This window comes from Polypterus senegalus, chromosome 4 (assembly GCF_016835505.1).
Source record: "Polypterus senegalus isolate Bchr_013 chromosome 4, ASM1683550v1, whole genome shotgun sequence".
Lineage (NCBI taxonomy): Eukaryota > Metazoa > Chordata > Cladistia > Polypteriformes > Polypteridae > Polypterus > Polypterus senegalus.
In genome coordinates, this window is record NC_053157.1 from 206,391,669 (window position 1) to 206,513,564 (window position 121,896).

Below are 121,896 nucleotides of genomic sequence, written 5' to 3' on the forward strand. Positions count from 1 at the left end.
TGTCTCATAGGTCTTAGACCCTGCTTTGGTTTATGTGTTAGTGATTGCATGTTCCCTCCATATTCTCTCTATCTGCTACAGGAACTTTGGCTTTTTGCAACAGTCAATAGCAATTGGAAGTTAGTCTGACATCAATTTCAAATTTAAGCTGTTAGATTCAAAAGGACAAGTTAGGGTCTGTGAGATAGGAATTATTCAAAATTCACAAAAATGTGAGACAGAAAACAGGAAAACATGGAGGGATTTTCACAGAAGAAAAGGCTAGGACCTGGAATGAGCCAGAAGAGAGTAAAAGGAGGAGGAAAGTATGTGTGGAAGAAATGATCGTCACCCCCTGGGTGACCTAAAACCTCCAAGAGAAAACAGGCAGGAGGAAGTTTAAATCATAACCATTTATTCTATTACCGGACACTGTAACTAGACACACACAGCATTCTGTAACAAGATGCACACCTTTTCTGCTAGATGAGGTCTTTTTTATACACAAGTAAAAGGTACAGAATTAGACTACATCATACAAAGTTTCTTATCATCATTGGCTGCTTCCAGTTGCTAGCCGGACACAGGGCAAAATGAACCGTACTGAATTATAAGTAAACACGGTCAGCAAAAACACGTAGATCATTAATGTCAAGCGACGCATGTTTGCTTTGCCATTTTCAGCTCCTTTCTTTATTAGCACGGAAGCTGAAGGCAGATGCCTTCCTCATACAGCAAATAAACAGATAGTTTCCTGCTGACAGCCCAATGTAGTCCGCTTGCATCCCGTCTCAGCTTGCCTAAGTTATCTGAAAATGCTGTTACATTATATAGTGAACTTTGCTAAATGCGCTTAATTACTTTAAGATATAAAATCCAGTCCTCACAACTATTAATTAATTTGTCTTGTTATGATATTTTTTACCAATTATGTAATCCATGAGGGGGCAAAAATCCACACCACAAATGATACTTAAATTATTAAAGTTAAATATAGAAAAAAACCTAAGCCAAAATGTGAAATTTCAGAAAAATAAAAAATATAAGATCCAAAAGAAATAAAAAATTTAAATATAAAAATGATTTAGATGAAAGAAGTAAAGTAACAAATAGCAAGAATTTCATGAGAATACAAGGATTATTAATTCAAATTAAACTAAGACAGAATCCATAAATCCAAAATTCAACAACCAATTGCAAAAGCCAATAATTCATTGAACACCAAAACTCCAAAAAATAAAAAGATATCCAAAGTTTAAGCAAAAGGAAGAAGAAGAAGAAAATGACCCCTAGGTAAGGTGCTCCTTGGGTGCTACTAGCGGAGTTTAAGCACCAATAAAGAAATTTGGAGTTTTGACCACACCGCATCAAACCCAGTGAAATAATGAACTATGTAATGAACAAAATGCAGAGAAGAAAAAGTAACTTAACATCAAAAACCAAAGGAAAATAGTAAACAATAAAGTGAAAATTAACTAAAATAAACATAAAACATGACTACTACAATAAAAATAGGAAAATAAATTCAAAGAACTCAATCCTTAAAGGTCTTAAGGAATAACAGGAAAAGAATCTCTCAATGAAAACTTTGGAAAAGCAGCCATTCATAAACATTAGAACAATTTTCCTAGGAAACATCCTATTCAGCCCTTCCTATTCAGCTCGATTATCCAAAGTAACCTCAGAGTGAGAACTGAAGGTCCCTAAAGTCCTTCTTTCTACCATAGTACTTTGTGAGAAGAAAAACCTTCTAACAATTTTTCACCTATATCTCCATGTTCTTGATGCAGAGTTTATTTTAAAGTAATAATAATTCCTTTCAGAATTTAAAGCAATTTAATCAAAACACCTCTAAATCTCCATACGCTTAAGCTGAAAAGGTTCATCTCCTTTGATCTCTCCTCCATAAACTATGAAATATAACCTACCTTCTTAGTAGCTTTCTTAAATGCTTCTGTATGCTGCCTTGATGTAGATAGTTAGATGTCCACTACTACTCATATGTCCTTCTAATAAAAGGCACTTTCAAATTTGAGAACTTCCATTGTGTGTTCAAAATTAAGTACTTCCTGTCTCTAGTTCATTACGTTCACATACATTATTAAATCTTATTGCCAAAGATCTGTGCAAGTCTGTATGCTGTCCAAGTCCCTCTGTAACAATTTAGTTGATTCCACATTACCTACCCTCCTACTTAGTTTGGTATCTAACTTAACCAACTGTTGTTTAGTGTGCAACTGACAAAATAAAAAATGAAATAAAATTTGATTGTTAATTACATTAACGTTTCCCAACCTGTGGGAAATGTCAGCATTGCAGGTGGACCATGGTAGACCCAAGATAAAACCAGGCCCCAACATCAAATTGCTCTGGCAATTGCACTCGATTCATAGCAGCCCAGTCAAAAACCCCACCCACCAGTCTAATGGTTGCAATTGATTTACAGAGGCAATATCACAGACGGACAGATCCTAGAAGACCTCCCCAAAAAATGTGCTGACAATCGTGCTCGAATCGCAAAGGAGGAAAAAGCTCTGATGATCGAGTGAGACTTTGGTGATCGTACATAGTCTCATATTCCGCATTTGATGCTCTTACTTGATTCACTGATGGAAATCATCCTACTACCCCTGCTCAGATGAGGAAAATCCCCATGGGTCACGAAACACTGTCAAGTAAAAAAGTTAGGTGTGACAACACAAAGCTAGGAAACACTACATTACATATTTCTCATTTAAAATTGTCTGAAAAGTACCCAAGGTACAATTCACCAGGGAGCGATGTCATCATCGCTAGGTCACATGATAAATCACTTAAACCATTTTGCACAAGAATATGTATATAGCTCTCCGATAGCCTTGGTTTTTTAATAACTTCTTATGCCTTAACAAATCTGGAGTAATATCAGATGGGTTAAAAGTATGGTTTGCAATGTCCTGAACTACAGAACTCGACTTTTTTTGAAGATTCATAACCCACCTTTTATAACTCAGTGAGAAAGCAATTTTCTATATTATCTCTAAATGGAAAAAAAAACAAATTCTCTTTGCAAGTACCTGTTTGGATTTTTTTCAGAACTTCGTAGCAACTCCTTAATGTATTTGTACAGTAAACATGCCAGGCTGTGCTCTGTCTTGTTATTTTACTTTACTGCTTTATGTCTTACAAAGATCCTCTGCAGTCGTACAGCCATTTTGCTCAGGTGAGGGTCAAGTGCTGAGTTTCATGGCTTGTTTTTGAAAATACTGTTGTACAGGCAGTCCCCGGGTTACGTACAAGATAGGGACTGTAGGTTTGTACTTAAGTTGAATTTGTATGCATGTCAGAACAGGTACATTATTTTAATAAATGCTATTGTTGACTAACTGTAACCAAGTGGTCTGCCAATGAATGATGGAGTTTCACCTCTCTCTGACCTTTTATTATTTCTACTTTATTTTCCATGGTGATGGTTTTTGTCTTCTTTACCGTATCACCAGCACTTGCATCAGATTTGCGTTTCAGAGATATTTTTTAAGGGTGAAGACAAAAGGTTAAGATGAGCTCTTCTGTACAGCACTGTACACGCTATCACAGCAGGAAGGCACCCGTCATCAACACGTCTGATGTACTGACAAGAGACAACTACCTGCTATGTGCGTAACAGTACAAGCAGGCTTGCTATTGAGAATGAATGGAAGTAGCAAGTGGCGGTTCATCACCAGTCCACTACACAGTCACCTCCACTACAATATGCTGCCACCGAGAACAAACATGGTGCGGCCAAAGGCGTTTAGTGAATTGCCCACCATCGCCTCCATTTAACAGGCAGCCACCCGATGCACACTATAATGCTACTCCTTGCCACCCCGTTCACCTTCAATGGCCTCCGTTCAGCCACAACCGGGTCACCACTTGCAGCGTTACCAGCCGCCCACCGAAAACGTTTGGAGGGAGCCGTGTGTAGTTGGCGGGCAGTGAAACGCCCCCCACCACTCCATCTAGCCTGCGTCCAGTCAGGAGCTGTAGCTGTGGGGGCATAGTGGGTGGACAGCGAACCGCCCCATTAAGCTTCCATCTTGCACATGAGCGATAGCTGTGGCCCTGGTGACTATGGACCACAGGTCACTGCTCGCTTGCCGCCAGGACACTACTACACTGCACAAGCAGCGAAATCACACCCTCCAGCCGCTACTTGCAGCATCCTCCAGCCAAAGATGACGGAGCAGCAGTTAATGAGGCGCATGCGTCACAGCTGTGGCCTCGTTCGAAGTCGTAGGTCGGATGTCCGTAACCTGGGGACTACCTGTACTTGCCATGTTATTGTCATTTATTATTTTCAGTGGTGTTCTGTTATGTCTTTTTTCCAGATAAAAGGATTAAAAAGTAAGGGAAAAAAAAAGAAATGGAGTAAGACAAAAATTGGTGCAAGACAGAATAGAAGCCCAAACCTCAAGAGGAACAATTAGGACTGCATGGGCCTCGGGTTATCCCAATTAAATTAGAAATTGTAAGAGGACTAGATGGGGGTGAATTGTGAAACATGACAGGACCTTTCCTTTAAAACACAGTTTCAAGGCACAGAGGGCATTAGGCTCAAAAACAGTGGGGTACTCTTAAAAAAACAAAGTATTTTTCCAAACACAGGAATCATCTTAAGCCACTCTTATATAATTATTTATAAGTTATAGTTATAATTCTAGTTTCAAGTCATTTTATCCTTCCACAATCTTACTGAAGGCACGAAACCAAAGAGGTAATGCAGTTGAATTCAAATACTGCCTTACATGCTTAAACCTGCTTAAACCAGTTCAGAGTCTTAAACCTGCTTAATCTGGTTCATAGTTGGGGTTAGGGGTAGCACTAGGCACACAGCTCTTGACAGGGAACCAGTCTGTCACTGAATTTGACAAAAATGAGTGACTTAAAGTGCTGAGATAAAGGATTGTAAGTTTAGCCTGAGAAGCTGTTCACATTCTGTGATAATATTGTACCTCTTCTAACACATTCTCTCTTTAAAATCTGCTCGACTCACCCTAACTTCAACTTAGCAGCTACCCCCATCTCGTGGTTATGAGGCCATATCTGCTACAAATCACCCAGTGGCCATACCTGAGCCCGTGGACTCTGTGACCTTTAGGGGGCATAGCATAACCCCCAATCACAGGCACAGCTAGGGCAGAGATAGTCCCGGGTTTAAATAGCTATCTTTATGGAACACAGTACCTTTTTACAATCACAATCCTATTCTTTTCCTCTCCTTTCCTTTCCTTTCCTTCTTTTTCTCCTTCTTTCCCTCCCAGGCAAGTGTTGTCCTTCTCCTCTCCCAACTCCATTTCACCAGGGCGATGTGGAGAGCTAATTTTTAAACCCAGAGCCATTCTCTCCAGGAGAAACCACCCTGGGATATTTCCCAACAGGTCCCCCAGCAGCACCCACTGAACCCAACAGGGCAGCCAAATGGAACCACAATTTCAGTGTTGCCTTTGCCTCACCAAAAGAGATGCTGCTACTCAATGTACTGGGGGACGACCCAAGCATGGGAAGCATTCTGTCACTGACCCTCATTTTTCTTGGTCTACTGACTGGGAAAGTGACTATTAAAAGTCCTGGTTGGGATGCTTTTCCATTCAGGTTGTCCCTCCACTATGCTTGCCTCCTTGTCAGGTGAAGGATTTCCCTCCATCACTGCTATGATGCCAGTCCAAGTGTACCACCAGCCGTAGTGCCCCTCCATGCTTCTCTTTTATACTGGTAAAGGAACAGTGTCTGTTACAGCTGGGATGCCTGCCCATCCATGACATCTCACAAGTCCTAATCCTTTTGCAAAACAGAACATCGTCGTCTTAGTGTGTTGTAGTAAAGCAAAGGTTACAGCACTGTAGTCACTGCCTTTGCCCTTGCTGTAGCCATTTGTGTTTGTTGCATTAATTTCAATTTACTATTAACCCCTTGTAGATGATTATTGCAAAATCACTTCAAACCGCTTCTGGCCTGAATGCAGCTGAGGTGGTATGTGTATCCCGCCAATGCCAGTCGATGCGTATTCGATACATACCAAGGATCATATTGGAAGCACTGGTCACATTACAACTCTAGATGAGAGCAGACCATTTAGCCCAACAAAGCTCGTAGTAGATGGCCACACCATCTAGCAGCCGTTGTGGAAACTAAATCTGCCTGATGGAAGCGAAGTGTTGCCGTGGCCATGCAAATGGAGTTTGCCTACTAATTTCGAGAAATTGTCCAAATTTGAGGTAAGTTGTGGTAAGATTAAAATACGTACCAGCTTATTGTTTGCTTGTGTGCTATATTCAAATTACCAATCTCCCCTTAATTTCAACAGAGTGTAATTGCAGACCGCAGTACCTATGAGGTTAATCTTGTAATGCCCCAACATCACGAAACGCCCTCAATGTCAGTCACGTAACACCCATCACATTAGACTATGATTAGTATTAGGGCCCCGTTACACTATGGCTAAGATTTGGGTCGTAGGAGGGTTATCTCAGTCAAAGGGCATATTGTGACTGATGTTGAGGTAATTACCTGATCTATGTCATAGGTATTGCAAGCTGCAGTTAGACCCTTCTCCTTAATTTAGCATCTGCTTGATGGCAAAAACACAAATAATTTCCTTTTTTATATATTTGTAAATAAATTTAGGCAACAAGGGGTTAAATATCCAAAACATGTCCTCTTCTGAACTTATGTAGATTCACCCAGCAGTCACATATTCTTACAAATCACAGACATGACAGTTGAAGCTGAGCAGTGTCGGCTGACTGAGAAATAGCAGAGCCTTGTTTTAAAACTGCTTTAAAACTGTTTTTATTTGATTTACATACTACTTTTTAATTTATATTCATTGTTGTATTATTTTATTGTATTAACTATGTACGAGGTGTGGCAGAAAAGTAACAAGACTGATTTTTTATTTACCAAAGTTTTTATTTTTTTCAAACATCAATGTTATCCCCTTCAAAGTAGTTCCCTTGGGCAGCTACACACCGATGGAGACGTTGTTCCCACTGTTGGTAGCAGCACTGTAAGTCTTCAACCGGTATGGTCTTCAGCATGTCCGTTACACTCTTTTGGATGTTTTCTAAAGTCCCGAAATGACGTCCTTTGAGGACACGGACTGTGGTCAGGTGAAGAAGGGGGCTGGGGAACCACAGGAATGCCTTTTGAGGTCAAAAATTCTGTTATGGAGAGGGCAGTTTTTCGGCACCATTTTGGAACAGACCTTTCGCATGTGCAAATGTTCAGTCAAAATTTGATGAACGGTAAATCTGTTCAAATTTAATTGTTCACTCAACATTCTTAATGTTAAACGACGGTCTGATCTCACAAGAGTGTTCACACGTTCGATGTTTTCATTGGTTTTCGAAGTTGAAGTCCTCCCTGAACGGTGTTCATCTTCAATGTGTTTCTGCCTTCCAAAAATGATTTGTGCCAGCGAAAAACTTGAGCTCGGGATAAAGAATGTTCCCCATAGGCCTGTTTTAACTTTTCAAACGTCACACTTGCTGTTTAATGGCACAATGTTGCTCCAAATTCCGCTGTTCCATTTTGTGTGACGCACAACCAAAAACACAACTTCGCTAATAGCAGTCACAAAAATCACGTAGTTAACGGAAGGAGTTGAAACTGGCACTGAGCTATGGGAGGGTACTGATACACGTGCTCTATCAAGGACAACAGCGCAGCGTTGCCAGATCGCTTGCAGTGTTGCCAGTCTCATTACTTTTCTGCCACACCTCGTATATTAGATTATTATATAATCAAGGTTATCATTAAAAGAAGTAGTAGTGTTAATGAGAAAAGTTTCCAAATGAAGCATTCCAGATAGTAATGCATGGAGAAGTTCTTAATAAAGGTTTCCCAGTGAGGTGGAACATGAAAGCTTGAGTAGCTGAGCTGAAGATAAGGAGGACATGAACAAAGGTTTCCCAGCAGCACAAATTGAAGCACCTGACCACTTAAATGTGGGTAAGTGGAACAGACATATATGTTATTTCATTATCTGACAACAGTATCTATGACAGTAAACATCACAGATGCCTATCTGCCTGCCTGCCTGCCTGCCTGCCTGCCTGTCTGCCTGGTGTGATGTCTGTTTCTGGCTGGAGCTCTCAAATAAGCAGTTGATCGGTGAGCTGATGCCCCCTGCTGGTCTCACTCAGGAAATTTGTTATAGCCGACTTAAAGCTCATCATATAGCTGCAATAGGGCACATCTTATAAGTGCACTGTCTTCAAGTAATAACTGTGAAAGATTATTTGTGCAAAGTTAAATGTAATCCAGCGTGTTAACTAATGCATTTGCATCTGATGAATTTAATTAATGGCACAATTTTATTACATCATATTTAAAAACATATCAACCGATTGATGGATTGCTTTTCATTATGGCATGCAATTTCCATGTCAGTTTAAAATGTAAAACAACAGCATAATGCATTTTAATTCATGTTTATAGGTCATGTGTCATAACTAAAAGCAAAGTAAATGTAGTGCATTGCGCTTAGCGGCTCCTCCGAGTGTATTGTATTTTAATTCAAGACCATACGTTAACCATGCCACGACTGAATCAAATGACCAATCAGCATCAAGAGATGGGGCACAGGGCATCGATATCTGGGGTAAGAGGCGTTCCAGTCACAAGTGTTTTCACCTACTGATGAAGATGGAGAACGGAGAGTTGATAAGGATTTGCCGTATCAAGGAACAGGAGGAAGCTGGTGATGTAAATAGCCATCATTTGGTTGACATGTCTTAAATTATGACACACTAAAATTGTGCCAAACTTTAAATGCATTATATGCATGTGTATTGTATTGAAATGTAGTTAACACCATGGATTACATTTAATTTTGGCTTGAATAATCTTCCATCAACCCACATAATTCAAATTAGAGTCATGGCTGGCTGGATCCTACCTTGGCATCACTGGGCACAATGCTCTGCACCCACATAGGTGTCAATTAGGAATCACCAGTTAGCTTAACCTGCCTGTCTTTGGGTATGAAAAGCACACACAGGCACAGGGAGAACATAAAGAGAAAATGACCAGGCACTCGATTCCAACACAAGACCCTCCCTAGATCTGTGAGGTGGCTGCAGAGTCCACTGCACTACCGACATTTGGAAATGAATGAGCTTACTGTAAGTTGTTTAATTTGAAATGAATGAATATTGAAAGGGGCAGCAACAGCTTATGGTGCTGGGGACAAAAGAACTGCAAGTGAGAAAAATAATGCTATCATTTGTGTTTTTGAGATAAATCATTGTACATCAGGTGAATTAAAGACGAGTGTTATTTATGGCTATCAATCAGTAGTGAATGTAACCATGAGAAAAAATCATGAATAATCACAGGGCACAAGAACTAACATTAAGAACTAACCTAATGCCATCTCAGTGGAAAGCAAGATCAGTTTACCCCTTGACAGAAAACTGTATATGCTTCTCCTTGGTGTCTTGTATGTGCAACATGGAAATCCGTTCAAACAGATCCGCTGTGGCGTCTGACAAACTAGTGCTTGAAGACTGGACTCATGCAACCTAGTTCACCAACAATTTTCTTTCTAACGTAAAAATACAAACTCTACCTGGTATTTCCCGAAACCCAAAATAATGCCAAGGCATGGCGTTTCAAACCAATTAGACAAACATATTTCTCTGGAGCAAATACAAGGTAGGGGTGATCAGAAGAAGAAAAATAAATCAAAACCTGCTCTCTCACACAGAGACTTCCCACACCTATTTGACGGTGCCCTTGTGACAAGTAAGAGATTTAAAAACTGCCAGGAAGAAAACAATCATTAGGATCAAATTAGCCACAGAATTCCAGTCTGAAGTGTCATCATCACACACACTTTTCCTTTTGCGGCTTTTGTTGTATTAACAATACAGTCATGCACAGACCGTGTCTAAAAGCCCCATTTATTGGTTACGCTAATCAACGTTCCTATTCACACTCGGTCAATGCTTTCATTTATTCTTGATGGGAAATCTAAGAGCCAGTGGAAATAAAGCTTCTCATATAAGAGACCGGTTAGAACTGACTAGTGCAAGTAATAAGATTAAAAGGAAATACGCGAGGAGAAGCAGCCTCCTGAAATTACTTTTGGCTTTCTGTTTAAATTGAGATCAAATCTGACATCAAATGGCTTGTTGGCACCAATGCCAGTCCGAGGAGTAGCACCAGTGGAGGGAAAAAAAGTAATCTGAATACCTTTGTAATGATGTCTGTGTCTCTTCTGAATGGTACAGAGAATATAATTTCTGAATTGGACAGCAAACTGACAAAGTGGTTGGCAAAGCCTTGGTTCAAATCCAGAGCCAAATTTTCTTGTATCATTTCTCTCCATTAATGTGATTTTTTTCCACATATTACTCTGATTTTAGATCTTTCTTCACGTAATCTTTAATAATAATAATTATATATATTTATATAGTGCTTTTCCATACAATCAACAGTAGATGTTGAGATGGCAGCCATTCTAGCATCACTATGCACGTCACATTTTAAGTATCAGATGGTGAAGGGGTGAGAGTGGGAGTTAGACAGTTAGAGACTTGAGATGATTAGATGGCCAGAATGGACGACATTATGGTATGCAATAAAGCCAGGACATTTGGAAACACCCTACTCTTTTCATGCCCAGAGAGTGAGGACTTTGGTATTGCCGTATATACTCGCGAATAAGTCGGGACTTGGTTTCACTGTATAATTTCCGGTATTTTATAATGTCAGTCGTGTAAGTCGAATGCAGAAAACTAATGTTATTGGTCCAAGAGATTATGATATGCTAACGCAGACCTAACAGAGTAGCCACGGAGCACACTGCCATTTTTTCTACAGTACGTGGGTGCGGCAATGCGCTGTATCAGCACGTGCGCCAAACCTCTCTCTCTATTGTGCCTATGTGACCACACAGTAATACCTGAATTATTCCAAAGCAAAGTTTGCACTGTTTTGTGTATCTCACACCCTCATACACCTTTATCGTAAGAGCATCCCTTATCTACGATGGACCGTTCAATCAGAAGAGAATATGAAGCTCGTTTTAAATTAAACTTTGCTGAAGTTGCGAAAGAAATTGGTAACTGCACTGCTGCAACAAAATTTGATGTGTCTGAGAAACTGAAAGAGAGATTTAAGGAAGCAAGAAGATGCAAGAAGTAAAACAAAAATGTAAATGTCGCTTTTTTGAACGGGTGTATAAGTCAGGGTCTGATTTTATGATTTCAGGTTTCAAGACCCAACTTATATGTGAGTATATACAGTACATCTAATTTGAAGGATGACACCAATTTGTACACCACAGTGTCCCTGTCACTGCACTGGGGTATTGGAATCCATAAACAGACCACAGTGTAGCGCCCTCTGCTGGCCTCACCAACACTTCTTCCAGAAACAACCCAAGCTCTCCTGGCTGGTCTATCATCCAAGTTCTGGCCAAGTCCAAACATGCGTAGCTTTAGGTAAACTGCCTATTCTGAAGTCCAGGTGACTTTTTACTTTAGGAACAATTGGTGTAAAACGTGCTCTAAACCAGTGGTCTCAAACTCCGGTCCTGGAGGGCCACAGTGGCTGCAGTTTTTCATTACCTTCCATTGAGTTATTCTTAAATTACCTGCTCTTAAAAACTCAGACTCCTTAATTCAGGCATGTCAAACTCACTACCATTGGTGAGCCGCTTCGACTGCTATACGTGCGTCAGTGGGCCGCACTGTAACAAATAACTAAAATAAAAAAATTATACTATTATACAAAGTTACTGTAGCTTTCTTTCCGATACTGAAAACTTTAAAAAATGTAACACAATGTTTAAAGTTTAAAGAGAAGCAATTTATTTCCATACAATCTCTGTACAAGTGTGTACAATTAGAGTCTTGGCCTCTTAGCTAGGTGCTTATATAGGAGTCTTACAGTCTGAGATCTATTTCTTTTGTCCCGCCACTTGGCATCTCTTGTTAGTAACCAGTTCGTCAATATCAGGCTTGAAATCTTGTGCAGCGGCAACTTTTATGAGGGATGAAAGATGCTCAACAGTAAGTCTTGAGTGATGTGGGGTTTTGGTAGCTTTCATTAATGAAAACAATTGCTCACAAAGGTAAGTGCTTCCAAACATAGACAGTACTCTCGATGCCAACTTACGGATCTGCACATACAAGGGTGGCAGGTAAGCATACAAGCCTGGCACACCAACTTTGTTGTACTTTGCCTTCAGAACAGAATCTGACTGCAGTTCAATCAGTTCTATTGAATTCCATTGATATTCTCAGGCGCATTCTCAATGTTGTAAGATTATGGTGACGTAAACAGCGCAAAGTCCTGTTCGTGTGAACTGAAATCACAAAAACGCTTACTAAGTTTACTTCAAAGTTTATATTGTAAAATAAGCCGATATGCAAAAAGCCCCCTGACCTACACTAATTTTACAAACTCAAAATCACAAAAATTTGTTAATAAACAACTCACCAACTTCTCGCATCCACTTCAGATCTTCAGTTGTAGTCTGCACTAACTGTTTGTTACAATACTAGCACAAAATTACATAAAACTAGAGCAAAAAAACGGGAAAATATGTGAGCTATTACTACTCGTGATGGTCAGTTCTACCCAGTGGCCAGTCTCAACAACCCAGCCAGTAGTGTAGCCTGCCAGGCTGCTGCAGCCTAGCACTTCAGTTGCAACGTCATGGCTCATTAACTTTGGTCAAGGTGTGTAGGGGTCAGTGTCATGCCTAGGGTATCAAGGAGCTGACGCCGCAGCTGCTACTATACTAGCAGATGACGTTTCTGGTACCTTAATGCCATGGAAAAACAATAAGTAACGCCGAAGATGCAGAATGATTCAATCACAAACGATGGTAATCATTTTGTACAAGTTTAGTGCTAACTACGGTCTGTCATGTGGGCCACACAGATTTCTGTTGTGGGCCACATGTAGCCCGCAAGGCTGCGAATTTGACATGCCTGCCTTAATTGTTTCTTTTTCCTTAATTAGCTGCCAAACAATATTGAGATACAAAACCAGATACAAAACATTAGCAGCAAACTGTGTCCATCATGCAATATCTGAAAATCAAAGAAAGATGAAGATCTCAGGAATGCTGATCTGCTCAGGTCCCCAAACCTTTTAATGCTGCTCTTAGAAAAGAGAAAATCAACAATTTCAGAAATGTCTGCTATTGCACAATGGGACCAGCAACAAGCCATGGAATTAAAGAACAGGTTTAATTAACAACAATGATCAGCACCTAATTAAACATCTGCTTAGAGTGAAATTGGTTGAAATTGGAGGTCCAGACTTATTTGGTCTTTTGTAGGCTCGCTTACTTTCTCAATTCATTTCTGTTTTGGTTCCGTTTAAGGAAAAAGATGAAGAAATTCAGGGAAACAAATCTTAAAAAACAAGTCAAGCTAATTAACCTGCAGTCACTGTGGCCTTCCAGGACTGGAGATTGAAAATTCTGCTCTAACCTCTAATTAGAAAGAAACACTTTAGTTTTCTCTTTAGACATCATCTTTCTTCAATATGTCCATTCCTGAACTCTCCACGGTAAAGATCAACGTATGAAACTGCACACAAATGATCAAGCTGGTCTGGGCTCACTCATCTGGTAGTTGCTCACTAGCCTTCAGTTTAGAATTTTGTCCGTGTTTCCTCTCATGGGATGGTGTTAAGGCTCTGCTCAGCACTTGCCTTGGGATTTACAATGCAAAATGTTCTGATGTCCGCTGTTTCTAGAGATATTTTGGGATGGAGTGGGGAATGTTGAGATTTTGTTGGCCTTTTTTTTCATTAACTTTAAAACTGTTGATTTCCATGTTTAATATCTTGGTTTGTGTATCCAGCAGGGGGCACTAGCTCCCCTGTTGGAATGAGTTCTTTTTTAATTGCGGCATATTACATAACCCAAAACTATATAGTGTGAACGCTGGCCCGGACACACACAGGCGGACAACATATTTTCACCCACACACCGTTTATTTATAATATATACAATGTTCTGTGCACTCACGAACCCCAGTGCCTTCAGCACCGATTCCCCCAAGTCCAGGCCACACAGTCCTGTGTCTCTTTTCTCCTGGCCGCCTCCAGTCCTTCCTCAAGCTCCGTCCTTCTGCCTCCCGACTTCCACCCCTGACTGGAGGGAGGCGGCCCCTTTTATGGGGAGCCGGATGGGCTCCAGCTGCTTCCCGGCACTTAACGGTGGCCACACCCTGTGTGGCGGAAGTGCCGCTGCGCACCGGAAGCCGTCCGTGTCTCCCGGTCGTCTTCCCCCCGGCACTTCCTGGTGTGGCGGAAGTGCCGGGCTCCCGGGACAATTAGGCACTGGGGCGCCGCCTGGCGGTGGCCACGGGTCCCTACAGGGCTGGGCTTCAAAGCCCCCTACCCGAGGCCCCCTGCATAACCAGGATGGACGCCCCCACTCGGTCTGGAGGAGGCACACGCCCTCCTCTGGTCCTCTAAGGAGTCCCGGCAGGGCTCCAGCCCGGGCCGAGGACCACACGGGATAAACCGGCATCGGGGCGCCGCCTGGCGGTGACCACGGGCCCCTACAGGGTAGGGCTGCCATGCCCTCGACCCGTGGCTCCCAACAGAACCAGGACGGACGCCCCCTCACGGTCTGGAGGAGGCACAAGCCCTCCTCACGTCCTCCTGGGCGACAATAGATATAATATTAAAAGGCGATACCCCTCCCTTAGTGATACGATGGTAAGAAATCACATAGGAGAAATAACTTAGCTTTCTTTAATGGCAGTTTACGCAGCATAACAGATAAAGGAAGCCATGACAAGAACCAAGTTTGGGAGTGGGGGCCCGATGTGTAGAGTCTGCCATTTTTGTCGCTGCATTGGAAGGATTTTCTGGATCGGATGACATTATCTCCCATCCGTCTGTCGGCTTCAACGGTGTGCCAGGCAATGTTCCAAGGCTTTATACCCTTTCTTCATGTGCAGGCCCCCAGTTAGGAGAATAATACAATTCCAAACAAGGCAAAGAGGATACAAATTTCATTCTGACTCTAAAAGATGAAAAATTGTGCATGTTTCCCTGCTGTCTTTAGCTATCTTGTATAGAACCCCTGCAGATTTTATTTTTTCTCCAGCCGTCTGGAGTTTTTTTTTTGTTTTTTCTGTCCTCTATGGAATCGGACCTCACTTTTATTCTATGATAATAAGTGTTGTCTTATTTTATTTCTTACTTTGTCTTTTTTCTCTTTCTTCATCATGTAAAGCACTTTGAGCTACATTATTTGTATGAAAACGTGCTATATAAATAAATGTTGTTGTTGTTGTCTTATGCTTTGCCTAGCAGTCCTAAATGATGAGCCCCTGTGCTAAATCTGTGTCCACTGTGCATGTGAGTAGAAAGAAAAGTAGATTTATAAAATATTTTTGTACAGAGGACAGTGACATATTAAACTTACATTACAGTTTGTTATCCTTAACAAAGATTTGATTACACAAAAAAGAACAAATCCCAGCCTACTGACTGTTTTTGTAAAGCGTGCAAGTTCTCATCCTGCCACATGCAAAAGTTCGCTGATGACACTGCTATCGTGGGCTGCATCAGGAGTGGGCAGGAAGAAGAGTATAGGAACCTAATCAAGGACTTTGTTAAATGGTGCGACTCAAACCACTTACACCTGAACACCAGTAAAACCAAGGAGCTGGTGGTGGATTTTAGGAGGACCAGGCCCCTCGTGGACCCTGTGATCATCAGAGGTGACTGTGTGCAGTGGGTACAGACCTATAAATACTTGGGAGTGCAGCTGGATGATAAATTGGACTGGACTGCCAATACTGATGCTCTGTGCAAGAGAGGACAGAGCCGAGTATGCTTCCTTAGAAGGCTGGCGTCCTTCAACATCTGAAATAAGATGCTGCAGATGTTCTATCAGACATTTGTGGCAAGTGCCCTCTTCTACGCAGTGGTGTGCTTGGGAGGCAGCATAAAGAAGAGGGACACCTCACGCCTGGACAAACTGGTGAGGAAGACAGGCTCTATTGTAGGCACGGAGCTGGACAGTTTGACATCCGTGGCAGAGCGACGGACGCTGAGCAGGCTCCTGTCAATCATGGAGAATCCATTGCATCCACTGAACAGTATCATCTCCAGACAGAGGAGCAGCTTCAGTGACAGACTGCTATCACTGTCCTGCTCCACTGACAGACTGAGGAGATTGTTCCTCCCCCATGCTATGCGACTCTTCAATTCCACCTGGGGGAATAAACATTATACAAAGTTATTATCTGTTATACCTGCGTTTTTATCACACTTTAATATTGTTTTGTATCAGTATGCTGCTGCTGGAGTATGTGAATTTCCCCTTGGGATTAATAAAGTATCTATCTATCTATCTATCTATCTATCTATCTATCTATCTATCTATCTATCTATCTATCTATCTATCTATCATTTCTGTGTGGGTTTTCTTTCCATAAAGCAGGTTAAATTTCTTCAGCTCTCTCAGCTTACCCAGTATGAGTGCACACTATGAAGGGCTTTTCCTTTGTCTGGATTTCTTTATGACTTGCACTTGTGCCACCAGAATAAGCTACAGCCCCAATTAACACTAAATTGGATTAAGTGGGTTTGCTAATGAATAGATGGATAATGCCAACTGTAACCTGCTCAATGATACAGATGATTACATGCCAAACCTTTGTGAATCTCTGGGTCATTCAGTTAATCTTGGCACCTTGCTATCCCTCTCCAGTCTCCCAAGCCTCCATTAAAAATTTTCAAGAAAGGAGGTGAGAAGAGAATGGACTTTTAACAATTGTGTAGTGTGTTGTTTTACATTTCATATTTTACATTTTACATGTAAAAGTTGGGCATATATCACTGTAGTGATAAAGAAAGCATTAGAGAAAACTTAAAAGTAGTAGTTTTTGCTGTCTCTCTTCTGCTGACCACAGAACGAGTGAAGACCAGCAAAAAGGGGAACTTGTGGCATCATGAGCAGCTACACTAGCACAGTATGCATATGCAGAAAACACTAGACATATTTTACTCTAGCCCAGGACTGCAGGTTGGCAAAAATTTCAAGGACATGGGTTGTGCCAGGCCAGGACTACTCCAGAGGCACATGGACCGAGAACAGAAAGGGAGATGTTCTCTAAACTGCAATGCCCTATTGGTCCAAGGGGAACAATAAGAAAGAGCAAGGCCGGCTTAAATATCTTCCATCAATATCCATCTAAAGACCACACCACATCAAAGACCTATCAGCTCAGAATTGCAACACAAGAATTAAAAGGCCACTTGATGTCTAGGGGGCCTCACAAGGGGACCAAGACTGCTGCATGAAGATCTTTTATTTAGCCAATTTGTATGGTTCCAGCCACATCTTTAAATTCTGATTCTTCTTTTGGCACATTAAGAATCTTAGTTTACAAAATCTTATTCTATATTAGGTAAATAAATGAATAAACTTTTGAACTCACACTTTTGAACTTTTCTACTTCGCCTTAAACTTTTTCTAAACTGTTTAGGGTCTAAAGATAAGAGAAGGGAGGAAGTACAGTATTTGAAACATCGACATGGTTAAACCAAGTTTATCTTGCTGGTGACCACAAGCAGAGTTGCAGTCTGCAGCTGAATCTTCACAGCAGGCTGCTAAAAGTGACCTATTAGAGAAGAAGTCAAAGGTTTGGGATGCTCAGGTATAAATGTGAGGGCAGGGACACCCACAGCAGAATAGCAGGTGACCGTGGGATTCCCCTTTGGTTACTTATTTTCATACGTAGTGTTGTCATTTGAGACTACTTGTCCATAACTGATGTACATTTTAGCTGGTTCACTCAAATCTTTGCACGCTACTTACGCACAAACTGTAAACTTCTGATGCTTTGCATTTTTTCATTTTGTTAGGTTGCTTGGTAATATTTTTCATGGTATTGAGTTCTCTGACACCTGTCTGAAGTGATGTAGTAGTTAAGGCTCAAACCCTGAGGTCACTTGACCTGCCTGTGCTCCAATTGAAAAGAAATGTTACCAATTGAATCATAAATGTTGTAAGTCACCTTGGATGAAGGTGTCAGCCAGATTAGTAAATGATATGTAGGAGAGCACCCTTCATTTATTTTGCTTAGTATTGAAGCCATTGGTGATGCGAACACAATTTAAAAGAAAGAGAAACTGTGGCAAAATAGTGTGAATTCTGTTCTGAAATGTTCGAAAAACTTAGAATTAAAATACTTTTGGCAATTATTAAAGGAAGTTTGTAAATTAGGCACAAAATTCTTACAGTTCATTCTTAACTGTAATTGTTCTGTATTATTATTAAATACTGTGAAATAAAGAGCCTTGACACAAAACAACTTTGGCTGCAAAATAAGCACAACAATGTACAGAATGGAGTCCAAAACAGAACTGATCAACAGAGGAAGGGAGTGGGGTTTTATAGGGTGGTTTGCGGAAGTGATGTCGTCCTCAGGGCTGGGACAGGAAATGATGTGGCCCTCAGGACTGGGATAGGAAGTGACATCCTCAGAGCCGAGGCAGAAGTGACATCTTCGTATTCAGGTGGAATTTCCCATGTCTGGTCTGCAGGGACAAAATAAGAAGGTTGAATGCATCCCGCCACCCACTGGCTGGGCATGGAATTCCCTTCTTTTGGTCCCTGTGGCCGGCTCCCATGCACACGTGTGTGACAATACAAAATCTAAAAAAAAAAAAAGTTCTTGCTTAATATCCCCTCTGAGGCAACTGCCTCACTGCCTCACCCCAAACTCTGGCCCTGAATCCAGTCTTCTTTTTTTTTAATTTGATTAATTTTATTGCAATCATTTCATACAAATCAATCAATTTTTACAGAAAGAAGAATTGAGGGCAAATCAACCCCACCCCTGTGAGTCCAGTCTTCTAATTGGCTTCAGGTTTTAAAATTAATCTTCATTGTTGACCTGCACCAAAGGCTTTTCAGATTAGAACATTAGAACAATTTAGATGAGAACAGGCCATTTAGCTTAATAAAGCTCACCAGTGCTATCCACTTAATGCTTCTTACATAACCTCAAGTTTTGAAAGTCCCTAAAGTCTTACTGACTACCTTGATACTTGGTAGCTTATTCCAAGTGTCTATGGTTCTTTGTGTAAAGAAAAACTTCCTAATGTTTGTGCAAAATTTTCCAACTTTGTCCCCATGTTCTTCATGAACTCATTTTAGAATAACAGCCTCAATCCACTGTAATAATTCCTTTCGTAATTTGAAACACTTCATTCATGTCACCTCTTGTTAAACTGTATAGGCTCAGCTCTTTTAATTTTTCTTTATAATTCATCCCATGTATCCCTGAAATCAGCCTAGTCGCTCTTCTCTGGACCTTTTCTAGCGCTGCTATGTCCTTTTGTAGCCTGGAGACCAAAACTGCACACAGTACTCAAGATGAGGCCTCACCAGTGTGTTATAAAAAATTTGAGCATAACCTCCTTGGACTTGTACTCCACACATTGTGTCATATAACCTAACATTCTGTTAACCTTCTTAATGCCTTCAGAGCACTTTTGAAAGTCTATGAAAATATGTCATATATTTCACTTGTCCCAATTACTCCCCACATCTTTGAGGTCTGGATATAAACCAGAGTACCAACAATATAAATCTGAACACCAAATTAATTAAATAACTTGAGTCTGAGGCCTCCTCCTTATTTTGGCACTTTAATTTAGACAGTTCTCCACCTGTTTCCTATGGCAGTTATTTCAATGGCAGGGAGACTATGCCTATCCAGGCAGCATCTGATGCCAGGCAGATTACAACAAAACATGGGGCAGCTGCCCATCACAGAGCACACAACCACAGTCACTCATAAGAACACACCAGTTTCCTTAAGATTAACTTCTTTTAGATGTGGGATAACAGATCATCCAGCCAGACAGACCATAGTCATGTCAGGGAGGGTTAACACTGTGCCATTATGGTGCTCTGTATTACATTGCCAAATATGAAAACACAATGTAAAAACGGATACTTTTCACACATTGATCAATAGTTTTGAACAAAAATTAGATATATGTGCATCACTACGCTTTAGTGTAATACTAGTAAATGGAGTTCTTGTTATCCTTACTGGATATATATTTTGTTAGGGTTAGGGTCAAGGACCTCTTTTAGCATGACATCAAGTATGTCTCAATCAAAGACGCTGATCTCTTAATTATGGGTTGTTACCTTGATAAGTGGGTTCATGTACATCACTGTTGTACGGTGAGGGGCTTTGGTGTTGTTGCACTGCAGCGTAATCACTCCGAGCCTGTGCTCAAGTTAGAGTGTTAAATGACAATAAACTGAACAAGAAATAAATGACTAATCTTTAAAGATATGAATGCCTTTCCTGCAGAAGAAAAAAGTGAGTAAATCAAAAACGATTACCAACATTTTCATTTTGTATGGAAAAATACATCCAATCAAAAGTTTTAAAGTCTGACTGCACCACGATCAGGGTGTGTTAAGTTTGCCAGTCATTAAGTGACTCATGTGGTTAAAATGCAAATAGGTTCTAAATGAAAAAGAAAAATGAGCAATAACCTTTATACAGATTTATAATAAAGCAATTTTATCGTATGCAATGCTAATTAGGACCCAAAATTAAACACTGAAATGTCACATAAGTGCCACCTGCAGATACATTGAAAATAACTGCCAGTTTCTGACGGTGGGGAGGTATTTACCAAAAGAAAAAAAAAATCACCTCATGTTGCCAGTTTTCTGCATTTAAACTAATTCTACACTTCCATATGATAAAATTTAGCATTAAAGGTAATACAGTGATGTGTTTTCTTAATTAGATGTCCTAGTGCAGAAATTGGAAGGTGTACACAAAATGAAAGCCCAGTACTGACTAATTCTATAGTGCTTTGTAGAAAGAAGTGAATGAAAATGAGGATAACTGCCAAGTAATTTCCAAATCAAATATTCACGTTGTGATCACAAGGGGGCACCACTAAGCCCCAACCCTTCCACACACTATTTCCCAACACAGTCCCGGATTCAAATAAAGAATTTCATTTGCACAAATAAATCAACACACATGCAAAAGCAACCAAACCCCAATATAAACAAGTGTCTCTTCTTCCTCTTCTGCTCCTCATGTCAAGTGTCACCCACTGCCTCCCAACTCTCTCCTCCAGATGAGGCGGCGGACTCTTTTCAAGCTGGACTCTGGAATGCTTCTGGTGCCAAAGTCTGTCCTCTTGGAATCATTTCCAAGTCATGTGGAAACCAGGGAGGTCCACCCCTGGCAGTGTCCTCTAACGGCACCCCAGGACCCCGGTATCCTTCAATAAGGGCGCTTAAATAAAGGCGAGCTTCAAAAGGGTGACCTCAATTGGGCACAGCGAATAAAGGCAAACACAACAAAATTATTACAGAAATTTTATTAGATAAAGGCAATGATTGAACGTATAAAATTATTTATGAACGCTTTATTTGCCGCGCCTAATTGAGGTCGCCCTTTTGAAGCTCGTCTTTTTTTGCACACCCTTATTGAATAGACCCCAGGACCCCAACAGGGCTGCATGTCCAGAATCCAACTCCTGTGTACCCCTGCAGGCGTCCAAACTGGGACACTTTAGAATGACCACTGCCAAATGTCATATAGGGGATGGAATTGCTCTTGGCCTCCAGCTTCCACTGGTCCATCCTTTATTTTCCACTGGCCGGGCAAGAAGCCCTTTCCTCGTCCAGCCAGCATACCCATCTCTCCTCCATTATACTTACAACTTGTACATTTCTAGAAGAAATAAAATGGTCTGTACAATGCCATACATGTATATGAGTATTGTTTTACTCATGTAGTATAATCTACTGTATAACAAAAGGTGTAGGCTTATTATGGAGTAGTACAACTAAAGGCAGTAAGGCTGCTGGCAGCTATTAGGTGGGAATACACAAACTCTTAACTTTAGTGTTTAAGTGCAGTACTTCTTTTGAGAGAAATCCTCAATCCTCAATCCTCAATAAACATGAGACCCAACATGACGACAGATAATTACATTATTATACTCAGGTCAGATAGACAGTAATACAGCAGGGACAAAAAAATATTTTTGATTTCATTATCGCTCCAAAACCAATGAAACATATTCTTACTGACCGTTCAGCAAAACAGCATTTTATGTTGGGCAAACATCAGAAAACAACTGGCGCCTGTGCAGTGTGCTCTTAAAGCCACACTACTGAGTTACTCTGCCTCTGAGTGACGTTTTGTGGCAGTCAGGTGCTCTTCAGACCTGTGCCTTGTATTTTCAAAACACAGAAAGCTGCCACTGCCAAACCCCACCCACAACCGTTACCTAGCAACCACCACATCCTAGCTGAGGATATGCAAATTCTTTTTTTTCTTCCAAAGACCTTTATTTAATTAGTAAATAACAGGCAGATGCATGCAAAAGGAATGCATGAAAACGTTTCCAGATAATAACTGAATGCCTTTCTTCTTGTGTAAATGGCACAAATTTTGTTTATTTTGCAATTTTTATTTTTTTTTTGCAAAGCAAAATTTCAGTATAACCTCATACTTATCAACACTTCCCAATTTCAAAGTGTCAAATTGTCAAAGTGAACTTTATTGTCATCTCAACCATATACAAGTATAGAGATAGACGAAATTGTGAAGCTCAGGGTCCACAGTGTAACAATATGAAGTGCAAATAATAAATGAAAAATAGAATTAAAATTTAAATTTAAAATTAAAACACAAACAAGATAAGACATTGTGCAACGACAAGACAAAAGAAGTAGCAGCAACATTGACGTGTAGTAAGCAATATGAACATTGATGCAATGTATTGTATTTGCAATCTAGATATATAAATATAGTCAATAGATATGTAATATAATAAATAAATAATATAGATAATACAGAGATTATCAGTGTATGATAATAGTTGTTTAAGATGTGTGTAAACAATGACAGGTCAGAATGTTTCACAGCAGAAGGATATCAAGAGTGTCAAATCCTTAAAGGTCAGTATGAGATTTTCAGTTCTTTTCTACATGCACACTCATCTTTGCAGGACAGTGGTTTTCATGTGTAAAAGTTCTGTTTTTAAAGGTGGTTGAGGCTGTGTGGAAGGTCCCAGGGGCAGCCTGGTGTTAAGGATTCTAACAGCTTGGGGGTAAAAACTCTCCTGCAGCCTGGCAGATCTGGCTCTGATGCTGTAGTACTGTATCTTCTCTTGGATGGCAGAAGTGTGAAAAGTCCATGTGAGGGGTGTAAGGGGTCCTGCACAATGCTGCGGTCCTTGCGGACACTGCGTTTGTAAAATATGTCATGTAGTGAAGGGAGAGGCACCCCAATAATGTTCTCTGCTGTCTTCACTATCCTTTGCAGACGCGGTCGGATATGTTGCAGTTGCCATACCAGACATTTTTGAGCCTCCTCCATTGTTTTTCAGGCCTGCCATGCTGCGTGATTATTTTTTAACAAACATATCTGCATTATCCAAAATACTTAAATAAATGTATGGTTATGAGAGGTCAAGTCTATCCACACATTTGGCTGGAACCTATCCTGGATAGCTATGAGCACATTGCAAGGCACCCTTATGCACGCACTCACATTTATCAATTGAACTAACATACATACCTTTGGAAAGAAAACCAAAGCATCTGCTGAAAAACACAGGCAGACATTTGGAGAACATTCAGACTTTACTCAGAGAGTTACAGAGCCAGGATGGGAACTGATTCTGAGGCCCAGTCAGAAATGAGAATCCAGCAAATACCACTTTCAAAATGGAAACTACCAGAGAATAAGGAACAGACCTTTACAAATATCTGTGAGATAGCACACATGTTTTAAAAATGTTAGCTTAAGCAAACTTCTTCAACAACTTGGATTGGTGCCCTCTTTAGGGTTGGATATTGACTTGTGGCCTTTTTGCACATAGTCATTATGGGGTGGGTGGTGGTGACAAAGGAGAGTGGTGAGTGGATTTCAAGTGTTGATGGGCAAGAGTTATTATGCCATTTTTTTTAACATTATTCTGATCACATTCAGCAACTAAACATTTCAATAACACTTACTTACATGTATTCATTTAATCAGAATTACAGACATGTAAACTCTCATGGCTGTATAGATTTTTACTCTCCAAGTCCAAGCATACCATTTTTAAAATGATGTGTGTCTGTGTGCAAACACAATAACTCAAAAACGCTTTGAAAGAGGTCAATGAGATTTAGTACACCTGCTTTATATCAAAAATAAGGAATCTTATCAACTTTTGGGCCACTTCCGGTACTTTAACTGAACACATTTCAGATGTTTTCAAGTAAACTATGCCTATAAATAAAGATATACAGTATGATTGAAATTTTGTGTGGATATTAGAAATGACAAAAATTAAATAGATATGGAATTTGAGAAAAATCATGCAATTGGAAGTGGTACTTTAACTTTTGTGAAATTCAAGTAAACTATGGTTATAATTACAGATAGATGATTCAAATTTTGTATAGATATTTGTTATGATATAAAGCAAACGTGTGAAATTTGAAAAAAATTACTGAACCAGAAGTAGTATTTTATTTAAACAACGATCCAAATTTTTTGCATCATGGAAATATAAATGTGTACACGATATTAAAGACTGTATTCAATGTAACACATATTCTTTCAATACCTATTATTCATTTTATTTTAATTTATACATCATCAGTTTAACAATAACGTGTAAACATTGAACATGTCATGTAAATATAAAGATGTAATGGGAACAATAAGCTGCTACGTCCCCATCGTGTTCCTGGTAATACATTTAATTTTATATATTTTTTTATTTCTGCCATCATTATCATAATTACATGTAGCTAAATGCTTTTTTAACCTACAGCAATTTATTGCAACAAATACTATATAATACTAACACTTTTTCTATGTTTTTAGGTGACTATGACTCTTTTTACTTTGCACCTAATCTAGGTAATGCATATGTAATCATGAAAAATTTCCACTACCGTTTTCGACCTCCCTAAGTGCGAAATATAGTGGTACCTCGGTATACGTCCTTAATCCGTTCCAGATCCTTTGACTTTACCAAACAGGACGTATACTAAATGAATTTTTCCCATAAGAAATAAAGGGAAAATGATTAATCTGTTCCCATGAAAAAATATTTTATTGTTATTGGCATATTATACATTGATGGGGTTGTATAAAATAATTTAAACACTGCTTAATATCAAATACATAAATACAAAAGCAATTAGATGAAATAAATGAAAATTTAACCTCACTTTAATTTTTAATAACGTCTTTGTTTTTCACAATCGTAGATACCGTCGTTCTCGGCATGCGGTATGCAGCAGCCATGTCCGGGATACACATGCCACCTTCATACTTTTCAACAATCAATTCAAATTTCTGCGAAAAAACACAAAATCACATGAAAATTCACATAGAGTTATAGCGTAGGTTGTTCACCGAATGCTTGCAACTGGCGTACTGATGCTCGTGGGTAGTCGTGGCTTTGTCTCGAAAGAGGTAAACAAGTGTAGCGTGCGGTGTTCTAGCTCGCGAGTCATATTCCAAACAAAGGTCGTATACCAAGCAAAATTTTTTACATCCAAACAGGACGTATATCAAGTTGGACTTATTCCAAAGCGGACGTATGCCGAGGTACCACTTGTATATCATTTAAATATAAAATTTGATTACAAATAGAGATAAATGATTGTGTATCGATATTATCAATTAGCTATGATGAGAAAACCAAGTGATATGATTTTTGAGAAATATTACTCAACTGGAAGTGGTCCTGATGACCTTTTCCTCTATCTCAATATAAGATAGATATAGATACAGTATATATGAGAAAGGCTTGTTTGATATTTTAATAGTCATATATTAATTAGACTTATCAGTAACCCCAGTAGGTAAAGCACTGCATTGTAAACCTCAAGAATCCAGGTTCAGTCCCACTAAATGAGGCATTGCATGTTTCTAAGCTCTCAGTCGGTGCTTCCATTGAAGATTCAGTATTGGAAAACGCTGCATTTGCACTTTGGGGCTGTGGGATGCCGTTCACCATGGAAAGAGAGGTTGGTTGTGTGTTGAATGAATATTGATGCACTAAAAGCCATTGCAGGAACAAATATCAAATGTATATAATTTCAAAGTATATGTTTCTTGTATTAAGAGGTATGTATTAATTACTGTGTGCAATGTGGCCCAGTGTGAGCAGGTAAAAACAAGAAGATGCTTAGGAGCTAAACATCAGTTATGATGAAAACAGGTCAAAGTTGGGCTCGCAGCACCTTTGTCTCGAACACCTTGTGTCAAACATTTAAGAGTTTGTAGAGTAAAAGCTATTAATGGTGCCCAGAGCTGCTATTAAATCGATTCTTTTCAAATTACACAGCTTTTAATGGGTCCAAAATGAAAAGCAGGTCTTTTGAGCAGCATCTGACAGTGATGTTATAGATTGTCATGCCTTTGTTACTGACTCATATGCTAGCCCATTACTTGAATGAATACAATTTTCCCATACAATAGACACTACTGTCCAAAATATTAACACCTCAGCCCCTTAGTGTATAAAGCCTTAAACCAGATGATAAAGCAACTGCTGTTGAGCTTTTAAAATTCAAAATGATCTCACAGGCTAGCAGAAATCAAATTAAAACTATGTGTTCCACATTTCCATTTTTGGCAAGGAACCAGTTTACTGACCTCAATGTGCCAGTATTGTGGACAGATTTGCTTCTCAGGATGGAGTTTATGTCTGTGGGAGGCACTCCACTTTCCAAAAGACTCACAATGGGATATACAGCATTTTGAGAGTGGACAAATGGATGATCCTTTGAAAGAGGATGAATTAGGGCTGCTTTCAGTATCACTCAGAAAACAGTGAAAAGCAGGTTTAAGAGGTTTGCTCACATTAATGCAAGAAGCAAAAATGTTTTTTATTCAATTAAAAATGTTTGGTAAATAGAATGGTGGCATACCAGTCAGAAACATGGCACCATGGCACTAGCACCCCAGGTCGATTTCTGGCTGAGGTGGGTTCTTCGTGAAGTTTGCATAGCCCATCTTAGGCCCTCTTCAGCTTGATATTAACATGCATTTCAGGTGATTTTAAATTTGTGATAGGCAAGTACCTGTTTGTATTTAAAGAAGGTATGAAGTTCATATTTGGAGGTGCTCAGAAATATATAGTGACCACATTTAACAGATACATGCAAATGCCATTTCTATCCATAAACGGCAAGCATGTTAGTGGAAGCTAATTTAGATTTGGAGCAGGGAGGGTGACATCTAATCTCTATACAAATGTCAAGCAACCACTAAGGGCACATTTACTGTCAGCACATCAGAATAACTGAGACGAGAAGAGGCCATTCACCCCAACAAAGCTCACCAGTCCTATCCACTTAACTCCTCCAAAATAACATCAAGTTGAGTTTTGAAAGTCCCTAAAGTCCTACGGTCTACCACACTATTTGGCAGCTTAGAAAAACTTACTAATGTTTGTGCAAAAGTTACTCTTAATAAGTTTCCAACTCTGCCCCTGTGTTTTGATGAATTTATTTTAAAGTAATAACCCTAACCCTAACCCTAGTTGCTCTTCTCAGGATCTTTTCTAGTGCTGATATGTCCTTTTTGTAGCATGGAGACCAAAACTGCACAAAGTACACAGTACAGATGAGGCCTCACCAGTGCATTATAATGCTTGAGCATAACCTCCTTGGACTTGAACTACACACATTGTGCTGTATAACCTAACCTTTTTTTAGCATGAGTTGCAAGTGAAATCCAGCTAAAGTATTTCTGGTGCAATGCACGTGTGATTAGGAAAAAACCTGAGGACTCATTTGACTGTAATTCCATCCCAGACTGAGGGTTTGCGCTGTTTCCTAATATCTGTCTTCTTTGTCTCCTCTGACCTCTAACCAGCTCCACCGCCATCTGCAGGCAGTCTTTTACTAGGCTTGCATCTGAAAAGACATTTCTGTGAACAAACTTTAATTGTTTTGTTATTTTTTTTTCATCAATTATACAGGGTTTGACTACAAGTGACCCAAATCTTTATGCTCTCTCTGTCATTTTCTTATTAAACTTGATACAATACAGATACCAAAAACACCTTAATTCCAGATAAAAGGGCATAGCTGGTAATTACAGATAAACCTAATATGACTGTGTTCTGCTTTGAACTGTTATTCAGTCCACAATATGGGGCTTCTTTATAGGAGGGGCTACGGCTCCCCATGACCATATTAAAAAAAAAATCCAGAAAGGGAACTGGTAAAATATTTTTATTTTGCCTTCATAAGTGATTGATATATTTACTGCTTATAAGGTCATTATTGTCATGTGTACAGTTGGCTAATGTGGAAGAAAATAAGGCACAACATTTTAATTTAACAAAAGAAGATCTTTAATAGCATTACTGCTGATCTAGAACATTAAGTTCTGAATGCCATCATTAAAACAGTTTGCACATTTATAGCCTAAACATCTAACAACCCCCCTTTTTTACCATCCATTAATAAATATCAACCTGCTTACTTCATACCAACAAGAGCTAGGTCATGCATGGTGGCCCTTAGTTAGCAGCAAACATTTATCATTTGCCCTAATTCACCCCGATCTACATACTGTCAAAGAAACGAACCACATGCTGTAGCGCAACATAAGAGGCTTCGCCTCTGCCACTGACGTCCGAGGTACGATTCCCGAAAGGGGGTGCAGTGAGTGTGTACGCCTGATGAGCCCAGAATTAGGGCGAAACATGTGTCACGTACTCTTTGCATTATTTGACAGTAAACTATTTCAACCATTCTATGATCTGCTTCTCGCAACTGAAACAGGGCACCGTGGCGGATGGTAGCCGACTTGCTGACCAACCACAAGCGTTACCTGGTAAGTAACCACCCATACAATCAGATTGTGATTCAGACTACGAATTTCATGAATATATATATATATATATATATATATATATATATATATATATATATATATATATATATATATATATAAATGTACCACGCAGTTATATGGGAATAATATATTTTTTCTTTTTTTTTTTTTTATTAATTTTATTACAATCCATACAAAGCAATCAAGTTTTACAAAAAAAAAATTGAGTTAAGAACAGATCGATCCCCACCCCTGAGAGAGAGAGCAAGCCAAACGGTGTAAAATTTAAGGCTTGTAAACATACCTAAATTAATAAATTCTCTGTGCTTTATGAACTTATTTTAAAATATTACTGATTAGATCCTGCCATGTTTTGAAAAAGTCTGTACAGATCCTCTAACTGAGTATTTGATTTTTCCAATTTCAAATAATATAACACATCAGTTTCCCACTGACTTAAAGAGGAGAGTTTGGGTTCTTCCAGTTTATCAGAATAAGTCTGCGTGCCAAGAGTGTAGTGAATGCAATCACGATTTGTTTGTCTTTCTCCACTTTAAGCCCTCTGGAAGAACCCCAAACACAGCTGTTAATGGGTTAGGAGGGATTGTGAGTCCAAGGCTGTCTGAGAGGTAATTAAAAATTTTTGTCCAGAATAATGTTAATTTGGTGCAGGCCCAGAACATGTGACCTAGTGAGGCTGGGACTTGGTTGCAACGTTCGCAGGTTGGATCATGCCCTGGAAACATTTTGAGAGTTTTAGTCGAGACAGATGTGCTCGATATATAATTTTGAGTTGTATAATTGTATGCTTTGCGCATATGGAGCTTGAGTGAATTCTCTGCATTGCTACTTTCCACTGCTTTTCTGATATATTAATTGAGAGATCTTTTCCCAGTGTCCTCTTGGATCTTTGAAAGGAAGGGATTGTAAAATGATTTTATATATTGTAGAGATGGAGTCTAAGTCCTTGAGATTGAGCAATATTTTTCCAGCATGGATGAGGGTGCAAGATGAGGAAAATCTGGAAGGTTCTGTTTAACAAAGTTCCTGATTTGAAGATAGTGAAAGAAATGTGTAGCTGGAATGTTAAATTTGGAATGTAATTGTTCATAGGATGCAAAGACGTTGTCTATATAAAGATCTCTAAGCAAGTTAATTCCAAATTTTTCCAGATATTAAAACTGCATATGTTTGTGAAGGTTGAAAGAGGTGGTTCTCTTGCAGAGGTGCCACAGATAGAAGCTTCTCCGTCTTAAAATGCTTTCTACATTGGTTCCAGATTCTAAGTGAGTGGAGCACAATTGGGTTATTAGTGTATTGCCGATAACGTGTTTATTGGAGCACAGAGCAAGGAATACAAAGAAGTACTGCAGGATTTTACTTCTATTGCGGTCCAAGCCTGTGTATGTTCTTCTATTTGTGTCCAGGTTCTTATCGCCTGTATATTTGCTGCCCAGTAATAAAACTGGAAGTTAGGTAGAGCCATGCCGCCTTCTGCCTTTTGTCTTTGTAGGGTCGCTCTTTTGATGCGTGGATGTTTTGAATTCCAAATAAATGAGGTTATTGTTGAATCTAATTGCTTAAAGAATGATTTATTAATGTATATTGGATGTTTTGAAATAAAAAGGAGCTTAGGAAGAATATTCATCTTAACAGTGTTAATTCTTCCAGCTAGTGTGAGATGAAGGGTTGACCATCTATGCAAGTCTTGTTTAATTTTTTCCATGCAGACGCGAAATTTTGTTGATAAAGAGCTTTATGTTTACTTGTGATGTTTACCCTAGGTATTTAAACTGTTCTGCAATGATAAAAGGTAGGGTGTCTAATCTAATATTATATGCTTGAGAATTCACTGGAAAGAGTACACTTTTATTCAGATTAATTCTGAGACCAGAGATCTTTTGAAATTCTGTGAGTGCTGCTAAGACTGCAGGCACAGAATTTTCTGGGTCCGATATATACAGTACCATGTCATCTGCATATAATGAGATTTTCTGTTCCAGTCCTTCTCTGCTAATCCCCTTTATCTGATCAGTATTTCGACAATGTATTGCCAGTGGTTCAATGGCAATGCAAACAGCAGCGGTGACAAGGGGCATCCTTGTCTTGTGCCACGTTCTAGTTTAAAGTAGTCTGAGCAAATGTTATTGATGCAAACTGAAGCTTCTGGGTTAGTATACAGTAATTTAATCCATGCACAAATGTTCGGGCCAAACCCAAACTTCTCCAATGTAGTAAAAGGTATTTCCATTCAATCATGTCGAATGCTTTTTCTGCATCCAATGATAATAATATTTCTGGGGTGTTTGATTTAGTTGGTGAGTATATTACATTAAACAGGCGAAGATTTGAAGATAAGTGTCGGCCCCTAATAAATCCAGTTTGGTCTTGTGATATTACGAGGGAGCACTTTCTCCATCCTTCTAGCTATGATTTTAGAGAGTATTTTAACGTCGTTATTCAGAAGTGAAATTGGTCTGTATGATGCACATTGTAATAAGTCCTTATTTTGTTTTGGAAAGACAGTGATTAGTGCTTGGCGAAAGGTTTGTGGAAGAGATTGGTTATCTCTGGCTTCTGTAAATGTTGCTAATAGGAGGGAGCTAGCTGAGCGGAGAATTTCTTGTAAAACTCTGCAGGGTAGCCATCAGGGCCTGCTGCTTTTCCACCTTGGAGTGACTTTATAGCATCTAGTAATTCTGATAATGCCAGAGGTTTATCAAGTTCCTCCACACTAAAAGCGTCTATTTGTGGTATCTGTAATGTATCCAGAAATGCATTAGATTGTGTATTGTCTTCTTTAAACTCAGTAGTATATAGGGATTTATAGTAGTCTCTGAAAGTGTGCATTATATTTTTGTGTTCATGATTTTATCTCCGTTCGTGTTAGTGATTACCGAGATTGCGTTCGCACTTCTTGCTTGTGAATTTGTTGAGCTAAAAGCTTATTAGCTTTCTCTCCATGTTCATATAATGATGTCTGGATTTGTAAATTAGTTGTTCAGTTTCTTTAGTTGTCAAGAGGTTTAATTCTGAATGTAGAGCCTGCCTCCTCTATGTAGAGTCTCGCTTGGTAGTCTGGCATGTTCTTCATCTATTTTAGTAATTTCGCTTTTTATCTCTGCTACTTTCTTGGCTTCGGATTTATTTCTGTGGGAAAGATATGAGATAATCTGTCCTCTTAAGAAGGCCTTAAGAGTTTCCCAGAGTATTCCTGCAGAGATCTGGGGATGTATTTGTCTCTAGAAAGAATTTGATTTGTTTGGATATAAATTCAGTACAATTCTCGTCAGCTAATAGAAGCGGTTGAGGCCATCTGCGGAGTGAGTGTATGGGGCTTAGTAATTTCAGCTCCAAGATCATAGGTGCATGGTCCGAAATAACAATAGCATCGTATTTACAAGATTTAATCTTAGGCAAGAAGTTATTGTCTATAAAGAAGTAATCAATCCTTGAGTAGCAATGATGTACTGGTGAGTAGAAAGAATATGTTCTTGAATTTGGGTTTAAAACCTCCAGGGATCTGATAAGTTGTGATCAGTTATAAACTTTGTAATTATCTTTGGTGTTAGATGCCGTTCCCCCTGTGGAGGAAGTCCTATCTAAAAGTGGATTTAGAACACAATTAAAGTCCCCAGCCATTATAACTTTATGAGTGTTCAGATTGGGAATGGATGCAAATAAATTTTGTATAAATTCCTTATCATCAACATTAGGTGCATAAACATTTATCAAAATCATTTTACAGTTAGATAAGTCTCCCATGACCATTACATATCTCCCTTCAGGATCCAATACTACATCTGATGCTACAAATGGTACTGTTCTATGTATGAGAATTCCCACCCTCTAGTTTTCTTTGTAAAACTAGAATGGAACATTTGGCCAGTCCAGTCTTTTGCAGCCGGAACTGATCCTTGCTTAGTAAGTGGGTTTCCTGTAAAAATACTATTTTAGCATTTAGACCTGTTAGGTGAGAGTACTTTCTTTCTCTTTAATTCGTGATTCAGGCCTTTAACATTCCAGCTTACGAGTTAACTGTCCCATCATGGAGACACTGATTCTGAGTTTTTGATGTCATTTTATAGTCTTAACTGGAAGTGAGACAGTTTAGGTCTTAATTTCCTATTTCCCCAAGAGTTGTTGCCATGCAGCTTATTATTACGTTGGTAGTTATAATTATAAAGATTGAGAGGATAGATTAGGTATAGATCAAGCCTGCTCTCTTTCTCTCCCCTTAACCCCCACCCTCCCTTTTGCCTCCCCAAGTGAGGCTAAAACCCACTTCACGCAGTCCCAGTCCTCTGACATACCCAGAGACAGAGCACGTCCAAAGCAAAACAAGCCCCATGCAGCGGCTTTAGGGTTAAAAGATAGAGATATCTGTTACCAATATAGTCTTTAAAAAATATATATAAAAAAAAGAATTTTGCACTTAAAATATATATATAGTCTACAGCAATTTTAGTGCATTAAGATGATACACCCAGATAATAAACCCAGGGGATGGTGTTAAAATGTGTCCAGAATAAGCATAACAAGTCTTAATGCAGTAACAGCAATAACAATAAACCAAGGGTATGATATTGAACAGTTGTGTTTAGGGTAGAGATAAAATAATTAGAAAAGAAAAAGAGAAAAAGAATAATTAAGCACAATAAAACATAAACAGATAGCGCCCTAGTAATACTAAGTATTAATGAGAATATATGAGAATATATGCTGATAAAACCCGTATTTTAAAACGAATAGATCAGACAGTAGATTATTAATCCTTGCTTTATCATTAACCGCCATGACTCATTATTATGTATCAGAATAGTCCTGGGATCAGATTTCTTAATTCCTTTTCTGCTTCTTCCTTGCTAGAGAAGACATAGAATTGACCCTGCCATTCCACTTTTATATGTTTTCTTTTTAACAACTCGCTTTTCTCGCCCACCCCCAGGTTTGGTTTACCAGATATACAATTTAAAGAGATTGTTATTTTCATGGGAATTGTTACATATGCATTATTTTCACTTTTACTTTAAGACTTTTGTAAAAACAATACATGTCCTTTATTTCCGGCCCCAGGCATGGTTAAATCTGTTTCTCACAGGGCGTATAACGGTGCTCGCGTTGTGAAGGGGGTACAGCTGAAAGCACACTAAGGAGATGCCGTCAGATCATCTGCTGTCTTTCTGTTGCTAGTGAGCTGCCTGTTCTGCTTGTCACATGTCATTGTTTTAAGAGCTGGGAGTACATGATGCGTGTCTGCCAAAAGCAATCCAACAACTGCTAGGTTAGATGTCCGTGGACTTGTTTTAAATGATGGCTCACTGCCTTGTCTTGCATGACGCTGTAAAAACAATACTTGTCCTTTATTTCCGGCCCCGAGCGTGGTTAAATGTCTTTCTCGCAAGACATATAACACTGCTTGCGTTGTGAAGGGGGGGGTTAGGGTGGCTGAACGCATGCAAGGAGAAGCAGTTGGATCATCTGCTGGCTTTCTACTGCTGGCGGGCTGCATATCTTGCTTGTTGTTGTTTTAAGAGCTGGGAGCAACTTAGTGTCTCTCGCAGGACTTCAAATTGTCTTACAAGAAGATCATGTCTCGTCTCCCTAGTCTGCCTCCCAAAGATTTTTTTTATAATAGAGAGGTGTTTTCATCTTGATTTTCATTCTACTTTTCTAGGTCTTCTAATTGTTTAGTTAATCCATTATTTACTAATTAGTGGGTCTGATGTTAAAGTACTTGCAGTCTTTGATTATTCAGTGTTGTTTGCCTGGGTGTCTGCTCTGCTCATTTTTAATTGTCATTAAGATACAATGAAGGGGAAAAACTGCAGAGAAAGGGCAAAATATAATGAAATCAACAAAAGAGACTTAAGCATTTAAATCTATAGCAAAAGCAGAAATATTTCTACATAGATGTCTTATACATGTAAAAATATAGAATAAAAGAAAAATAATACCAACTAATTAAATGAGATCAGTGCTATCAGGTGTTGTCACTGATTAGGAATCTGGCTGGAAGAAAAACCCGCAGCCACAGGGCGTCTCCAGGACCAAGTTTGGGAAACACTGGTTTAGATTGTTATGTTAGGCAGTCACCTTAATCCAAAGTGACTTACAGTATGTGGGCGAAAATTTTGGAACTCTCAAAATATTCATAGTTTGGAACTGAATTATGTCTAAATTTCTACAGTGCCATTGGAATGAAGGAGGCTCACCCACAAGGATGGATTGTATGGACTTTGTTGTATAAAATGAAACACTGAACTAACAGACTAAAATGCTGAAGTGACATTACTTGCATTGCTTCACTTGGTTAAGCTTTAAAAATTGGACTTTGTTTTAGCATTCTTCTTTGGTTTGGTTCAGGTCTGTTTCCCCAACGATTTGATCATTGGTGTGTTTGTATACAATTTACTTTGACTTTAAAGTAAGGATAACAAAGAGTCAAGGTTTGGCATTTACAGGATGGGCATACCTAATAAACAGGAGGTACGAACCAGACAATAACTTTGCGGGGGTCTCAGAATACTCCTACTACTACTTCTACTAATAATAATAATAATAATAAGTTTTATTTATATAGCACTTTTCCCATGCTGAATAAGAAAAGCTTCCTCTGGAGTGGTTCTGTAACTAAAGGTACATTCATACTAACATTTTCATTATAAAGCACAGACATTAGCCTCCATTTTTGCCTTTAATATACACTTCCAGAAATGTAGACTTTATAAGCAGTATACTTTGGAAAATGTTGGCTCAGCATTTCAGTGTGGATGGCTGAAAACTCAGAGTTGTAAAAACACAGACTCTAGTATTGTGCTGAGATTTTTTTCATGGTTATTATGTAGCCTTTCTCTGATTAGGTCCTGCTCATAACAACGTCTTATTCCCTGATTGGTCACCTTTCACTTAAGAATCCCCTACTCCAACATAGCAGACACAGAGGAGTTGTTTTTCAAGACTCTGTGTTTTTGCTCCTACTCAGTTCAATGCTTGTATGGATTGGGTGTTGGGCAAGGTCGTGGGGTCCAGCGGCTGTGGGGTATCTGTTAGCGAAGCAAGTTTCATTGATCTTGACTTTGCTGACGTTGCTGTGATCTTCACAGAGTTAATGGAGGCTCTGATCGGGGCGCTCGAGAGACTGAGTGAGGAGTCTGTCTGGGCTTGCAAGTGTCCTGGATAAAAACCATGATCCAGGCCTTTAATGACCTCTTGGGCACATCAGCAGTGTGTCTGTCTGCGGAGAGAGTGTTGACCTCGTCAAGAGGTTTACTTACCTAAGCAATGACAATCATGTCTCTGGTGACTCTTCCTATGAAGTCAGTAGACAAACTGGGAGAGCTGGGGGGTCATGAGGTCGCTGGAAAAATATCTACGCAAAAGGATGAAGGTCCAAGTCTTTAGTGTCCTGGTGCTTCCTGTTTTGCTGTATGGCAGCAAGTTATGGATGCTATCCAGTGACCTGAGAAGAAGACTGGACTCCTTTGGTACTGTACCTCCTTGGAGAATCCTTGGGTACCACTGGTTTGACTTTATGTTGAATGAGTGGTTGCTCATGGAGTCCTGAATGAGGCCCATTACCTGCATTGTGAGGAAGCACTCAGTTACGGCACTATGGCCATGTGGCAAGATTCCCAGAGGGTGATCCGGTTTGCAGGATCCTAATTGTTGAGGGCCTGAGTGGCTGGACCAGGCCAAGGGGTCACCCACGTAACACCTGGCTGTGGCAGATGGAGGGTCATTTCCAGAGTGTTTGTCTGCCTGGGGGGTTGCCAACCAAGATCCCAAGCTGTTTCATCGTGTATTGGATGCAGCAACCAGTTCTACCAGTGCATGCTCCCCAGCCTGACCTGTGCATCCAAACTGTGTTCAGTAGAGTGTGAATGCTACATGCATGTGCACAAAGCAAATAATTTATCAGTCACTGGGGTTTTGTGGTAAATCCTGTAAAATGTCCCGTCACTATTCCCTCAAGGATTTTTCCGCTGATGCACACAAGCCCAGTGTAAATGAGCATTTAAGTAATGTGTTTTTGGTCGTTTTAGTGTGGACAGAAATACTTTGGAAAATGATGGGAAAATGCTAGTTGGGTTGTGTACTTCATGTGGTCCTTCTGCCTGTGCTTCTGCTTATGGTGCTACACTCAAATTATATTGAATAAATGTATATAAATGGAATTAAAAGCTCATTATTAATTTCAGGTCAGTAGAGGTAAGAGAAGACATCCTCAATAGCGTCTGTACATAGTGTAGTCTTGGGTCAAAAGGCACTCTATGAACAAAGGTGTACCTTAGTGTCTGAAGCTGAACTGTATGGAGGACACCCCAGGGCTGACAATCCTGTCCAAGTGACCGTTTTCTACTCCTAAAAACCTAAGCTTTAGGGTAAGTGGGAAAAGAAAAGCATTTTCCATGATATTATATAAAGCAAGCCATACTGAATAAAAATTTAAGTAATAGGAAATAGTAATAGCAAATTTCAAAGTTAAGTCTCTAGGCTTAGTGTGAAACTGGAATCCAAACATATAAGAATATCCTGGAAAAAAGAAAGGATTGGGTAACTGGAGAAATAAATTTTTTTTAAAAATTAATGAATAAATAAAATCTGTTCTTGAAGAAAGAAAGAAGGCAAGCACAAGATGTCAGTTTAGGTTTAAGATGACGTTCATTCATCCATGATCAGGTGGCAGAGAGACAGTTAGTGATCAGGGCTGCATGATGAATGCTGGAAATTAAAGAGCAACTTTATGGTGCAAATACTTAAAGCTTGAGATTCATTTTCATGTTTCACAAAACTTTTCTAAAGCAACGCCTTTACAAGTGAGCAAAAAGTAATGCTTAGTTAAACCCGCTCCTGAAGTTGCCTACAAACAAAGCTTCATAAGACGACTGAAAAGTGGTTGATTGGCAATCCTTTTGTTAAAAGGTGATGCTTTAAACCTGCTGTGAAATGAAAAAGGTTTTGATAAGTAATACAAAGTATATATAACAGAACAGGACACAATAAGTATTGTTTCTGAAACAAATACAGACAAATGATAGACACACACAATCACATTTTACAAAATCTCACTTTTCTAAAGATCCAAGTTTAAAAAGCCCATTCTTTATTAGCAGTGTGCCACTTATTAAGGCATACAGTGTCTTTTGAAACAGTTAATAAACAGCAAGACCCAGGTAGCGCTTGAGTGGAGTTTGCATGTTCTCCGTGCCTGAGTTTCCTCCTGATGTGCAGAATTTCCTTCCACATTTCAAAGACAAGCATGTTAGGTTAAATTAGCCCTATTCTGTGTGTGTGTGTGTGTGTGTGTGTGTGACAGAGAGAGTGAGAAAAAGGGAATGCATGTGAGCAGTGAGAAGGTCATCTCTGAGGGTCACAGAATGGGGTGGGATGGAGTGCAGAGGGCTAATTGGCACTGGCACCCTGTCCAGTCGTTGGCCCTGCCTGGTGCCTGATCTTAGCTGGGATTGGCTCCTGCTTCTCCGTGACATGGAACTGGATGGATGAATGGATAGTGTCAGAAATGGCCGGGGTTCTTATGCCTCTTCATTGTATGGACCGGGGGAGCAAGCGTAGTCAGGACAGTACCTCCCACGGAATGCTAGATGGCAGCCCCCCTGGGTTGCATTGGGGGCCACGGGCATAGGATTTTGGAACTCAAGCCTGTTGGGGTCCATGGCCACCTCCAGGGGGCACTGCAGTGGTTCCTGAGCCCATGTGGGTAGTTCTTTCGCCACACCCGGAAGTGCAACCGGAAATGGGTCATCAAACACCTGGAGCACTTCTGGGTGAGCTATAAAAGGAGCCAGCAGCCACCACTCCGGTAGCCAGAGTCAAGAGGAGGAAGACAAGGCTTGCTGGAGAAGAGTGGAGGATAAAGAGAAGAAGTAGTGTGGTGATTGTGCTATTGTGCCTTTGGGAAACAGGGAAGGTGTTGCCCACAGGCAAAGAAAATAAAAAATAAAACATTTATTTGTTTTATAAGTGTGCCTCCCCTGTCTGTCTGTCTGTGTTGGGTTGACCACTCGTATAGCGCTTTTGTCACAATAGATAGATATCGCACAATAAAGACAATAAGCTTGCACATCACAACCTTTCTTTTTTTGTTTCAAACTCATAGTAAACACTTGCACAACCATGCAGAAATTTGTAAATTATTGACATATCCATATGTTCCATTACATACTAAAATTACCACACTCCTACTCTGGCTTTTCACATTTTTTTGTACGATGGTCCATCTCTAGCAGGTATTATAGATAGATGGATTTTTACATACAAATAGGAAATACACCAACAGCTCATGTCAAATATACACAAAAGACTACAAAAAAGAAGAAAACTTCTGACTTCGCTAGTGATAAGGGAACAGTCCCAGTGAGGCATTTTTCAGGCGTACTGCCATTGGTATAAAGGAGCCCTACCGGTGTTTCTTGACACACTTCTAATGAATGATTTGTTGGCTGAAACCCCTCGGTGTTAGTGTGTCAGAGAGATTATGTACAACATTGCTCATAATGGCACTCAGTTTTTTTCTTTTAAGTCTCTCTTCTACTACCTCCAGGGGGTCCAGAGGGCATCCCATAAATGATCCTTCCTTCTTAATCATTAATCTTAATGAGTGGAAAGACAAACATGGCCAGAAGAGAGTAGTCCATATCTAAAAGCATAACTGGCACTGCCATGTCATGGATGGGATATGGCAGCTAAACACCCAGTCAAAGCTGAGGTGCTGCTGGTAGGGCTGATTGGAGGATTGATAAATAATGGCCTCTTGTAATAAATTTCAATTCCCTGATGGAAGAATGAGGATACTGAGAAAACTCATGAGTCCATGAAACAGTCCATCTGGCTGCCTGCTGATGGCAACATTGTAATGGTGTGTGCATTTACTGCATACATTCTTTACAAGAAGAAGAACACTTGAATGACTTTGTGGTGAGTAATGGCAGCAGTGCACCCATCTGTGAATAGGCCTTACCTTAGGGCTAGAAAAATGCTTAAATGTTTCAAGTAAACATCGTAAAGCACAGTCCTCCAAGATCTTATCTGTAGAATGAAATTTGAATTGCTGATATCTGACTGGGAGCAGAGATCTACCACTGGCTAATCTGCAATAATCACATTCAAGTAACATAGGAGTCAACATTTGCTGCACAGTTAAAAACTTATTGAGTCCACAACGGAAGAAATTCCTGCTGATCTAATGGTTAAAAAGAAGCCCCATCTAATAATAGGTTGATGTGTACAGTATATTAAAGCAGCCAGCACAATGACAATGCAACACGTTTCCAAAGAATGGTGTCAGTCTATATTTGACATGCTTGGAGCTGACCTCTTAAATACTTAGAATATATATTTACATCCCTAAATTAAAAGGTAACAAGGCTGCTTTTTAACAAGTCTACAAATGATTTGTCTGTGGAAATAGTTAAAAACTAAGAAAGTGAGTCCTTTTTAATATACTGCAAAGCTTTTGTTTTATTTGTTATAATTATTTAATACTTGAATATTCAATTCTGTAATATTGAGCAATTAAGTCAAGTCAAGTCAAGTAGAGCTTTATTGTCATCCTAACAATATACTTACAGTACACAGTGGGATGAAATATCATCTCAGAGGGATACACAAGATATATATATATATATATATATATATATATATATATATATATATATATATATATATATATAACTATGATAAAAGAAAGAAGAATAAAAAAAAAAACTACCAACCTTCAATGTCTCAACTCTTTCTATAAAGACAACATTGACAAGACAATATTGTTGCTTCCTGACACTGCCAAGCAGGTGTTGATGCCGCCTCTCTCATGACACAGCGGGTCGAGGTTTTTGTACGATTCTCAATCACTGTGTGAGAGGGTAAGCGTTACTTTGCCAGCAGTAATAAGAGCCTTCATCCTCTGGCTGCACATTAGTGATTTTGAAGGTAAAATCGTAGTCATAGCCAGAAGCTGAAAATCGGTCAGACACACCACTTTTTCTGGAGGTTTCATAAAACAGAGTCTCATGCCTCTGTCCGGGCACCTTGCGAAGCAAGCACATGTCATTGTTTATCGCCTTGCTTGACTTACATGAGATGGTCACAGTGCTGCCAAGAAGGGGAGATAAAATGCCTGGAGACTGAGTGACCACAATATCTTGAATGGACGCTGAGGGAACAAGACAGAGGATCATAACTGGAGTTGTAAACTGAGGAGTCCAATATGGCACTAAGCCTCTGAACACAGCAGAATACACCAATGTCAATTTATTTGTAGAGCATAATTTAAACAATATCATTAATGCTGTAATCAAAGTTCTTTACAGTAAAAACATACACTAAACATAAATAACATAAATACAATAAAATACAATAAGGCACAATACAACCAGCAGTAAATTGAAACAAATGACTAAGAGGAGGGAACCATTAGTATTACTGAATGTCAATGAAAGCTTGAGAATAAAAATGACTTCTGTCTAATTTTAAACAATTCAGTTGAAGATGACTCCTTAATGTAATGAGGTGAAGATTTCCACAGACGAGGTGCAGCAGCTGCAAAAGCCCTGTACCCCTTAGTTTTGCACTTAGTGTGAGGGACAACAAGAGACACTTGACTGGTAGACCTAAGCTCTCTGGATGGCTGGTGTAAAACACATCATTCAGATAAATGGACAGCAGCCTACCCATGTAATGATTTAAAAACAAGCAGCAACATTTTAAAATCAATTCTAAAAACTAACATTCAGCCAGTGTAAAGAGGCAAAAATTGAAGATACAGAATCAAACTTTCTTGCTCCAACCAAAAAACGGACAGCTTCATTGTGAACCAACTGCAATCTGTGTATCAGGGATTTGCTGATCCCAGAATACTTTGAGCTGCAGTATTCAAGCCAAGGAAAGATAAAAGCATGAGTAACTTTCTCTAAATCCTCAGAAGATAAAGAAAGCTTAGCCTTGACTAAAAGAAGAAGCTGGAAAAACAACTTTTGACCACAGAATTAATCTGTTTCTGAAAAGAGAGGTTACTGTCAAAAATAACACCAAGATTCCAAAGTTGAGGTTTGCAAATATCCATGAAAGAGCCAAGAAGTTTGAAACCGTTGTGAGCTTTGGCTGCAGAACCAGCTATCAGCACTTCTGTTTTATTTTAATTAAGTTCGAGAAAATTGTCAGCCATCCAGGATCTTATTTCTACAAGACAATTGTGCAGCCGATACATTACAGAGTTCACATAGGAATACAAACCTCTGTGTCATCAACCTAACAGTGAAAAGAAATATTAAACTTTCTAAAAATTGCTCCAATAGAATGAAGAATAGAGGACCCAAAATGGATCCCTGGGGAGCACCACATTTAACAAGAGCTGTAGGCAAAAAAGAGGAATTGAAAGTCACTGAAAAGTGCCTACAAGTAAGATATGACCTGAACCAGTTAAGAGCGGCCCCTGTAAGCCCCACCAGATGTTCAAGATGTACTTGCCATCTTAGCCTAAGCATTCACCAAGGCATGGCTATACCCCCTCAAGTAAACTGTGAAATATGGATGTACACAAGGGTTGTAAAAAGCAAGTTTCCCTCAAGGTATCCATGTACCCCATATGCAACCAGACTGACAAGCACCCTCACCTCCAGTCCAGAGAATGATAATCCCTGCAAGAGTAGTTAATGAAATCATGGTTCAGGTCCAGAGTGCTGCTCTGTGGAGAATGGGAGAGGGTTTTTAACAGATGTAGACTTTGATTAGTCTATGCAAATCTTTGTGTACTGTGGGAGGGTCCTGTGGGAGAAGCATCAGCGGTGATGTCTCTCATTTCCAAGCCACAGATCACAGGGTACACGGCCAGCACCTGCTACTTTTTACGCAAACACATTTGATGTTAGGAGTTAAGCAAACTGTGTTCAGTTTACAGTGATTGACACTCTCATTACACCATTTCAGGGTCTTGGGTTCCAGTCTACACTGGGTCACTGTCTGCGTGGAGTTCTGAAGATCTCCTGCCTGTTCGCCTGTGTGGGCATTTTCTTTTACATTGGTGTTTTCCCCCACATGCTAAATTACATAAATATTTATAATTGTAGGTGGGCTGCCTGAAATAAATAGTGACAAGGAGTGATTTGATATCAAATAGAAGACTGAAAATTTAAAGGAAGACATGTAAAGACAAAATGTACCAAGCAGTTATATATATATTTTCAGGTGTTCTAATTGTTTAATTAATCCATTATTTACTAATTAGTGGGTCTGACGCTAAAGTAGTTGCAGCCTTTGATTATTCAGTGTTGTTTGCCTGCGTGTCTGCTCTGCTCAATTTTAATTGTCATTAATAAGACACAACGAAGGAGGAAAAAATGCACAGAGAAAGGGCAAAATATAATGAAACCAACAAAAGAGAGTTAAGAATTTAAATCTATAGCAAAATAGAAATATTTCTAAATATCTTATCTCTCTATTATAAGAAAAAATCCTGGAACGCAAAAGCAAGGTGATGATACGTGATATTCTCTGAAGTTCTCGGAAGACATTTAAAAGATCCGCGAGACAAATGAGACTTGCCACGGAGCGTCTCCCGGGGACCGTAAACATGAGACTTGGTGCCAAGTGATTGTCCCAGGACGTGAAACATGAGATTCTTGAAAGACACGCCCTACTTACAAAAGATATCTTATAAGAGCACACCCATCAAAAAACACTCAGACGTGTAAAAGCACGTAGCACACACACATCCTGTGTTCTCAGTACATATAAAGCGTATAAGGACAATATGGAGAATAGAGACCCAAAGGCGTTGGGGAGAATAAAAGACAGATAACAGATTATGAAAGCAGTGGAATTCGAAAGGCTCAAACAAACGATGGCACGATACACATGCAGAGAAATGTACAGAATATGAAAGCAGTAAAATTCGAAAGTATTGTAGCATCCCAGCCAGGTTGAGGCCTTTTGGGTTTTAAGTGGCTGTTCGGTCCAATTGAGGGAGGGTGGAGTACTGCACGGAAGACTGATAGCTGGGTGCTGATTGATGCGGTAAGGGGGGCGAGACCTGGGGAATGAAGGATTGGAGAACGTGCTAGAAAGTTGTGTTTGGGGTTACGAAGTCAGCGATTGTTCAAGTAAAACTTTTGTGACACTTTATCAGGTCAGTCGCTACAGTATCAAAGAAAAGATAGAAAAGATTGCATTACCGAAAAACAAGGTGTAATTGAAAAAATAGCAGGATAAATCGAGGTCAGAAATAAAAGACAAAGAGTAGACAACAAAGTTTTTTTGCATTCGCATCATTCAATGGACAAAACTTGGACTTACCCAATAAAAGACCATACGCTATGAGAAACTATGGTCCCGGAACAGTTAAAGCAACGACAAGTTGAATTTCAAAGAATACACATTTCGGTCAGGCGTATATTTATGATCACGGAGAAGCGATGCACGTTTTAACAGGAAAAAAGAAAAGTAATGTATATATTCCGGGAATAACATTACACACCAAAAGCGATTTTGATATGCCATTCATATTAAAATGTTTACAGTTTACTGTGAGAATAGCTTTTGCTATGACAATCAGTAAATCACAGGGACAAACATTAGAAATAGTCAGATTATTTATTAGAGAAACAGAAACAATAGTCACTCACTGTCACAATGTGTCTCCAAAAAATAATGTTTTTAATGAAGCTTTAAAGTAAAAATGCAAATAATGAAATTGAAACAATTCCAAAGGAAAAAAAAAATTTAATTGTACAGGATGCAGCAGAAATAACTCCCACATTTCGAAAAATCACTGTGGGGTCCCCAAAGCAGGTAGAGGGGTGCGGTCCGTTCCGTTAGGTACGGTACATAATAAAGTTGTCAGTCATCACCATGCCGTGGTCGGGTGAGCATCGAGGCTTTGTAGTGGAGGCTTTTTTCAAAAATGGCGAATCTGTAGCTGCGACGCAGAGGGTGTTTCACACGTGGTTCGGTTTACGTGCTAATGAAAATGTTCCAGACCAGAAAACAAAATTGCTGTGGGTTCAAAGAATAAGGGCAACAGGAGGTTTTCAAACATCGTCCTCGATTGGTCCTTGGACCAACTAAAGGAGGCTATTCAAGAAGAAATTGAAGGAATTTTGCCCGACATGCTAGTGAGAGTGATGGAAAACTTCCAAGAACGGCTCCAAATGTGCATCAACTGTCAAGGCCACAATTTGGACGATATAATTTTTAAAACCTAAAGTAAAAAAACTTTTTTATATCTACATTTGGGACATTTGGGAAATTTGGTGATACCTCGTAGCATTTTTTTTCAATCCCCCTTTGAAATGTGAGAGTTATTTCTGCCACACCCTATATATCTGATTAACCAAACACAGGGGTTGGCGAAAAGCAGGGGCAAAAGCCCCTAGTAAATGTAAAAATCATGCTGCTATGCTTTTCTGAATGTAGAATAAAAGAAAAATAATAGCAGCTAATTAAATGAGCTCAGTGCTATCAGGTGTTGTCACTGATTAGGAATCTGGCTGGAACAAAAACCTGCAGCCACAGGAGGTCCCCAGAACCGAGGTTGGGAAACACTGCCCTATCATACAGGCATGGTTTCTGCCTTGAGTTTGATACCACCAAAACAGACACTGGCCCCAAGACCATACACTGGATTAAGCAGGCCTAAAAATGATGGAAGTTTGGTTCACCCAGGATATGAAAGCTATAAGCATTTAGTATGACATTTCAAGAAGTGGGGAACAAAAACTTTCTCAAGAGAAGAGTGGGGCTCTTGGAAAAATAAAAAAGGCACACCGAGGTGAGGAGAACTGCAGAACAACAGTAGGACATTTTCTTAGTCATCTTCTACATTCTGGGCTTGTTTGAATCCTAACATGAAGAAGAATGAGGATAACACCCTGTCATATATACCACTTCAGGTTTTTAGCAGTTTCCAGTATAAGCACTGCAATAGACAATGCACCTGTGTGGGTTTCCTGGCTGGGATATGGTAAAGTTTCTTAACTGAATGGGAGGCAAGCCCATTGGAAGCTCAACAGGAATGTTAGCCAGGAAGCTGGAGGAAGATGTTAAATCTGGAACTGTGTATGCTGGAATCCTGGCAGGGTCAGATCCAGGAACAATACCCAGCCAGAAGACCAGTTTGATAGAAGAAACAGGGATGACAACTAGTCTGGGCTACATGGTCCTTCAACACATTGGGTGGCAAAATACCTGTATGGACACCCACAAGGCATGAAGGGAACTGTAGCCCCATGGGACAGCCTTGTTGGGCTCCAGGGTTGCTACAGGGGCATACTATGAGGGTTTGTGATACCTAATTTTGGAGAATTTTGCTTGATCCGAAAGTGCTTCTATCAGGCTATGCCCAAACACTCCCATGTCTAAGATAAAGGGAGCTGCTCAACCTCATCCAGGAAAGCTGGAGTTGGGTGTTGAGGATGAACAAAGCTTGTCTGGGAGGTGAAAAGAGAATACTTGTGCTTATGCTACTTTTGGAGCCTTTTTGTAAGGTATTGGTGCAAAAGAATCTTGTACTTTAACTGGAACTTGTGTCGGTGAGGTTGTGTCTGGTGTTTGGGGTGCTGTAATGCCCACTACTGGACACCAGTATGTAAAGTTATATGGGCAGATCAATCCTGTAATCGTACAGTGCACCAGTTTTGGAAGTTTGGTACACTGTTTTTATCCCTGAGGGGAAATTGCCTTTTTGCATGACCTTCGGTGCTGTCCTCCTTCACAGACAATCAATTTCAAAACAATCAAATCAACACCAAAATGGGAGAAAAATGTGAAAAGATAGAGTATCACATGACAAGAAGAAAGTGTATTAGTAGCTTGTTGGACAGAACAGAATGTTCTCCTCAAAATTGTCTTAATATTCTAATGACATATAAGCATGCAATCAGTGACAGATACAAAAAGCTGAAACCCTTGTGAGTAATGTAAAGCATGCAGTTCAAGTTATTTACCAATTAGCATTCTAGCATTTTGACACACAACAACCACAGCACTGACACTAAAGCCATTTTACAGAGAAGTACATACTTTTAAGAGTTGACTGTGCCTACCTTTGAAGACCCCTGCAAGTCAAACATCAATATTTCCGAGCAGTATTGATCCCATTGTGTCCGTAAGGCTCCAGCGAATATAATCCAGTAAAACGATTTAGGTCCAAAACACACGATATATTCTCAAAGAGACAAAAACTCCAGAAAACGTTTCATAACTTGAGACCACCTAAGTAATTTTTTCACTTATATTGCTCATATTAGACGTAATTTGTTTCTGTCGGCGATAACCATGCTACCGCATGAAACACGGAAGTGTTAGCTTTCGAAAGACACCTAAGTTGGCCAATTACTGACGGGTCTGGGGTTGACTGGCACCTCGTATAGCCAACCAGTGTCACAGAAAGCTTGCAGGGTGACGTATAGCTCTGAACTCTGGTAGAATCTACCAGTTTGATTGGACACTGTGACTGACACTCAAAACTTACAGCCAATGAGCAGCCGAGCATTTTGATATGTAACTTGCTATACTTAACTTGTAAACAAAATGATCGGAGCTGCATGAAGGTGGCATTTGTGCCAGTCTGCAGAGTTGGTGCATGGTTGTTTATTGTGATTTCGCCAAGTTTTTTCGCAGTTTAAATATGAATAAAAGTAGAAGTTTAAACGTAAATAAACGCTCGATTAAATAATAGATGCATGTATGCTGCGTTGCGAAAATATTCAACCGGCACACGGGCCGTATAATGGGAGAGAGCGACGTGCCACGCCCTTGTGCTTTCTGCTTGCTAGTGATTGCTGCCATCAAGTGGCACATGGAAAAACGCTGAGATGTGTTGTAACAGTTTGTAAAAGAAATATATATAGTTTGTGTGCATTTTATAAAAAAAAGTAAAAAATAAAAAATATAAATATATGTTTGGCCCATAACTTGTATTGACTATTTTTACATAGAAATGTGTATTTTTTATTGATTTTATTATTTTTATAACTAATAGAGTGACACTGTGTGTAGATATAGATTCCTTTAGGTGTAAGCTTTCAGTAGAGCCCTTTTTGATATATGTGGGTTGAAGCATTCAAAAGTTATTACACTTTTTCCATACGTTCCAAAATGTGGATAATGGTCCCTCTAAAAAGCCCTGGGCATGCCCACATAAAGACTGGTGTAAAAAATGTCATTTTTACAGGTATTCTTTTCAAAATAATGAAATTTGAGTAGTCCACAAGTTATTCTGTTGGTACATAGTGTGTTTCTGTCCCCACCTACCTACTGCAGCTTTATTTTCCTTTATTTTCATAAAAAAACTTAGGCGAGAACAAAAAAATTCGTTTTTTTTGTGAGTTCTAATGTGCATAACTTTTGATCAGTCACACCTACAGTGATTCTGACTACTAAGGGTGAAACTAGAGAATGTTACCTTTACAAAGAGACCAAACATGTGTTTATACTCCAGATAGTTCAATAACAGCAATGATTCTAATTTGGAGAGGTCGAATTATAGTAGAGTTTAGTCTGTGCATTAGTGACACTGAAAAAGGATCAGCTTGCTAATTTTTCACAAAAGATATGCCATTATATACAATAGTATCACGTTCTGTCATTCTGAGTAAGTCTTTCAGCCATTGTTGAAGTACACTCTTTATATTGGCAGATGTATTGATCATCCTGTGCTGTAGAATTTTATATCAGTTAATAAAAGTGTGTCTGTCCATGGGGTCAACCAATGATTTGATAAGCAGAGTAAAAATGAACATCAACAATCTCAGACTGATTTAATTCAGGGTTTTAGGGAGCTGGGGTCTATCCCACCACTTTTCCAGTGCAAGGCAGAGATCAACCTTGGACAGCACCTAATTGATGCCATCAAATTAAGATAACAAGCATGTCTGACCTCTGGGCAGAAACGTCCATGTTAACAAAAAGTAAACTCATACAGACACCAATTAGCTACAGGATTCAAACCCACAACAGCTGTACATCACGTTCATAAGTACAGTTTTGGTTAATTTTATAGGAATAGTCAAGTTTAGCAGTCACATTGCAATGATCACTGAGATGAAAGCACAAAATTTTATTTTAGTTTGCTATCGCTGCAGCATTTTCAGGCATTCAGAACAATCAGCCTGCTGTGCAACCCGCACACTCCTACATTCTTTTTTCTGCTGTTATGGCCACAGGAAACTGCTCAGAAACTACCACATTGGAGAGCTTTCTTTAATTCTTTTGCTGATTTTAAAAACTTTGATATCCATTCCACTACCCCCTCACCTAGCAATTGCAATCTCCCTTCTCTCTGTGTCCAAATTGTCTTTGTCATTAGATGATAACTTCCATTTAAACACACCTTGACGTCATTCTGGCTGCCTTTGAGGCCAAAAGGTTATTATAGAAGGTTGGATGAAATCTGGAACTTTAAAATTCAAAAGAAATTCTGAATTTGAATGTTATTATTTTTCATACATAGAAGTATGTACTAAAATAAACATGAAACTTACAGTGAAAAATGACTGTTGGCTGTAGGTAGTCTGCTATATCTTATACTTTGGGAAAGAGCTCATCAATCTGAAACACAACTGGTGGAATCCAACCGGTGGAAGGGATCCTTATTCCCAGTTCATCTTCCCAGGCTGTTGTCTAAAAATGAAATCACTGAGCTTTTAAGTGTATCTCTGACTTTCTGACATCTGTGTTCATTACCACCATTATTATAAAGTTTCATTTTTCAAGGCCCAGCGACTTGAGAAGACAAACATCTGAGGGGTTTTTGTACGACTGTGTATCACTGTGCGAGGAGAAGCTTCACTCTGCTGACAGTAATAAAAGCCTGCATCCTCCAGTTGAACATTTGTGATTGTGAAGGTAAAATCGTAGTCATATCCAGAGACTGAAACTCGGTCAGACACCCCACTTTGCTTGACGCTGTCATAAAATAAAAGCTTGTGTGTTTGTCCAAGCGCTTTTTGATATAAGCACATATCATCATCTACCTTGGTGTCTGTCTTGCACGAGAAGGTCACAGTGCTGCCGGGAAGAGCAGACAGAATGGCTGGAGACTGAGTGACCACAATATCTGCACTGGAACCTGAGTGAAATAAACACAAGTGGATTAAAGAAAGAAAATTAAGAGAGACACAGTAATGGATGTCTTGTTATGTCTGAATAAGTTCACCCTGACACAAATCTGTTTCTCACAATTAAGTTTAGAAGTTGTTGGAATTCCTAGTGTTCAGTTCAGAGGATTCTTCAGACATGAAAACATTTGACTTGATCAGATTTATTGGCCTGCTCCACATTATTATTTTCAATTTATGTCAGTGTTCATTTTGAAAAGAGATATATAAATTAAACTGTTAAGCCTTGAAAACTGATTTGAAAGTCATTGAATTAAACATTACACTGACGTATTCTCCAGGACATATACCCAACATACTCACCCTCGGTCCAGAGGACAAGACCCAGTGTAAGAACTGCCACTAAACTCATGGTTGAAGCCGATCAATTGAATTGTGAGCTACTGCACAGTAAAGTGGAAAGAATTTAATCAGATAATGACAGGAAGTACAGTGAAATATGTAAAGTGTGATCAAGGTATGTAAATATCTGAGTTGGTGCGGTCATGTGTGGATTTCAGGCTGTGTTAGAGCTACATGAGCATGACAAAGAACTGTTCTATTTTAACCCATTAATGTCGAATATAATGTAATAACTCAATGGCACATGTTCATGGTCAGAAATGGTTCCAAAATTATAATAAACAAATAACATAAAAATTAATAATGCTATTATACTAAAAAAAAAAAACAAGAAAACTCATATCAAAATGAGTGCTGCAATGAATAAAACCCTCATTTACAACAATATCTCTCAAAGTCCATCCCACTCTTTCTTTCATGAAGATATAAGGGATACATCCATTATGAACTGTCTAGAGCAGGGGTCGCCAAGTCTGATCCTGGAGGACCACAGTGGCTGCAGGTTTTCATTCTAACCCTTTTCTAAATGAGTGACCTATTTTTGCTGCTAGTCAGCTTCTTTTGAAGACTCATACCCCTTAATTGTTAGCAGCCAAACAATAATGACATACAAGCTGAGTCTAAACAACGGGTGTCCATCATACAATACCTGAAAATAAAGAAAGATGAAGATCTCAGGAATGCTGATCTGCTCAGGTCTCCAAAACATTTTCGGAAATGTCTGCTAATGCACTACAAGAGCAGCAACAAGCCACAGAATAAAATAACTGGTTGAATTGACAACAAGAATCAGCACCTCATTATGCAGCTGGTTGGAGTGAAATTGGTTGGAATTTGAGACCCTGACTTAGTTGGTCTTCTGTTGGTTCCCTCACTTCACATTTCATTACTGTTTGGGTGCCATTTAAGAAAAGAAATGAAGCAATTCAGAGGAACGATGAAGAAATCTTCAAAAAGCAATTCAATTCAGATGAATTCACAAGAAGACAACTAGCAGCACAAACAGGGCACTCATTAAAAAAAAGGGTTAGAATGAAAACCTGCAGCCAGGGTGGTCCTCCAGGATCAGATTTGGCGACCCCTGGTCTAGAGAGGCTGGCAGGTATGCAAAGAGGAATTATGTCCAATGGGAGAAACAGGATAGAAACAGTAAATTCTTTTCATTTATAGGATCTGAATATCAGACACAAACTCAGACTGTCAATCCATGGATATGATTAGACCCAAACAAACATCTATATAAGATCTACGTAGCTTTGGAGCATCTGAAATGAGGGTAATGTGAGGTATTTCAGACTATCATTACCTCAAAAAGGTATTATTTAGGCTAAGCTAAGATACCCGGCATGACCAGATTAAATACTGTAAAGCAGCTCATAGTTTTCATCGCAAAGAGCATAGTCGGTAGGATATAGAAGGCAGCTTAGCTGTCACACAACTGAGGGACTACTCCACAGTCAGAAAAGACTCCTTATCACATGTTAGCTCTTGAATTTTACTCCCATAACCATCAATTGGATTAAGAGAATTTAAGAATGTATGTATGAATATCTATAATTTTATTCTCTAACTGATCCTTCACTATCTACTGTACTTTCCTTTCATGCTTTCGATCCGCTCATTTTTTTTGTTGCCTTTTTTGGATGTTTTCGAGTTTGTCTCCCTTCATTTTATCAGGTTTCTAATTGTTGTGGCATACATCTCACCTTGTTGCTTTGAGTTACACTCTTGTTTGTGTTATCATCACATTTTAGAATTCTGAAATACATTGTTTCTGTTTCAGTAGCAGTTCTTTTCACTTTATTTAATTTATTGTTTTTTTAAATTGCCTCTCTCCAGTGCTAGTTTATTGTGGGGTTCTCTCATATGAACTGTTTTTTTTTTGGTATAGTTTCACAATAGTAGCTTTTTTTTTGATAGTGAATATATACAGTCATGTTGTTAGTCACACGAGAGTGGCTTATGATGTCAACACATTGTCAATATATGAGTGGGAACCCAAAAAAATTCCCAAAATTGTTATAAAAAACTTTATTTTAAAATGAGAAGCAATTCCATTTTAGGACCTTTAAAATACTCTCCTAGTGTAAAACACTCATTCCGGTGCTTCTTTTGTTACTATGTCTAGAGGCCCGTTCATTTTTAGGTGGAATTTCTCCACAACAGTAAAAAAAGACCTGAAGCCTCATGCATAACGGCGTGCATAGAATTCACACTATAACATTGCGTGCGGACAAAAGCGGAAATGTGCATATGCACAAAAAAATCCAGATGCATAAATCTGTGTGAACAGCAACTTCCACATTCTTACGCTACATAAATCCCAGTCAACGTGAAAAGTAATGCACGTGCATGTGCCTGCTGCCATTCCCCAAACTCCTCCCAGAATTACGCCTCTTTGAATATGCAAATCAATTTAAATAGCCCTTAAGCTCAGCGTTCTGTGAAAAGGCAATGGCAAAAGCACGGGGGGAAATAGAAAAATTTCAGCGAATACCAAGTGGAGGCAAATGAAAAACGTACTATTTGTTGGTTTAAACAGTGGTATAAACAAAAAAAGGAACCTGATCGACTGACATAGAATGTCGGAGAAACTTGAAATCTCAAGTTGACAAAGTCGCACAGTGCCCAAAATAAAAAAGAAGTGGTCAGATATCAAAGTCGGTGTGAAAAGGCGAATCGTAGCCCACCGTCTGAGTGTCATATGAAAGCTTATTAGGATACAGAGAAAAAAAAATAGGCACACAGTGGGAAAAAAGCACGAAATGTCAACTTTAATCTTGAAAATTCCACTTTAATCACGTAGTTTATTTTGTCATTAAAGTAGAACATCATAAACTTCATCTTAAAATGATTTAATTTACTAGTTTCTCAATCCCATCGTAACTAAAGTAGCACGTTAAATGCTTTGTTTTGTATTTGATCTTCTATGTGCTCTATGTGTGTGAATCTTTTCTTAAACAGGCTTTCACTTTCTCCGACAGGACTCAGAATCCATTACATTCATGATATTACAGCTCTCTGAATAATTAAAATACTGAGATGTGTACTTGATATCACTTTCATGATGATAGGAGTTAAAGCACGTTATTAAACATGGGAACACGGTGGCGCAGTGATTGTGTGCGACCTTCGATGAAATACTTCATTGTAGCAGTGCTGTCTCTTTCAAACGTACTAACCTCCAATTCCTGTCCTTCCTTTTCTTTCTCCAAATACCCAATCACCACACAATAAGCTCTGTAATAGACGTTAAGCCATCTGTAAGCTTAGAACACTGATTCTTCAAAATGTTTAAGGAACATTGAAATATCTTCATAGTATATGTTTAATTATTCTATCCATCTAACCTTCCAGTGTCGCACCAGCACAAGCAAGAATACAGCTCGAGGCAGGAACTATCCATGAACGGAGCGACAGCTCCTTGCTAGCGCTGCAACACCGTGTCCTCATATGTTTATTTATTAACAATATAGATTATTTAAATGAAGTTAAAGTTTTATCTGTATAATATAATAAACATATTTTGCTGCACTTCATCATAAAAATGATATCATCATCATATGTAAATATGCGCTTTATAAAGTGGCTCAGGTTGTGCAATATTATAACTATATCACAAGTTTACAGTGAGGTAATTGAACTTATAAGTACAACCAGTTCTACAAGGAGCACTTGATGGACTGATTGAGTGCGTTTATAATTCTTGGGATGAAACTGTTTCTGAACCGCGAGGTCCGTACAGGAAAGGCTCTGAAGAATTTGCCATATGAGAGCAGTCCAATAGACAGCATGGCTGAGGCAGCGTGTGCTTAATGCTGTATACCGATATTTCTCTTTCCAATCATCTGCTGTAGGTCTGTGATTCCCCACTCAGATACAGTGATATTAATACTCCAAGTGGTGCAGTGAGAGTAATATGGAAAAAGATGATCCGCTGTGGCGACTCCTAACGGAAGCAGCTGAAAGAAGACGAAGAAGGTGCAGTGAGAGTAACAACGCTAAAGCAGCTATGGTATTTGGAATAGTTTGGCCATTCCCTGGACCATTAAATTGTTACAGGTTAATTACAATCAGATGCCTTAAACTAATAAACAATATGTATTTAGTTTCAGAACAGTAGCACTGCTTTGACGCTGGGTGCCGCCAGTTTGCAAAACCAAGCGAAAAACTTGCGTACACCAGGGTTGGAGCTACCGTGAAAATGTGCGTGGCTTTACGCCAAGTTTAGGTTTTATACATCGTGATTTGAGCGTGGAAACGTTCGTATGCAACATTTTTGTACACATGCACTATGGCCCCAGGTGAATATAGGTGGTGTGAAGCAACAACCACGTTATTTTTTGCCAAAACCTCTTTTACTGACAACTTGGCATGTGCAAGTGTGTCATCATAGTACAAAGTTCAGTTTTGCACTTTCCCAGATGTTTTTTATCGACTGGATATCTCAGTAGTTTAATGTGATGTCACTGATTACCAGTCTACCCACAGAGAAAAAACTCTTTATGAACAAGGCCTTCGGTGTTGAAAAACACAATCATCATTGTCTCTTGAAAATCTGCCATGGTGGTTTGGAGAAAACTTCTCACGTCATTAGCACGATTGTAGAATAAACCCCAAAAATACACACGATTAAGCACACGATACATAGAGGCATATTTCATAACTGCACCTTACTGCTGTTCTGTTGACTGGTTCAGAGAATTTTTGCATCCCCTCTTAATAATGACAGCAACACACACTCTGGCCTCTAAGCTTTCAATCCCAGTACTAAAACCAGCAACATCTGAGTGTAGTAAGAGTTAAGGATTTGGAGTTAGCCATAGGCTCTTTGGATTGACTTTTTGATATGTTTTTTTGTTCTTTCTTTTGAATTTCAATGCTCATTATTTTTCACATTTATACTTTTTTGATTTATCATATCACTCTTGCCTGCTTACTGGTGATCCATTCTGGTTTGCCCAAAAAGGAGGACTTCATTTCCAGTCATTTCCTGATTTAAAATTAACCCTTTAGACTAGCCTGGTCCTAACTGTTTGCCTTGTAAAGCTTAATGATTGATTAGTAGCAAAATACAATAACATTTATGCTTGTCGAAATGCACTAAAAAAGAGCAAGCACTATATTCTGTTAATCCTTTTCTTAGTTCTTCATTGGTTCATTTTCTAATCCTTTATGGGATTGTAGGAAGCCAGTAACTTCAGTCCGTCTACTTTCAAGTCCAAAAGGTAATTATGGGTAACTAATTGAAATCGGGAACTTTGAAACACACATTCAATGTTGAATTTGAATGTTAATATTGTAACGACCCGGCAGCAAGCGCTGGCGGAGTGACGCCGTATGGGTAATTTATGTAAATAGTTTGTGGGGAATTTATGGGTAATTTATGTAAAGCTTATTGTTGTGTTGAAATTAACTTAATAACCTAATTGTCTTTCTTGTTGTAAGTGTTGTATGTGTTTGTGCTCAATCAGTGGGGTGGGTTGGGTTATCGCCGTCCGGGGTTGTTGTTATTGTAAATAGTCACCATCAATGAGAAAGATGGCTCTGTAAATGACCTTGACCATGGCTATACAATGAGTTTTAAGCTTTGTTTTACTGGCTATCTGTTAATAAAAAGATACAACAGGACAGAGCTGTATCATTGCTAAGATTCTATCTAAGCAATTGTTGCCGAGACACTCGGAGTCGTGCGGTGTATGGGACACGAGTGCTCGTTATCTAAAGAGCTGGGTGCAGCTGCGTGCATAACGCTGGCAATCCGCTAGCCGACAGCTTGGGAGAGGTGCACGGCAGAGTTCGGCTCTAAAATCTTTAAAGACTCCACCACGGGTCGCTACATTGGTGTCAGAAGTGGGATACCAGGCTGTTTAGAAGACGCCGTTATGGAACAGAGTCTTAAAGAATTAGAGCGTGCCATCTTAGAGAACAGCATTACGTTAGAGCGCCTGATCAGCGGAGCTGTGCGGAGAAAAGAGGCAGACCAGCCTGATGGTGCCAGTGTTCCCCGGACAGTGTTGCGATCTTCTAAGCACGGCCAGAGTGGGCCGCGGCTGCCGCAGCGATACCCCAGGTTACCAGTCGGCCGGTCCTCTTCTCACGGTCACCTGCTAAGCTGCCGCAATACAGCGGATTGACGCCCTTAGAGCCATACCTTGCACAAGTGGATCTGGCCGCGATACACAATGAGTGGAACCGCGAGGAAGCTGCGACACACTTGGCCCTTGCCTTGGAGGGTCCCGCACTTCAGGTACTCATTGATCTGCCATCGGAAGAGTGTCGTGATCTTCAGGCTCTCACCGCTGCTCTCACCCATCGCTTTGGACAAAGAACCTCAGCAGAATGCAGCAGAGAAAAGCTGACTAGCCGACGTCGGCGTGAAGGTGAGAGTGTAGGAGCCTTTGCCGCTGACATCAGGGTATATACACGAAAAGGTTACCCTACTTTCTCGACAGCAGCGAGGGAGGAACTCAGTCTTCATGCTTTCCTGCGGGGCCTCACACCAGAATGTCTTCGCCAGCATGTCTGTCTATCGTCACCCCGAGATTTGAGCGAGGCACTACGAGAGGCTGAGCGGGCTGAAGAGGTACTACAGGCTGAGTCACCGACAAGACGAACGCCACGCCCGAGTCGACTAACAAGAGCAGTTGAACGAAGGGCGGAAGGGGACCCGTCTGAGGTAGTGGAGGTCAGTCGCCCAACCAACATCAACCCCGACAGAGACAACGAGTAGACTGCTGTTTCCGATGCGGAGAACCAGGGCACTTTGCCAGGGATTGCCCTGCCCCAAGTCCTTTGCCTCGTACAGCATCACCGCGGGAAACGACATCGGGTGAGGCCGTGAGGGGACCTCGCTCCGCTTTTCAGCACCCTCCACAATGACTGCTTTAAAGTTGGGCTGTGGATTTTCCACTGGACTATACCTAGACTGCACTATTGACGGATGGCCATGCAGTGCTTTAGTGGACACGGGGTCCACTATTTGTTTGCTACAAAAAGGAGTGTTGCCCAAACCGCTGGTCTTCTTCCAGAGGGCTGGACCCCACAAATAGCGAACTACGACTGTTACGGGTGAACGGACAGTAATGCCCGGAAAGAAACTGTTATCTGTGTTGGTAGGGACGAGCCAGACCAACCACGAATTCTGGCTTGCGGACATTAAAGACCAGTGCATTATTGGGTTGGACTTGTTGGCCCACTGGGGAGCACGTGTTGATGTGTCAAGGGCCGTCCTTTGTTTGGGTAATGAGACTGTGCCTCCCGTCGGGCTGGAACCGTCCTGGAAGGACTGCCAGAGTGGATTCACCTGGACACCACTGCTCACCGGCTCCCAACCATTGTTTGAAGTTGCAAGGGTTCAAGAGAACCCCAGGAGAGTATTGCTGGACAGTCAAATTCATCGCACGACCCCCATCAGCTGAGACGGTTGCCGCTGTGGAGGAATTGGGCCATCAAGTGGTGAACATCTGAGCACGCCACAGCAGGAGCAACTCCAGAAATTACTGAATGACTTTGTGGACATTTTGCGGCTCGAGAGGAGGACTGCACCAGAACCTCGTTAGTAAAACACCACATTGACACTGGCCACGCCGCTCCCATTCGTTTGCGCCCCCACCGATTGCCTCTTGCAAAACGCCAAGCTGCCGAAGAATTGATTCGCGAGATGGTAACCAACGACATCATTGAGCCTTCGGACAGTCCCTGGGCCGCACCCATGGTCATGGTGCGGAAGAAAACGGGGGGTTGGCGCCCTTGTGTGGACTTTCGTAAATTAAATGCAGTCACTCGAAAAGACTCTTACCCACTGCCCCGCATCGACGATGCATTGGACTATGTGGCTGGATCCCGTTGGTTCAGCACCTTGGACTTGCGCAGTGGATATTGGCAGGTAGAACTGGCAGCAGAGGACCGACCCAAAACTGCATTCACCATCGGACAAGGGCTGTGGCAGTTTAAGGTAATGCCGTTTGGACTTTGTAATGCACCGGCCACTTTTGAAAGACTAATGGAGCGGGTCCTAAAAGACATTCCCCGAACCCGTTGTGTGGTCTATTTAGATGATCTGTTGATTCATGCCAGAGACTTTGACCAGGCTGTGCACAATTTAAGGGAGGTCCTGACCGCCATTCAGTAGCGCCGGGTTGCGGTTGAACCCTGAAAATGCAATCTTCTCGCCCGACAGACCCAGTTTCTAGGGCACGTAATCAGCGAGTGGGGTGGCTACAGACCCAGCAAAGGTGGCTGCCGTGAGCAACTGGCCCCACCAGCCAACATCACCGAACTGCGGAGCTTCCTGGGTTTAGCCTCATATTACAGGAGGTTTGTAAAAAACTTTGCAACCATTGCCAGCCCCTTGCACCGACTGACGAGTAAGGGCCAACAGTTTGGGTGGACGGAGGACTGCACAGCCGCTTTCCAACAATTAAAGGCTGCCCTCGTCAGAGCGCCTGTCCTGGCGTACCCTGACCCCAACCAACCTTTTGTGGTGGACACTGACGCTAGCAATGTGGGGATTGGGGCTGTACTCTCACAGAAGGGGGAGGCTGGAGAGAGAGTGGTAGCTTATTACAGCTGCAGCCTCAGTCGACCGGAGAGAAATTACTGTGTCACTCGGCGGGAACTGTTGGCAGTGATCCTAGTGGTACGGCACTTTCGGCCCTACCTATTGGGCACTAGGTTCACGCTGCGGACTGACCATGCTAGCCTCACCTGGATGTTGAATTTCCGGCAACCAGAGGGCCAGGTGGCAAGGTGGATGGAGATTCTACAGGAATATGATTTCGAGATACAGCACCGACCGGGACGGCAGCATGCCAACGCTGATGCCCTCTCCAGGCGTCCATGCCTCAGCAATGAATGTCGATATTGCCGCCGACAGGAAGAAAGGGGTCTGGGGCCATCGTCAGCATCCGCAAGGATAGATGACACTGTTGGAGTAGGGGAGCCGTTCACTATTGACCAATTGAGGCAATTACAGGCGAACGACCAAGCGCTAGAAAAGGTAAAGGGCTGGTTGGAGACACAAGAACGTCCCGACTGGCAAACCGTGTCTTCACAGGGGCCTGAACTCAAACTACTACACTCCCAGTGGGGCAACTTGGAGTTGCACGATGGCGTAATCTACAGGCGGTGGCACGCACCGGGGAATTGACCGACTACAACTGCTGGTTCCCCAGGCTTTGCGTGCCGAGGTCCTCCGATGGGTCCACGGAGCAGCTGGATCCGGACACTACGGAAGCGCTAAGACAGTGCGCCGACTACGACAGCGGTTTTATTGGCCCGGTGTCGGCAAGACGCGGAGCTGCACGCCACTGCTGTGACATCTGCACTGCGCAAAAAGGACCTGGTCAACGTTCTCACGCGCCATTGCAGCAATACCTTGTCGGGGCACCCATGGAGAGAATTGGAGTGGACGTACTGGGTCCTTTTCCTGTAACGGAAGCCGGAAATCGCTTCGTTTTGGTAGCAATGGATTACTTCACCAAATGGCCAGAGGCGTATGCAGTTCCGGATCAGAGTGCCTCCACAGCAGCACAAAAACTAGTGGATGAAATGTTCACTGGATTTGGAGTTCCGGACGAGCTCCACAGCGATCAAGGGCGGAACTTGAGAGCCGCTTGTTCAGGGAGGTGTGTCAGCGACTGGGGTGAAAAGACCAGAACCACCCCTTCACCCGCAAAGTGATGGATTAGTCGGCGATTTAATCACACCCTGGCCACTCAACTGGCAATCCTGACCAGTCAACACCAGCGAGACTGGGACCAACATTTGCCTCTGGTCCTGTGGGCATATCGGACAGCAGTGCAAGAATCGAGCCAATGCACACCAGCGGGGCTGATGTTTGGGAGGGAACTTCGCGCCAGTGGATTTGGTGTTTGGCTCGCCCCTGAGCCTGAGATTGTTGGTGGGCCCGAAATGGATTATTTTAGACGGTTAAAAGAGCGGCTGGACACCGTTCATCGACTGGCCAGGGAGGCCTTGGAGGGAGCTGGAGCTCGCCAGAAACGGGCTTACAACCACTGGCTCATGGCCCGACACTGAAACCAGGGGACAAAGTGTGGGTATTTTGCCCGCAACGGAAACGGGGACTGTCTCCAAAATTAACTCATCATTGGTAGGGACCTGGAGAAATTTTGGACAAAATTTCGGAGGTAGTTTTCCGAGTCCGAATGCCTGGACGGGGCAGACGGGTGGTGCTGCACAAGGACCGGTTGGCACCATACCACCCACTGGCCCCGGAGAAAGAACGACTCGAGGATACAAGCGGCTCTCCAACCTCCACCCCCGGCGCAGAGACGGACATTGACAGTCTCAGGACTGAGCCTGACCGAATAATGGCACCTCCGGCAGGCGGCGTGTCCGTCGCCGCCAGGACACTTGCTCGATTTTGTTTGTGATGAGTAGGGTTGTGGGGACACTAACCCTCTTGGGAGGGGGCTGTGTAACGACCCGGCAGCAAGCGCTGGCGGAGTGACGCCGTATGGGTAATTTATGTAAATAGTTTGTGGGGAATTTATGGGTAATTTATGTAAAGCTTATTGTTGTGTTGAAATTAACTTAATAACCTAATTGTCTTTCTTGTTGTAAGTGTTGTATGTGTTTGTGCTCAATCAGTGGGGTGGGTTGGGTTATCGCCATCCGGGGTTGTTGTTATTGTAAATAGTCACCATCAATGAGAAAGATGGCTCTGTAAATGACCTTGACCATGGCTATACAATGAGTTTTAAGCTTTGTTTTACTGGCTATCTGTTAATAAAAAGATACAACAGGACAGAGCTGTATCATTGCTAAGATTCTATCTAAGCAATTGTTGCCGAGACACTCGGAGTCGTGCGGTGTATGGGACACAAGTGCTCGTTATCTAAAGAGCTGGGTGCAGCTGCGTGCATAACGCTGGCAATCCGCTAGCCGACAGCTTGGGAGAGGTGCACGGCAGAGTTCGGCTCTAAAATCTTTAAAGACTCCACCACGGGTCGCTACAATATCTTTTATAGATACAGAATTATCTATTCTTATATAGATAAGAATTGGTTTTGGGCAGTAGATGGTCTGTTGTATCTTTGACGTTGGTCAAAGCAGCCATAACTCAGAAATGCAACTGGTGGATTTCAGTTGTCACATTGAGTCCAGGAGGGTTTCTGACTCCAAGCCCATCACCGTAGGTTGTTGGCTAAAATTCCAAAATTTTAATCATTAAAATGGTTTTGAAACTAAAACACATTCTGGCCCTCTCTAGCTGGATGTCTCAAAGTGATTTTTCTGTCATTCTGGCTCCCTGGCACCTGCTGTGTGTGTTTATTGCTGCCCCGCTCTCATGAAGCTGCATTTCTCAAAGCCCAGTGACTCGAAAAGACAAACATCAGAGGTTTTTGTACAACTCTTTATCATTGTGTGAGAGGAGTAGCTTCACTCTGCTGACAGTAATAAAAGCCTGCATCCTCCGGTTGAACATTTGTGATTTTGAAGGTAAAATCATAGTCATATCCAGAGACTGAAAATCGGTCAGAGACCCCACTTTGCCTGGAACTGTCAATAAACAAAGCCTTGTGTGTTTGTCCAAGCGCTTTGTGATATAAGCACATGTCATCATCTATCTTAGTATCTGCCTTACACAAGAAGGTCACGGTGCTCCCAGGAATGGCAGACAGAATGGCTGGAGACTGAGTGACCACAATATCTGCACTGGAACCTGAGTAAAATAAACACAAGTGGATTAAAGAAAAAAAAAATTAAGAGAGACACAGTAATGGATGTCTTGTTATGTCTGAATAAGTTCACCCTGACACAAATCTGTTTCTCACAATGAAGTTTAGAAGTTGTTGGAATTCCTAGTGTTCATTTCAGAGGATTCTTCAGACATGAAAACTTTTGACTTGATCAGATTTATTGGCCTGCTCCACATTATTATTTTCAATTTGTGTCAGTGCTCATTTTGAAAAGAGCTATATAAATTAAACTGTTAAGCCTTGAAAACTGATTTGAAAGTCATTGAATTAAACATTACACTGACGTATTCTCCAGGACATATACCCAACATACTCACCCTCGGTCCAGAGGATAAGACCCAGTGTAAGAACTGCCACTAAACTCATGGTTGAAGCCGATCAATTGAACTGTGAGCTACTGCACAGTAAAGTGGAAAGAATTTAATTAGACAATGACAGGAAGTACAGTGAAATATGTAAAGTGTGATCAAGGTATGTAAATATCTGAGTTGGTGCGGTCATGTGTGGATTTCAGGCTGTGTTATTGCTAGAGGAGCGTGACAAACAACCGTTGTATTTTAACCCATTCAATTAGTGAGAAGTCAAGCAATATGACACCTTTTATTTGCTAACTAAAAAGATTACAATATGCAAGTTTTCGAGGCAACTCAGGCCCCTTCTTCAGGCAAGGTGTAATCATGTTACATGATTACATCTTGCCTGAAGAAAAGTATGCAGAGAGGAATTATGTCCAATGGGCGAAACAGGACCGAAACAGTAAATTCATTGATTTATAAGATCTGTATGTCAGACACAAACTCAGACTGTCAATCCATGGATATGATTAGACCCAAACAAACATCAGCATAGGATGTAGCTTTGGAGCATCTGAAATGAGGGTAATGTGAGGTATTTCAGACCACCATCACCTCAAAAAAAAGTTTTATTTAGGCTAAACTACAGTAAGATACCCAGCATGACCAGATTAAACACTGTAAAGCAGCTCATAGTTTTCATCACAAAGAGCATAGTCGGTAGGATATAGAAGGCAGCTTAGCTGTCACACAACTGAGAGACTTCTCCACAGTTAGAAAAGACTCCTTATGACACATTACCTCGTCAGTTTTAACCCTATGACCATCAATTGGATTAGGTGGATTTAAGAATGTACTGTATGTATGAATATATGTAATTTTATTCTCTAACTGATCCTTCACTATCTACTGTACTATCTTCTCATGCTGTTTTCGAGTTTGTTTCCCTTCAGTTTATCATGATTCTAATGATTTTGGCATACTCACCTTGTTGCTTTGAATTACAGTACACTCTTGTTTGTGTTATCATCACATTTAGGAATTCTGAAATACATTTTCTCTTCATTGTTTCTTTTTCAGTAGCAGTTCTTTTTACTTTATTTAATTTATTGTTCTTTTGATTGCCTCTATTCCAGTGCTAGTTAATTGTGCACTGTTTTTTTTTGGTATAGTTTCATGGTATCAGCCTTTTTGTTGATAGTGAATATATAAAGTTGTGTTGTTAGTCACACGCGAGTGACTTATGATGTCAGCACATTGTCATATGAGCGGGAACTCAAAAAAAAATCCCAAAATTGTTATAAAAAGCTTTATTGTAAAACGTGAATCAATTTCATTTTAGGACCTTCAAAATACTCTCCTAATGTAAAACACTCATCCTAGTACTTCTTTTGTTACTACATCTAGAGCCTCATTCATTTTTTGGTGGCTTTTCTCCACAACAGCAAAAAAAAGACCTGCAGCCTCATACATAATGCTGTTCATAGAATTCAAAGTAAAAGATGGCATACAGGGGCGGCACGGTGGTGCAGTGGTAGCGCTGCTGCCTCGCAGTTAGGAGACCCGGGTTCGCTTCGGGTCCTCCCTGTGTGGAGTTTGCATGTTCTCCCGTGTCTGCGTGGGTTTCCGCCGGGTGCTCCGGTTTCCTCCCACAATCCAAAGACATGCAGGTTAGGTGGATTGGTGATTCTAAATTGGCCTTGGTGTGTGGTGTGTTTGTGTGTGTCTTGCGGTGGGTTGGCACCCTGCCCAGGATTGGTTCCTGCCTTGTGCCCTGTGTTGGCTGGGATTGGCTCCAGCAGACCCCCGTGACCCTGTATTCGGATTCAGCGGGTTAGAAAATGGATGGATGGATGGAAGATGGCATACAGACTAAATTGGAAATGAGCGTATGCACAAAAAAATCCAAATGCATAAATCTGTGCGTACGCCAACTTCCACGTTCTTCTGCTACATAAATACTGGTCAGCGTGAAACGTAATGCACGTGTACCATCCCAACTTCTCCCAGAATTACGCCTCTTTGAATATGCAAATCAATATAAATACCCTTAAATTAAATAATTCTATGAAAAGACAATGGCAAAAGCACAGGGGAAAAAGAATTTCAGCGAATACTAAGTAGAGGCAAGGAAAAATGTACTATTTGTTGGTTTAAGCAGTGATATAAACAAAAAAAGGAAGCTGATCGAGTAACAGAGTGACAGATAAACTCAAAAGTTCAAATTTAGAAAGTCATACAGTGCCCAAAATAAATAAGAAGTGGTCAGATATGAAAGTCACTGTGAGAAGGCGAATCATAGCCCACTGTCTGAGTATCATATGGAATCTTATTAAGGTAGAGAGAAAAGAAAAACAAATTAGGGACACAGTTGAAAGATATGTCCAAATGTTAATCTCGAAAATTTCCACTTTAATCACATAGTTTGTTTTGTCATTAAAGTAGAACGTCATAAACTTCATCTTAAAATCATTTAAATTATTGATTTCTCAGATTCGATCGTAACTAAAGTAGCAGATTTAATGCTTTATATTCTATGTGCTCTTTTATGTACTCTATGTGTGTGAATCACTAAGTGCTTCTTAAACGGGCTTTCTCTTCTGCCAACAGGACACCAAATACACTACATTCATGATATTACAGCTCCCTGAACAATTTAAATATTAAAATGTATACTTGATATCATTTTCTTAATGATAGGAATTAAAGCATGTATTAAACATGGGGACATAGAGGTGCAGTATTAGTGATGAGCTGGTGCCCCATCCAGAGATTGTTTCTGCCTCCCTTAAGATGCTTGCTGCACTGTGCACGACCTTTGATAAAATAATTTATTGCAGCAGTACTGTCTCTTTCAAACATACTAACCTCCAATTCTTATCCTTCATTTTCTTTCTCTAAATACCCAATCACCACACAATCAGCTCTGTAATAGACGTTAAGCTATCTGTAAGCTTAGAATGCCAATTCTTCAAAACTTTTATGGAACATTGGAATATTTTTGCAGTACGTGTTTAATTATTCCATCCAACTATCCATCCAGTGTTGTGCCAGTCCCAGCAAGCATACAGCTCGAGGCAGAAACAATCCCTGAACGGGGTGCCAGCTCATTGCTACCGCTATCCATCCTGGCCTCACATGTTTAATACATACTGTATGTATGTATGGGTTGATTACAATCAGATGCCTTAAACTAATAAACGATTAGAGTGTCAAATACTTAATGGTCAGTATGAGATTTTCAGTTCTTTTCTACATGTCCACTCGTCTTTGCAGTAAAGTGTTTTTTTAGAGGTGGTTGAGGCAGTGTGGAAGATCCCAGGTGGAGCCTGGTGTTAAGGAGTCTGACAGCTTGGGGGTAAAAACTCTCCTGCAGCCTTGCAGATCTGGCTTTGATGCTGCAGAATCTTCTCTTGGATGGCAGAAGTGTGAAAAGTCCATGTAAGGGGTGTAAGGGGTCTTGCACAATGCTGCAGGCCTTGCGGACACTGCGTTTGTAAAATACGTCCTGTAGTGAAGGGAGAGGCACCCTAATAATGTTCTTTGCTGTCTTCACCATCCTTTGCAGGTTCTTCCGGTCAGATATGTTGCAGTTGCCATACCTGACAGTGATGCAGTTGGTCAGAACACTCTCAATGGTGCCTCTGTAGAACATGGTGAGGATGGAAGGGGGAAGACTTGCTCGCTTCAGCCGCCTCAGTAAGTGAAGTCTGCTGGGCTTTCTTGATTAGTGATGAGGTGTTATGCATCCACATAAGTTTCTCAGTTGATGCTGAGTGGGATGTGGGCAGGATGTGGTTTTCTGAAGTCCACGATTATCTATTTTGTCTTGTCGACATTGAGAGATAGATTGTTGTCTTAACACCATGTGGACAGCCGTTTCACCTCAACTCTGTATGCTCTTTCATCATCCCTGCTTATCAGTCCCAGCACCGTCATGTCATCTGCAAACTTGATGATGTGGTTGGTGTTGTGTGTGGCTGTGCAGTCGTGAGTCAGCAGGGTAAAGAGCAGTGGACTAAACACACAGCCCTGCAGTGCTCCAGTGCTCAGTGTGATGATGCTGGAAGTGTTGCAGCCCATCCGAACTGACTGGGGCCTCTCTGTCAAGAAGTCCAGGATCCAATTGCAGAGTGTGGTGTTCAGTCTTACAACCAGTTTTTGAGGGATGATTGTGTTGAAGGCAGAGCTAAAGTCTATGAATAGCATCCTGACATATGTGTCTTTTTTATCCAGATGTGTCAGGGAGAGGTGAAGGGCAGAGCATATGGCATCCTCAGTTGACCTGTTTGAGCGGTATGCAATCTGAAGAGGGTCAAGGGAGACAGGGAGATTAGTCTTTATGTGTGATATGACTAACCTTTCGAAGCACTTCATGATGTTGGCGTGAGTGCAACTGGTCGGTAGTCATTCAAGCATGTCACTGATGACTTCTTCGGCACTGGTAAGATGGTGGTCAACTTGAAGCATGCTGGGACTGACAACTGGCTCAGAGATGTGTTGAAGATGTCTGTAAGGACACCAGCCAGTTGACTGGCACATTCTTTGAGCACACAACCAGGTATGTTGTCAGGTCCTGCAGCCTTGCGTGGATTGACTCTGGATAGAGTCCTTCTCATATCTGTTATGGAGAGACAGAGTGCTTGGTCAGTGGAGGCAGGTGTTGATTTTCTCACAGGTTCTTTGTTCTGCGCCTCAAACCATGCGAAGAAATTGTTCAGCTCATCCGGTAGGAACGCAACACCATCACTGCTGTGTGGGTTGGGCTTGTAGTTTGTAATTGTCTGAATGCCCTGCCACATACAACGTGTGTCTCTGATGCTGCTGAAGTGTTTGTTAAACCTCTTCATGTATGCCCACTTAGCTCTCCTTATAGCGCGAGACAGGTTGGCTCTGGTCACCCTGAGGGAGGCCTTGTCTCCAGATCTGATGGCTGCATTTCTGATCTTGAGCAGCTTGTGCACTTCTCTCGTCATCCAGGGCTTTTGGTTGGCTCTTGTGGCAACATCCTTGGTAACAGTAACATCCTCTATGCATTTGGAGATGTAGCCAGTCAAAGAGCCTGTGTACTCCTCCAGATTGATGGAGTCACCAAACATAGCAGCCACCCTGAAAATGTCCCAGTTTGTCAATTCAAAGCAGTCTTGGAGAGCTGAAACAGCACCAACCTGCCACAGTCTGATGTTCTTGCGGGCTGGTTTAGTGCGCTTCAGCAGGGACTTGTATGCAGGGACCATAAAAACGCTGATATGATCTGAACAGCCCAGGGGAGGGTGGGGTAGGGCCTTGTAGGAGTCAGGAGCACTCGTGTAAACATTGTCCAGACGGCTTCCCCCTCTAGTAGCAAAGTTCACATTCTGGAGGAATTTTGGGAGAACTGACTTCAAGTTGGCATGTTTGAAATCTCCTGCAATAATGAAAAATGCCTCAGAGAGCGTCGTTTGCAGTTTGCTGATGATCTCGTAGAGTGCCTGGTTTGCATTTGTGCTAGGTGGGAGGTAGACGGAAACCACCAGCACGCAACTGTATTGCCTCGGCAGGTAGAAAGGCCAGCACCTTACAGATTAAACCTGTATCAGTGGGGAACAGTGTCGCGCGACTGAGGCAGCGTTCGTACACCACTCTCTGTTCACATAAACACACAGAGAACAAACTCTTACTGCTGTGCTGTTGACTGGTTCAGAGAATTTTTGCTTCCCCTCTTAATAATGATGGCAACACACACTCTGGCCTCTAAGCTTTCAGTCCCAGTACTAAAACCAGCAACATCTGAGTGTAGTGAGAGTTAAGGATTTGGAGTTAGCCATAGGCTCTTTGGATTGACTTTTTGATAAGTTTTTGTTTTTTCTTTTGAATTTCAATGCTCATTATTTTTCACATTTATACTTTTTTGATATATCATATCACTCTTGCCTGTTTGCTGGTGATCCATTCTGGTTTGCCCAAAAAGAAAGACTTCATTTCCAGTAATTTCCTGATTTAAAATTAACCCTTTAGATTAGCCTGGTCCTAACTGTTTGCCTTGTAAAGCTTAATGATCAATTAGTAGCAAAATACAATAACATTTATGCTTGTTGAAATGTACTAAAAAAGAGCAAGCACTATATTCTGTTAATCCTTTTTTAGTTCTTCATTGGTTTATTTTCTAATCCTTTGTAGGATTGTAGGAAGCCAGTAACTTCAGTCCGTCTACTTTCAAGTCCAAAAGGTAATTATGGGTAACTAATTGAAATCGGGAACATTGAAACACACATCCAATGCTGAATTTGAATGTTAATATCTTTTATAGATACAAGCATGTACTGTAGTGAAATAAATGTGGAATTTACTCCGAGAAGTAATTTTGGGCAGTAGATGGTCTGTTGTATCTTTGATGTTGGCAAAGCAGCCAGAACTCAGAAATGGTGGCTTTCAGGTGTCACATTGAGTCCAGCAGGGATTTTGACTCCAAGCCCATCCCTGCAGGTTGTTGGCTAAAATTCCAAAATTGAAATCATTGAAATGGTTTTGACCCTAAAACACATTGTGGCCCTCTCTAGCTGGATGTCTCAAAGTGTTTTTTCTGTCATTCTGGCTCCCTGGCACCTGCTATGTGTGTTTATTGCTGCCCTGCTCTCATGAAGCTGCATTTCTCAAAGCCCAGTGACTCAAGAAGACAAACATCAGAGGTTTTTGTACAACTCTTTATCACTGTGTGTGAGGAGTAGCTTCACTCTGCTGACAGTAATAAAAGCCTGCATCCTCCAACTGGAAATTAGTAATTTGGAAGGTAAACTTGTAGTCATAGCCAGAAAATGTAAACCGGTCAGGTACGCCACTTTGTCTAACACTTTCTCCAAACAGAAGCTTGTATGTCTGTCCAGGGGCCTTGTGATACACTGACATGTCATCGTCTACCCTGGTGTCTGCCGTACATGTGATGGTCACAGTGCTGCCAGGAACAGCAGACATAATGGACGGAGACTGAGTGACCACAATGTCCCCACTGGTACCTGAAGAAAAAAAAGGAAGGGTATTAGATTAAGGTGGTGGAGAGGAACAATCGTGTTCATTATTATATGGGATTTATTTGTCTGAAACAGCAGATGATTCTCCAAATTAAACTAAAAGATTTTGAAGCTTGGTCTCCATCAAACCTTGAACAAATAATCTCCAGTATGACTGAATCCATCAACCTGATCCACATAAATGAATTGAATTATCTTGCCTTGATTTGTATTGTACTCATCATCTTTTCTTTGTTAAGTGTCTTCCTTAAGTGTTATATAAAATAAAGACTGACCTGCACTAAAGTCTAATTCAAAACTAGTCTGTAAATTATAACCTATACAGACTTGTACACCCGGACTTGCACCCAACATACTCACTCTTGGTCCAGAGGACAAGAACCAATGTAAGAAATGTCACTGCACTCATAGTTTAGGCTGGGCAAATGAATGGTGAGCTACAGCATAACAAACGGCAGAGAATTTAATCAGACAATGACAGGAAGTACAGTGAAGCATGTAAAGTTTGATCGACGCATGCAAATATCTGAGCTGTGTGCAGTCGAGTGTGGTTTTCAAGCCATGTTAGAGCTAGGGGAGCATTACAAGAAACAAGAAACTGCCCCATTTTAAAACCTTTAGTTTTAAACATTCCCTGCAACTAAACAGAACCTGACGTCTTTGGTCAGGATTATGGGGTCTTGATGCTATTCTAGAAGCATTTGACAAAAAAAAGGAAACAATCCTGGACTAAGTGTAAATCCATCACAGGGTCTACTCACAGAAACACACAGTTACACAATCCATTTTGAAATCACCAATTAAACTAAAGGGTATTTATTTAAATGTGTGGAAGATAATGTCCAAAATGTACATATACAGTGACTAAATATGGAGTCCAAACCTAGAATGCTAGCTCTGTAATGCTGTAGTAATAACCGTGGTGCAGCCCTGTTTAGACACGTGATCACCAAAATTACAAAACCTTGAAATTTCAAAAGGCTTAGAGTAATATAGGCTTTACGATAAAAATTGTTGCATTCGACTCAAAACATTGGTTAGTGAGTATCTAAAGAGCTTTCAAAGCAAACCTTTATCAAGCAATGCATAATACAAAAGCACAGTGATGCGAGTAAACCAATCATATTATTTTAAATTGTAATCTTGCAAAAAATCAAATTACCTTTACATAAAATAGTGAGTAAATTGTTAAAACAAATATTAATAACTCACAGAGATACATATACACGTATAACCTCCATCCATGACACTAAAAAAAAATGTTTAGAATAAAATGGACACTAAAATGTTTTTCAAATGATTTTCTCCCAGAAATGTTTTTGGTGATTATAATAGACACTCTTAAGCTGAAAACAAATTTAATTTTAATTTGATGTATCACATAGAAATTTAGAGAAAAATGAAACTAACTTTTATTGAATTTAGTGTGTTTAATCACTTAATGCATTCGTTCAACTGGGCTGATATTTGTTTGCACTCGGCCTCTGATGCTTCTTGCTTTGGCATCCAACTATACCAGGCCAACATTAATGGATTCCACTTGCCACAACATTGTTTTTCCATTATTGTAATGACCTGGTGAAACTTTTCACCATGCTCACCACTGACTCTATCAAAGATTAGCAGGAAGAAGTCCAAATGTGAATGAAGCAAATGAATCTTGAGCAACATGCTGCACTTCACGGTTTTATATGTCTGAAGCATGTTGTCAACCAGCTGAATGTAGTTTGGTGTTCAGAAGTTGCCAAGAAAATTCTCAACAGCATCTCATAATGCCTGATATTTGATTCTCCCCAGTTCTAATAGCATATCTTTAAACTGCTTGTCATTATTGACAGGTCTCATTTGTTGACCAACAAAAACCTGTATGGCATTAAAATTTGACAAAGTAACGCTATGCTGTGCCCGAGTTAATGCTGTAACTCACTTCGACCCTGCAGTTAAAATATGTGGTGACTTTGGAACAAAGAATGACAAACTTAACCTGTTCCACTCAAGGAAATAACAAGCTGGAGCGGCTGTATTCAAATGGTAAAGATACCTTTAAGTGTAATCTGCTGGCTCCTAAAGGTAAATCTGACCACAACCTGATTCATCGTATTCACAGCTACAAGTCTGTCATTAGATGGCTACCTGTTCCCACCAGATAAGCGACAGAGAATGTGTTTCTTTCCAGACAACAAGCCCTGGATTACTAAGGAGCTCAAAGGGCTCCTGAATGTGAAAAAGAGACCATTCAGATCTGGTGACAAACAGGCTCTGAAAGACTGTGCTGAAGAAAACAAATCTTACAAAGTGAATACAGAAAACAAACTCACTTTGAAAAACATCGAGATGTCTGGATTGGACTTGGTATAATTACTGGACTCGAGCAATCCAAGGCTCAGGTGGTAGAACAGGATGTGGACAAAGCTGACACCCTGAACCAATAGCTTTAATAGTTTCTCCCTCCCACTGCCCCCCTTCTTCCAATAACCAATCTATTCCGCCCACCCCAACCATCCCCACTACATCAACAACTCTTACAACATGAACTGGAGTGGCTAGTGATGAGTCCACCTCTGACTATCAGTTTGGACAGTCCATAACTGAAGGCCAAGTAAGGAGACAACTGAGGAAGCTATGCACGGGAAAAGCTGTAGGACCAGATGGAGTCAGTCCTGGAGTTCTTAAAGCTTGTGATGACCATCTTTGTGGTCCTGTGTCAGCTGTTCAGTTTGTCTCTAAGACTCCAGAAAGTTCAGCTGCTCTGGAAAACATCCTGTATTGTTCCTGCTCCAAATAAGGCAGACACCTCTTCACCTAATGTTTACAGACCAGTGATACTTATGTCTCACATCATGAAGACCTTTGAGAGACTGGTCCTGGAGTATAAGAGCCCTCTAGTTGTAGACCACCTGGAGTTTGCCTATTGGGCAAAGATTGGAGTGGATGATATAATTATCTATTGGCTCCACAAGATTTAATCTCACCTTGACAAAGCTTGGCAGCACAGTGAGGATTATGTTTTTTTGATTTCTCTTGTGCCTTCAATACCATCCAGCCATCCCTGTTAAAGGTCAAATATGCAGGTTGATGAGCGTGTGGTGACCTGGACATTGGACTATCTGTCAGGCAGACTGCAGTTTGTGAGACTCAAGGACTGTGTCTTATACACGGATGTGAGCAACATTGGAGCACCACAACGAACAGTTCTGTCTCTTTTTCTCTTCAACCTGTACACCTCAGACTACAAATAGAACACCAGGTCATGTCACAGGAGGAAATTCTCAGATGATTCTGCACTTATGGGATGTAGTGATAGGATGAACTTTGTTTCTTGGTGCAAAGAAAATTGTCTGCACTTCAACATCAGCAAAAAAACTCTTATGTCTGGTCGCAATTGAAGGAGTGGATGTAGAAGTGGTTCACTACTACAAGTACTTGGGGGTCTACATTTTTAACAGGCTGGACTGGTCTCAGCACACATAGGAATTACAAAAGAAAGGGCAGAGTAGGCTCTTGTTCCTAAGATGACTGTATTCCTTTAATGTGAGTAATGACATTTTTCACATCTTCTCTAACTCTGCAATGGCCAGTGCGATTCTCTGGACTAGTAACATCACTCCAAGAGAGTCCCACTGAAACAACAGGGTAATTAAAATGGCAAGCTCGGTTAAAGGACACATTCTTGACCCCCAGGAGGTAGTAGTAAAGAAAAGAATTAAAACAAACTCGAGTGTCATTATGAACACTGCTGCACATCCCCTATCTGACACACTAACATTGAGCACTTTTAGCCAATGAGTTATTCAGAAGAATTGTGTAAAGAAACACTACTGGGACTCCTTTATACCAGTGGCAATATGCCTGCATAATGGCTCACTGGGACTGTGACAGCCAAGACAGAGGTTTCTTTCTTTTTTAAATTTTCTTGCTCTATAGTCATTTCAGTGTGTGTTCAAACCAAAGTGTATGAGCATTTATTTATTCATGTACAATACTTGGGTATATACCTATTTATTTATTGATTTACTTAAACAGCTTTTATAAAGAGGACAATTTTCCCTGGAGATAAATAAAACTAATCACATTCCGAATTTTTCAATGTGGACACCCTGTGCCACCCCCATTAAGATTTCACCCTGGGTGCCTACCAATGTCACCGATACCTGAATCCACCACTGGTAGGCAAACAGAAATCCACACAGAACCTGACAGAATCCATCACCACGTCAGCATGTGTGTCCAGATTTTCAGAACAATCTTTAAAGACGGATCAGTCATCAAATCCGGACTGTCCTGCAGTTTGGATGTGTTCTGGAGTCTAGCACTTCACGTCCTCCACCACTAATTTAACATGCTTTAGAGCCTGTTTGTAATCAACATTGTAATACAATTTTGTATCTAAAAAATATTACTTTTCAAAGTATGTGGTGTATTGGTTGTGCTGCTGTCTAACAATAAGATTAGAGTTTACATCTCGGGTTCTCAGTGTGCTCCGTTTTCTCCCCACAGTCCAAAGATAAGCAGATTAAGAGGACTTGCGAAACTAAATTGGCCCTAGCCAATGTGTGTGTGACTTTGTTCACCCTGCAAAGGACTGGCATCCTGTCCAGGGAATATTCCTGCCTTGTGCCATATGCTTGCTGGCATAGCACTGGATTAAGTAGGCTTAGAATGTGATATGGTGGGGATTTCTTTGTGCCTGGCACCACTAGCCTGTTTTCGGGTTACATGGCCAGACCCTTCAACCCTGTGGATTTCTCAGGTGCACACTGAACTTTTCAAAGGCCTTTAAAGTGATCCATTGACTGATTCATAAGATGTGTGCACTTGCAAATTTCACTATGTTGAAGTAGTTGTCATTGTCAATTAAGAATCATGGGGATTACTTATACAAATAAAATACTGAATTTTGCAAAATTTAAAAAAATATACACACTATTCAATTGCATTTCTGCTTTTAGCATTGAGATTTTGATGTTGAGATATGCTTGCATCTCCCTCACTCTCCCCTACAAGGTTTACTGCTGGAATGCTCCTTCCTTGGCTGCCCAACACTCTTCCAAGTCTTACCGCAGCTCCTTCTGTGCAGCTTCAATCATTTATTTCTTGCCACATTCACTGCTTGTGCATTTATGCTACTGGTTCTGCCACCACTTGCAGGATGCCACAGACAACACCAACTGCCCTCACTTTCACTAACTCAATCAGTGAGGATCCTTCTTGGGACTGACTGACTGACAGCAGCTCCACGGATTTAAAGCAGCAGAGCAGGTCTCATAAATTCTGCTAAGTACTTGATCATCTGTTCCTCCTTCCCAGGCCCATATAGCCCATCCAGATTTTTTTCAAGTTGGAAAATTCAATGGTAGACAGTTATTACAAAGGAATATGTCTACACAAAGTCTCTTAACTAGTTTCATCTATACCACCAAACAAAAAAAAATCTATGAATATACACTGTTGATATTTAAATCCCTTAAGTGTCTATTATGTATCCTGTACCCAGCAGTTCCTAATTCTGAAAATCCTAGTTCTATTAAAGCTCACCTTTTATAAACAATCTGTTACCAAGGTTTAATACTGTAAAGTGTTTGTCTCCATTCTTCTAGCTTATTTACCACACTGGTGATTCTACCAGCACTTGCACAACCTCTCTCTCTCATTTAGAATCTGGTGACATCTAGTGGAGAAAATATGTAAAACACCACCAAATAAGCTGCTCCTGCTTCGAGCCGCCATTGACACACATAATGAAAAAAAAAAAAGAAATCATAGTTCTGTAGTCTAGTTGTTAATCTGAAGACAGTGCAATCAATCTTTATTTAATATACTGCTATTAATGACATGCTCAAATCATACTTTATAAATCAAACAAGGTTACAAAACATCAAATACAAAAGTGAACTATATAATACATTTCAGTACCAAAAGATACTGGACATTCATACATACCAATATTAATTTGGCATTTGTTTAATGACAGGATTATTCACTTCAAATTCTTGCACCTACCTGGCAATGTATACATTTGGTCTGTACATATAAAAAAAAGAACCATTCTTCTGAATGGGGTCATGATTGTCTTAATTCACTAAACAAACAAAAGGGAGAATCACAAGAATTTTTGGAGTATGTGTTAATGTTATTTGGCATTGCATTTTGTAGGTTTTGGCCATCCATATTTTATGTATTTCAGCATTGTTTTTTTCAGTTGTAATACACCTTATGGATTGTTCTGTGCCACACATCAGAATCCATCAACAAATTCAATAAAACCCTTGACTTTCTTTACCTTGGTTGTTCAGGCATCCTTTAATTCATAATAAACAGAATGTCAGCAGTAAAAACCTAACCTGTCAAGAACACATCTTTGGGAATGAATGACATCAATCTCATTTATAGTTCATCTAATGCCTGGAACAGACTAGAAGATCAGCTAAAATCATACTGATGCTGAATATAAGAAATCCTGAAACAGGTTTGTTTTCTTCCTCTGGTCTGTCTTTAGTTATTAGAGCACACACACTACATGATAATGTCCACAAAGAAAATTGCACATTTACACTAAAAACTTGGAGGGTCCAGACTCCAAATGTAGCATCTCACAGAATTTCTTACAAATAAGGTGATTTGAAAACAACATGGCAGATGACAGACAAGTTCAACTTGTGTGATTGTGCATTATTGTGTAATGAAAAATCAAAAAGAAAAGCCTTTCTTATTTGGAAGAAAGAGGCTCCCTTCTTTGCTGCCATGTTTATTTATGTCCTTGCAATCGACTCTTATTGGTTATCAGTCTTACATATCTGATATCCTAAACACTCTCTATACTTTAGAAGTAAAAATTAACTATAAATTAAACATTTACAATTAGAGATTAAAATGCCTCTGACTGGCCTGTGATAAACCATGGAGGTAATGATGAATCACTAACCTTCAAATATGATCACTTCAAACCTTCCTGAAGTCAGGGCACCTTTTACAGTTGTCAGAAGGGTTGGTTTGGATTCGGCCCCATTACCCTGCAATACATGCCTAGCAAAAGGTATGAGTGAACACCTAAGGAAGAATATGGCTACAATAAAATTCCTCATAAAGTATATCAGCCAGTCAGCACTCACAATGATTGTGAGCTGTGCAAATATTTTAGTAACAAACGTCATCTTACCTCTATTCTACCCACATGAGATGAGTCAGTGAACAAATGCCCATTTCACCATTGTACTCTCGAGTGATCCCCACAACAAGTGAATACACATACTGTACACATACTTTTCGCACTCAATCAGTTACACTGTATGTGTAGGTATAAAAATTTAAAGCAGGTAGGTAATTACAAACAGGCTAGGGGTGTTTGTGTAACTCAGAGGAAGAATGAACAAAAATTAAGTTTAAACAGCTTTGAAGCTGGCATTGTAGTTGGCATCACACATTCCAATGCAAGTATCAGAAAAATGAACCCTAAGGGGTTTTAGTGCACAATTGTGTACCAAATGTGTCAAAAAGGTCAATACAAAAAAACAAAAACCTGATGAAAGGTGTTTTTTACAATAGGCCACAGGGAGTCTATTTATTCAAACTAAAAGAGAGGTACATGAAAAGGCACAATCTGGTACACTAGAGTTAATCCAAAAGGGTTCATTTCTGTGAACAGAAAACAAGCATGACCACCTGGAGTGGGCAAAGCAACTCAATTGCTGAACACTGAAATTAGAAGTTCACTTGGTCTAAAATTTCAGTTTCTACTAGAAGTGAAGTGAACATCACATCATTGCACAAAGGGCACCATTTATGGATGCATTAACAAAGCAAGTGGCATAATAGTATGGCTTGTTTTAAGGGGAAATATATTTAAGACTGAAGCCAGGAAGCACTTCTTTACACAGAATTGTGAGAATCGGGAACAAATGACTGAAGCAGAAACTTTGACAACCCTTACAAAGGATCTGGATAACATACTGGGATACATTAGCCATTAGCTACACAAACAAGCCTAAAAGTTCTGAGAGATCTCCTCTTGTTTGTCAAATTTATTTTCTTAAGAGCAAACAATACGAGAAAGGCCACTATTGGTGAAAATAAAGGGACACATTAAAACTATTTACTCACTCTTACGCACATTCTCTATTTTCACATGTAATACTAGCGCAGTGCCTTAGGTTTTGAAAGTCAGCAACCCCTACAGATCCCGTTTGTAAAGCACTATGATTATTTTAAAAGTTAAAATTAAAAAACAACTTGCTCAAAGTCAACAAAATAGTACATCATTACTGGCAACACTTAAATGATTCTTTTTTGAAAATGTATATTGATTACTTGTGTAGTCAAACAGTTTGCCTTTGGTTCAGTACGGTTCCTTGAGCATCAGTTGTTGGCAAAGGAAAGATTTAGATTAATGCATGAGCTCGTGAAGGATAGGAGAACATGGTAGTAATACTGAACAGCATAAATTATTTTAATGACACTATTGCAACTTGATCCTCGTACTAAAATGTTTTTTAAAATATCCTGAATTCCCCAACCTACACTTTGTGTATTTTGTTACTAATCAGTCATCATTGAAAATATTATATCAATTTGCTTTCAGTTGCTAAGCACACTGAACTGTACAGTTAACATCTTATTTTAAATATTTGTCACTTGCCGAAGAGCCAGTTTGGTGCCCGCACCAAGCCAAAAACAAGGAAACAATGAAACAGTAAACTTTTCATTAAAAGTGTATAAAAGTTCCAGAGTGGTTGATGCATGATAGAAAGACAAGACACCTGCATCCAAGTCCAGAAGAACCCTTATACGATGAACTGGACATATCTGGATCGGCATTTTCCTCTGGTTATTGTGCCACACTGCAAGTTTACCAAAAACGTTGTAGAGACACCAGGAGTCAGCATTATAACCTAGAAGTGAACAATTGTCCCAACCTTTCGATGGCATTTTTTTAGTTGCCACACCTATTGCCCAGTTTCCACCTTCTAATACTTCTACTTCCCAAGCATTACAGCCAGATGAGAAGCTTTGCATGCACAGCACCTGCGGATGGTATTCAAATCTCATTGGATGATCAGAATATGAATTGTTTTGTTTAGTTCCTTCTACAGTTTTGTTGTTGTCCGACAGAAGCAGTTTGGGAGAAGTAGTATTTGGGTCAAATGTCAGATATGGGCATCCTAGAAGAAAAGAAAAAGAAAAAATATTAAAATTAAAATCTCCCAAAGGGCAAATTGTCTGTCGCCAGTTAAGGTGATTTGAGCCTGCAACTAGGGTGCCTCAAAGCATCTGCCCTTTGTATCAGGCATGGCCTGCTAGGGGAGAACATTGTGCATTTTGAATGTTAATCTCTCAACTGGCCTGGTATTATTTTGAAATTCACCAAGAGAAACTGAAAGTGCTTGCCTAATCTATACAGCTTAGTATGTTTCACACTTGACCGTTCAGAAAAAGCAGAAGCGAATATAAATACAATTCTTTCAAAATGTCTTCAAATTCATCAAAAAGAACTGTGAATAGCAAACTTGATAAAAAAAAATTACAATTTAGGGCTTTGTAAATTGACTTCTCCAACCAAACAGAACAAATTCACCAAAAGAGGAAATTAGAGAAACTTTCTCTGTAGATAAATGCAAGAGGAAGCCTTTAGAATGGTCTAGATGCCCACCTTGCCATTTTAGCTTCAGATTTTGTAGAATTTGATGCAGTTTTTCTGTTTCTGCCTTGAAATGTTCAAAATGCTTGTCACAGAGCTGCACTGGAGTCTTCCCTTTTATTGGGGTTCCTGGGAGTATAGGAGGATCTTCCTGGATAGTCCCTGCAATTCTGTCAAAATATATAAAGTATTTAAAATAAAGTAAAAACAAAATTCAAGACTTTTAGTACCGACTTTAAATATCAATATGAAGCCATTACAAAAAGCAACAAGAATACAAAGGTGGGGCAATAAGTACTTCAACCAAGATGCCCTATCAAACATTCAGAAGATGATTGTTATGTACTGGAGGTATACTGTAGAGAACCACCTCCACCAGGAGAAAATCTAACTCTGTGCATTTATCCAGCTAGCCAAACACACATTACATATTGAAGCCAGCATCAACAACATAAGACCTTTTGGAGCGGACTCCTAAAATTGACCTCTTAGGACCAGGGAGGCAATAGGTGTAGGTATAATCATCTCAGTAGACATTTATAGAAGCCTTAAAAAAAATAAAAAGTAAAAAGTAAATGGAACAAGATTTCACACTCAACTTTGTTGGCTTCTCAAAATTCTAATTTACAAACTTTGTCTTGTGAAAAATTAGGGACTTTCTCTACTGACTTCTATATTGCTTTCAATTAAAGATACCCAAAATTACATTTTAACTATTCAACATCTGAAATTGTGATATTCAAACATATTAAATATATCAAAAACAAATAGATTATATATGAAATGGTAATTTTTACTTGCTAAAATATAAATTACAGATAAACACTAAACTCTGAAAACCAAAACTTTCTCTTTGACATAATAGTAACTTAGGAAGCCATTGCCTTATTAAAAGTTAATATAATGTGGAATATATCAATTGCTACATAAATATGGTAATTGTTATATATTTTTAAACTGCATTTATTATTGGTCTCCATATTATAGAACAAACACAAACAATGCTACAGAATATTCAGAAATGTTACTTAACTCTTATTTCAGGACCACTGTGTATAAAACAAAAAACAGAAGGAAACTGAACAAAGCATTTAAAATAAATGAATAAAGAGGGACAAACCTTCTTTCTTATTAATTAAAATCATCTGCAAGATGGCTAAGAGAAAATTTCAAGATATTAAAAAAAATCTTCAACAGAATTATAGATATGTAAGCTAGCAGTGCGCTTAAAATTACTGATTTAAGAACCTTCAAACAAGTAATCTGCTTTTGTATGTGCAAGATGTGTTAACTGTAAGTCATCCAAGACAAAAGAGAAAGTGCATACCTTTCTTCCAATGACAGGAAATTCTGAAAAATGAACAAACAAAAGTATGCATGATATAGAATAGCTTTAAAATGCAACAGAACTTATAAATAAAAGTGCTGCCTTTAACATTATTTGAACATATTATTGTCCATAAGCACTTTTCCCAGTTTTTAACACTTTCATTTTTAATAGTCAATTGAAATGTCATTAGCCTCCCTCTTTTTAAGTTAAAAATAAAAAAAACTTCAAGCACATTACTAGTTGCTGTAAACTCTCTTATGTGTCATGACCATTTTGATGTTCCCAATATGCTCATAAAAAATACTGTAACATAACCAATACTATAAATATATGTTTATTGTTAAGAGAAGCAACAGAATGGAGCTGAATGAACAACAGTACTCATTCCAGCAAGGAAGCTGCTGACAGATTACTGGCCACAGATTGCTTCAAAAGGAGCTACTCCCCCATTCTAATGAGACATGTAGTGTCTCCCAGAGTTAGTGGAAACAAGAATGAATTGAAAGTGCTTCCCACCAGAATGGCGTGGCAACAGAAGTACTCCCAGGATTAGCCTCTAAAGGATCTCCACCTCCTCAGTCAGACAAGCCAAGGCAAGGGATCATCTGGCAAGGAGGAGGAAGAAGATTGTAGTTATTAGTACAATAGGAAGACTGGAAGGTAGGAAAGAGGGAAATAATCATATAATTTGTTGCAGAGTTTTGAAAAGTGTAGGTACACCCTAAGGGGCATAGTGTTTATTTTTTTTTTTCCCTTTTCTATGTTGTATTTCCATTCTACCTTTCGTTGTGTACTTATTTGTGTTAATAACTCGCTTCACTCGCGCCGAGTACCAGCTATCTTATGGCTGAGATACTCGAAGGGCACTGGGGAGCTCCTCTGTTACAGAATGCAATTCTATATACAGATATGTTATATAGAATAGCATATTGGGAGCAGGAGGAAGACAGTTTGGTCCTTACTTATTGTAGATCAGTTACTTGAGTATTTCACTATAACTGTCTATTTTAAAAACCAATAAAAAATAAAACGTAGTAAAAACTAAAAGTAAAACGTAATAAAATATAATAAAAAGTTAATCAAAAACATGAATGACTTTTACTTTTATCCTTTAACGTAAACTCTATAAACGTGGCTTTTTCTATTTCTATTCACATTGTTCGGGATATTTTTGTTTTTTATTAATTGGACGATTCTCTTTGTTCTTGATTTTTATTATATCTGGCTCTTTTTTTGTTAATTGTCCTCGCACTTACAGACTCACAGAGCGGTAGGGAGAGAGGATGTGCGCATTTGGAGTAATGATTGGGTGAGCGGCGTAGAGGGGAGTGGTTAAGACTGAAAAACATGGACACAACGGAAAACATTTTTAATATAATAGAAAGATGGTCTTTCACTGCTTACCCAGGACGGTGTTGCTGTTTAATGTAGGAGGTCAGCTCCAGTGCACCCCTGTTTGGTCACACTATATAATAAATACTTGCACATATATACTACATGTACATTTACATGTACATCTAATCGCAAGGTATTATGGTAGTTGAGCCAGCACTCCTCTTTTTTTCCTTTTGCAGCAAACTTCCTGCAGTGTAAACCAAGACCAGCAAGTGCAGGCTTGTTTTAACAGTGAGCCAGAGGCAATTGGAATATTAGTCTTTACGTTAAAGAAAGTAGAGAAATAAACTGAAAAAAAAGGAACTGGAGAAGTTATCATGCAATTAGACAAACGTCAAGAAGTTCAGGCCTTTTAATTTTGTTCTTTAAATTAAAACTGACACCACTTGATTCTGGACAGAGAGGTTGTTTAAAATGCAGTAGCTTACACTTGTAATTGGAAAGAGAAAAGATAAAGACAGATTTGAAATTGCTGCTTAGTAAACAAAAGGCTTTATTAAAGATTTATACTGTGCTTATTATTTGTTGCTGTGTCATATCATACAGTATATGTTTTGGTAAAAAACAAGTACCACATAATTTAAATGGTAATTCATATTTATAATTACACTTCAGGAATTACAAATGTCTAGCTGATACACTGAAGAAAAAAAACTGTATAAATACAGTAAATGTATACTTTTACAGCAAAAAGCTGTAATGCAATTAATGATTTAAAACCTATAAATGCATATTTATATTTAAGCAGTGTTTAATTGCCAACATAAATAAACAGATTGTGTGAGAATACTTTTTTTTGTTGTTGATGTTTCCTTGTATCAGATTGTTACATTAGAGAAAAAAATCAATAATATGACAGTTGTAATTATAAGAAGTATTTTACTTTTTTTATGTCATATGCATTATGGATAAATATTTCTGTACATATTTCATTAAAGTATGCATTTTAAGGATATTTATTAATTATTTCAGTATTTATGGTCACTGAACAATAAGCCTACAGAAGTTTATTATGCTGATAAAAAAATGAACAAGCAACACCAGTGGTTCAAAACTCCACACCGATTTCTCAAAATATCACTTAAATACTCTTAAAATAAGTATAACACTTTCAACCCAAAACAACCTATTTGTTAATTACCTAATTAGGCACATTAGCCTACATTCAGAAAATACGAGAAAAAATGGGTTTTCATTGTTCACAGCAATACCACATTGCACACTGTTTTCTGCTTGGCTGTGAGATTCAGCCCTGCCCGTCTTGCCTTAAACCCAGTGCTGTTGTAATAACAAAAGTGCAGGGATTTTTATTTCAATAAAAGAACTACTGTGTTGGACTATGTCACGCAAGTAACCTTTAATGTGTTAGGCCAGGGATATACTTAACGTTAAACAGCACATACGCTTCAGATTGCTGTTGCTATGCAAGCAGTGTACTTTAAGTGAATCTGGAGGATTCCACCAGGTGTCAGTGCGTGCAACAAATCATTGCTGTTAAAAAAAAAAATGTCCATTCTCGCTGCGCTGTGAGTTGAGGGAAGAAAGATGTTAAAAATAATAATTACTTGCATTCTGATGCCATTTCCTAGGTGCCAAAAAAAAACCCAAAAAAGATGGCACCAGTGACACAGAATGTCAGGACAATATGCGATATCTTTAAATGTATTGCATCATTGTGATGGGGAATATCCAATGTTTGTATTGCCTATACAAGAAAAGGATAAAGAAAAGCACCATGAAGACAGCTGCATGTCAGCATTTAAGTCTAATGATTTGCTTCTATACATTGAACCATTCATCAAACATCGAAACACACACTGATCCTGTTGGAGCTGAAAGCCTGCCGTCACAGGTTAGTAAACAACAATGTTGACGTCACATGCTAAAACTTGCACACACATGCCACCCCATATTTCTGCTGGTCTTGCAACTCACACACGCGTCACGTTAATTTCTGAGGATGCGCTCAGTGAATGTGTCAAATAAACGCTAGGAACATGTGACAGCCATGATGTGTGGGCATATACTTTCTAACCATGAAGTATAAAACGGCCGTTACCCTGAATGCTGCCACCAATCACGTCATTGTATATCTAAAATGGATGTCTCTATGTCAGTTTAGAAGTTTTCTGGATTCAAGCTGGGGTTACAGCTGCCAAGTCTGCTCTTTTTAGCGGAACACATACCATGGTATCCCACTGAAAACAAGGAAAACAATGGGACCATGTCTACTTTGTCCTACACCAGTAATGTTATTTCATATAACAAAACAAACTGGAAAGTGGGAACACACATTTACAGGCAGTAACTCTTTTCTTTTATATATCTATATATATATATATATATATATAATAATATATATCTATATATATATATAAAATATATATCTTTATATATCTATAGATATATATATATATATATATATAGATATATATGGTGCTATATATAAAGTCAAAACTTGTATATATAAAGTCATTCCCAAATATATAAAGTCAAAACTTGATTATATAAAGTCAATGTCGGAATAAATAAATTCAAAACTTCAATATATAAAGTCAGCGTCGGTAGCCTATATATAAAGTCAAAACTTGTTTCTGAATATATAAAGTCAAAACTTGAATATATAAAGTAAGCGCTGGAATATATAGTCAAAACTTCAATATATAAAGTCAGCGTCGGAATATCCATCCATTTCCCAACCTGTTGAATCTGACCACAGGGTCACGTGGGTCTGCTGGAGACAATCCCAGCCAACACTGGGCGCAAGGCAGGAACCAATCCTGGGCAGTGCACATGCATCATTTTCAAAACATTAACCGAACAGTGTTTTTTTAATTTATTTTTCTGAATACGTTTTTGTTCACTTAGTTCAGTTCAGAGTCGTTTCAATCAATAGATTTTGACTTTCACTTTATATATTCAGGACTGAATTTATATACTCCAATGTTGACTTTATATAATCAGGAATGACTTTATATATTCCGACGCTGACTTTATATATTCGGGAATGACTTTATATATTCAAGTTTTGACTTTATATATTCCAGCGCTGAATTTATATATTCTGACGCGGACTTTATATATTCATAAAATCAATGTATTTGCCTGTTTGGCACCCCATAGTATATGTGTGTGTGTATATATGTACACATGTATGTGTGTATATATATATATATATATATATATATATATATATATATATATATATATATATATATATATATATATATATATATATATATATATATAATATACTATATATGCCAGCAACACTCATGACAATGACAAAACAATTACATTGTCAATCATGTTCGTTATTATTAAAATGTTTCCTTTTCTTTTTACTTCTCGCTGCCAGGTATGGGTATTTTGATATAGATATATATATATATATATATATATATATATATATATATATATATATATATATATATATATATATGAGAGAAACACACCACACTCATATCAGTGACAAAACAATTACATTAACAATCATGTTACGTTATTTTTAAAATTTTTCCTTTTCATAACTTCTTTAACATACTACTTCTCGCTGCAAAGCGTGGGTATTCGCTAGTGTATGTGTGTGTGTGTATATATATATATATATATATATATATATATATATATATATATATATATATATATATATATATATATATATATATATATACACACACATATATACACTGTGTGCACAATTATTAGGCAAGTGAGTATTTTGACCATATCATCATTTTTAATGCGTATATTCCAACTCCAAGCTGTATTAACTTGAATGCTTATTGGATTTAAGCACGTCAGGTGATGTGTATTTGTGTAATGAGGGAGGGTGTGGCCTAAGGAGATCAACACCCTATATCAAGGTGTGCAGAATTATTAGGCAGCTAGTTTTCCTCAGGCAAAATGGGCCAAAAAGAGATTTAACTGACTCTGAAAAGTCAAAAATTGTAAAAAGTCTTTCAGAGGGATGCAGCACTTTTGGAATTGCTAAGATATTGGTGTGTGATCACAGAACCATCAAACATTTTGTTGCAAATAGTCAACAGGGTCGCAAGAAACGTGTTGAGAACAAAAGACGCAAATTAGCTGCCAAAGATTTGAGAAGAATCAAACGTGAAGCTACCAGGAGCCCATTATCCTCCAGTACTTTCATATTCCAGAGCTGCAACCTACCTGGAGTGCCCAGAAGTACAAGGTGTTCAGTGCTCAAAGACATGGCCAAGGTAAGGAGGGCTGAAACCCAACCACCACTGAACAAGAAACATAAGTTGAAACGCGTCAAAACTGGGCCAAGAAATATCTGAAGACAGATTTTTTCAAAGGTTTTATGGACCGATGAGATGAGAGTGACTCTTGATGGACCAGATGGATGGACCTGTGGATCAGTAATGGGCACAGAGCTCCACTCCAACGTGGAGGTGGGGTACTGGTATGAGCTGGTATTTTTAAAGATGAGCTAGTTGGACCTTTTTGCATTGAAGATGAACTCACAATCAACTCCCAAACCTACTGCCAGTTTTTCAAGACACTTTCTTCAAACAGTGATACAGGAAAAAGACCATGATTTTTATGCAGGCCAATGCTCCATCACTTGCATCGAAGTTCTCCACTGCGTGGCCAGCCAGTAAAGGCCTTAAAGATGAAGGAATAATGACATGGCCCCCCTTCCTCATCTGACCTAAACCCTATCGAGAACTTGTGGGCACTTCTTAAACGCTAGATTTACGGGGGAGAAAAACAATACACCTCTCTGAAGAGTGTCTGGGAGGCTGTAGTCACTGCTCCACAAAAAGCTGATCGTCAACAGATCAAGAAACTGACAGACTCCATGAATGGAAAGGCTTATGACTGTTATTGGAAAGAAGGGTGGCTATATTGGTCATTGATTGATTGATTTATTTTTTTTGAAATGTCAGAGATGTTTATTTGTAAATTTTGAGGTGTTTGTTTATTATTCTCACTATAACAGATGAAAATAAACAAGTGAGATGGGAAAATTTTCATTTTTCCTTTAGTTGCATAATAAATCTGCACACTAATAGTTGCCTAATAATTGTGCGCACACATGTATTAACCTGATGATGTTCACACTCACATTTCCGTTGTGAAACATTCAGGTTTCAGGTTTATTAACATTTTGGATTGACTGATAGCACTGTGTTTGTTCCATATTAAAATTAATCCTCAAAAATACAACTTGCCTAATAATTGTGCACACAGTGTACAGCTGAAATACCCAGCGTTGCCCAGGAGGAAAAGTGTTTTTTTTTTGTTTACTTTTGGCTGTTGAAGTGGGCCGCTACAGGAACATCTGTGTTGCCATGTTTAATGTGGAATCTGTGTAAATTCATTCTCTGCCGGAGTGTTTGTCTAGTTTCTCCCACATAGAGTGCAGTGTCAGGACATTTCATCAGGAGAATTAGGTATACAACATTAGATGATCTGAAGGTACTTAGAGACCATGAACCTAAATCACAGGCAACAGGAGTTTAAAATGGAAATGTCTACTGTTCTATTGGAAGATTATTAAATGATGTCTTGCATACACATTTTTAAACTAAAAATCTGAAAAAAAACACACATGCAGAGTGTCTCATACAAGTGGGTATTCCAATGAAATGACCTGCACTTTAGACAGAAGCACAGAGTCTTTCTTGATCATAAACAGACAGTGCAAACCGATGGTAAAAATCAGTTATGAAACTCCACACTGCAAATGACTACAATTTTTTTTAAATTGTAACAACATTAATTTGAAATTACCTTAAAAAAAATAAACCAACTGCTAATGCAGTGTGCACTCAGACTCACATTACCTGGATGGACAGAAAATGATCTTTTTCAGCCATATTGCTCTTAATGCTTTCCTGAATTGCTGTTAGTTCTTCTTTTCGCCTTCCATAATTTCTAAGCTTGGCATTGATTTTCCGCAATGTAACCTCCTCCTCAGCTATAACACATGCCTCTATCTGTTCTTTAAAATCCTCTAGCAGTTTCTGAAGTTTGTCCAAACAGTCCCTCTTCTTCTGCCTCACAGCTTCAAAATATTTCTGCAAACAGTAACATTAAATAAAAACCAGGAGAAAACAGCTTTTTTGAAAGTAAAAAAAAAAAAAAAAAAGTACAAATTTTCAAATAACAAAAGGGAAAACTAAAAAATTTACCCATGAGAGATCAATAACAATAAAACAATGTTATGAAAAATAAAAGGTTAATTACAGGCTCTTGTAACAGGTTCAAACAGAAATCTGTGCCTAATAAGTAAAGATTTTATTCACTGTCATTTGTCACTTAATTACTAACAACAAAAATAACAATAATTGCATGTATACTGGGACCAGTAGGAAATATAGTAGCTGCTTGAAAAACAAGAAACAAAGGTAGTAGTGAGTAACAGAGACGCACTGATATTACTCACTCTTTCATGCTCATACTCAGTTTTAACTCAGTCTCATGGTCTTTTATTACGTGTTTCTGTGTGTCATTCAACATAAATTTTGGAAAAACCAAGTACTGCATAATTTAAATTGTAATCCACATTTACAATTACAGTTCAAGAATTAAGAATGTCCAGCTGGTTCACTGGAATAAAAATAGAGGTAGTCCTCAGGTTACGGACATCCGACCTACGACTTACGAACGAGGATGCAGCTGCGATGCATGCACCACAGTAACTGCCGTGCCGTCATCTTCGGCCTGGGGATGCTGCAAGCTGTGGCTGGAGGGGAGCGATTTCGCTGCTCACACAGTGTAGTGTCCCTCGGGCGACTCCCAGCGGCAAGCGGTGACCCGTGGTCCATAGTAGTGTCCCTCAGGCGGCTCCTGGCGGTAAGTGGTGACCAGTGGTCCATAGTCACCGGGGCCACAGCTATCGCTCATGTGCAGGACGATGGTTCACTGCCCATGCACTACGCCGCTGCAGCCACTGCTCCTGACTGGACGCAGGCTGGATGGAGCGGAGGGGGGCGTTTCACTGCCTGCCCAGCACACACGGCTGGTAATGCTGCAAGCGGTGACCTGGTTGTGGCTGAACAGAGGCCATTGAGGGTAAACGGGGTGGCAGGGGTAGCACTGTAGTGTGCCTCGGATGGCTGCGTGTTGAATTGGGGTTAGGCGATTCACTAGCCGCCTTTGGCTGCACCATGTTCGTTCTCGGTGGACTGGCACTGCAGGCAGCATACTGTAGTGGAGGTGACTGTGTGGTGGGCAAGTGATGAACCCCCCTCGCCAGCCCTTGTACATACGAAATAGAGACTGTAGGTTTGTACTTAAGTTGAATTTGTATGCATGTCAGAACAGGTACGTTATTTTAATAAATGCTATTGTTGACTGACTGTAACCAAGTACTATGCCAATTAATGATGGAGTTTCACCTCTCTCTGGCCTTTTTATTATTTATACTTTATTTTCCAATGGTGATATCTTTTCTCTTCTTTACTGTTTCACCAGCACTTGCATCAGATTTGTGTTTCAGAGACATTCTTGAAGGGTGAAGACAAAAGGTTAAGATGAGCTCTTCTGCACAGTACTGTACACGCTATCACAGCAGGAAGGCACCAGGCCTCAACACGTCTGATGTACTGACAAGAGACAACTTCCTGCTATGTGCGTAACAGTACAAGCAGGCTTGCTATTGAGAATGAATGGGGGCTTCATCATTTGCCCACCACACAGTCGCCTCCACTACAGTATGCTGCCTGCAGCGTCCGGACCCTTTGAGAACGAACACGGTGCGGCCAAAGGCGGGTAGTGAATTGCCCACCACTGCCCCCATTGAACAGGCAGCCATCTGAGGCACACTACAATGCTACCCCCCCACCGCCCCGTTCAGCCTCAATGGCTTCTGTTCAACCTCAATCGGGTCACTGCTTGCAGCATTACCAGCCGCCCACCGAGAACAAACGAGGAAGCCGTGTGTGGTGAGTGGGCAGTGAAATGCCCCCCTCCGCTCCATCCAGCCTGCGTCCAGTCAGGAGCAGTAGCTGCGGCGGCATACCGCCCCATCAAGCCTCCATCTTGCACACGAACGATAGCTGTGGCCCCGGTGACTATAGACCATGGGTCACAGGTTGCCACTGCCCGAGGGACATTACACTGCACGAGCAGCGAAATCACCCCCCTCCAGCCTCCGTCCAGCCACCTCTTGCAGCGTCAACAGGCCGAAGATGACAGAGCGGCAATTACTGAGGCACATGTGTCGTAGGTGCGGCCCCGTTCATAAGTTGTAGGTCGGATGTCCGTAACCTGGGGACCACCTGTATAGTTGATAGGTTCAAACTGCTTTAATTTTTGCTTTCAGATAGATGATTATCCAAAGTATTCACCAAAACCTAAACATTTCTTAGAAGCATATCACTTGCAAATACTATTACATTACTTTTATTTAACAGAAATACAGTAATTTGAAATGATGAAAGTTGTAAATATTTGCATCATGTAAAAGCCTTCAGAATGACTGACTGATTGTATTTGTCTTATACACATCCTCAACTTAATGCCATTGGATCATCATGACATAAATATTGTAGGCATTTAACCTCCACTTACCTCCAAGAAGATATGCATATGAAGTCAAAGATGCTTGTGAAAAGATCAGCGATATACTAATACAGACTGTGTGCAAATTTATGAAACTGAATAAATCAGTTGTGCAATTAACAGCAAGAACCAGCCTCAAATTAATTGGTTAAAAACCATTAGCAGAAACACGGAGGGGGAGGGGTTCAAAGATACAATGTGCATTATATAAGGATTTGGGGCTTTATGGCTTTAAATTTCCATGGATACGATTTTTGGTATGAAACAAACAGATAACTAGAGAAATGTAACTTTCAATTAAACTATATGTGATAGGGGAAATAAAAACATTTTCCCAGGTAGCCAGATGGATTTTTTTTATAGTTTTAGGGAAACTGCTGTTCACATTAAATTAAATTGCCAAGAGATGGCAGAAGTGTCCAAGTACGAGAAGGCAGACTGCTTTGATCGGGTGAAGGCGAACAGCCGTATGGATGTAAAACATGAACTACCCAGTGCGTGTGACTGCCTGACACACCCGCGTTTCCGCATGTCACACTCTCACACACACTGATAGTGCTGTATTTCATTCACCAACATCCGTTATATGGCAGCACATTTCAACACAGACTTGTCTTAAAAAAACAGCATCCTTTCCCCACCATTTTCCCAGACGCAGCACCGGTTGTATGTCACTTCTCTCTGTAGTTGCCATCACCATCGTCTGTTAGATGGCAGCACGGTTCAACACAAACGCTCCTTACTGTGTAATAGGACTCGCCTTTGTGTCAAATATTATTGAAGCAACTATCATGACAGGTTGCACAAGACGTGAAGATGTTTTCATACCAAGAATACCGCTGGTTCAGAATGACTTACCCTTTGATTTCAAACGGCTTCAATTTCCTGTTTGTTTGGCTTATGCTATGTCAATTAATAAGGCTCAAGGCCAGGAGTGCTCAATGCGTTGATCGCAATCAACCGGAAGATCGCAAAGGTAGGGCAGGTAAATCGCTTTGCATTCAAAAAAAAATTTTTTTAAACGTTAGTCTATCCTATATCCTCCCTATGGCATTTGCCACATGATTGACATACAGGGCGGCCAGTCTGAGATCTCTTTTCTTCTGTCATCCCGCATGCACGATCAAATGCGCGAGCTAATGCAAAACTCCAGCTATCTGAGTGATCTAGTTAACCTTCCAATTTATAATCGACTAAAGAGGGATTTTAAAAAAAAAAAAAAAAAAGTTTGGGGAGGGTATTGGCTGGATGTGGAACTGGAAGAGGATTTTTTCTCACAATGTCACAATCGAAGTGCGTTTGTCTGATCTGTCAATCTATCATTACTATTCCAAAGAAGAAAAATATGGAAAGGCACTTTCGAACTGTTCATAAAGACTACAAAACTGACATCCTTCCAAAAAGCAATCTGAGAAAGAGAAAGGAGAGTGAACTAAAATCGTAGTTAATCGGACAGCAGTCATTTTTCATTCGGCTGAATTCAAAAGCTCTACTTATTTATGCAAGTCAGCCTTTTCCCACATGACGATTATTTAATCTATATCTATATATTACTTATTTATTTTTAATCTTCGCCGTTCTGCCTGCCTGAACTCCCTGTCTATCTATACATTAATAACAGTAATTTTATTATTATATAGGAGCTTCCCTGTCTGCCTATCATATAGTGCATCTCCTTCCTATCTATCTATATATCTATCCCCTTTGCTGTTTTTCATATATCTATTATATAGTGCCTTCCCTGTTTATTTATATATCTAGTGCCTTCTCTGCCTGTCTGTCTGTTTGATTGCTTATTGCACTAAACTTACTGCTCTGTACTATTCTGTCCTCTGCATGTCCTGGAGTACAAAAGAAACACCGGCATACAGCAATATGTGCGAACTTGCAAGATCGGGGAAAAAAACACGCGGTCACTGATTACAAACCGCAAGATGAATGAAAGAGACAATACAGTGGTACCTCGGTATACGTCTGCTTTGGAATAAGTCCAACTTGGTATACGTCCTGTTTAGAGGCAAAATATTTTGCTTGGTATACGACCTTTGTTTGGAATACGACTCGTGTGCTAGAACAACACGTGTGGTATACCGGGCGCGCGCCTTCAAAAAAAAAAAGGGCCAAGTTTTAACCTGTACAGTAATCCCTCGCTATATCGCGCTTCGACTTTCGCAGCTTCACTCTATCGTGGATTTTATATGAAAGCATAACTAAATATATAACGCGGATTTTTCGCTGCTTCGCAGGTTCTGCGGACAATGGGTCTTTTTATTTCCTGTATATGCTTCCTCAGTTGGTTCGCCCAGTTGATTTCATACAAGGGACGCTATTGGCAGATGACTGAGAAGCTAACCAATCAGAGCACACAGTTAAGTTCCTGCGTGCTGAATGCAGTGTTAACCAGGAAGTCTCGTCTCGCTCATTCAGCATCAACGTGTTTCACTGTGTAAAGAGTTAACTTTTGTGCTCTTTTGTGTTTATCTTTGTGCATAGTCAAGCCCTTCATTATGGCTCCAAAATGATCTGCTACTGCTTCAGGGGCCGTGCCCAAGTGCAAACGGAAGATGTTAATGATTGCGAAAAGGTAAACGTTTTGGATTTGTTGAAGGCTACGATTCTTTTTATTTAAAAAGTAGGAAAGGAATATAAGATCTACGGCCGCAGTGTCCTTTTAACCAGGGTGCAAAGCGAGTTGTAAGTGGATGTAATAAGGCAGTAGTCTGGATGGAATCTGCTTTAGGGATTTGGATTGAAGACTGTCAGAAGAACAACAACGGCAGTGCTTTACAATCGCTTGAAGAGGCTCCTCTGGAAGAGCTGTAACGCTCTCCTTTGTTGTGCAGTAAAACTAAACTCATTGTTAATCGGACAATTCATTTTCATTTATTTCATCTAATTGCTTTTGTATTTATGTATTTTAGTATTAAGCAGTGTTTAAATTATTTTATACAACCCCATCAATGTATAATATGCCAATAACAATAGGATTTTTTTTTTTAATGGGAACGAATTAATCATTTTCCCATTATTTCTTATGGGAAAAATTTGTTTGGTATAAGTCCTGTTTGGTATAAGTCCAAGGATCTGGAACGGATTAAGGATGTATACCAAGGTACCACTGTATATGTAAAAACATCATCCCACTAATGCAATATTATTTGAAAACAAACAGCATCAGTTCGGGTTTGAATATGGGCCCGATCTGACAATGTTCGTTTTCAGATAATATTGCATGTACTGTGCGTTGAAACTGCTACACTGAATAAGCTGACGCCTTGTGTAACAGCGTCAGCGTGTATTCAAACCCGATCTGACGTTGTTCGTTTTCAAATAATATTGCTTGTACTGTACCATTTTAGAATAAAAACATAAATTTGATTTCAGTCAATCTGTAAGAGCCAGTGTAAATGCATGATAACTGTAAAGGTTAGCTTTTTTTTTTTTTAATTCAGTTCCTTTCTCTCAGTCGCGTTCACGATCTCCCCCCACCCCATCTGACACTGCTGTTTTCACATAAAGACGCGCTATAGCTCAAATGTGATTTATTTGGAGATGCGCTATAGCTCAAATGTTATTTATATAGGGAAGAAAGTACAGTGTCAAGTGCTCATTCAGTGTAATAGGAACCATAGCACAAAGAGATGTGTACATTGCAACAAGTACACATGTCGTGAATGTAGGAAGGGTGTGTGGGAATTGTAAATATTTGAATGTGATGATTTTATATAGCACGGATCGGAAATCAGCAGTTCTTAGCATTGCACCACGCAAGCTATCGTATCAACCGCCTACTGTAATTTGCTTTATTTTTTCTTCACTTATAGTCTAGAATAAAAGTGCACTTGTTTTGTTATACTTGTACACCAACATATGTTCCTGTGTTTGAGCAACACGGGCATGCTCAAAAAATAGACGTGTAATGCCACGAAAAGCGCACACAGGCACTTCAGTTCACAAGCATTGGTACGAGAATGCAGTCACAAGTACACTGCAGAGCTATAGCACATCTTTATGTGAAAACAGCAGTGTCAGATTTGGGGGGGGTAGGGAAAGATCTTGAACACGACTGTGAGAAGGAAAAGTAAAAAAAAAAAAAAAAACCTTTACAAGTATCATAAATTACACTGGCTGTTACACACTGAAATCAAATGCATGTTTTTATTTTAAAATGGTAAGAACAGGAGCAGTTTACTTCTCAAAACTGAATCGTGCAGGATCGAACTCATGACTTTTTGATTACTAGTCAGCAGCTGATACCATTACGCTACTGTAGCAGTTGTAGTAAGTATGTGTCAATGTGGCATGCTAAGGCAGCTTTTTTTCTGCAGTTATATTTTTGAATAAAAGCATACTTGTTCCGTTCTATGTGTACCTTTTGTGAAACTGTTTCTTTGATATTTGGACTTCAGGCTTCATACATTATATAGTTTATACCTACATTTTGTCATTTACTACTACAATATGAAAAACATCTCTGTTTTAAAAATGTGTTTATACGGATTACTGTAGAAACGCAACACACATGAAATGCGTGTATTCCAAATAACGATCCATTATTTCCACTCTAAAACTCCACTTCACTCCCAGATAATCAATCAAGGCATGAGCTGGGAGAGGTTTGTGCACGTTCTAAGTCGGTGGGGGATTATCAGCATATTTAGATTAACAAAGATGCTGGCAGAGAGGTGAGAACAGTTTTAAGAAGCGTTTTAAGGTGGGACGGATCTATGAGTTTTTTTGTAGGCTCTGGTAATTCTAGTGTTAAACACCACAGCACACAGAATCCAGATTGGAGGAACTTACAATAAAATGTGAATCACAAAACTGTTTGTTCTATTTCTATGTTGTTTCTTTCATTTGGGAAATTCATCGCTTATACATTCCTGGGCAACAGCGGATATATATATATAATAATTCTTGTCTGTAGCAGAATCCAACTTACCCTAACATCACCTTCGTCTTCCTGGAATTGCTGTAAATAGCTGTTACACGTTTCCACTTTACTATTGATGATCTCAAGGTTCTCTGCCAACTTGCACTACAATGAAGGGAAAAGACATTTTCAATTGTACTGTTCTAAATAAACTGCAAATTATTCTCCAAATAAAAAGAAAAAGATATTACATGTATCACTTGCATTACCACTTTCCCATCAGAACACCAAAATGGGTCATAACCTCACATTTTTCAGCTCAAATACTACCCCAGGTATGTGTTTAGTTTTATAAGAAAAAAATGGAATGCTCAAAAGATGCATAGACAGCACAATATGCTGTATTTTAATATGAACATGCAAATCAATAATATGTATGGTGATGCTGAAAAATAAAATGTTTATCATTAGGTATTCCATATTCCAAAAGGTGATAATTTTTAGTAACTGTCACATTTACATCAAAATATACAACAGCACATTTAAATGCTGGAAATTCAACTGAAAGTTTATACATTCTCTGCATAGACCCGAATAAATCAGATGCCACTATATCATGTTGTAAGATTTTGCAGACTACTATTAATCCAAAAATTATTAGCATTTTTGGCTATACACTTTCTCATTGGTAAATATAAAATGGTTGTAGTGCCAAGCACAAGGCTCTTGCTTTTATTTTTCAGCTTAACGATGTAGTGTTTTTTTTTTTTGCATTGACAGCTCTTTGAGTCTCATACTGAGAGCATACAGTGACAGCTTCCAAATGCAAATTCCAAACCTTTTACCTGCTTAATAGCTAATGAAATAATGAGGGGACTGCTCCCACCTGGCTATGGGACAGCTTGTCAGTCAAACATCCAAATACATATAATATCCTAGAAATGGGGGGGCTATGCAGAAGAATGGCTGTCATTCCTAAACAGCTAATAGGATATTTTTTGATAAAACACTTAAATTAAAGCTGAAAGTCTACAGTTCAATCATATAATTATTGCGTTACTTCATATACATTGTTTTGGTGTAAGGAGCCAAAATTTTAAAAATTGTGTCACCCTTCAAATACTTATGGACCTAACTGTATATGCACTGTGTCAAAGGAGGCTGGGAGTCAGACCCAGCCGGGACGCCTGGAAGGACCGGGAGGTGGTCTATATATCCAACGGACCATGAGGGGGCAACTGCCCTGGATGCTGAGGGGACCACGGGGAAGGAGCAAGGAGGCTCCAGCCCACTGGGACCCGTGGCCACCTCCAGGGGGCGCACAGAGCGTCATAGATCGACACTTCCGCCACACCTAGGAAGGTGGAGGAAGGACCTTCCAGGGACACCTGGAGTGTTTCCGGGTACAAGGGCAGCACTTCCGCCACACCAGGAAGTGCTGCCGGAAGAACGTCATTAGGCACCAGGAGCACATCCAGGTCGGAATAAAAGGGGCCGCCTCACTCCAATCAGGGAGCTAGAGTCGGGAGCAGGACGAAGCTCCCGGGAGGAGAGGAAAGGCGGCCCACAGACACTGAGAGAGAAGCCTCTGAGGAGAGTGAATGGTGCTGGGAGCACTGTGTGCTATGCAGACTTTATTTTATTCAATAAACATATGTTTTTGGTAAAGTGCTGGTGTTATTCTGATGGTGGTCGGACCTGGGCTCACAACTGATATCTGTATTTGTGTGTAAGACCACTGGGAGAGAAGACAAAGATTTTGTGCCTTTTCTATGTAATTTTGAAATGGATCCAGCAAAGAAGAAAAGATTTTCCCTGTATGAGAACACTTCCAACTTATTTTAGCCAATAAGGTAAGATCGTTACAAACTGTTTACATGTTAGAAATGTAATCTGTCAAGAATTTAGCATTGTGTTGGGGTCCCCACCCCAGGGGCAATGCACAAGGGTTTGAGCTGGTGGCCTTTGTAACCTGAAACATGTAATATGATGATACGATTGCTGTTTCAATGAATATGATAGGCCATAGTAAAAACTGAGGGTTTAGCTAGTTACCTTACCAACAACCCAGTCAACGCATTCAGTACTATCATGACTGCCAAAGCTACTTTGCCTCAAAATAAATGAATCACAGGCTGACCAAGGCCACTGACCCATATTTGTCAGTCTCATCTTGGCACCACAAATCACCTCTCTGCCAGCGTCTTTTGTTAAAAAGCATTGTTCTTGCCAGGTACATTTACGGAAACTGCAATACCACATGCACTTCAGAAGCTAAACATATTTTTAGACCCAGCCAGTACTTGGATGGTAGACCATCTGAGAAAACCTTCTGTTGCTGCTGGAAGAGGTGTTGGTGAGGTTGGAAGGGGCACTAACCCTGTGGTTTGTGCCCCAGTGTAGTGATGGGGAAACGGTGCTGTAAAAATGGCACAGTCTTTCGAATGTGATGTAAAACCGAGGTCCTGACTCTCTGTGGTCAAAAAAGATCCCTGGACATCTTTCGTAAAGAGCAGGGTGCATCCCAGTGTCCGGGCTAAATTGTCTCCATGGCCTATTCATTCGTTTTCCAATTGCCTCTCTTTCTCCCACAACTTAACTACCTAATAGCTAATGTGTGATTCACGTGCTTGCACTAAAATGGACTGCCGTTGAATCATCCAGGTGGATGCTACACATAAGTGGTAATTGAAGTGGCTCCCACTCACTACGAAAAGCACTTTTAGTGAGAAAAGCATTATATAAAGAATTATTATTGTTAAGGTACTCTGATAACACTAGGAGAACCAGACATTTTTATGTTGACGAAAACATGTTTTATGTTTATACACCCACGTCATATGAAAACTGATGTAGCACCTCACCAGTCACTTAATGGCTCCCAGTACAGGAGGCATGATGAAGTGAAGCTTGTCCAAACTATTCCTGACCTGTCAGCTAATAACAAAAGGTAGCTGATATAAAAAAACAAACAAAAAATACACAGTATTGGCCCTAGTATATACATCATAATAATCACTTTAGAGGTGCAAAATATTTGTCACATTAAAGTACATTTTAATAATGGCTTGGTGATATCTATTATGCATTCGAGCCTTCATTTAGCTGGTTAGGCTGGATTTCCTTATTTGATCATGGGAGCTGTCATTTCCCAGGCAGGTATCTCTGCAGCCTTGAGCCTCCATCCTACAGTTTCAAGTAGGTGGAGCTAACTCACTTGGCATTATTTGAGTAAGATTACCCTCCCACAACTTTAACCATAGAGTAAGTGGGTGGAGTTGTGAAGGTCTACAGCTCCACCTACTTTGACTGCCCATTGGAGCCAGCTCCGCCTAATTGGCTGCAGAGATACACTAATACTTAAGTTTCAATGAAATGTTGCGAACACAAGCGTTAAAGCTGACGTAAACACAGTTAAAATTCCGTTACAACGAACTCCCAGGGACCTAAAAAAATATTTTGTTGTAATGAGAGTCTGTATTTGTTACTATAGTGCTTTCTTTAACTTGCGTCCAGGTGTTTGCAAACATTTTAATAGCTTCTTTCGTGTTAATTTTAATCTCCTCCTGCCTACGAGTTATGCGGATGAGAATTTTTCTTAGCATTTCCTTGCCATAATACACTTTCAGGGTGCGAATGATGCCCAAATCTAATGGCTGAAGTACTGCTGTGCAACTGGGTGGGAGGAATTCAATGTGAACATTATCCAAATGTGGAAGCATGTTGTGTGCAGCACAGTTATCAATCAGAAGCCGAATCATCCTTTTCTTCTTCATATTGTGAGGTTTCTGAACACTTCTGGGAACCCAAAAGGCTTCAACCTGGCTGGGACGCTACAATATTTTCATATTTTACTGCTTTCATATTCTGTACCTTTCTCTGCATGTGTATCGCGCCATCGTTGTTTGAGCCTTTCGAATTCCACTGCTTTCGTAATCTCTTATCTGCCTTTTTTTCTCTCCAACGCTTTTGGGTCTCTATTCTCCTTAAATATGCTGAAAGCACAGGGTCTGTTTGTGCTACGTGCTTTTACTCGACTGAGTGTTTTTTATGGGTGTGCTCTTTCTTATATGATATCTTTTGTAAGTAGGGCGTGTCTTGCAAGAATCTCATGTTCCATGTCCCCGCGAGACAGCCCTGGGAGAGTGTCTTGTGGGTCTTTTAAATGTCTTCCGAGAGGATCATGTATAGTCGCAATGCTTTTCCTTTCCAGGATTTTTTTTTTTATAATAGAGAGATAGAGAGAAGAGATATAAACTGTTAATTGTTTTTTCGTGTCTGCCGTTTCTATAGGAGGGTGACAATGAGTTAAATTCCAATGGATGTTTTTCAAATGTTGACAAGCAATAAGCAAAAGGTATCACTAAAATCGAAGAAAGAAAAAAAATGACAGTGTTTCTGTTTGGAGATTGTTGTGCACAACTGAGCTGCGGTCACAGAACTAACTGCTCTGTGAAAGATTCATTCAGGCATTTGAAAGTCTTTTGGGCACTTCATTGTAATGAAAGTATCTGCTGAATGTACTTCGTAGTAACGAAATTTCTATAGACTCGTGTCATATGAGGAAGCTGTTGGGACCATAAAAATACTTTGTTGTAATGATAATTTCGTTGTGAAGATATTCCTTGTAACGGAATTTTACCTGTATATGCATCTTCCCCCATCAAGTTCTCTTTTATAAATCAAGACATTTACGTGGAAAGTCGAGTACAGACATTACAAGCCTGTTTTTGTACATATGCAAGCTTTATAAATGAGGCTCCTGGTGCGAGAAAGCAAATCACAGAATTGACTTCTAGTATTTTTGCCTGTTCCAAGTGCTACCAACAGATAGCTTACTTAGTGTTTATATGAAGCATCAAAAAGAAACCTGTGCTTCACGTAGCTCCACGGCATCAGTAATACCATGGGGGAACCAACTCCCACCTCTTTAAAGACACCGTAGTTTGGTTGCGATATTTTCATATTTGACTTGGGCATTAAAATGCTACTGTAGATTGAATATTAAGCAACGCCTCATTTTTACTTTAACAAAAATGCCAGCAAACCCTCAGAATTTCAGCCTCTCCCTTTCAAATTTTTCTCTGGCGCCGGAATACTGTAATTCCATACAAAAAGTAGACTAACACCTAAACATTAGGCAATTTAAAATACGTCATTTAAAGTGATATGGTGCTTGATTCTAATGCTGAGAAACTTGCCCATGCTTTTATCACATCCCTCATAGATTATTGTAACTCACTGCTGGCAGGTGCCCCTTCTAATCTTATATCACAGCTCCAGCTTATTCAAAACTCGGCTGCAAGAGTCCTTACTCAAACCAGTAGCAGCGAGCACATCACACCCATCCTGCTCCATCTTCACTGGCTCCCTGTGTCTTACAGAATCGAATATAAAATCCTACTAATAACCTACAAAGCCTTAAATAACCTCGCGCCAAACTACATCAGTGACCTTCTCCATCACTATGTGCCTGCCCGTCCACTAAGGTCCTCTGATTCTGGCAATCTTGTTGTGCCCTACACTAAACTACACTCCATGGGTGACAGGGCCTTCAGCTGTATAGCGCCCAGACTCAGGAATGACTTACCAAAATTAATCAGGTCAGCTGACTCCATGAATTCTTTTAAAAAACAACTCAAAACTCATCTGTTCAGGAAGGCTTTTACCTCTACTTGACTTCATTCCTCTTCTCTCAGTTTACCTCTCTGTCAAGATGCTCATGTAACCTGTGTGTGTGCTAGACCATCAATTATGTTGTCTGTTAGGCTTTCTCTGAATTTACTGTCTTAATCTTCTTAATGTATTAGGTTTGTACTATGCTATATACCCTGCCGTTCTTTCTTATATTCTGCAAGTGCCTTGAGCATGGGAAAGGCGCTATATAAATACAATGTATTATTATTATTTGATTGACAGACAACGGGTGTGCGATCATTTGACTGCTTAACTTGTGTCGTGCACAAAAACTGTGCTTAGAAGAAATGGCTTTCGGTTAATACGAGGTTTACAAAAAAAGTCTCTTTTTTATCGTCCTAAGCATTTGCCTAACTACGTTGCAGCTAACCAATCACAAAATATAAAACGGCACACCAAAAACATCGAAATTAAAGCCTGCTAGTTAGTGAGCACGGTAGCTACGACGGGTCCCATATTTACCTGTACTTGTGCGTCTGCTTTACTGAACAGCACCATACTGTGGCCGTTGTGAATCCCTGCGACGGCGCATACGGTGCAAATGCAGCTCTTGCAATCTTCGCAGTAAAACTTCAGCGGATCTTCGTGCTCCGTGCAGTTGCGTCTTGGCCCTTCCGCGGGCTGAGTGAACGAGATTCCGTAACGCTCCACAATACTCTTAAGCTTGAAGTTGCTGCGCCCAACCGGCTTTTCTGTCGACTCCCATCCACAATCCGGGCAGCGATACGGCGAGCGCTGTACAGCCAACGACCGATCCAGGCAAACCGCGCAGAAGTTGTGTCCGCAGGGAAGTTCGACAGGCCGGGAAAAAAGCTCCAAACAAATCGAGCAGCTCAACTCGTCCTCCAGGTGAAAACTCTGTGTAGGAACGTCCATCGTGAACGAAGTTTAAATTACTCGAGGGAAAAAATATTTACGCCAGGTTCTCAGGTATACCGCTCTGTGCAAAATTCGACGCTACTTTCACGTCTTCTTCTTCTTCATCCAAATATTGTCAGGTTGGCATCATCTCCAATAATTCATTACTGCCATCTACTGGGCGGAGGTTTCAACATCAATTCCCTATGTATGTTACAATTTGTAAAACGCCTAGGAAGTACATTTCTAAGTCTTTAATATACTTAATAAAGGCTTTAAATAGACTTCTATTTTCAGTTATATTAATTACTATTTATTTTAAATTGCAAAATGGGAAACCCTTTTGAGCAAAGTTTTCAGTTAACTTTTTTACCCCATCACATAGAGCATAAGTTATGCTCTAATGCAGGGGTGCCCACACTTTTTCGGCTTGCGAACTACTTTTAAAATGACCAGGTCGAAATGATCTACCTACGTTAAAATTATATATATATATATATATATATATATATATATATATATATATATATATATATATATATATATACAGAGTATACTTTATACAGAGTATACTTTATACATAAAATGTATGTTATTGCCTTAACTGAATAACCTTTATGGCACAATAACAATTCAATACATTTATGGTCACTACAGTATTTGGATTCAATAATCTTCATGTGGGAAAAAGCTGACTCGCATAAATAAGTAGAGCCGAATAATGCAGTCAAGGAGCTTTTGAATTCAGCCAAGTGAAAAATGACAGCTGTCCGATTAACTTCGATTTTAATTCCCTCTCCTTTCTCTTTCTCAGATCGCTGTGAAAAAATCCTCTTCCAATTCCACATCCAGCCCATACCCCAAACAATGTTTTTTAAATCCCTTCTTTAGTCGATATAAATTGGAATGTTAACTAGATCACAGCCGGAGTTTTGCAGTAGCTCGTGCGTTTGATCATGCGTGCAGGATGACCATTGTGTTAGAAGAAAAGAGATCTCAGACTGGCCGCCTTGTATGTCAATCAAGTGGCAAATGCCCTAGGGAGGATATATGATAACTAACATTTAAAAAAAAAAAATTTGAATGCAGCGCGATCTACCTCCACTACCTTTGCGATCTACTGGTCGATCACGATCGACGCATTGGGCACCCCTGCTCTAATGTTTCTTTAATCCCACATTGTTCACATTTTCTTTTTTGAAGCCTGCCAATATAATAATAGTATTGATTCAGACCAACATGTCCAAACCTTACTCCATTATATCATCCCCTTTCCTTCAAGAATTTCATGCATCTCTTACTGAAGGTTTTACCTGAAACATATCTTCCTTTTCCACTACTCTCCCGACTGTTTTGCCACTCTCTATAAACTGTCTAATTACACAGTTAAATTCGCATTTACCAAAAGGAATAACATAGTCAGTTTTCTGTTTTATCTAAAGCTTTCTTAGCTAGCATATCTGCAATTTTATTGCCATACATTCCTTCATGTGCTGGAATCCATGTAAATTTTACAATTATATTATTCAAATACATACCGGTAATGATATGATTAACTTGTAATAAAAGGTCAGTTCTGTTAGATGGCTTTCCCAATTCTAAGGCCTTCAATGATGATAATGAGTTTGTCAATATAATGACTCTATTAGGTTTACATCATTTGCTCATTCTAAAGCAAGAATAATAGCTATCATTTCTGCTGTAAAGATTGATATAATTCATCTGGTATTCTAACAGCCTTTTTTATATTCATGATTTTAACATAAAACGCAGAAGCTGCTCTATTATTTAAAGGGTCTTTTGACCCATCACTATAAATGTAAATAAAATGTATATACTTTTCTTCCAAATAATTACTTAGTAGCTGACTCTGCTTTGCAATTGCACTTACATTACTTATGTCTTCCCTTATTCTATAATCAATAATTGGTTTCACCAAATACCATGGCAGCCATATAGAAAACCTATTACTTCAGGTCAGGTCAAGTTGGGGAGCTCGCACTGGGACAGCACGTTGCCACACCCACCACACGATGAAACAACTCAGGATCCTGGTTGGCAACCCCCCATGCAGACACGTGGTTCAGTCCTCCCCCCCGGAAATGATTATCTACCTGCCTCAGCCAGGTGTTACATGGGCATCCCCTTGGCCAGGTCTAGCCATTCTGGTCCTCAACAATGAGGATCCTGTGATCCCGATCTCCCTCATAGAAGCACACCACATGGCCATAGTGCCATAACTGACGCTCCTTGACAATGCAGGTAATGTGCCTCCGTGAGCAACCACTCATTCGACACAAAGTCAAACCAACAGCACCCAAGGATTCTCTGAAGAGACACGGTACCAAAGGAGTCCAGTCTTCGTCTCTGGTAACTAAATAGCACCATGTCTCGCAACCATATAGCAAGACAGGAAGCACCAGGACTCTAAAGACTTGGACCTTCATCATTTTGCAAAAATATTGGGAGTGCCACACACGCCTTTCCAGCGACCTCATGACAGCCCCTTATGTTTTCTCAATCTGTCTACTGACTTCACAAGAAGAGTCATCAGAGACAAGAATGTCACTGCTGAGGTACATAAACCTCTTGACAAGGTTGACATTCTCTCCATAGACAGACACACTACTGATGGCTGTGCCCAAGAGGTCATTAAAGGCCTGGGTCTTGGCTTTTATCCAGGACACTCGCAAGCCTAGACACTCAGACTCCTCACTCAGTCTCTTGAGAGACCCGATCAGAGCCTCCATTGACTCCGCAAAGATCACAGCATTATCAGCAAAGTCACGATCAGTGAATCTTTCTTCATCAACTAATACACCACAGCTGCTGAACCCCACAACCTTGCCAAACACCCAGTCCATACAACCATTGAACAGAATAGGAGCAAGAACACACCCCTGACGAGCCCCAGAATCAACGGGGAAAAACGCAGAGGTTCTGCCTCCACTGGGCGCAGCATTCACAATATCAGTGTACAAGCCAGCCATGTTATCCAGCAATCTTGAGGGGATCATGCAAAGTCTCAGGATGTCCCACAGGGCAGCTTGATCAACTGAGTCAAATGCTTTACAAAAATTGACAAAAGCTGCAAGGAAACTCTGATGATACTTGTGTTTGTGCTCCATGAGAACTCTCAGTGCCAGGATGCAGTCGAAGATACACTTCTTAGGCATAAAACCAGACTGCTGTGGTCGCTGGTAGCTGAGCAAGTGATCACGGATCCTACTGAGTGATGACACTAGCAAGGACCTCACATGCTTTATCCAAATCTAAGAATACCCCATTACCGTTTCTTTATTTCCAATTGCTTTCTTAATCTCTATCTCTAATCTCAGAATGTGACCCATTGTACTTTTCTTTTTCCTAACTCTATTCTGAACTTTATCAAAAATAGACTTTTCATCCAAATAATATTGTTATGTTTTATTTACCATCCTTTGCATTAATTTACAAGTTTGACATTAGGGCTTTCATTTTAAATGAGTTTGGTGATGCCAAGTCCTTCCCGGGTTTCCCTATTGGAACTATTAAAGACTTCTTTCAGGTTTTTGGTAAAATACCTTTATCCCAAGTTTTATTAAATAAATCATCGATTTTAACACTTTGTCACTTGCTTGCCTAATAAATACATTGTAAATATCCAATCCTGGAGCAGAATTTTTAATGCAATTAATGCACTTAATTCAATTAAACTAAAATCATCACTAGTAGAACCTGAAGAATGTGTCCAGTCATTAAAGATATAACTATATATTTGAGTTTGCTCATTTCTAATCTTTATAACTTGCTCAGACAAATTATCATCACTAGTTACACTTCTAAATCCATCCATCCATTTTCCAATCTGGTGAATCCAAACACAGGGTCACGGGGGTCAGCTGGAGCCAATACAGGGCACAAGGCAGGAACCAATCCTGAGCAGGGTGCCAACCCACCGCAGGACACACACAAACACAATTTAGAATCGCCAATCCACCTAACTTGCATGTCTTTGGACTATGGGAGGAAACCAGAGCACCCGGAGGAGAACATGCAAACTCCCCGCAGGGAGGACCCGGGAAATGAACTGTGCCACCGTGCCACCCACACTTCTAAATGCAGTAGCTAATACATTTGCTTTATCTTAAGTATGTCATATCCCTTGTCATTTTTAAGACACTGCACTTTTACTCCTTCCTAATTTCTACACATTTTGTTAGATTTTATTCCACACTTGCTTTTGAGGGGTATGTTTATTTAAAGCAGAACAATACTTTTCTCCAATGCTCCTTTTTGTCTGTTTAATAACCCTTCTACCTTTTGTGACCAACTGTTTATACTGGTATAATTCTATTTCCAGTGAAACATTTTTTAGTAAAAGCATTGTTAATTTAATGTATGACATCATCATATTTTTCAGTCCACCTTGGCACCATCTTAGCTTTTCTCTTTATGTTATACTTTAAAGGTATGATTGTTTTAACTGCTGCATCAGTTAAAGTGATTACATTTTCATTAAAATGTCAGTATCATCAGTACTTTGGAGATCTCTAACAAAGTTATCACATATATGTCTAAACATAGTCCAATTTGCCTTGCCAACATTATATCTTGCATATTTACTGACTTCATGCATCTTACATTGCTTATTAATCATAACTACCAATTGACGACATTACAGCAACCTCCCAATCGCACCATACTGCTCACTTGTTATTTATAAAAGTTAAGTCGAGACAGGGAAATTGATTCCTATATACATTAAACTGTGTTCCTCTACCATCATTTAGACAAACCAGCTGAAAGTTTTCTTATATCTTTTCCAAACATTTACCATTCTTATCTCTATTCCTACTTCCCATATAATACATATGTATTATGCATATTAAAGTCACCACAAAGTTGGACATCTTATGTCATTGATGAAGCTTTCTGTTTCTCCTTGTTGAAGTATATCTGCAGGTTATAAAAGTTTACAATCAATAGTTCTCCTTCATCAATACCTATCATAATCTACTTTACATTCTCTCTGCAAAATTACAGTTTTCACAAAAATACAACATCTTTTTCATCCTTCTAATACTATCATACCATATCACCATATCATATCATATCATGCAAGGTGAGCTGTAAATTATTTTTAAGCAATGTCTCTTGAATATGCACAATATCCAACAAAACATTCATTGCTAATCTTTTAAACTGTTGACCATTAGCTATCAAACTTCTTGCATTCCATTGTACAATTTTCATTTATCGCCTTTATTGATTAGAAGTGTGAATCAATTTATATAATTTATCAGTATAATTCTCTGTTATATTCAGATATTTAGTTGCAGTTCTCATAATTATTTTCAGCTTTTCTGACTTCTTTTCAGTTTGCGCTGTGCAAATGATATCTTCCACAATACAAGCTAAAAAGCTCCGTTTTATTTTTTTAAATCCAACATTGGTAAGCACTTCATTTGTTATTGTACTCATGTGTCCCGATATATTCTTTAATGTACTTTCCTGCATATTCTCCCCTGGAGCTGTTACTGTCATGTCATTTCCTCTGTAGAACACAAACATTTGTTAAATGTGGGACTATTCAGTTCTTTAAGCCTTATTTGAAAGATAATAATTTAGATCAGTATGTTTTATTCAGACACTTATTAAATGTTTTAAGGTTTCACTTCAGCTATATTACCATCTAGTTTACTTCAGATTCACACAACCTTCGTGCAAAAAAGTGCATCTTTAGGATGTTCAAAATTATACCATGGAGATGTTTTATAGGAGTAAGGACTGATGTTAATGTGAATAGGGCATCATACAGATAAACAGTATATTGGTTATAAATTAAATAAAATAATAGAGTTCACTATACAATGAGCCCAAACTCAGTACTACTTCATGTATACCATCCTCGCCTCCTCCCTCACACCTGAATCAAGTGTCTTTAGCTAAGCAAAACCCCAAGTGTAGGATATTAAGACAGAACTGGGTATTAGTTTTGTATAGAGAGGTATATTTTTTTGTTATAGTTGTTTGTTGCTTTGCATAAAAGGAGTTATATAGTTATAATACAAACTATTAGTTATAGTTATAGTTATTTGATATTTTGTTGAGAGTTATGTTGTTATTCTGTTTATTTAGTTATTCTGTTTGCACTATTACTACTGATCTTCTTAACTCTTTATTACCTTATCTTTATTCCTCTTGTTGCACTGAGCATGTATATGACAAAAGAATTTCCCTCGGGATAAATAAAGTTCTTATCTATCTATCTATCTATCTATCTATCTATCTATCTATCTATCTATCTATCTATCTATCTATCTATCTATCTATCTATCTATCTATCTATCTATCTATCATGTAGTGTGTTATCTATCTATCTATCTATCTATCTATCTATCTATCTATCTATCTATCTATCTATCTATCTATCTATCTATCTATCTATCTATATTTTTCTTTATAGTGTATTAAATGCAAAGCATGTTTACTGAATGTTTACGAAGTTAGTCCACAAATACAAGACTGATTTCTGGATATGTGCTTTCTGTTAAAATTAATTCATCCATCCAGTTTGTAACCCCCAATACCACTTCAGAATCCTGTCCTGGGAATCGTATGAAAGGCAAGTTGCAGTCCATCTCAGGAAACACCCACACTTACTTATATACAGTATGACCAGTTTAGAGTCACTAATTGACCTAACACAGATATGTCTGGTCAATGGTGGACAAACACTGGAGTTTGCATGCAGAAATTAAACCAAAAGTGTCTGTCTGTCTGTTTGTCTATTGATCTAACTCCATGGCTCCATTACTTTAAAGTAACAGTCGATCCACTGTACTACTCCCCTTCATAATTTTGAATCTCTTTCTGAAAAGGCTCAGCTCTATACAATCTTCCTCATAACTCATCCCCTACAGTCCTTGAATCAGCCTAGTCACACTTCTCTGGACTGTTTCTACACAGAATTCCAAATGAGGGCTCACCAGTGCATTATAAAGCTTAAGCAAAACCTCTTTGGACTTGTACTCTACACATCAAGGTAGTGCTGCTGATAAGACTTCACTTTCAACAGTATTACTCAGGGATCTTAAAGAAGCTTTTAAAAATGTTGGCTTTTAACTGGAGACTTCAGTTGTTTTTGGCATGTAGCATTTAAGTTATATATGTCAAAATAACCATCTTTTCTGCATAGCACTGACATGTTATTTGTTTGCAGACTCAATATAAATCAATAATGCAATTTGTATGCCTAAGATAAGAATATCTTATCTCATTCTCCATATCTAATTTATTGTGTTGGATTTTAGTGTTCAGACAATGGGATTTCCCCAATTATTAAGGTACTATGAGCCTATTAATAGAGGTGTGTCAAGGTAGAAATAACGATTTTGCAGTATTTGAACAAAACTAAGTAAACAGGAACACTGGAGCTTTTCAAATGTAAATGTATTATCATGTTATCACCACAGCCTTACTGAATTGCATCAAATTGATCAGACACACTGAACAAGCACAGAACAACCATTTACTTGAATACATTCTGACATCAGAGGAGAGGCATGCCTGCATTGATTTTTTTTTTGTACAAAGCCAGTGTCCATAACAGCTATAAAAGCCCCTTTTCACATTAGTACTGTAAATAACACTTGGGTGTGTGGTTTCATCAGGGATTCCCATAAGCTCACCTTCCTGTTACAAGCAGACTTTTTAAGTGCATTTCCATATAATATGCGACACACATATTGTGTCTGTTGACATGAAACAACTAAACCCCCTAAGGACCAATTTTGTTGAAATGTGGTACACTTATTCTTCAAAGAAATTAGTGAAAACAGTTCAATTTCTTGCAAGTGTTTGTGTGTATGTGAGTGAGAGTGGTTTTTGTGACAGACTATTGTCATGTCCAGGCCTGTTTTCAACCTTTTGCCCAATCCTGATGAGATAGCTCTCTTAAAAAGCTAGTATACTATGACTTGATTAATTACTTAATTTCATACTTACTAAACAACTAATTAACTTAAATAACTAACGAACTAATTAATTAAATCATTTAATTAATCATGCATTCAACATGAAAATTTCCTGGGGCACTATTGCACAGTGGTCAGCAGTGCTTCCATACCATTATATGAGACTGGGTACAAATTTCTTTACTGGTTTCTGTCTGTGTTGAGTCTACATGTTCTCTCAACCACATCTGAAAGACATGCAGGTTAACTAAAGAGTGAGAATTAGCTCAGTGTGTGAATGCGTTTTGCAGTCAAATGGTGATCTTTTAAGGATTGATTCTTGTGTTTCATCCAATGCTGCCAGGATAGGCTCTGGCTTTAGTTGACCATATAACAGAAGAAAGAAAGAAAGAAAGAAAGATAATCCAAAATAAAACTTTTATGGTTACATATAACACTATAACAATAATTATAATAATCTTAAGAATGCTAGCAAGGTTCAAATACACATATTACAAAAAATATCTATAAATTAACAAAGTATATTTACTAATTGTAAAGTAATTACAATTGCAAACAATTATCAGTTACAATTTCACATTAATGGATTCTGGCACACCATGTTGCACATAGTATCATTGTCTGTTAAGATGATGGCTAGGCCAGCTATATCATTCAGCACCCTGGGAACAAGACCACCTTGGTTGAGGGATGCTTCATTATGCAGCCTGATTGCTGAGAGTTGAAACAATCTCACAAAGCACTCCTTGGACCAATGCAGTTTTCTCAGTCTGTTATTGAAGGTGCTTTTCTGTTTAGGGAAAACCTCAAACGGGAGGTGAGAGTCATTATCCAGGATAGTGACCTCTGTTCTACCACTTTCTCCAGTGAGTCCAGTGCTGACTATGCTGGGATGCATTAAAGTAACCTTTATATTTTTCATTATCTCTATCTTTGCCATTCCACTATGACTTTTAAGTTGAACTGCTGCTCCTCCTGCTTGAAGTAATAACAGCACATAAAAGGCTCAGAATGCTGCTGCCACAGCCCTGAGGTGAACCAAGTATTGTCACCACATTTTTTCTCACATGGCCTGATCATAGATTATCTCTCCAACAGGTTCATAACAATGGGGCTAAGTTTAAAGGGTTAATAATATTTTCTTACCATAGAAAGAAAAGCTTTCTATGAGTCATCAGCGGCGTTGTTCACAGGTTCGCATATTGGTGTGATAAAACGTATGCTAATATAGCTGGTGGTATATCACTCACCACAAAATGGGCAAATTCGCCTAATTTTACTACACACTCATGTACCCACACAATGTTTAATCAATACTGCTAAAAACTGCACTAGAGCTATGAGACAGTAGTGTTAAGATCCATGTCACCATGCTGCATATAAGTAGCCATAATATACAGTCAAAGGACGTGTACTGGTTAACATGGTGATGGATGGACTGGCACTCTCTCCAGGGCTGTTTCCTGCTTTGCATACAGTACAACCCATAAGCACCGATAAACTGAAACAAGCATGTCTATGAATGAATGAATGAATGTGTTCGCATTAACAATAAAATTATTCTTGATGTGGAAGCACAATTTGGCAGCTAGATGGCACCACAATGCAATTTGTTTATCCCTTACGTCTTTATGGAGAGTACAGTGAAGTATTCACTGGGTATATTGTTTTCGTCCACTGTTAGTTTGAAGTATGCTTTTACTATTTTACAGATGTGGCCAGCTTGTCATCCCGGCCAATACCCCCAGGCCTCCAGATGGAGCCCTCCCTGCAGTATGGAGGTGTCCCAAAGACCAGCAGGGAGTCATGGACTATATAGTTTTTATACAAGACCCTGTTGGATACCACAGGGGCCGCAAGAGGGAGCTGCAGGGAGGACCAAAGACTTATTTGTGCCCTATGACCCGGAAGTTCATCAAAGGAAGAGCAATGGGCTTCTGGGGTGAAGAAAAGAACTTTTACCTGACCCGGAAGTGATACAGGATCATATGGACTGGGGATTGGGAACACTACCAGGTCAGGGAATATAAAAGGACTGTGGGAGCTTCCAGACAGCGAGCTGAGCTGGGTGGAAGGGTGGCAACGCGTCTGGGAGTGGAGGAATTGTTTATTGTAGATATTGTGTTTATTATATGAGTATTGTGGTGGAGAGTGTGCTTTGTGCACTGTGACAATAAATAAACTCGAATCTTGGACTTTTACCTGGTGTCTGGAGTCGTGGACAGGGGTTCAAGGGAGCGAGAGCGCCCCCTATCTGTCACACAGTATATGTTTGTTTTGTTTGTACACTTTATGTTGTTACTGGAGCAAAAAAATATCAGCTCAGGGATTAATAAAGACATAATATGCAAACCCCACAACCAGAGGCAGAGTTTTAACCCCAAACCAGTGAATCAGTAACACCAATCAAGGCACAGCCATGTCGACCGATCAATAAACAACTATCTTCTTATTTATCCATCTACAAATCAGACATGCTAAACTCTGTCTAGGAAGTCCAGAGTGGCTTGAAGCTCTCCCTAAATCTGAACTCTCCGCCGAAAATGTTTTTGTTTTTTTGTCATCAAACTGCTCCTTTCATTGACTTGGTCTTGAACTTTCCAGTATATTTTAAGCACTCACACAGTATGTGCTTTACTTTCTCTTTGAAATTTGGGCAAGCATGCAGTCCAGGATGTTTTATTCAGATAGTTTAGTCAATCTTCTAAATGCTTGCTGAGAATATAGTTTCTGTTTATTTTTTATCCTTGCTGAATTTATTGTTATTGGATGAACAGGGAAATCATTTTGTCCTGTAGAGATGCCACAATTTACTATGCTAACGTTTTAGTGATACAATACAGGTCTGAATTACACAAGCTGATGGCATCAGGAAACTGTGGACCAACAGACTCGACCATATTATGAGTATGAGAATATACAGTACATATTATGTTTTTTCAAGACGACTAACAAAAATTATTATGCAGGCAAATTGTCTTGCCAAACACTCAAATATACAAAATTAAAAGTCAATAGAGGATATCATTTTTAACAAGTGGACAACAAGCTATGTATGTTATACCATATGTGGAACATTCATGAACTACCAAACCTGATAGGCAGGGGTAAAAGGACTATTTGTAAAGCCACAAGCATTCTGTAGGATTTTTCGTGTACACTGTTGTATGCATGGTTTGTGTTCAGTCCTCCCAGTAAGTGCCACTTTTAGCTCTGTGGGGCTTGCCACAGAAACACAGAAGACAAAATTCACATATTAAACTTAGAGTGGATTTGTTCAAGATAATCTTCATTCAGTCACAAAGAGACAGTGAAGAGGTAATTTATTAGAACAAAACATTCTCAAATCCACTTAATATAATTCAGGGTCATTTCTTTGCACAATACAGGTAGATGCACTGGACAGGATATAACCTACAAAGCCAATTTAGAATCGCCAGTCAACCTAATCAGCACATCTTTAAGGAAATCTTACAGAAAGAAGGAGAAAATATAGACGCCACATGGATAATGACCAGGGGTTAGATTTATAACACTTGCATATGCACAAAAGGAGGCTTAAAATGTGAGTACATAGCTTTCCATTAAAATATCATGATTTATGAAAGAAAATTTGATGGGAGAATGTGTGTATATTTACTGCAACTCATCTGTACGCAACATTTCAGAGAAACTGGTAAATGATGACACCCTTGATCAAGTAGGGAAATGCAGCCAAACCAGTTAAATGTCAACTCACACGCTCAATGCGCACTCAATATTTAATATCACCAAACCAATTCTAGAATGCGTATTGATGTGATAAACATTAAAGCTTAAAAATAATAAATACGATACACAGACCATATTTTAGTTCCCTTTAAAGCGGGCCAATGCTGCGTATTTTCACTGAAGAATTTTTTTGGTTTATTGTCAGTTTATATAAACTAGGCTACTTCTCAAGGAACTGGCCGACAGGTTAGGAATATCTCAGTCAAGCTTCACTCCATCATTCCTGCCATGATGGAAGCCATTAACCAGTTAGTGAGGCGCTACATGCAGTTTTTGTATTGTACGGGTGCACATACTTAAAACAGCAGTTTTTGCCAGTATAAAAAGGTAATCTGAAGTAGTGTGCAGTTCTCTTTAAGTAATCAGAGCACTTTATTGTACTCTTATTGCAATAAGGGAATCTAGTGAGAATGAGCTGCTTTTGTTAACCATAAGCAGTTAAATTCCATCAATGCACAAGCCATCTGTGAAGCTCAAGATAACACTGGCAAACGTGTCTCAGTGGCTTGCATCAACTTGTGATTAATTCATTTTGAAGCAAAGTAGCATCAGAAGACATGATGGTACTGTTCATGGTGGCTGGTTTGTTGATAAGGTAAACTGACTGAGCATCACTTTTTCATATGGTATGTACTATTTATAGTAACAACAATGACGGTGTTACAGGTGACAGGTAATAGTGGCCTCCTGCTAAGATGCTGGCACCTGAAATCTTTCCCCAACCTTCAGAACAAAGAAGAGAGGTGCAATAATGCTGTCAGTTAGAGAGCAGAGCCAAATACTTATGAATGCAGGTGGTGGGGTCTAGATGTGTCTGGTGGGAGAACAGTCAATAAAGTTTTGCAGCATCCTCATTGTATATGTATGAGGTTAATTAGCATACTCATTATGTTTCTTTTTCTGATTGGCATCCAGGTAGTATTCAAGATGTATTCACATTTATAAGAGGATTGTGATTTATAAAGGCAAATTGCATAAAAATGTATGTACACCAGGTTTTATAAATCATTTTTTTCCCATATGCATTTTCTTGTTTTTTGGTATACACATATTTTCATGCTTAAATCCATACAAAGGTTTATAAAACAGATCCCAAAACTATGAATCCATGAAGCAGCAGCACTACCCAAGGCAAAACTACCATGGTCTATTTTATGGCGAATTTATTCTAAAACCACCCTGAGAATGCATACAGAAAATATATTGTCTAACTAAACAAAGTCCTTGATTATAAGCAAAAATTGGCCTCTGTTGAACAGAAAAGTAGAAAATGTCAATCGAAGCAGCTCCTGATACTTCCGTGATTTTTTTCCATCTCCATCCCCTCCTTGTAGCCAGTTTATTTTGAGAAATTACATTTCATTTGTTAAAATGTTTACAGGCATAATTTGTAAAAGGTATTGAAGGATGGATGAAGATATACTGCAACACTTTACAACAGGACTAAAAAATACAAATATAGCTATATATATATATATATATAGCTCTTAAATAGAAATCTTTGCAGTATAGGAGCAGAAAAGCATTATGGCAAATGAAACAAGAAGAACAGTTGAAAATAAGAACAACTAACTGTGAAACTGGCTAGAGCAAATTTCTGCATCCTTGGGGTTCTCTAGGAATTAAATAACCACAGCTTAGGAGGTATTAAAGCAACAATATGAAGCAGACACCTCTGGTGCACAACTATGTAATTTTTAGCTTGATTTGATAATGAACATACAGAAAGTCCATACAAAAATTCTCAAACCCTCTTATGTGAATTTCCCCTTGGGATTAATAAAGTATCTATCTATCTATCTATCTATCTATCTATCTATCTATCTATCTATCTATCTATCTATCTATCTATCTATCTATCTAATCCAATTCAGGATTGCAGTTAGGTCTGAGCACAAAGTGGAAAACTATAAATTATAAGACCTGTGATGAGAACAGACCATTATGTCCAAGAAGCCTGTCCATCATATTCACCTAGATTGCTCACAATAACATCCAGTCAAGATTTGATGGTCCCCAATGTCCTACTTTCTACTGTACAACTTGGTGATTTATGCCATGTGTCTGTGGTTCTTTGCATGAAGATGCCAATTGATAGCACCTGCACCTGCATATGCACTCCAGCTGTGGCCAGATGAAGGTTGGCAATCCATTTACCATGCATTTCTTTGGCAATGTAGGAAGAAACTACAATGCCCAGAGGAAAACTCATGCAGGCACAGGGTTGAGATGTCTACAATGTACTGGAGCCTCGTTCAGGGTTTGCACAAGAATTTTCCAGGATAGGTTCTACCCTTATGATCCTGAGTTGGAAAAAGCAAGTACAGATAATTGATGTGTGCACAGTGGAAATTTGTTAAAATAAATGATTATTTGAATACATAATTTGTATTATGTAATGCATAATGTTTAACTACACTTTATCTGATCTTTAATCACGTCAACCAAAGTCAAACTTTCATCCAAGTTTCCAGATTGTAAATTGTTATTGTTTGTTGTCAAGCTCTAATTTTAAAGGTTGTCACATACGTGCGAGTAGGAGGATGTTGTATGGACCAAGTGAAGGTAATTTCACGCCAGGCCAGAGGGTGGCAGGGTGCACTAAATCTTCTCCTGTTATCTCTGCCGACCAGCTGCAGGAAAGCCTATCTGACTCAACTTTGAAGACATCACTTACTGTTCCAGCGCCTCGACTGACATCACTAAAGCCTTGTTCACACGGGCGTTAAAATCAAACTTTTTTTTTGCGTTCGTAGCGTCCGGTGAGCGCGGATCAAGCGGCGAGTGTTTTCTACACGTAGGAGTCAAAGAGAGTGTTCACATGGGCTTTGGTGACGTGCGTTTGTTCGGCAGCGCGTTTATACGGCATCAAAAAAACGTTGCATGCAGCTTTTTCTTGGTGTTCAAAACCCAACGAACGCAAGGAAACAGCTTCTAGTTCATTTTCTGCGCGTTTATTTTACGCTTCGAAGGACCGGATATATCCCATATATCGCATTTCTTCATAAAGCACAAAAAAACTTCCTTTAACCCGACGTTGTGCAGTCAGAGGATGAACCCAGTAGCGGCGGCGATTTTATCTCTCCCTACGTCGCCGTATTACGAGTATTTTTAAAACAAGACGATTAATATCTAACATAGCAAAATGGTCCATATTGAAAGGAGGCACCTCAAATAAAACGACAAGGGCTTTCATATCCAGTTCCCGACACTGCCTCCACAGGTTAACACACAAACTACAATTTGGGCTGCAGGCTGGCGTTAGACAGAGACAAACGAACGCAGCTTAGAAGTCAATCGATCGTCACCACAAAATGCAACATAAACGACTAGGACGTTCAGAGCAAGTTCGTTTATCCAAAAACTTAACGCCTGTGTGAACAAGGCCTTACGGTTCTTAGACAGACGTCATTTACGGTTTCCGGCACCTTGACTGACATCACTTCCGGTTCCCCTACGTCACTTCCAGTCTGACTAGTTAAAAGCACTGTCTCTTCCAGTATTATCCAGGATTCAGTCTTGTAAACAATGATATAATTTTCACAACCTTTTGCAGCCAGGATCATAATATATGGGTGGCTGCCCCAAAACTTTTTAAGTGTGTCGAATCTGATCATTTTACAAGGTACAATCCTGGTTATACTTGGTATGAAGAATCATCACAAAAAATACAATGTGTTAATACTTTCATAGTATCATCTGCAGACAGAGGAGCAGCTTCAGCGGCAGACTGCTGTCACTGTCCTGCTCCACTGACAGACTGAGGAGATCGTTCCTCCCCCACACTTTGCGACTCTTCATTTTCACCCGGGGGGGGGAAACATTAACATTATACAAAGTTATTGTCTGTTATACCTACATTTTTATCATTCTTTAATTTAATATTGTTTTTTATCAGTATGCTGTTGCTGGAGTATGTGAATTTCCCCTTGGGATTAATGAAGTATCTATCTATCTATCTATCTATCTATCTATCTATCTATCTATCTATCTATCTATCTATCTATCTATCTATCTATTTATCTATCTATCTATCTCATGTTCAATTTTTACAGTACTTTAAACAGACTTTGATTTCAGGTTACAAAACTTGTAATGCTTAGATTATTCCAGTCCTCAATATCGCCCCCAAAAGGACTGAGTGTTCTATAGTACTCACAGGATACAAAAAACCTTATGAGTAAAACTGTTTCACTTTCAAAGCACAAGTCTATTGTATATACAAAATGGTGATTATTTAACCTAAAATACAATAGACAGAAATAATTAAAGAGAAAACATAAAACACTGGATGATCATAACAGAAGCAGACACTGTTGCTGTGTATGGCTAAACAGATTCAGTCTCCTACCTGTCAGATGGGGTGGTTTGCTCATTTGACTATAGTGGAAAACGTACCTCAGTAATCATGCAACTCTCTGATTCACCTTTCATTATTCTCTGGCCTTACTTGTCTTCTTTCCCTGTTTTTGCCCAACCCTATTTCCTGCATTCCTAACTCCTAAGTGCACAGCTAAACTGTGAGATGCCCTTTGTGGCTGTCATACTGCCTGCCCTCCATAAAATGTGGTAGTGTCCCACATTTTCTACAAGGAGGCTCTCTAATGTCACCCAGTGGTTTAAGGGGAAATCTCTTCCTCTTGAGTGCCCGTTGAGTAATTACTTGTAGGGGCCCTTTGAGTACACATAAGGGTGACTGTTTACCAATACTAACATTTGGAAGGACTCTTTATTTTATACATAAACATTTCCTGGTTACTTAATATGTTTCTGTATTATCCCCGTTCTACCTTTGGCAATTTCTTGTTGGCAACAAACATCACACAAGCTGCCAAGTATAGTTAAAAATACTCCATGCTGACTATTACAGTTCAGTATGGCATTTGTATCCAAGATATTTAGTGCAATTTGAAGAAGAAAAGACATACTACAAACTGAACGGACCAGCAGAATTAGAATGCATTTTAAAATCCAGCTACTAGAGAAAAAAGTGGTTGTAAGCAAACACAATATACCATCTACGGTGTTTGTTGTGAGAAGGCTGTAAGTGACTGAAGAATTTATGTTTTATATCACCACAAGACTGAATTCCTCCTCCTCTTCTTATTGATTTATTAATGTTTTTACATATCTCTCTTGGATTTTAGAGACAAGCTGGTGGATGACACTGATGAGATAAGACAGTACTGTATATGATGAAATAGTAAGCAGGAGTAGATGAGCATTTTTTCTACATGGTACCATTATAAAACATGTCATAAATAAAATTACACTGAAACAGTTATAATATATAATCATGAACCTTCTTTTTAATTTAGTCAGTTATGAAGAACTGGAGTCTATCTTGATAGCATTTGGAACAAAGCAGGAACTTATTTTTCTAGGTGTCCAGTCACTCATACTGACTGATTCCAGGCCACGATAATCTTAATGTCTTTGAAATAAACTGGCTCACCATAAGAAATATCATGTACAGTATAGGAAAACTTGCAAATTCCACACACTGACTGAACTGGTACCTGTGATGCAATTTTATTTCATCCAGCGTACTGGGAATCAAACAAAACCATGAAGAAGAGACACCCAGTCATTCAGGGCTCCTGTTAGTCACTTGAGCTAATGGAGTTTTCTTTCGGCTCAACTAGCTAAGATAGTTGATTTCAACACTCTATGTGTGGTGTGAAAGTGTGTTTGAGTCCAGGGGAATCCAACCTGTACAGTACACCAACAACTTTCACAGAATACCCCATATCAATCATAAAAATAAGTTGCACTAATAAATTCAAGCCACAAAACAGAAAATTGGATACACAATAGCAGAGGAATGCAAGGTGAATTTGGTTAAATATACAGTTAGTGTTTTTGAAACTATGTGGAGAAGAAGATTACAAATGATTCACAAATGAGAATATTGTGCTCATCTTGCTCACTTAGGTGCCTCAGTATTCAAGGTGGATATAAAAGCACTCAAGTTCTCCAAATTTAACAATATGGTTTTGTAGCTTGTTTCCACAAATAAGTGTAGGACTTGCAAAAATGGTTGCTTCATTAAACAAAGAAATTTAACAAAGACAGTGGACATATTCAGTAAGTTATAAGGCTTTTATCTGAGACTCCTGTGGTGTCCATTTAAAGTCTCTCAGGTAGGCGCAATGTTGAGAAAAAATGATAAGTGAAGATTCAGACACTGAAGTACGTTTTAAAGACAAATAACAACATGACTCTAAAATTAACAAATAAGCTTAACCCTTACAACATTACCAGTTGACTCTCTTTAGTGTTTAAAATCAGTAAAGGCACTTTGTTCAGGATGAAACTTTGTGACTTTTCCTTCATTTTCCTCAGTTAAGAAACAGTAAAAAAATATAAACAGTCCATAATGTATACGGCTTCTAAATAAATGTTATCTTGCCATGTCTTTCGTGTCAGTTTTGACTTAATGTTGACTTTTATGGATTTTGCACTGCATTTGATTAGTATGTTTCTTCACAACCCATATAAACATTCTAAATGTCATCTTTTCAGATCAGAAAAGTGAAGGCTTTTAGAAAAGTAACATTACTTTATAAAAAGCAAAACATTCTCCAGATGTTAAATATTTGTATTGAAAACATTTTGAAAACCGCCATATCCTTTGGGTCAGTCTAGACCCACCCTTGACTTTAATGAATTTCCTGCTGCATTTAAGATGATTTATTTTGCTCACAACCAATTAAACCCTACATGTCATCTTTTCTGAAAGTTAGGATCATAGGTACTACAGGTTAAGATGGTCAATCAATATAAAATATGTTTTGGGGTGAAAGTTTGATGTCCTTTAAGGAGGTATCAGGTCAGGTCAGGTTAGGTTGGGGAGCATGCACTGATATAGCGCATTGCTGCACCCACCACACAACTGGATCTTGGTTGGCAAAGGCAGACATTCGATCCAGACCCACCCTCCAAAAATGTATCTATCTATCTGCTGCAGCCAGGTGTTACGTGGGCATCCCCTTGGCCTGGTCCAGCCGTGTGGGTCCACAACAGTGAGGATACTGAGAGCCAGATCACCATCAGTGGGGAACTGGGATATCAGAATTGATTCAAAAGAGACTAGTAAGGCACAGTATTGGGGTCAGCATATGAAGACATTGTGATGTAACAAAACTTAAAAGAAGTGGTGAGGCGGCCTTCTGCTGCTATGCACCTAAAATCTGGAATAGCCTGCCAATAGGAATTCGCCAGGCTGATACAGTAGAGCACTTTAAAACACTGCTGAAAACACATTACTTTAACATGGCCTTTTTATAACTTCACTTCAACTTAACTTAACTTAATCCTGATACTCTATATGTTCAATTTCCTCAAAATAACTATTCATGGTGGCTCTAAAATCGGTACTGACCCCTACTCTCTTTTCTGTTTCTTTTTCTGTTTCTTTTGCGCCACCACCACCTACTCAAAGCTTCATGATGCTCCAACAATGATGGACGGATTAAAAGGCAGAAGTCTACATGACCATCATCATCATCAAGCCCTTCCGTGAGAATCCTAAATCCAAAGAGGACTGTTTCATTTATGTTAGGTAGAATGCCCAGAGGGGACTGGGCAGTCTCATGGTCTGGAATCCCAACAGATTTTATTTTTTCTCCAGCCGTCTGGAGTTTTTTTGTTTTTTCTGTCCCCCCTTGGCCATTGAACCTTACTCTTATTCGATGTTAATTAATGTTGATTTATTTTGTTTTATAATTGTGTCTTTCATTTTTCTATTCTTTAATATGTAAAGCACTTTGAGCTACTGTTTGTATGAAAATGTGCTATATAAATAAATGTTGTTGTTGTTGTTGATGGCTAACTTTCAAAAGACCAAAGTTATTTTTTAAAATATACAATTTTTGTACAATGAGGAATAAGTTCAAATGCATACTATCACACCTACTGTTGGGATTTGGTGCCATGTATCTTTAAGAGAATTAAAAACTGTGTAAGACAGGTGCACTTTCAATGTAATTTTCTCACTGCATACACATTATCACAAGCTCTTATAAACACTGCCTAACCATGGGCAAACAGTCTGCTAAATTCATATACATCTGTTCATTATAATGAGTTATGTGGACATTTCTGGATTAATTCAGGAGTGTTTGTTGGTTTCTTTGATGCATCAGGAGTGTGAGATGTAAAAACACTGATGGAAAAAATCTCTGGTAAGCTGACAAAATAATAAAGACAGAAATTAGGTTTTGTGTCACTTATTATGCATTCTTTTTCAATAATGACAGCCACACACACAGGGCTTGGGCATGAACAAATTAGTAGACATATTTGCTAAAGTTGATAGTAATAGAATAATTATCTTGGTATAACTTTATAATGTCCTGAAATAATACTCTTCTGAAATTCTGTAAAGTACAGAACAAGTGTGGCAAAAAGAAAATGGTGTCTATTCTGCAGAATATGGAAGTCCAACATTGATCCTGAATGTCTGCAGTGTTCATTTTCTTT

At 39.4% G+C, this 121,896-nt stretch overlaps 1 protein-coding gene and 2 gene segments (V, D, J or C); all 3 read right to left on the reverse strand.

Annotated features, from left to right (window-relative positions):
• Window positions 1-49,561: 49,561 nt before the first annotated feature.
• LOC120528653 lies at window positions 49,562-50,369 on the reverse strand. The segment is given in 2 exon segments: window positions 49,562-49,941; window positions 50,294-50,369. Coding segments are annotated over 2 exon segments (426 nt in total).
• Window positions 50,370-69,038: 18,669 nt separating this feature from the next.
• LOC120528789 lies at window positions 69,039-69,801 on the reverse strand. The segment is given in 2 exon segments: window positions 69,039-69,343; window positions 69,719-69,801. Coding segments are annotated over 2 exon segments (354 nt in total).
• A 5,323-nt stretch (window positions 69,802-75,124) lies between these two features.
• LOC120527930 (E3 ubiquitin-protein ligase TRIM39-like) lies at window positions 75,125-101,823 on the reverse strand. Its single transcript, XM_039751893.1, has 6 exons — window positions 101,288-101,823; window positions 95,198-95,293; window positions 87,534-87,767; window positions 80,317-80,339; window positions 79,002-79,159; window positions 75,125-78,513 (listed from the first exon to the last, which is right to left on the reverse strand). The coding sequence occupies exons 1-6, from the start codon at window positions 101,699-101,701 to the stop codon at window positions 77,972-77,974; spliced, it is 1,467 nt and encodes a 488-aa protein (XP_039607827.1). The 5' UTR covers window positions 101,702-101,823; the 3' UTR covers window positions 75,125-77,971.
• Window positions 101,824-121,896: the final 20,073 nt, after the last annotated feature.

Bases quoted from the DNA above. Each gene is read 5' to 3' on its own strand.
- LOC120527930 (XM_039751893.1), bottom strand. From the start codon at position 101,701: ATGGACGTTCCTACACAGAGTTTTCACCTGGAGGACGAGTTGAGCTGC. The intron at 80,340-87,533 runs GTAATGTGAGTC...TTCATTTTTCAG, and splicing joins ATCATTTTCTGTCCATCCAG to AATTTCCTGTCATTGGAAGA. The intron at 79,160-80,316 runs GTATGCACTTTC...ATATTTTGACAG, and splicing joins TTCCTGTCATTGGAAGAAAG to AATTGCAGGGACTATCCAGG.